The 114,833-nt window shown below is 37.3% G+C and overlaps 11 protein-coding genes and 1 long non-coding RNA gene across 14 annotated transcripts; 9 read left to right on the top strand and 3 right to left on the bottom strand.

Moving 5' to 3' along the window:
• Positions 1-27,087: 27,087 nt before the first annotated feature.
• LOC141906446 (uncharacterized) lies at positions 27,088-27,809 on the top strand. Its single transcript, XR_012619332.1, has 3 exons — positions 27,088-27,153; positions 27,346-27,608; positions 27,683-27,809. It is a non-coding gene; the product is annotated as an uncharacterized LOC141906446 (long non-coding RNA).
• A 3,948-nt stretch (positions 27,810-31,757) lies between these two features.
• Positions 31,758-40,631, top strand: LOC141905841 (structural maintenance of chromosomes protein 5-like). The gene is made up of 20 exons (XM_074794899.1): positions 31,758-31,838; positions 32,290-32,484; positions 32,982-33,210; positions 33,481-33,693; positions 33,928-34,089; positions 34,391-34,600; positions 34,846-34,963; positions 35,080-35,234; positions 35,473-35,681; positions 35,829-36,009; positions 36,444-36,674; positions 36,904-36,971; positions 37,246-37,369; positions 37,697-37,819; positions 37,900-38,025; positions 38,172-38,267; positions 38,484-38,711; positions 39,004-39,183; positions 39,686-39,781; positions 39,893-40,631. The coding sequence occupies exons 1-20, from the start codon at positions 31,768-31,770 to the stop codon at positions 40,019-40,021; spliced, it is 3,144 nt and encodes a 1,047-aa protein (XP_074651000.1). The 5' UTR covers positions 31,758-31,767; the 3' UTR covers positions 40,022-40,631.
• Positions 40,632-42,203: 1,572 nt separating this feature from the next.
• On the top strand, positions 42,204-43,121 carry LOC141905388 (uncharacterized). The gene has a single exon (XM_074794232.1). It carries the CDS (start codon positions 42,204-42,206, stop codon positions 43,119-43,121), a length of 918 nt encoding a protein of 305 aa, XP_074650333.1.
• A 3,193-nt stretch (positions 43,122-46,314) lies between these two features.
• Positions 46,315-52,370, bottom strand: LOC141905004 (phosphatidylinositol 3,4,5-trisphosphate 3-phosphatase TPTE2-like). The gene is given in 15 exon segments (XM_074793692.1): positions 46,315-47,115; positions 47,195-47,265; positions 47,357-47,455; positions 47,547-47,644; positions 47,762-47,867; positions 47,950-48,030; positions 48,120-48,270; positions 48,523-48,604; positions 48,811-49,020; positions 49,358-49,512; positions 49,761-49,880; positions 50,135-50,335; positions 50,753-50,991; positions 51,830-51,948; positions 52,094-52,370. Coding segments are annotated over 14 exon segments (1,824 nt in total). The 5' UTR covers positions 51,932-51,948; positions 52,094-52,370; the 3' UTR covers positions 46,315-47,006.
• A 5,788-nt stretch (positions 52,371-58,158) lies between these two features.
• Positions 58,159-64,986, top strand: LOC141906447 (uncharacterized). Its single transcript, XM_074795748.1, has one exon. The coding sequence runs from the start codon at positions 58,817-58,819 to the stop codon at positions 62,717-62,719; it is 3,903 nt and encodes a 1,300-aa protein (XP_074651849.1). The 5' UTR covers positions 58,159-58,816; the 3' UTR covers positions 62,720-64,986.
• On the bottom strand, positions 64,949-71,613 carry LOC141906449 (tryptophan 2,3-dioxygenase-like). The gene is made up of 13 exons (XM_074795751.1): positions 71,416-71,613; positions 70,784-70,835; positions 69,968-70,046; positions 69,715-69,782; positions 69,473-69,538; positions 68,528-68,589; positions 68,297-68,372; positions 68,080-68,196; positions 67,516-67,620; positions 67,315-67,426; positions 66,800-66,937; positions 66,622-66,712; positions 64,949-66,360 (listed from the first exon to the last, which is right to left on the bottom strand). The coding sequence occupies exons 1-13, from the start codon at positions 71,499-71,501 to the stop codon at positions 66,201-66,203; spliced, it is 1,212 nt and encodes a 403-aa protein (XP_074651852.1). The 5' UTR covers positions 71,502-71,613; the 3' UTR covers positions 64,949-66,200.
• A 308-nt stretch (positions 71,614-71,921) lies between these two features.
• On the top strand, positions 71,922-78,172 carry LOC141906448 (organic cation transporter protein-like). The gene is made up of 9 exons (XM_074795750.1): positions 71,922-72,534; positions 72,890-73,120; positions 73,953-74,149; positions 74,235-74,341; positions 74,431-74,635; positions 75,077-75,211; positions 75,295-75,374; positions 75,522-75,721; positions 76,739-78,172. The coding sequence occupies exons 1-9, from the start codon at positions 72,205-72,207 to the stop codon at positions 77,012-77,014; spliced, it is 1,761 nt and encodes a 586-aa protein (XP_074651851.1). The 5' UTR covers positions 71,922-72,204; the 3' UTR covers positions 77,015-78,172.
• A 4,844-nt stretch (positions 78,173-83,016) lies between these two features.
• LOC141905390 (glycine receptor subunit alpha-4-like) lies at positions 83,017-87,047 on the top strand. Its single transcript, XM_074794235.1, has 7 exons — positions 83,017-83,041; positions 83,091-83,158; positions 83,606-83,838; positions 84,268-84,350; positions 84,668-84,814; positions 85,169-85,665; positions 86,276-87,047. Exons 1-7 carry the CDS (start codon positions 83,017-83,019, stop codon positions 86,588-86,590), a joined length of 1,368 nt encoding a protein of 455 aa, XP_074650336.1. The 3' UTR covers positions 86,591-87,047.
• A 708-nt stretch (positions 87,048-87,755) lies between these two features.
• Positions 87,756-93,325, top strand: LOC141905763 (bile acid-sensitive ion channel-like). The gene is made up of 11 exons (XM_074794776.1): positions 87,756-88,543; positions 88,723-88,862; positions 89,110-89,210; positions 89,685-89,804; positions 90,378-90,530; positions 90,955-91,102; positions 91,373-91,429; positions 92,112-92,268; positions 92,488-92,579; positions 92,760-92,930; positions 93,020-93,325. The coding sequence occupies exons 1-11, from the start codon at positions 88,251-88,253 to the stop codon at positions 93,091-93,093; spliced, it is 1,506 nt and encodes a 501-aa protein (XP_074650877.1). The 5' UTR covers positions 87,756-88,250; the 3' UTR covers positions 93,094-93,325.
• A 430-nt stretch (positions 93,326-93,755) lies between these two features.
• Positions 93,756-101,491, top strand: LOC141904951 (lysosomal alpha-glucosidase-like). 3 transcript variants are annotated; one of them, XM_074793590.1, is made up of 19 exons: positions 93,756-94,409; positions 96,057-96,202; positions 96,427-96,595; positions 96,674-96,770; positions 96,978-97,222; positions 97,304-97,435; positions 97,875-97,979; positions 98,095-98,208; positions 98,369-98,456; positions 98,537-98,654; positions 98,768-98,901; positions 99,006-99,157; positions 99,379-99,533; positions 99,782-99,866; positions 100,054-100,235; positions 100,437-100,534; positions 100,767-100,813; positions 100,895-101,059; positions 101,137-101,491. In XM_074793590.1, exons 1-19 carry the CDS (start codon positions 93,786-93,788, stop codon positions 101,197-101,199), a joined length of 2,919 nt encoding a protein of 972 aa, XP_074649691.1. In that variant the 5' UTR covers positions 93,756-93,785; the 3' UTR covers positions 101,200-101,491. The 3 variants fall into 3 exon arrangements, 2 of the variants coding, with proteins under 2 accessions (XP_074649691.1, XP_074649690.1); XM_074793589.1 differs by lacking the exon at positions 93,756-94,409 and adding an exon at positions 94,839-95,685; XR_012619229.1 differs by lacking the exons at positions 93,756-94,409; positions 101,137-101,491 and adding an exon at positions 94,818-95,685 and having other exon boundaries at positions 100,437-100,637; positions 100,895-100,986.
• A 54-nt stretch (positions 101,492-101,545) lies between these two features.
• Positions 101,546-107,725, top strand: LOC141904952 (uncharacterized). The gene is made up of 24 exons (XM_074793591.1): positions 101,546-101,768; positions 102,154-102,184; positions 102,381-102,422; positions 102,588-102,845; positions 102,960-102,991; positions 103,109-103,157; positions 103,328-103,603; positions 103,688-103,719; positions 103,905-103,950; positions 104,045-104,302; positions 104,417-104,448; positions 104,566-104,614; positions 104,785-105,060; positions 105,145-105,176; positions 105,362-105,407; positions 105,502-105,759; positions 105,874-105,905; positions 106,023-106,071; positions 106,242-106,517; positions 106,602-106,633; positions 106,819-106,864; positions 106,959-107,216; positions 107,303-107,339; positions 107,544-107,725. Exons 1-23 carry the CDS (start codon positions 101,676-101,678, stop codon positions 107,329-107,331), a joined length of 2,532 nt encoding a protein of 843 aa, XP_074649692.1. The 5' UTR covers positions 101,546-101,675; the 3' UTR covers positions 107,332-107,339; positions 107,544-107,725.
• Positions 107,726-107,806: 81 nt separating this feature from the next.
• LOC141905392 (uncharacterized) lies at positions 107,807-109,200 on the bottom strand. The gene is made up of 4 exons (XM_074794237.1): positions 109,178-109,200; positions 108,504-108,688; positions 108,039-108,305; positions 107,807-107,915 (listed from the first exon to the last, which is right to left on the bottom strand). The coding sequence occupies exons 1-4, from the start codon at positions 109,198-109,200 to the stop codon at positions 107,818-107,820; spliced, it is 573 nt and encodes a 190-aa protein (XP_074650338.1). The 3' UTR covers positions 107,807-107,817.
• Positions 109,201-114,833: the final 5,633 nt, after the last annotated feature.

A 114,833-nucleotide genomic window follows, 5' to 3' on the forward strand; every position in this document is an offset into this window, starting at 1 on the left:
TGGTAACTTCAAATGTCACCATACATTTCATGCACCTCAGTCGGTCTTGGGAGAGTAAAAGAGACTTTCAATATTTTTTAGGAAATAGTTGTCGGACAATCAATTTCACGGATTGGTTAAATGATCCAAAGTAAAAAGACTTGATTATCGGCGCAAGGCTGTACATAATATCCTACTGTTTCCACAGGTTAAAGGTGTATTAGTTGAACTCGATCCCTAACTGACCAGCTTGAGTACGACCTTTGATAAGACCCGATCAGCCATCAAAAGCAAAAGCAGCGAGTGGCCGAAGGCGTCGTCACCTAGACCGAAATTTCCTTCAAATTTTCTGGCTTTATTTGATTTCTAATAATACGTAGTCAGCGGTTCAGTTCTACAGTTCTGGATCCAGTTCTACTGAGTTTTGAATCCAATTGTACCACAGTTGTATAAGCTGCTTAAAGTCTGCAACTGGTGAACAAACAGAATCAAATTATCGGCGTAAAATCAAACAGACTTTTATTTACAGCAAATTTTCAAGACCCTCACCTTAGGGTGGCATGAGACAGTTGTTTCCGAATAAAAAAAAATTAGAAAATCATTAGACACATTTTTTCATCATGCCTGAAGAGGGACCAATTGTTGTTCAAATAATCATCATTTGGGTAGATTGTTGGTAGGTCCTCGAGCTGCATTTGAAACAAATCACAAATAAGCGTCTCAAGTCACCCCGATTTACGGTATGTTAAATTGGCCACAAAACTAAGTAGACTGGTGTGGCCCGGGCATCGGCGCTTTCCAACGTGAAGGCACCCCTTAATAGAAAATCAACCATCGTTCCGTTTGCAGGATTCGAATCTAATGGCATTTCGGTGGCAATAAATTCATTCTTTGACTTCTCGGCGGGAATGTCAAGTTACTTGTCATTGGTCAGTATTGTGTAATATGACGTCACACCGGTGTCGGTATATAAGGCCCGGTCACGGGGTCACTCTTTCCAGTTCGGCCATTTTCCGGTATGCTAAACTGCGTCCATTTTATTTTTTCTGTCGATGAAATGTTTCTTGATTGATTTAATATCTTGGTATTAATTATTCTTTTATCAATATTGCAGCAGTAGCAGCAGCAGCAGCAATCAGAGAACCTACAACAAGAAGAACAGTCTACAACAGAACCTTCTACAACAGAACATTCTACAACAGAACCTTCGACAACCGTGAGAACCTTCTACAACAGAACCTTCGACAACCGTGAGAAGCTTCTACAACAGAACCTTCGACAACAGGACCTTCGACAACCGTGAGAAGCTTCTACAACAGAACCTTCTACAACAGAACCTTCGACAACCGTGAGAACCTTCTACAACAGAACCTTCGACAACCGTGAGAAGCTTCTACAACAGAACCTTCGACAACAGGACCTTCGACAACCGTGAGAAGCTTCTACAACAGAACCTTCTACAACAGTACCTTCGACAACCGTGAGAACCTTCTACGGAACCTACAACAACGTCGACAACTAACTACAAAAACTACAACAATCATGTCATGTAACTTTTTATTCGACGTGCTGAAATCCGTACAGGTCGAGGTGCTGAAAAATGGCGGGGCACTCGACCTGTTCCTCAATTTAAGTAAGTTTTTACTCATTACCTTATCTCAATTAGTATGCCTCAAATATCTCAATTACTTATCTTGGTTATCTCAAATCCACAACATATCTAGCACAAATCTCTGAAATTTAATTTAAATAGTTCTCGAATCCGAAATCTTAAACTAGAATATCTAAACTGCTAAACACTTATCCAATTCTATTCAGATAATTTTTTTATTCATTTGAATACCTCAGTCACTTTGAAAGTTTAATTATTTCAACTCTTAATCTCAAAAGTGATCACAAAAATATCGACGTTTCAATATCTCAAATATATTTTTTTTTTCAATTTTACTGATCTTAAATATTTCATTCTAGGTAGAATCTCAATTATTCTATTGAAAAGTTAAAAAACATAGAAACATTCAATAAGGAAAGACAATTATTTCTATATCTGCATTGAAACAGTAAATTAACTGCAGTAATAACGATAAAACTATCCTTGATGTCTCGACATAGAATTTCCTTTCCGTCTCTCGACACAAATATTCACGGAACAAAATTGAATTGAATTTAATAGAATGTGACTCTGATGGATGGGATTTATTATAATGATGTAAAAACCTATTTCCGGGTCCAAATTTGACGTGCCGTTTGTAAGGAATTTCCATCATGTATCATTGATGCTGTTTAATTCCTTTCAGAAAACAGCAAATAAACAGTTTGAAACTGTTTAATTGATTATAGGCCTCAGTCATCATTGACATCATTAGCTTGGACGCCACGGGTGGTGGGCGAGTCCTCCCTCCGTCCGGTCCAGACCGTATCAGGGCCTGGGCGCTGGCGCTGGGGCTGGCTCTGGCATATGCACCACCCACACGGCCTACATACAAATAACTATTAAAAAGGCCTCCTATGTGAAGTTTGAATTTGAAACTCATCATTGCGAGTCAGGCCGAAATGTTTGATTGTTGAATTTGAAACTCATATTGCAAGTTAGAAAAGGTTTCTATTTTGTTGAAAGAATTATTTTCAATTAGGCCTAAAAAGCTACGGTAGGTACGGGACCCAAATATTTATCCATTCATAAGCCTAGCAACCCCAGCCTAGTGTTTTTCCAGCCTATGAGCGTTTTTTCCTGCGGGGAAATAGCTGTCATTATATTGACAGTGTCAGTGAATTATTCCGGTGATGGATTCAGTATTCGAGGGGTAAGTAGTGATTTATTTGAAATATCTCATTAATATCGGTATATGTGAAATAGGCCTAGATTCCAATTATTATTCATTATTCACTGTTTAATGATGTTTTGTTTTATGATTGAATGAAAATGTATTTGATATTTTGTAGTAAATGGATTTTATTGATTTATATGAAGTCACCTGGTTGTGGGAGAAAGTTTGAATAATTGCGCAACTTACAATAACAATGTACTAAATGTAAGTATAATCGATCCCTCATTTATTCATTATTTAATGATTTATATTGGTTTTTTATGACGACGTAGATGAAAATGTGTTTATTATATTTAGAATGAATTTGTTGAATTGAAGCCGGCTATGAATTGGTTATGCAACGTCGCAGCACCGCTTCTGAGTTCAGCACCTGATACTAGGCTACCCAGTAGTGAGATTGGCCGCCTTCTTCATTACTACAAATTAAGTACTATCAACCCACATCAACCCAGTTGCAGTGTATAATCATCCCAGTACTAGTGATACCAGTGTATCAAGCCAGCACCCAGTACCAGTGATACCAGTGCATCATCCCAGTACCAGTGATACCAGTGCATCCTCCCAGTACCAGTGTTACCAGTGCATCAAGCCAGTACCAGTGATACCAGCGCATCAAGCCAGTACCAATGATACCAGCGCATCCACGCCCAGTACTTATTATTGTTAACTGTAGCTGTCTGGTTATTCTACAAACTGCTGATTGTTGATTGTTCGGTTTCTATTGGTTTTGGTTTCTGTGAATACTTCAATAAAATGATAAAATAAAAAACATTTTAAATAAAATGATTCATTGAGAAATCAGAATTGTCAGAATAATTTTTTTGGTTGAAATTCAATATTCAGTAAACGAATCTAAAGTATTGGCCCTTATCAGAATTAAGATAACTGACTGGCAGCCTTTGTTGTTTCTCGGTCAAAATAAGTACATTTTGCATATTTTTTCTCGTCTTGAATTTTGGTTATACATTTATGATACCCTTTATTTCATCATCTCAAAAACATTTTTTGATCAGAAACAAAATGGCTTTCTTATGGGTATTTATGCCGCAAAAATCATTTTTAAGCCTGATGCTAGCCGTATTACAAAAAATTTGAAATTTGAAATTGCTATATTTGGGGAAGGGATATTCAATGAAACCCGCTTTCCAATGAGTTTTTATGGGTTTTGATGGGTTAGGGGGATTATCCGTCGTCGTCTGTCCGTCCGTCTGTCGGTCTGTCCATCCGTCAACTTTTGCTTCAATTTGCTACTAGTGCTACAGTTCTTTTCTGATCTTGACGAAACTTGGTATGTAGATACTACGGGCCAAGGGCTAAAAAGTTACAGAGCCATTTTCCCAATTTGATCTCTAGGGGGCACTGTACGGGTGGCACTTGTAAAATCTTTAAATTGCTTCTTGTCCTACAATTATTGTCCGATGTTGACGAAACTTGGTATGTAGATACTATGGGCCAAAGGCTAAAAAGTAATAAAGCCGTTTTCTGGATTTGAACTCTTGAGAGTGCTGTGTAGGTGGTCCTTGTAAAGTCTTATCATAAAACAGCGGAGCTGTATCAGCCGATAGGCTGCTTGTATTGATGTAAATATCATCAACTACTTTCATAAACCTTAACAGGTTTCTTGATGCGTCCCTCCATTTTGAATTGTTTATTTGTATCACCATTGTACAATTCTTATACATGTAAATCAAAATGGTAAATGAATTATCATGTTGTGATATTATTTTACTTGAATTGAACAGCATCGAAACTCCCATAAGGAGAACTGAAAATTATGAAAATGTTAAGCATTTTCTGTGAATAGCTAAAATCGGGTTTAAGTGAAAATGAATTTTGGTGTTTGATTTCAAGACAAATCGCTTTTTGTAAATGGTTAAAATCCGTTTCGGAGGAATACACATAAAGATGTATTCAAACATTAAAATGTATTCAAACGTAGCATTTTGTCAGAATATTGTCTTAGATTATGTCAAATATGAGCTGAACATTGTTAAATACAACTCCAGAACTACATCAGAACCACTAGTACCATATCCTCTTGATGAAGTCGTGGGAGATAAACTTTTACCTGTGCTGCGTCTGTGTGAAGTTTTTGTGTTTATCGCCACAACTCAAAAACCTTTGAATTCTTAAATAAGCTGTGTCTGAAGGATTCGATATTCAAGGGGTAAGTGGCTCATTTGAATAAGTTGTGAATTTATGTGAAATAGGCCTTCATTGAGGTGAAGTGACCCAGTCGCTGATCCTTCATCAATCCAGGGCTCATGGTTTCAGATCTTGGTTATTTTGAATGTGAATAAATCAGCAGTGAATTGATTGGCAATCTGTCTAACCAGGGCGAACCTGGTTTTTATTGTTAGTCGATTAAAGGTCAGAGCTAATAACCAAAGGCACTATAGTTCGGTCGTTACATATTTCAGTGTCGGCCATCTTGAAACTAGGTGCGAACTACAGCAACCGTGCTCAATCCCGCGGTCGACCGTTTCCGGACTGTAGTTCTGACTAACTGTCATTCGGTTTCAATTTGTCACCTCCTTCGAAAACGGAGGTTTGCCGGGGCAGGCAAGCTCCATTATTTATGATGTAGTTCAATTAAAAATTTATCAAAAATATAATACAATTTTCATAATACAAAATATATATAAAAATATGTACGAGATAGATATATCTAGCGATAGAATAAATGCTGAAAATTAATTGTTATTTAGAAACACGAATGTTGACACAGAACCCCCAAATAAGGCATTGTAGTTATCAATGGATAAAAACGTTATCATAACGGTTTTTACTGCGTCAAAAAATAGGCCTAATTCCGGATGTCATTTATTATTGATTAAATCAATACAAATTGTTTTATTTGTAGAATTGGATGTAGCCAGCAGTGAATTGGTTTGATAACATGGCCGGCGCATGATATATAGATAGCTTTTGCCAATGGTGAAACGTTATATTTGTAATATCCTCGAGAACTGATGTATTGAATATCCCGTTTGGTAACTTAAATGATAATCACGTTGAGAAATGTGATGTTTTGGTTAACAGTCAGTTCAGGCTGGTTGAATGATTGTTCAAACGATTTGGAACCAAAGCTTTCCAATTATGTACTTCGATTAAAACAAAAAATCTAGTATATTTGCGACTATATATGTCCTTTGATTTCTGATGAAATTTGAATCAAATTCTTTGCATTGTTTTTCTACCATGAAAAAAATGTAAAAAATCTTTGAAATATGTGAAAATTGAATATGATTTACCATGTACTGTCTATAGTCGCGTTCACACGACAACTAGTTAGACCGGTCTAAATGGGTCTGTACCTGGTCCGGTCCAAATTTAGACCCGACCAAATTTTGGTGAGCGTTCACACTGTGTTTTGACACGCGGTGATAAAATCGCTTGTCACCGGGCCCACAAGATGTAGCCATCTGCTGAATAATTAATTGCGCCTGGATGAAGTCTTGCTTCCAGATTCGAGGTTGAATTCGAGGTTTAGACATTTTTGCGAATTCGATTTTGTTCTAAGTATCATTTAAACACGGTTCAAAGCACGGCAGTAAAACGGATGATGATCGCGATGTACGAATACGAATAAGCTCCAAACATTTCCATAGAAAAGGGAGGAAAAACAGTACATGTACTTAAAAATAATTACATAAACGGTCATAAAAGCATTTTAAACTTGATAAAATGGACTCACACTCTACTGCAGAGGTCGCGACATCTACCACAGAGATTCAGAATCACGATTTAGACCGGACCTGGTACCGTGTTTCTGTCCACACACACTTGTTTAGACTGGTCCAAAATTTGGTCCGGACCTGGTTCGCTCTTTTACACAGTGGCAAATTAGACCAGTCTGAACTAGACCGGTCTAATTTGGAATGGTATTTTTGTCCGTGTGAACGCTTGGTCCGGTCTAAATTGGACCGGACCAAATTTAGACCGATCTAAATTTCGTCGTGTAAATGTGCCTTATAGTTAAGATAATAGAATATGAACAAATTAAAGTAATTATTTTGTCTTGATTATTTGTTACTGAGCATTTTCTTAAACGATATTAAGAACGGATTGAGGAAATGCATAATGGATTTTCTTGATATTTGGTTTATACTTATTTCTACCCCAGAGGCATCTGCAGTTATACCCGAACTGTATTGATAGCAATGGGCGTTATAAATGTTATGAAAATGAATTAACGATAATATCAAATTTGATAATTATGAGGAATGAAGAAGATACATTTGAAAGCTTAAACAGCAACAATCTACAAAAAACGATGTCAGGCTGGATCATAATGAGCTGTTATGAGCTTTCTCTGGTTTTCTGTTAAATTATGATATGAGTTATTCCAAAACAAATTTATGTAGTTGTGAAACCTGAACTGTACCATAATTCCAGTTATTGGTATGAACCAATTTTACCTATGCATTCCTAAAGCTAATACCATCACCATTATTGATGTATGTACACATACTATGACAAAACTGAAATTGCCTTCAAAGTCTTGATTTAGAAATGAATCAGATAAACTGGCAATTAATTGCATATTTGCAGTTAAGTCTACGTGGTATTAATGTGTAATATTCATGATCCTTAATAGTTTTTCTTTTCATTTCAGCTGAATCAATTGTTATTGATTCTGTCAACAGAAAAGATGAGTCTGGCCACGCTTATGAGGCAGCTTCCCTTCTACAAAGAAGATTAAAAAGGTGCGTGGAGCGTTTATCGTCTCATAAGCCCGGGGAGCCAAATCCACCAACACCGTTGGCTCCCCCGCGGGTGGTGGACCCTGCTTCTGCGGTGCAGGTGGTTGCGGTCACCGTATCTTCAGATACGGAGGTCGTGCCACCTGTTATCGTGAAGCAGGAGGTCGCCCCTGCCGTGGTTGCCCCGACAGAGGCGCCACAGGTCCAGACTCCTGCACCGCGCAGGTCGCCCCGTAAGAATAAAAAAGATGTGAATTATACAGAAGGTTCGGGGCGGCCTAATAAAAAAAGAACACCAAAACGTGCGGCTCCTCCACCACAACCAAATTTTGAGGAGTCCAGTGATGAGGAGTCCTCAGCGGCTCCTGGAGCTCCACAACCAGGGCCCCCACCACCACCACAACCACCTGTGTGCGTGCAACCTAAAAGAAAAAGAAAAAGAAATAATAATGATGATAATAATATGCCCGCCCAGGCTGGAACATCGGGCGCTCCAGCGGGGGTACCACCCGCCCCCGCTGTAGAGCTGGTTGCACGCGGCCCTGGTTGGTCTCGAAACATCCGCATTAAAGATCCTGTGCAATTGCTCCGCGATGTTGAAGGGGCCTTTGATGGAAACTATACGTTTATGAGAAATAAGAGAGCAAAAAGAAATTAAAAAACCATCCCCTTCACTCGCCATCACTCCGGGCAACAACATCAGCCCATGCACGTCTGCAGATCGGCACTCCTTTCATCATTCATTTTTATTATCGCTCAAGTGAGAACTCGTTCATTTCGTTTCATTTCATTTCTTCGTCGGTCTGCAGTTGGCGCGGTGCCATAAAATATCTGTCAACCCCCTTGCATTAGGAACCAGTGGGCGTGCAGTCCTGCATTTCAATTTTATTTTTAAAAAAATAAAAAATAAAAACCAGATGCTACCGGTTTTATAGGGAGTTTTACGGTTCTCCTGAAAAAATTATAAAAACTAAAAATAAAAAAAGAAACCATCAATTCATTTCATCCCTTTATTTATTTTATTGGGCAAATTAAAATTTGTTCCATCATATCATCCATACTTATTTAAAATGATTTTAATTTTTTTTTTGACTGTACGTCCCGCTGTGTTCCTACCAAACCCTCCCACACCATTCCTTCATTCAAATTGACTCATGCAGTTCCATTCCTGCATTTGAACTGACTCATGCAGTTCCATTCCTGCATTTGAACTGACTCATGCAGTTCCATTCTTGTATTCGAACTGACTCATGCAGTTCCATTCTTGTATTCGAACTGACTCATACAGTTCCACTCCTGCATTCAAAATGACTCATGCAGTTCCACTCCTGCATCCTCAAACTGACTCATGCAGTTCCATTCCTGCATTCGAACTGACTCATGCAGTTCCACTCCTGCATTGAAATTGACTCATGCAGTTCCACTCCTGCATCCTCAAACTGACTCATGCAGTTCCATTCCTGCATTAAAACTGACTCAATGCAGTTCCATTCCTGCATTCGAACTGACTCATGCAGTTCCATTCCTGCATTCGAAATGACTCCTGCAGTTCCATTCCTGCATTCGAACTGACTGCAGCAGCATTCAGCCTCAGTATCCATCTTTACCATCTGTATCCATCCTTGCCATTTTTCAGTGGCAGTACTCGTGGTAATTAATCACCTATTCAATTGCTGTAATCATTATGGCCTTTTGAAAAGTCCTCTAGGACACGCTGGAAAGTGCCATCTCTGCCATAATTTTTCTGTGGAGTTTGAAAAAATTTTTAAAAGAACGTCTCTAAAAGTGTCTCTTCCAATAATGGATTTTTCAAATATAAGAATTGCTTTGATTCACATAATGTGATTCTTTTCAAAACACGGAGAAGGAACAGCTATGTTTTTCACATAATGCGATTTCTTATAGAATTACATTGAAATACAATGCGTTCAATGTTACCCCACCCCTGATACTATGACGTTCATATGTCAAGTTTAAAATCTTTGTTCATTGTTATTAAAATACTTGTTTTTCTAGTTACAGATTTATTTGATTTATCGCAAAAACTTGAAATGTTAATATCTATTGCCAAACAGCGGAAGGAAATCCTTTAAATGTGAACGGATGGATTTCAAATATCCACTCGTTTAGGAATAGGAATATGTATTCATACCAATAATTACACGACATTGGATAAAATATTGCACAAGAATGGAAATCACAGCAAAAACAACGGTAATCAATTTCATTACACTTATTGGATCAACTACGTTCATCTTTATAGAACGGTTCTGAGAGTAACTTTCTGTTAGCTCTGGGTGGTAGCGTTGTAACCACTGGATATACACAGCTGATATTTTGTCATTGGGAGAGAAATAGGCGTTGGAATTAATATGGAAGGTTTTGTCCATCAGCTCTTAGTGGATTGGAAGTACTGAGAGAAATGAGCAAATGAATTTTCCCCATTTCTACTTATCGATGCTTGACCTCGTACCTCGATAATGACGTCACTGGGATAGTCCTTCAGCATCCAAGTTGGCCTTGTAAAAATTGTATGAATTGTGTTGCCATGTGCCAGTGAGTCATGGCTACGAGCAATTATCTCAACTAAATTGATCTCAACTAAATTGCTCGTAAGTCATGGGAATAACCTAATACCATGCAAATCATCATAGTTGAACACGCTTACTACACAGTGGTTTTGTGTGCACTAAGATTTCATCTTCATACCTTATTGCAAATCCGATAAATCCATTTAAATGCTCAACGGTAAACTTTACTCAATTGATCCCGCTGCACCCATGGTCCTATTTAGGGTGTGAAATGGAATGATTCACTTGATCGATGATCAATACATGAATTTCATAATTGATAATTGCGATAAAATAGAACCTTATAGAATTCTGTAAAGATTCAGTTAAAACGCGAAATAAAAAAGAATGATCTCTGATAAGAGAATTTGTTGTTGTCAAGTTGGTGAAGTTGTATTGGCTAATAATGAGCCTAATTATCATCAGGCTCAGAATTTGACTTGTTTATTGAGCAGAGGAGAGAGAAAAAGTATTTCGCTAATTAAGCTAATGAATAAAAGATAAGATTGAGATACTTTTAGATAATGTGATTGAAAATTGAGATTAATCATCGATATTTTGAAATGAAATTGCTCGGATTTGACCTAGGATCAGCAAGTATTGAAACATCATTAACGATGAATTGAAATGATTAATTCTAATCAAAATTAGATATTATTCAAATTTTGGATGTTCAAAATTGCCAAGTGTATAGAGGATATATACTTGGGAAATTGGAGAATTGATCCCTTGTATAGAGGACAGAGAGGAAACCTCTTTAAAGAGGACAGTCAGATAAAAGGGAATTTAATTCCTGTATAGAGGACAGTCAGAGAGGAAACCCCTGTAAAGAGGACAGTCAGATAAAAGGGAATTTAATTCCTGTAAAGAGAGGTCAGTCAGAGAGTGCAGGTTAAATTCCTGTATAGAGGGCAGTCAAGAGTAGGTTAAACCCTTGTATAGAGGACAGTCATATAGGGAACCCCTGTATAGAGGGCTGTCATATACATGGGAAGTTGATTCTTGTACAGAGGACAGTCAGAGGACGGGTTGAATTCCTGTATAGAGGACAGTCATAGAGAGTAGTTTGAACCCCTGTATAGAGGACAGTCATAGAGAGTAGGTTGAACCCCTGTATAGAGGACGGGAGAGAGAGTAGGTTGACCCCTGTATAGAGGACAGTCATAGAGAGTAGGTTGAACCCCTGTATAGAGGACAGTCATAGAGAGTAGGTTGAACCCCTGTATAGAGGACAGTCATAGGGAGTAGGTTGACCCCTGTATAGAGGACAGTCATAGAGAGTAGGTTGAACCCCTGTATAGAGGACGGGAGAGAGAGTAGGTTGACCCCTGTATAGAGGACAGTCATAGGGAGTAGGTTGACCCCTGTATAGAGGACAGTCATAGAGAGTAGGTTGAACCCCTGTATAGAGGACGGGAGAGAGAGTAGGTTGAACCCCTGTATAGAGGACAGTCATAGGGAGTAGGTTGACCCCTGTATAGAGGACAGTCATAGAGAGTAGGTTGAACCCCTGTATAGAGGACGGGAGAGAGAGTAGGTTGACCCCTGTATAGAGGACAGTCATAGAGAGTAGGTTGAACACCTGTATAGAGGACGGGAGAGAGAGTAGGTTGCATCATCATCATCATCATCATCATCAATAGCCAACAAACATTTCAGCGATATTCCAGTTATTGAACAGTTAGTGTTATGATTATTGCCGTTACAGTGTTTCATTTATTTCCTAAAGATTCAACCAAATTCTATGTTTCAAGGCATTCATTGCTTAAGATTCCAATTTACTCCAACTTTTGAGTTTTTGAACTAATTTTCTCTAATCTGTATTGTATTTTAAATTGTTTTATTTGTACTTATTTTAAACTTCTTTATTTGTTTATAATTTAGAACCATTTTATATTTTTAAGAACTGAATAATATTCATTTTTTTTAAACACGTCGACAGATCAATTTGATGAATTATTTATCTTGACTATATTTCTCTATGTATTTGACTATATCATATATTGGAACCCAAGATATTTGAAACGGATAACTGAAGGTCCAGGTTTTATCACTGAATACTCTTTGACACAATTACGTGGTCCACAACGCAGATATAAATAGTGGTTATGTAAAAGGCCCATATATTATAATGTATGCATGAAGAGCTTGTACTCATAGTTCATATGAAATGTGATTGAGAACTTTTTCTCGTACTTTATTTTATCTTCTTTTCTTGATTTTCCTAGTTTTTTAAAGATATTTTCAGTTTGTCAGTGAGTTTATTGTCTTCACTTTTTGATTTCAGTTTATTTGTTTATTGTGTTTAGATATAGTTATTCAAGTCTATTCATGGCTATTTATTTAAGTATATTTCTAGTTATCTAAGTATATTCAGATCTAGTTATTTAAGTCTAGGCCAAGTTACTTAAGTCTATCAATGTCTAGTTATTTAAGTATATTTAGGTCTAGTTATTTAAGTCTATATAGGCCAGGTTATTTAAGTCTATTTAGGCCAAGTTATTTAATTGTATTTAAGTCTTGTTATTTAAGTTTGTTTAGGTCAAGTTATATGATTATTTTTAAAGGAATGAAGTCATTTGTTTCTATATTCGGGATAAACAAGTTTTCATCATTGATAAAATTACTCTTGGGATCATCAATAAAGTACATTAATGTTAACTCATCAGATATTTTTAATCATGATAGAATATTGTTAGGTTATTTTCTATTGTTTTATGAACTGAGGGTAAATTTGTCATTGATAGAATTACTCTCGGGATCATCAGTAATATACATTTATAGGAACGCTTCATCAGATTTCTTTTTCTGAATTTTCAAAAATTAGTTTTATTGAAACAGTTTGTAATAGACCTTTTTCTTTTTTGAACTGAGGGTAAATTTGTCATTGATAGATTTACTCTCAGGTCATCAGTAAAATACATTTATTATAAAGTGACTAGGATTAACACTAAGATATATTTAAGGTAAAATTGATCAGTTTTAATCATGATAGAATACTGTTAGATTATTTTTATTGTTTTATGAACTGATGGTAAATTTGTCATTGTTAGAATTACTCTCAGTTCATCAGTAAAATACATTTATAGGTACGCTACATCGGATTTCTCTTTTTGAATTTTCAAAAAAATAGTTTTATTGAAACGAATAGAATTTTATTATTTGTTTTTGTAAAATGAAGATGAAATTATGTTTATAATGGAGGTTGATAAGCTTTTTCCGATCATGATAGAATTTTGTTAGGTTTTTTATTGTTTTATGAACTGAGGGTAAATTTGTCATTGATAGAATTACTCTCAGGTCATAAGTAAAATTCATAAATTATAAATTTAGAAGGATTATCAGTAAAATATATTTATAGTAAAATTGATCAGTTTTAATCATGATAGAATATTGGTAGGCTATTTCTATTATTCTATGAACTGAGGGTAATTTTTTCATTGATAGAATTACTCTCATGTCATTAGTAAAATTCATAAATTATAAATTTAGAAGGATTATCAGTAAAATATATTTATAGTAAAATTGATCATTTTTAATCATGATAGAATATTGGTAGGTTATTTTCATTATTCTATGAACTGAGGGTAAATCTGTCATTGATAGAATTACTCTCAGGTCATCAGTAAAATTCATAAAATATAAATTTAGAAGGATTATCAGTAAAATATATTTATAGTAAAATTGATCAGTTTTAATCATGATAGAATATTGGTAGGTTATTTTTATTATTCTATGAACTGAGGGTAATTTTGTCATTGATAGAATTACTCTCAGGTCATCAGTAAAATTCATAAATTATAAATTTAGAAGGATTATCAGTAAAATATATTTATAGTAAAGTTGATCAGTTTTAATCATGATAGAATATTGGTAGGTTATTTTCATTATTCTATGAACTGAGGGTAAATTTGTCATTGATAGAATTACTCTCAGGTCATCAGTAAAATTCATAAATTATAAAGTTAGTAGGATTAACACTAAAATATATTCAAAACAAAATTGATCAGTTTTAATCATGATAGAATACTGTTAGGTTATTTCTATTGTTTTATGAACTGAGAGTAATTTTGTCATTGATAGAATTACTCTCAGGATCAGCAGTAAAATACATTAATCATATAGTTAGTTGGATTAACACTAAGATATATTTAAAGTAAAATTGATCAGTTTGAATCATGATAGAATACTGTTGTGAGGTTATTTTTATTGTTTTATGAACTGAGGGTAAATTTGTCATTGATAGAATTACTCTCAGTTCATCAGTAAAATAATGATAAAGTTTTATATGTTTTTTTTTATCATGATAGAATACGGTTAGGTTTTTTAATGATTGATGAACTGAGGGTAAATTTTGTCATTAATAGAATTACTCCTGGGTCATTGAAATATTTTAGTGTGATATGGATTTGATGTTGTCAGTAACATTCGAAGTAATGGAACAGATGATTATCAATCAACTTGTGTCAGGGCATTCTGATTAAATAAAAAAAATTAATTGTTAGATCTATTTTTACCTTTGTTTCGTGTTCGATGTCAGAAGTAGTTACAAGTCAGTTGATTATTCAATAGAGCATTTGAGCATAATTGATGTCATTTTAATTGTTAAAATGGAACAGTTTTTCATAGAAAAGATTCATTTTAGATATCAGTTTTATATTTTTATGTGTGGCATTCATCTTGGATAATTTTTTCTAGGATATTATTTGTATATAAGATCGATTGTAACTGAAGGAAGGAATAGATTTTTGAATCGATTTTTAATTATTTAGGAAAAGAGGGAAATGAAAAGTTTTAAAGTTTTAAAGTCTTTAAAGTCTTTTTCTCAAATATTTCTTTTGATCATCTTGAACCTTTTAGCACATATAGACTGTTGCATTCACTTTTTGTCTATCGTCTTCTGTCTGTAGACAGAATCTGACAAATTTTTGGTAAGATGCTTCAATGGATTGTCATGATATTTGGTTTATACATGTATCTACCCTAGACACCAAAAGAAGGCCCAAACAGAATCAATATGGCCAACTGGTGGTGATTATTGTTTGCCAAAATCAGTACTTCAGTACTTTGTACACATTTTTGAATTTTACAAGGGAAATTTTAGAGATGCTTCACCCAATTTGATTGATGTTTCTTATATATGCATGCCAGTAGTGCCCATGTTTTAACAGGTTTTAACATCTAGTCTTGATAATTTGCTAATTCGTAGCATTGTCATTGGACACATCTTCATACGTGGAATTGGGGTTAGCCTGATATTGAATTGTATGAAATTGTTCCATTTATATTGGTATTCGTTCTATGATTGTGATGAGTTTAAAGGTCATTGGTTTCTGTATGTGTTCACCGGGCGCATTGTCAGATTGTCAAGCATTTCATCCAAAGAGGCATGGTGTCCCTAGACCACTAGTGTCACCACTTTAAAGGTTCTCAAACACATTTCATATAAACAGCTATATTTATTGAATGAAACTATTTCTAACCTTGTTTCATTTTCATATTTCCCCCATAATCTTTCATGTTTCACTTATTTCTCTTTAGTCTTTAGTTGCACAATGTATTGTCGTGGCTGTGGCCTGCCCATCTGTCCACATTAATAGCGGCACTTAAGATGGCTCACTGGCAGCCAGATTTGATAAATAAAACTATTATTTAGTCTAGTACTCAAAATCATTATTACCATGGAAAAGATGTAGGGTGCTAAGTGAAGCATTAGTTACATGCATGCTCAAGAAGGCTGACTGGCAGCCATATTTAATTCTCAAAACTTTAGGGGTTTAGTTTGAATAAGTTAGGGCTAGAGTGCCATGGTAATGATTGATATTCATTTTGCCTATGAAGTCTGAATCAAGATGGCTGACTGGCAGCCATGTTTACACATACTGTTGATTTATTATTTTCAAGGTAAAGGTATAAGGTACCACGATGGTTGAAATCACACTAAAATGGCTAACCTGTGGCCATATTGGTTGTAAAGCTTAACTGGTGACCGTATCAGATTTCATTATTTTATTTTCTTTATAAAGATGGCTGACTGGCGGCTGAATTGGATTTATCTTCTTTTCATTTTCACAATCAAGATGGCTGACTGGTAGCCGTATTGAATTTCAGCAATCTCCTGTGTCTCATATATGCACTTGTTTTCTGCATACAATTTTTTTCTATCGCTCTTCTCTCCTACCTGCAGCTTTCTCATTCAATAAATATCAATGTACATATCAACACACAAGAAGCCAAACATTATAGGTGGCATTATCATTGGGAGGTGCACCTGGCCTTATATACCGCGCGGTAAAAACCACTCTTTCTGTGATTGTGTAGTACCAGTAATTGATGATCATCGAGTGAGTGATTGGCCTGGCACAGTTATTCAGAACTCACTTGGGCTTTTATTATTATAGGTAAATAATGATGAAAACTAGAAATTTAGATATTTCATCAAATTGATACATTTTATCTGTACTAACACTACTTGTACATATTGTAAAATTGTAAATAGTCGTTGGTTTTTATTTGTATATTTTTTATTTCTTTATTGATTATAATTTCTACTTGTAAATATACTTTTTAGGTATCTTTAAAACTTGGATTTTAAATATCATCTTAAAACCTTTTAATTTTCTTAACTAAATGATATCTATACGTCGATTTAAGCTATTTTAGCCCAGATTTTTAATACAGTTTAGTCCACATATATTCTTTAACCAGTGTTTTAAAGTTGTCCTGTGGTACGACGTTAAACTGCCTCTCTCTCTCTCTCTCTCTCTCTCTCTCTCTCTCTCTCTCTCCCTCTCCCTCTCCCTCTCCCTCTCCCTCCCTCTCCTCTCCCTCTCTCCTCTCCCTCTCCTCTCCCTCTCCCTCTCCCTCTCCTCCCTCTCCCTCTCCTCCCTCTCCCTCTCCCTCTCCCTCTCCCTCTCCCTCTCCCTCTCCTCCCTCCCCTCCCTCTCCCTCTCCTCCCTCTCCCTCTCCTCCCTCTCCTCCCTCTCCCTCCTCCCTCTCCTCCCTCCTCCCTCTCCCTCTCCTCCCTCCTCCCTCTCCCTCTCCCTCTCCCTCTCCCTCTCCCTCTCCTCCCTCCCCTCTCCCTCTCCCTCTCCCTCTCCCTCTCCCTCTCCCTCTCCCTCTCCCTCTCCCTCTCCCTCTCCCTCTCCCTCTCCCTCTCCCTCTCCCTCTCCCTCTCCCTCTCCCTCTCCCTCTCCCTCTCCCCCTCCCTCCTCTCACCCTCCTCTCTCCCTCCTCTCTCCCCTCTCCCCTCTCCTCTCTCACCCTCCCTCTCCTCTCTCACCCTCCCTCTCCCCTCTCCTCCCTCTCCTCTCTCCTTTCCTCTTTCTCCTCTCCTCTCCTCTCTCCCTCTCCCTCTCCCTCTCCCCCTCCCTCCTCTCACCCTCCTCTCTCCCCTCTCCCCTCTCCTCTCTCACCCTCCCTCTCCTCTCTCACCCTCCCTCTCCCCTCTCCTCCCTCTCCTCTCTCCTTTCCTCTTTCTCCTCTCCTCTCCTCTCCTCTCCTCTCCCCTCCTCTCTCCTCTCACCCTCCTCTCTCCCCTCTCCTCCCTCTCCACTCTCCTCCCTCTCCTCTCTCCTTTCCTCTTTCTCCTCTCTCTCCTCTCCTCTCCTCTCCTCCCCTCCCCTCTCCTCTCTGGGGTTTGGTTTGATGATGATGATGATGCTGGTAAAACCAAATTTATACTGAACAGCAGTTAAGAAGATTTCCATTTGACACTGTATAAGATACCTCTAGTGGATTTGTCTGAAGAGAAGAGACATTGATAAGAATACTCTTTCCTTGAGCAACTATCAAAGTATTTAAGCCTAAGAGTCTTTCTTATAGGATAGGTCTAGTAAGACTGCTCATGGGATAGGTCTAGTGTAAGACTTCTAAAACTGGCTCATGGGATAGGTCTAGTGTAAGACTTCTAAAACTGCTTATGGGATATGTCTCAGTGTAAGACTTCTAAGACTGCTTATAAGACTGCTTATAGGATAGGTACAAATCTAAGACTGCTTATGCAATAGGTGTAGTGTAAGAGTGCTTATGGGATTGGTCTAGTGTAAGACTGCTTATGGGATAGGTCTAATGTAAACCTGCTTGCGGGATAGGTCTAAGTGTAAGACTACTAAGACTGCTTGCGGAATAGGTCTAAGTGTAAGACTACTAAGACTACTTGCGGGATAGGTCTAAGTGTAAGTAAGACTACTAAGACTGCTTGCGGAATAGGTCGAAGTGTAAGACTACTTAGACTACTTGCGGGATAGGTCTAAGTGTAAGTAAGACTACTAAGACTGCTTGCGGAATAGGTCTAAGTGTAAGACTACTAAGACTACTTGCGGGATAGGTCTAAGTGTAAGTAAGACTACTAAGACTGCTTGCGGAATAGGTCTAAGTGTAAGACTACTAAGACTACTTGCGGAATAGGTCTAAGTGTAAGACTATTAAGACTACTTGCGGGATAGGTCTAAGTGTAAGTAAGACTACTAAGACTGCTTCCGGAATAGGTCTAAGTGTAGACTACTAAGACTGCTTGCGGAATAGATCTAAGTGTAAGACTACTCAGACTACTAGCGGGATAGGTCTAAGTGTAAGTAAGACTACTAAGACTGCTTGGGGGATAGGTCTAAGTGTAAGACTACTCAGACTACTTGCGGGATAGGTCTAAGTGTAAGACTACTAAGACTGCTTGCGGGATAGGTCTAAGTGTTAGACTACTAAGACTGCTAATGGGATAGGTCTAAGTCTAAGACTTCTAAGACTATACATAGTGTTGTAATACATGGTGTTGTACCGGTACGCTATGTAAATTGCTGTTAAGTTCAGCTATCTTGAAACATTGATACATGTGCACTGAAACATTGATCTGTATACTGATATGGTGGCTCATTCTACCTCCACTTCCTAGGGGTGATGTCACTGTTCAATAACTATGATACTGGCTTGTTGATGTGACCTTCTTCGCTCTTTGATATTTGAAATAGGTATAATATAATAATAGATATGAAATAATGATAGATATAGAATAGTATATTAAATAATAATAGGTATGAAATGATAATAGGTATAGAATAATAATAGGCTTAGTAAAATAATTATAATTTGTTTGAAATAATATTTCTCCCTGATTGTTGCTGTATGGTAGTTGCTTCTACATCAACTTATCAACTTCACTGAACGATGCTGATAGCTGCTGTGGAGTTCAGCCATCTTGAAACATTGATACATGTACTGAAACATAGATACATATACTGAAACAGTGATACACGTACTGATTTGGTGGTACGTTTTATCTCCTCTCCTCTGCTTTTAGGGATATGATAAATGTCAGTGTTCAATAACTATGATACTGACTAGTTGATATGACCTTCTTCACTCTTTTAATACATATATTAAATGAATAATAGGTATGAAATGATAAGGTATACTAAAAGAATTATGAATTTCCTCCTCCTCAATCCTAGGGATGATGTTGAGATTTGCGATCTCAAAATGCTGATTGCTGCCACTTCCAAATACTGTTGATTACTGCTGAAATGAATTTCCAATTCGCAGTATCATTGACGTTAATTGTCAGTGACTCAAAACACTGATTGCTGCCTCTTCCAAATACTGCTGATTACTGCTGAAATGAATTTCCAATTCGCATTATCATCGACGTTGATTGTCGTCAGTGACTTAAAACATCGATTGCTGCCTCCTCCAAATACTGCTGATTACTGCTAAAATGAATTTCCAATCCACATTATCATCGACGTTAATTGTCAGTGACTCAAAACACTGATTGCTGCCACTTCCAAATACTGCTGATTACTGCTGAAATGAATTTCCAATTTGCATCATCATCGACGTTACTTGCCAGTGACCTAAAACATTGATTGCTGCCTCTCCCAAATATTGCTGATTACTGCTGAAATTAATTTCCAATTCGCATTGTCATTGACGTTAATCGTCAGTGACTTAAAACTCTGATTGCTGCCTCTTCCAAATAAAGTTGATGACTTTAATACTGCTGCTTGCTGCTGGGTGTTATTTAATACACTCTGTTTTGGGTGATATTGAGTTCAGGAGTCTCCTCCTTCTTCTTCAAATGTCATGTAGAAACGTGACAAACAAACTGAATTGTCAGTGTGATACAACACTGATGACCTCCTTTAATACTGCTACTTGCTGCTGGGTGTAAATTAAAACGCTGTGTTTTGGGGTGATATTGAGTTGAGGAGTCTCCTCCTTCCTTCTTCAACTGTCATGTAGAAACGTGACAAACAAACTGCATTGTCTGTGTGTTACAACACTGATGGCCTCCTTTAATACTGTTGCTTGGTGCTGGGTGTTAATTGATACACTCTATTTTGGGTGATATTGAGTTCAGGAGTCTCCTCCTTCCTTCTTCAACTGTCACGTGGAAACGTGACTAACAAACTGAATCGTCAGTGTGATACAACACTGATGGCCTCCTTTAATACAGCTCGTTGCTGCAGGGTGGTAATTCTTACCTCCTTCCCTTACCTTCTTGAATTATTACATAAAACATTATCACAATAAAAATTATTACATTAAACATTATTACATCATGAATTGTTAATAATTACATTATCAAATTACACATTATGGCCATCTAAAAAGCTGGCAAGTTCCTTCTCCATGTTAATCATTCCACTTTTTAGGGGTGATATTGAGTTCAGGAGCCTCCTCCTGCCTTCTTCAACTGTCATGTAGAAATGTGACAAACAAACTGAATTGTCTTCCTGATGTCCAACCTGATGATCTCCTCTAATACTGCTGCTTGCTGGTGCATGTTAATTAAAACACTCTGTTTTGGGGTGATATATTGAGTTAAGGAGTCTTCTCCTTCCTTCATCAACTGTCATGTAGAAACGTGACAAACAAACTGAATTGTAAGTGTGTTACATCACTGATGACCTCCTTTTATACTGCTGCTTGCTGGTGGTGTTAATTGATACACTCTGTTTTGGGGTGATATCTAAAATATATATAAAAATTATTACATTAAACATTATAACAACATGAATCATCCTCCTTAAATACTGCTGCTTGCTGCTGGCTCCGTTTTGGGGTGATATTGAGATCAGGAGTCTCCTCCTTCCTTCTTCAACTGTCATGTAGAAACGTGACAAACAAACTGCATTGTCAGTGTGTTAGAACACTGATGACCTCCTTTAATACTGCTGCTTGCTGGTGGTGTTAATTGATACACTCTGTTATGAGGTGATATTGAGTTCAGGAGTCTCCTCCTTCCTTCGTCAACTGTCATGTAGAAACATGACAAACAAACTGAATTGTCAGTGTGTTACAACACTGATGACCTCCTTTAATACTGCTGCTTGCTGGTGGTGTTAATTGATACACTCTGTTATGAGGTGATATTGAGTTCAGGAGTCTCCTCCTTCCTTCGTCAACTGTCATGTAGAAACATGACAAACAAACTGAATTGTCAGTGTGTTACAACACTGATGACCTCCTTTAATACTGCTGTTTGCTGGTGGTGTTAATTGATATACTCTGTTTTGGGGTGATATCTAAAATATATATAAAAATTATTACATTAAACATTATAACAACATGAATCATTCTCCTTCAATACTGCTGCTTGCTGCTGGCTCCGTTTTGGGGTGATATTGAGATCAGTAGTCTCCTCCTTCCTTCTTCAACTGTCATGTAGAAACGTGACAAACAAACTGAATTGTCAGTGTGTTAGAACACTGATGACCTCCTTTAATACTGCTGCTTGCTGGTGGTGTTAATTGATACACTCTGTTTTGGGGTGATATTGAGTTCAGGAGTCTTCTCCTTCCTTCTTCAACTGTCATGTAGAAACGAGACAAACAGAGTTGTCAGTGTGTTACAACACTGATGACCTCCTTTAATACTGCTGTTTGCTGGTGGTGTTAATTGATATACTCTGTTTTGGGGTGATATCTAAAATATATATAAAAATTATTACATTAAACATTATAACAACATGAATCATTCTCCTTAAATACTGCTGCTTGCTGCTGGCTCCGTTTTGGGGTGATATTGAGATTAGGAGTCTCCTCCTTCCTTCTTCAACTGTCATGTAGAAACGTGACAAACAAACTGAATTGTCAGTGCGTTACATCACTGAGGGCCTCCTTTAATACTGCTGCTTGCTGGTGCCTGGTGATTTAAACACTCAGTTTTGCGACTTAACGTTTTAAATGTATAAATATTCAAAAGAGCTATCCATCGATAGCTTTGTGGTGGTTGTATCATTGAAATGTCGCTGGTGTTGGTTTTGTGTATATATTGTAATATATGTCGATGAATTGGGATTGATTGTTATGTTTCCTGATCGTCATTATTGCGACTTAACGTTTTAAATGTATAGATATTTAAAGGAGCTATCCATCGATAGCTTTGTGGTGGTTGTATCATTGAAATGTCGCTGGTGTTGGTTTTGTGTATATATTGTAATATATGTCGGTGAATTGGGATTGATTGATATGTTTCCTCATCATCCTATAGGGACTTAATGTTTTAAATGTACAAATATTCAAAGGAGCTTACCATTGATAGCTTTGTGGTGGTTGTATCATTGAAATGTTGCTGGTGTTGGTTTTGTGTATATATTGTAATATATGTCGATGAATTGAGAATGATTATGTTTCTTGATCGTCATTATTGCGACTTAACGTTTTAAATGTATAGATATTCAAAGGAGCTATCCATCGATAGCTTTGTGGTGGTTGTATCATTGAAATGCTGCTGGTGTTGGTTTTGTGTATATATTTTGATATATGTCGGTGAATTGGGATTGATTGTTGTATTTTCTGATCGTCCTCATTGCGACTTAACGTTTTAAATGTATAAATATTCGAAGCAGCTATCCATCGATAGCTTTGTGGTGGTTGTATCATTGAAATTCCTCGTTTAGTGTTCAAAAACACTGTGGGTGAATTACTGCTAAATTGGTGGTGATGAAAGTTAAGTGTTACAAAACACAGTGGATGAATTACTGCTAAATCAATTGGTTGCGATGAAAGTTAAGTGTTACAAAACACTGATACACTCTGTTATGGGGTGATATTGAGTTCAGGAGCCTCCTCCTTCCTTCTTCAACTGTCATGTAGAAATGTGACAAACAAACTGAATTGTCCTCCTGGTGTCTTACCTGATGACCTCCTTTAATACTGCTGCTTGCTGCTGGGTGTTATTTAATACACTCCGTTTTGGGATGATATTGAGTTCAGGAGTCTCCTCCTTCCTTCAACTGTCATGTAGAAACGAGACAAACAAACTGAATTGTCAGTGTGTTACAACACTGATGACCTCCTTTAATACTGCTGCTTGCTGGTAGTGTTAATTGATACACTCTGTTTTGGGGTGATATTGAGTTCAGGAGTCTCCTCCTTCCTTCTTCAACTGTCATGTAGAAACATGACAAACAAACTGAATTGTCACTGTGTTACATCACTGATGACCTCCTTTAATACTGCTGTTTGCTGGTAGTGTTAATTGATATACTCTGTTTTGGGGTGATATCTAAAATATATATAAAAATTATTACATTAAACATTATAACAACATGAATCATTCTCCTTAAATACTGCTGCTTGCTGCTGGCTCCGTTTTGGGGTGATATTGAGATCAGGAGTCTCCTCCTTCCTTCTTCAACTGTCATGTAGAAACGTGACAAACAAACTGAATTGTCAGTGCGTTACATCACTGAGGGCCTCCTTTAATACTGCTGCTTGCTGGTGCATGGTAATTTAAACACTCAGTTTTGCGACTTAACGTTTTAAATGTATAGATATTCAAAGGAGCTATCCATCGATAGCTTTGTGGTGGTTGTATCATTGAAATGTCGCTGGTGTTGGTTTTGTGTATATATTGTAATATATGTCGGTGAATTGGGATTGATTGTTATGTTTCCTCATCATCCTATAGGGACTTAATGTTTTAAATGTATAAATATTCAAAGGAGCTATCCATCGATAGCTTTGTGGTGGTTGTATCATTGAAATGCTGCTGGTGTTGGTTTTGTGTATATATTGTGATATATGTCGGTGAATTGGGATTGATTGTTGTATTTTCTGATCGTCCTCATTGCGACTTAACGTTTTAAATGTATAAATATTCGAAGCAGCTATCCATCGATAGCTTTGTGGTGGTTGTATCATTGAAATTCCTCGTTTAGTGTTCAAAAACACTGTGGGTGAATTACTGCTAAATTGGTGGTGATGAAAGTTAAGTGTTACAAAACAAAGTGGATGAATTACTGCTAAATCAATTGGTTGTGATGAAAGTTAAGTGTTACAAAACACTGACACACTCCGTTTTGGGGTGATATTGAGTTCAGGAGTGTCCTCCTTCCTTCTTCAACTGTCATGTAGAAATGTGACAAACAAACTGAATTGTCCTCCTGGTGTCTTACCTGATGACCTCCTTTCATACTGCTGCTTGCTGCTGGGTGTTATTTAATACACTCTGTTTTGGGATGATATTGAGTTCAGGAGTCTCCTCCTTCCTTCTTCAACTGTCACATAGAAATGTGACAAACAAACTGAATCGTCAGTGTGATACAACACTGATGGCCTCCTTAAATACTGCTGCTTGCTGCTGGGTGTAAATTAAAAACGCTCTGTTTTGGGGTGATATTGAGTTAAGGAGTCTTCTCCTTCCTTCTTCAACTGTCTCGTAGAAATGTGACATACAAACTGAATTGTCAGTGTGATACAACACTGATGGCCTCCTTTAATACTGCTCGTTGCTGCTGGGTGGTAGGCCCTAATTCTTACCTCCTTCCCTTATTTGAATTATAACATTAAACATTATCACAATAAAAATTATTATATCAAACGTTATTACATCTAGAATTGTTACATAATTACATTACCAAATTACCTATTATGGCCATCTAAAAAGCTGGCAAGTTCCTTCTCCATGTTAATCATTCCACTTTTTTAGGGGTGATATTGAGTTCAGGAGCCTCCTCCTTCCTTCTTCAACTGTCATGTAGAAATGTGACAAAAAACTGAATTGTCCTCCTGGTGTCTTACCTGATGATCTCCTTTAATACTGCTGCTTGCTGCTGGATGTTATTTAATACACTCTGTTTTGAGGTGATATATATTGAGTTAAGGAGTCTCCTCCTTCCTTCTTCAACTGTCATGTAGATATGTGACAAACAAACTGAATTGTCAGTGTGTTACAACACTGATGACCTCCTTTTATACTGCTGCTTGCTGGTGGTGTTAATTGATACACTCTGTTTGGGGTGATATTGAGTTCAGGAGTCTTCTCCTTCCTTCTTCAACTGTCATGTAGAAATGTGACAAAAAACTGAATTGTCCTCCTGGTGTCTTACCTGATGATCTCCTTTAATACTGCTGCTTGCTGCTGGATGTTATTTAATACACTCTGTTTTGAGGTGATATATATTGAGTTAAGGAGTCTCCTCCTTCCTTCTTCAACTGTCATGTAGATATGTGACAAACAAACTGAATTGTCAGTGTGTTACAACACTGATGACCTCCTTTAATACTGCTGCTTGCTGGTGGTGTTAATTGATACACTCTGTTTGGGGTGATATTGAGTTCAGGAGTCTTCTCCTTCCTTCTTCAACTGTCATGTAGAAAACTGAATTGTCAGTGTGATACATCACTGATGATGGCCTCCTTCAATACTGCTGCTTGCTGGTGCATGTTAATTAGAACACTCTGTTTTGGGGTGATATTGACCATATTGAGTTTAGGAGTCTTCTCCTTCCTACTTCAACTGTCATGTAGAAACGTGACAAACAAACTGAATTGTCAGTGTGTTACATCACTGATGACCTCCTTAATACTGCTGCTTGCTGCTGGGTGTTAATTGATACACACTCTTGTTTTGGGGGTGATATTGAGTTTTGTTTCCTGATCTCCCTTATCGCGACTTAACATTTTAAATGTATAAATATTCAAAGGAGCTATCCATCGATAGCTTTGTGGTGGTTGTATCATTGAAATTTCACTGGTGTTGGTACTGTATATATATTGTATCAGCAACTTATCATCATATTACGGAGTTGCGTTATAAGACTTTTATATTCAAAGATGCTATTGCTTGATAGCCCTTGATAGCCTAGGTGTAAGATAGCCTTTGAATCAGCTAAACTGGGTCGGAGCATTTTATGAATGCTGATAAACTCTTAACCTGAGTTAATAAAACTTCAAAACATTGGAGCCAACTCTTGTCCATTATAGCCTATTAAGTGAAGATCGATCATCAAAAACACCGGTGAAAACAATTGACGTCTCACTAAGCACCTGACGTCTCACTTTGCACTGATGCATCCATGCACGAATGCACTTGCATGAAATGGCACTAAATACATAAAGACACACAAATTGTGTTTATGTATTTTTCAGGGTATACACATGCACACCCGCGGGTCCAGTACATGGAAAAAAAACTTGATTCGCATGTAAAGTGCTATCTATCTATGTTTGTGTGTGGATATAATTTGTGACAATGTTTCAGTGTTTGTCATTGAAAAGCATTAATTCTACGTACAATCTTAGATACCCATTTTGTAGACAAAAATATAAAAGGTTAATGATTAATTGTAAAATGGAAAAAATGAAATGTGAAATTATCAATGTCTGAAATAATATAGTGAAGATTAAGTCGCAGTGATTATAGAGAGATTAGAGCGTCAGATCAGCCAGATCAGTTGTACTGAGTTATCTCCCTCAAAGTCAGGAACAAAGTGACAAGAGTCACAGGGAAAGTTCACAGTTCCAGAGGAATGTCGAGTCATTTGTCTGAATTGACTTTAAATCAGGTATGATATTGAAATTGTATTAATCAATTTTCAAAGTCTCAAAATTGAAAATTATTCATATTTTGTTGTTGTATCTTGTAGCAAATATTGAGAGGTTTACCACAGAACTGATTCTCACCAGAGATGAGACAATTTCCAGGAATCAGTTAGATGAATGTCACCACTGAGATCAGTTGTACTGTCTGTACTGTCAAAGTCAGCAACAGAGTTACAGAGTCGCAAGGAAGGTTAATAGTTCCAGAGGAATGTCGAGTCATTATTCTGAACTGACTATGAATGAGGTATATTAATTAAGTTAGACAGATATGGATTTCTTGTTGTTGGGAAGTCTCAAACGTTATGATGGTCTGTTACATGTTTTCTTGTAGCAAATCATTAGACATGCAATACCAGAGGAAGGATCAGTCATTGAACTGACTATAGATCAAAGTGTGATCAAAATCTAAATTCATTCATATTTTGTTTTCTTTTAGCTAATATTGAGAGGTTTACCACAGAATTGAGGGTCACCAGAGAGGGGAATATCACCAGTGAGATCAGTACAGAACTATGTTTATCCAAGTGGTAAGATCAGGGTAGGGTGTCTCCAGTGAGATAAGAGGATCACAAGTGAGATGAGATCAGTGGCGCTGTGCTGTATCTGCCTCTAAGTTGGGAACGAAGTAACAATTAAGAGTCACATGTTAACAGTTCCAGCGGAACGTCGAGTCATTAGTCTGAACTGACAATAAATCAGGTATAATATTGACATAATATAAAAATCTCAAAAATTGAAAATTTCCGGTATTCATATTTTGTGTTTTCTTGTAGCAAATATTGTGAGGTCCACAGAACTGAGTCACTAATAGATGAGACAATCACCAGGCATCAGTTAGATGAATGTCACCGCTGAGATCAGTAGTACTGAGTTATCTGCCTTAGTCAACAACAAAGTAGTGTCACAAAGTGAACAGTTGCAAAGGAAGCTCGAGTCATTAGTCTGAACTGACTTTAAATCAGGTATAATTTTGAAATTACATGAATCAATTTTAAATCTGACATTATTCAAAAATTATTCATATTTTGAGTTTTCGTGTTCTAAGTAGGAAATATCTAAAGATGTTATGTTACTACAAGATGGAAAAATACCTGCAGGGATTACATGAATATTCTTCCAAAGTTGAAAGAATGAAAGAATGGATGAGTCATGAATCTGAACGGACTATAAATCAGGTATATTGTAATAGAAAAACGACTTGAAATGTTTTATTGATTGTTTAAAATATTCTTTAATGTTTGTTTGATTTGTCTTCTAGGTGAAAAAATGTGTGATGCATCTAATTTAATAATAAGATGGCGCCTGTTAATCATTTGCGTTTCTGGAACTTAGAGAACTCTAATGTATTCCTGGAACTAAGAGAACTCTAATGTATTCCTGGAACTAAGAGAACTCTAATGTATTCCTGGAACTAAGAGAACTCTAATGCATTCCTGGAACTAAGAGAACTCTAACGCGTTGCTGGAACTTCGAGATGCGTTGCTGAAATTTGGGAGAACTCTAATGCGTTGCTGGAACTTGGTGAACTCTAATGCGTTGCTGGAACTTCGAGAACTCTAATGCGTTGCTGAAACTTGGTGAACTCTAATGCGTTGCTAGAACTTGGAGAACTCTAATGCATTGCTGGAACTTCGAGAACTCTAATGCGTTGCTGGAACTTCGAGTACTCTAATGCGTTGCTGAAACTTGGAGAACTCTAATGCATTGCTGGAACTTCGAGAACTCTAATGCGTTGCTGAAACTTGGAGAACTCTAATGCATTGCTGGAACTTCGAGAACTCTAATGCGTTGCTGGAACTTCGAGTACTCTAATGCGTTGCTGAAACTTGGAGAACTCTAATGCATTGCTGGAACTTCGAGAACTCTAATGCGTTGCTGAAACTTGGAGAACTCTAATGCATTGCTGGAACTTCGAGAACTCGAATGCGTTGCTGGAACTTGGAGAACTCTAATGTGTTACTGGAACTTGGATTACTCTAATGTGTTGCTCGAACTTGGAGAACTCTTAATGGGTTGCTGGAACTTGGACAACTCTTCTGCGTGTTAGGACTTTGAGAATTCTTGCGTGTGCAACTGACCGTGTTTGTGAACATATGTGTTCAATTTGATTTATTTTGATTTATTTATTTATTTATTTTGATTTAAATAAAACAAGTGAGAATATCTTTGATCGTTTCTAAAGAATTGTTGATGTTGTTTTGAGGTCGAACTGAAATGCAGCAGTCAGTTCCGTAGTGTGTTTGAATATCGACATGACATGATGACTGACCTTGATTTCTTCGTGTTGACTTCTGTCGGTGTTGGTTAATTACAATGCATTTTAACTCGTTTGTTTTTGTAAATACCATATTTACTTCTATGAAATGACATGATTGATTCGTAGAGGAGCTGTATTCTCAACTTTGTGGAGAATAGTAAAACGAGGTGGAAAGTACTTACGTAACCAGTTTATCTTGTCTTTTATTTGTTACATTGATGAATTATATTGGTTTTGTGGTGCTTAATTGATTTAAAGGGCTTGTGATTGGTGTTTGATAATTGGTTGACCTTTGTTTACATGTAAATACATATTGAACTATTAATCACAACAACTAAAACCTATTCGTGGTTTAGTTGTTCACTACAAATTGTTTTTGTTATTTTTCTGTAATCTACAGTTGACTCAGCTCTCGGCTCTTTAACTCGAATCACACTTATCGATTATAGTATACTTTCAAACTCAATCTATTGTCTGTACAATCACCATTACTCACATGTTTTAATTTATTTTAGTTAGAACTCGGTCTATTCATGGACATTTAAACTTGATAGTCCCTGAGATTATATTTTCCAGTTTATTGATACATTAGGTGTGATAGAAAACTACCGTAAACCTCACTCGGATTTTCACTGCAACTAGTGCCAATCTAGTGGGTCTCTAGTTCCAGTAGGGCGGCTTTTTCGTTTAAATAGCTTATCTCATCATCACAGCAGTTGCAAGCATGCCTAAGGCTAAAACATGGATTTGGAACTTTGTTTCTCCGCTCTGCCGAGCTTAAAAGTAGACCTGGCCGGCCGCTATCTACCCTGTCCCTGTACATTACTTTTTGTTTAAATCGTGAACAATTTTACCATTACAGACCCGGTCGCTATAGAAATGAACTGTTTACAAATTTTATCATTACAAATATGACCCAGCCGAGCTATAAGGCCATATTTTTCGTTCACTGCCATTCCGCTACGTAGGCCGTAGGCCTACATGAGTCGTCAATTTTCTCAATCATAATTATCTGAATTTTTGACCAATTTGTCTCAAAAAATTCCCAAAACCAGTACCATGACAAATTGTAAATTATGAATAACAAATGTTTGAGAAATGACCTACGTTTTCCCCCAATCAATCGTGCGGCCGGGTATCTCATAATTATCAACACCTCATCCTGGCCACGGCTAGTCAGTAACCTGTCTGTGGTTTAGTTTCACGATCGGATATTTTCACAAACCACATTGGTATAAGCCCATCCGATTATAAAAAGCTTGCCACCAACGATTAGGTAACTAACTAGGCCACGGCATGACTCAGCAGGTTGTCATATCATTCTCATTGGAACCATTGGAACGTTTCTTATCATCACCCTTCCCCCTTTGAAAAATTTTTGATCCGACCACGTAGTCACCTTACCCCAGACCTGCTGGATTTGTAATTAGAAGATCGATAACAGAGAGCAGATTGATACAGCTGTTTGTAGTGTGTGCATTTTACAAGTAACAACATAGTAATATAATCTTAAACAAAAGGAAAACGCATTGCGTTAGAAATAAATTAATCTAAAAGAAGAACATGATAACGTAGTAGTGTCTAGAGCTGAGTCAGTTGAGTATGTTAGTGGAGCCGCAAAGGCTTTTCTCCCCCGAACTGCACGCGTTAAATAGCCAGCGGACATCCTGCACAGACATCTGCCTTAAATCAGCTTTAACAATATAGTGTCCTTCACAATATACTGGATTTTCAGGAAGCCTCAGGTTTTAGTTTTAGAGAAATTAGATTTTGATAAAAGTTTAATTTTCAAATACCGCGACATGATGCAATCGTGTATTGAAATAACGCGTATTTTAACTATGATCAAATCAATTGCACAGACATCTGCTTTACATCGACCTGAAGAATAGAGTCTCCTTAATAATATACTCAATTTTCAGAAAGCCTCAGGTTTTAGTTTTAGAGAAATTTGATTTTTAATTTTAATTTTTAAATGTTGAGCCACGATGCAATCGTGCGTTGAAATACGCGTATTTCTAACCATGAACAAATCAAGACATATCTTCGAAAATTAACTTGAAGAATAGAGATTTTCGTCAAATGCTCCATTTTCAAGAATTTTCAGGCTTTATTTTTAGTGAAATTTGATCTTTCATTAGATTTTGCGCGCCATGACATCGCGTAGGCCCAGCTATTAAGTAATAATACCAAATTGAACAATATCCCCGTTCGGATTATTAATTTTTTGGTAGCTTTTCTTTTACTTTTAGACATATTTGAATTTTAAAATTCAAATAACGCACCCTGTCACGCAATCGTACTGAAATAACAGGCATTGATGTAAGATATATTTCGATGAGAATCTATGAAATTTACGAAAATCATTCATATTTCAATTAAGCAATAACGAATTATATAAAACAATTATTGAGCACTCTACTGCCCCCGGTGACTTCATTGAATGACCGTCGTTTCGTCAGGTCAAAGCGTTAGGTTATACATTTCACATCAACCAGTATTTCACAGCGGTCCTAAATATCGACCGAAACCGACCGAAACCATGATAGAATTATTTACGCTCGTTGTATCAAATGTAAGTGGCATCGGCTCGTGAGTGAAATGGCGGGCTCACGAAATTCTGGAAAATATCAGGAAGGAGCCATCGTACGAATTAGATTAGAGAATTTTATGTAAGTTGTGTCATTTTGAATGATATTAAATCAATGCACGTTTGGTACCCTCCACAGGACTTGTCACATGTGAATAGTGAATGGATAATCAGATGGATAAAAATACACTGGTGGCCCAGATAATTAATTAGTACAGTACCAACTATTATAATTTATAAGTCCCCGCAATCCAGGGCAAGCAACCCCAAGTCCCCAGCCAGTATCCCTGTACTGTAGTTGTACCACACTGTAAAAAAACAAAGGTTGCTACTAATCATCAATCTGAAAATCACCTAGCTAGGCCCGATCCACTTCAATCGACTGTAATTCCAAAAATTCTCAATCGACTTACATGAAATCAGCTTGCGTCGCTGAATTATAAGCACCCACTCCCTGCGTCACCAAGGGGCCTATAACTCGCTCTACGACAAATATAGAAATGATTTGATGAAACTGATTTTTCTTTAAATAGGACGTATGATTCGGTAGAATTCTGTCCCGGTGCTCATTTAAACGTGATCGTAGCCCCGAACGGTACCGGGAAGTCAACGCTAGTGAATGCGATATGCCTCGGTCTAGCCGGTAAAACTAGTTTCCTAGGACGCGCAAGCGGGCCGCATGAATTCGTCAAACATGGCTGCAATCGAGCTATCATCGAAATTGAACTGTGAGTACTCCATCCCAGTTTTGAATAACGGGCATACCGTCATAGGCCTTATAGTGCGTCTACATCGTTCTGCAACATATCATTACTTATGATATGTTTGTTTGACAGGTGCCATTTTTCAATAATAGAGATGAAAACTAATTACCGGTTCTATTAAACTGTGATGCGGTGTACCAGCAAAGTCCATCACTGATTTATACATCGCACTGCGGTGTAGACAAACTGAAATGGTTAAACCACTCGATAGTATATATTTGTCTTACAGGGATAATCAAGGAAGTCGGGGAATTTGAATTTTTTTGGTGTCTCGTTCTTACCGAGGGACAAGAGGCGCAACAAACTTCATATTTTGGTCAGGGGTCGGGGAAAATTGGGGAATTTGATATTTCTTGATCTACAAGAACGACTGAAAAGATATTGAAGCGCACATTACCTGGTTGATCCTCACTCGCCGCAGTACCCCATTGATTATCGTATATGTTTTATTTATGTTACAGGTATAACCCGGACGGTGATAATTACATCATCCATCGTGAGATCAATAAAAGTTCGCAGACGTCGACGTGGAGCGTTAACGGACGTCACGCGTCGCAAAAAGCCGTCGAGGAAACGATGGGGCGCTTAAACATTCAGGTCGGAAATCTGTGTCAGTTTCTACCACAGGATAAAGTTGCTGACTTCGCCAAAATGACACCGCAAGAACTTTTACGAAATACGGAGAAAGCTGTGAGTATTTCAGGCTAATCTTACATTCAGGGGTCAAGATTGATGTTAGAAATAATGAAAATGGAAGTTTGGTTAAAAATTTGGTGAAAATTCAAGAAAAATGTCTTACGAAACATTTGATCTTATCATGCCATTTACAACAGAAATTAGATACAGCTTGTTCATAAATTCTAAAAAAAAGTTATTTTAATCTTTCAAAGAATTTTGTAGAAATATTGTATTTCGTTAAAAAGGGGTTGTGTTGTGTTCTGCAACTGTTATGTATTTTAGGTTGGCCCGCCTGAAATGCTTGAATATCACGATAAACTGAAAAACGCCCGACAAAACGCGCGCGGAATGGAGAATAAATTACAAACGTTGACCGAGCGTCTGGAGTCTGAGAAAGCGCAGAATGCCCGCCTTGAGCACGACGTCAACAGTTACCGCGAACGTCAGCGATTCCTCGATAGAATCGAAATGATGAAGAAAAAGCGTTGTTGGGTGGTACGTACTGGGTAGAAGTCATCCTACTGTCTTAAATACTCTGCGTCTTGATCGGGAATTATTGATTTAATGTAGACCCTGTTCCACCGGCTATCCCACTTGATCGTATCAATAAAACAACTCAAAATCATCTCAATTTTTAGCTTCATCCACAGAAATCTGACATACTTGATGTAGCCTACCTGTTTCTTTGTTTACTATTCATGTTTGTGGTGGATGTTTTTCATATAACAGGAATATGAGAACATGCGAATAGAATATGTGAATGTGAAAGAAAGGCATAAACAGCTTGGTGATCAGTATAAAAAGATCAAGAAACAAAATGCTCCATTCGAAGAGAAGCTGAAACAAATCGACGCAAAGGCAAAAGTTCTCGAGGGCGGAATGAAAGAAGTGGTAAGATTTACGAGGAAACTGGAGAGAGTCTAACTGGGAGGCCACTTACCTGGAGATCAGAGAAAAGTCAGGGAAATTTTTTTTCTTTTAAAAAGTCTGGGAATTTTGTAACAAAAAGCTAAAAATCAGGGAAAAAGTCTGGGGAATTTGATGATAAATTTGTATTGCTAGAACCTGCGTTAGGGAAAAACTGTTTCCGTCTAAATTGTACTTATTTGACTGTTAATTGATTGGATTTTTACTAGATCAAGTCAGGGGAAATAACGCGATCATCAATTTCTATCTTACTGGTGATTTTCAGAGCAGGAAACTGAAGACCGATGCGGAACTGGCCGCACGGAAAAACAGAGATATTGAAACGCTCAGTGAGAAGATGGAAGAGGTTAAGCACGAGTTGAAATCAAAGAAATCCGAGGAGTCTGAACGTGCTCAGAAAGCAGTGGATTTAAACCGACAAATTAAAGCATTAGAAAGTGATCTCGCATCGGTTAACACGAGTGAAGATGTGCAGGTATTGGATGCTATTTAATTTACTTAGAGAAATTATTCTCACTGAATAACACGGGTCAGGTTGCTCTAAAGTTGTTAACATTAACCATCGAGAGATACATAGTATCCATGCAATTTTGATTGTTACTGTCAGCTATCCAATGGTTAACTTTAACCAACTCTCCAGCAACTGACCCCTGCGACTAACTAACTATATGATTGAATGAGGAACGCATTCTTATGATGATAATCACGGTGTAATTCTAGCCAGAAATCGATAGAGTCATCCAGGAGACGCGAAAAGTGAGCCATGAAATGACTCGAATGATGAATGAAGTCGATCAATTCAGAAGAGATAAGAGACAGATCACTAATGATATCGGTGGCGAGTATTCCACTTAGTGCAACTACTGGAAATTATAGAAAATGTTCCAGTTACTGATTCAAGATTGTTACACATCATCGTATGATATAACGTATGATCCTCTTTCATTTTTGTAGATACTCAAAGAAATTTGAACCAAGTGTTGGATATCGGTCGGCAACGTTTAGAAATGTTACATCGACGAAGCAAAGACACGTACGAAGCTGTGAAATGGCTACGCAGTAATAAAGATCAATTCAAAGGGACTATACATGAACCGGTGGTCTTATGTGTAAGTAACCAGGGGGGTCTACTTCAGTTGGTTGGTTGTGGGTAAATAGCCCCCAGTGTAAAAATTCCCAGATCTGAATGCGAGTTAGTGTGAAGTGAGTTCAAACCAAGATCCAAGATGGCAGATGCTGTGAAATGTTTAAATCAAACTTCGTTGCATTCGATGATTTTTTCAACGACAGCTACACAAGTGGAAATTCACCCGTACAACTATTGTAACTCTTAATATTTCATCATAGTTGAACGTCAAAGATCAGAAATTTGCGCCGTACATCGAACAAACAATCGCCAAGAAGGACATGTTCGCTTTCATTTGCGAAGAATCCGACGATTTGTATAAATTTCTGAGCATCTTACGGAAACAACAAGGACTGAAAGTGGCAGCTTTGAAAATGCCACCGCAACCAGTGGAATCATTTCAACCTAGATATCCCCTCGAACAAATCAAGTAAGTTTTATAAAGTCCCTTTATTCTCCATCGTACCTAGTCACTAGTACTCCATAGCATAACTTACGGAGGCAGCTTTCTTTTCTGGAAGGTATATAGATCAAATCGCTAAGTTAGTTCGTGTTAGATCGTGTTTAATTTTTACAGACGGTTTGGATTCTACACGTATTTACGCGAGATGTTTACATGTCCGGACGCCGTCATGCGTTATCTGTGCGCTATGTATAAAGTTCACTGTACCCCGGTCGGCGACCGCACAGTGCGAAATAATCTTAACAACATCATGAACAATCTGGATCTTCAGCTTTTCTACACGCCAGAAAATCAGGTATGGTATGACGAAATTTTTGGGTTGTACGACTGAAAATTGGGATCAAAGTTAATTGAAAATTAACTATTTCTGATTGAGTACGTATGATACCATAGTGTACCACCTGGCGAATAGCTGGTGTGGATTCACCCCATTGATAAACTATTTGAGCCTAATGTAAATACAGTGAAATCTCGTTATAACGAACTCGTTTATATCGATTCATCGGATATAACAAATATAGAATTTCGTCCCAAGTAAGACAATTTCATACGGGATATAATGAGCTATCGGTTATGACAAACAGATTTTCTGGTCCCGTGAAGTTCACTGTAATGAGGTTCCACTGTAGTAATATAGTCCGCCCGATAACCAAAAAACTTTGAGTATCTGATTGTTGTATTTTTCAAATATTCGATGTATTTTCTTATTCGCGTCTATTTCGCTCGTAGTATTTCAGTAAACGTTCGAAATACGGTAACCACGAACGTATGTCGCGTATATCACAGCTGAGACAGGCGCAGTGGTTAACCGTGTCGGTGAATGTAGAACGTGAACAAATGCTGCGCGATCAGTTACGCCAACTACAGACCAGTTTACATCAATACGACTCACAAATACAACAACTAATGCAAAACCATCAACAACACGAAACCAGAATGAATGAACTTCGCACGAAAAAGGTATGAATATGACAGCTATAGAATCTGTGGATGTACATATTCTTACTTAACCCCTTAAGCTGTACATATATTCATTGCTAGGAAACATGGAAAGAGGGGACAGAAATCCCTGCATCATATAAAAAATGAGAAACGTGGTTTTGGGAAACTACGAAATCCTTGTGTTAATTTGTGATTTGTAATATTGACTTAGTCTAATTCACTGTTGTTGCTATAATCCTTTCTGCAGAATGAATTGGCCAAAAAGAAAGACTTGAAAAAAGCTCTTCAACAACAGATCGCCGTGAAAAAGCAGTCGTACGTAGACTTGGTTTACATAGACAAGTGACAACTGTCTGTAGTACAATTGAAGAAAAATAAACTTGCATTGGAAGCAAAACTAAGGGAGTAATGACATTTCAACTCAATTCTATTCAATTCAGTATGAAATTGAGTCAAAACATCGCTATTCTCCTAATTTTCATCATAATTGTTGGTTTTTTCTTCGATCGTACTTAGACTTTTTTGCATAATTTTAGTTGTGAAGAAATTATCGCGAAAATGGTAATGTGTTTTTCGATTATTTTTGTAGGGTAGAACGGCTGGAGGCCGAAGCGATAGATATCGAAAAGGAAGAAGATCTCACCCAGCAAAAACTGAAAGCAATCATCTTAAGAAAAGCAAAACATTTAGAGGACTTGCGAAATCATACAAGAGTAAGTAAAGAAATTTGCAAATCTTAATGTGAAATATTTTGAAGAGATTCTTTTTAAATTGATGTCAAAATGTGAAAAAAATATTTGTGCTTAAAAACTTGGGAAAAATTGGAAAATAGCTCAGGATTTATGCCCAAGCTGTGTTAAGATTTAAGAAAAATTCTATCTCAATCTGTCCAGATTGTGATGAGTAATCGATATGTTATTGTACCTTCACATAAAAAATGTTAACATTCTGGTTAGAAAATGAAAAGAAAATGTAAAAGTCCCAGAGTTTATCAATCTGTCCCCTGATTTAATGATTCTTCAAAACCTTTTGATTTTCAGTTGTGTTTGGGATACAGTTTGGATAAAGTAAAGTTGGCAATGAAAGCGGCTGAGAATAAACAAGAACACATGAGAGTCGATGAGGAATTCAAAGAACAAATGATCGCTGTTGGAAATCTCGAGGTTTGTAGTTATGATTTGGGTCTCGAGAAAACAACCTGTTTCCTCATTCATTCATGTATTACTGTTGTGTTTATAATCAGCGTGAACTCACTGAAATACTTGAAGTGAAAAATCAAGCTAAAGAAAATGCACGACTGCTGATTATGGAGGCGAAGAAGGCTGTCAATCTGAAACAAAATGAGGAACTTACTGATGATATTAAAAACGTAGGTAGCGGTATTTGAATGAAGAAAGTTGAAGTCATAATTTATCCTATAATTAAAAGAAAAAAAGATTAATTACTGGGAGACTTGAAGGTTTTGCCAGTGCTTGTGAAATGAATTGAATGATATATTGTTTATTATTATCATAGGCGTTTAAATTATACCCGAATCAACTTGAAGAACTCGAGGCCATGATACAAGATGAACAAGCTCGTGCTGATTGCGCTTATCAGGTTGACGAAGGGGTAAGATTAATGAAGCATCGAATATAAATGTCTGGCCGTATTGGCGATCTTATCACTTGATAATTATAAATTAATTCTTGTTATATTGAAAGTTCATGCACATTTGCTCAGATGTTTGTTTAAGTTCTTGGATGTAGTGCTTTATACTGGATCAATCCCAGTTGAATGTTTGAAACGTACGTAATTTGTCAAGATTTTCTGTTGTAATTTTTCCAGGTCATTCGCGATTATAAAGATCGAAAGAAGAACATCACGAATTTGGAAGTGAATCGTAACTTGTTGGAGACGAAGCATCGCGATCACCAGTCTAATATCGAGAATATGAAACGCAACTGGTTTGAACCGTTACAGGAACTTATCAGCAAAATCAACGACAATTTCCATAAGTTCTTCGCATATTTACAATGTGCCGGAGAAGTGTCGTTACACGTGCCAGAAAATGACGTAAGTAATTTGCAGTGATAAGAAATTTTGAAAAATTTTTTATAGATAGCAAGTTATGGCTTATAATGTACCGTATGTTACGTTATTGCAAAATATAGCCATGGGGCTCTAGGTTGAACATTCGTCCCTATGGATAACTTTACTTCAATACCCAGTCTATAAAACTGGGTCTAAATCAGAGAGTTTATCAATTTGCTGAGAACTTAGACACCCCTAACTGTGAATGCAGGTCCAGGTAAAGGATTTTTTCCATTGCATCGCTCATTTACCTGTGTTAATGATTGTTTTGCAGGAGGACTATGAAGAGTATGGTGTTCTCATTAAAGTACAGTATCGTAGTAATGAACAGTTGCGAGTTTTATCAACTCACACTCAGAGCGGTGGTGAACGCAGTGTAGCTACTGTATTATACATGATGGCTCTTCAGGAATTAGCTCGCTGTCCGTTTAGATGTGTCGATGAAATAAATCAGGTGAACACTTGGCCAATTTCAATTTTTCGTATGTTTTTAAATTGCTGAGGACATAATAGGATTCAAACTCGCTGTGTACAAATGTAAGATTGAAGTGAAGTTTATTATGGAAAATCAAAATAAAAGATAAGATACAACGTTTCAGACTCTCGCTAAATTATCAGGTGTTCCATGAAACATTTATGTCTTTTCTGCAATTTTAATTGATAAAGTAGACTCCGCCCGAGTCGGATCCGATCGACTCAGATAATCGTTCAACTCTTCAACGATTTTTGTCGAAATATTTTTTGTGACACGATTTAAGAATACGTAACATCCAACTCGGATATAGCTCAAGTCGAACACATTTTACGATTCTAAGAGATTCATGGACTTCTATTGATTCTTAAATTTGTATTATACATGTATAGTGAGTTTTAATCATATTATGTACTTTGCGTCCAAGTGTACAGGTTATTCTACTATACAGCTATGTTAACAGTTTTCTGTCAATTTGTTGAAGGGAATGGATGCGTTTAATGAAAGACGTGTTTATGAATTAGTCGTTAAAACTGCGTGTAGAGAAAATACTTCTCAATATTTCCTGTTGACTCCGAAGGTGCGTATACAACCAAATCGCAGGGAGAAACTTGAAACGTATTTATATTTTAGTGGTGAACACTCACCATTTTACAAACATTTTCTGATAGTTGATGATTTTCTTTTCCAGCTTTTGCCAGATTTAGACTATACGAACAATATGACAGTGCTGTGTATATATAACGGTGTTCATATGCTAAACCATACTGAATGGAATATCAAGAAATACTTACGCCGTAGAGCTCGAATTGAAACCTAACGAAACGCATTCTGTTCCGACTCTAAAACTTTCTAGCTGATTAATGTAAATTACTGTTTTTGCAATTTTATATCAAGTGCCCAGTTCCACACTTGTGAGCAGAATTCGACGATGAACTATTTTGAGTTTCGAATCTTGCCCAGAAGTGTGGAGCCGGGTCAAGTTCATTTACTAAACCAGAGGCTGCATTATACGCTGAAAAATCTTTATTTTAGGGCATTTATTTAGTCTTCCTTGCTTCCTTCTTGTCTATGATATTTCATCGAAATTGAGATACCCGTTTGATATATTTGAAATATAGATCGGTAAATATGATGCATAGAATTTTGTACATTGTGAAATGAGGCATTTGTTAAAAGAAATTCATGTTTTCTGAGATCATACTCTTTCGGCATGATATTTCTTAAAGAATAAAGGTTCGAATAGTTAGGTTAGACTCATAAATTTGGCCAAATATTTTGCATCGGTAATTGGTAACCCACGAGTGAATGTAAACTTTGTTACTATTAATAGCACTCATCCCTGTATGCATTGTTTTTAAATCAATTTATATTGTAAAAGGGTAATTGGTGCTTCTATGAAAAGATCTGTGCAATAAAACACTAGACGAAACCCGAATTTTTTTGTTGTGATTAAAGGTATTTTAGACGAGGATTTCACGTTGCTGTTCTATGATTTGATTGATGAAGTGATAAGCTGATTGGAGGAGAGGTTTTTCTCTGGAAGCTGCGTATCTCATTCAGGTCTTTTATCATCGATGAAAGCATTCTGTCCACGCAGTGACGATAATATGCTAGTAGTCTATTCCGGAAGATGACTATTTGAATATAGTTGAGACGTTGAATAAACTCGGGAAACATTACGGATTTTATTTTTCATCACTTGTGGTCTTCGTTTGTAGCATAAAGCAATGAAAATGCAGACACTTTTTAGTCAATTGTGCCCATACTACAGACTGCAACTGCTTGTCATGATATGCGACCATCACTTGGACAGACCGACAGAAAAATCGTGTAAAATAAATCGAGAATCATTTCTACTAAGTGGCTTTATTGATTGAGAGAACAAGCCAAGGGCGGCAACGGTTTTCGGGCTCGAACTACGAAATGACTATGCGTTATTAGTTCCCATTGCATTTGGATATGTATCTAGAGCCAATAGACGCTCAAAACTGCGTCCCTCATTTCTTTAGTATGGCTGAGCACTAGCGCGTAAAGTTTACATACTAAAACGAGAAATAAGGATTTTCCTATTGTTTATGTATATTGATGAGTGAAAAGCTGCCGTTTAGACATGACAATTAAATCAACTGCGCAGAGCTTCCCTCAATTATTGTCCTCTAGAATTGTTAAGCTGCTACATAACTTGTTCAATATGTTATTCAATATGCGCACAGCTCGACGTCCCATCATTTCCTTCACAGAATTTTGACTTTGAATCACATTCGTATTTCACAAAACTATTAAGTCCTCGATTTTGCTGGTTTTACAATTCCCCACAGGAAAATGTCACAAGGAGTGAAATCCAGTGATTAGATCTGGTGGTTGTAAATCAATGTCTTAAATGGCAGCCGGTCACTTAACAAACTAATACAATCCTCTGTTTTGGTTCCACTCAATTTTCATAGCTATTCAAAAACACGCTAGTAGGCCTACCATGCATGACTTATCATTGTATTTCCACATCCTACCAACCTGCCCCCCCCCCAAAAAAAAATTAATTACAATTATAGTTAATGAATAAATCTTAAATCAGTTAATCTCTAAGTTGGTAACTGCCTATAAAAGGGTAAGAAAAAATCCCAACTGTATCGATCTAGGCGTACAAACCAGACACACATTTCTAATTGCCCGTTTTACGCACGATTGAAGTAGATTCAAGCACCTATAAACGCATAATTTCCATTTAGAAGTTTCAAGGGATCAGGAGTCGTAGGGACCCTGGTGAATTGTGCTGGTTTTTTAACAGATGTCGCAGCAGTGACGCGGCCACGGGTCAGAGACGCAGCTGGACGTAACAGATTTCATCAGTTATAATTTCAAATACATAAACACACAGAAATACCGCTTCATTGTAAGATACTTTACCATCGCGACTCATTTGATGACGAGGAAAAATGCTTCGGATTAAAACTTTATCTTTCTTCATTATTACAATATGTACAATCATCGTAACGTTAATCATGTCTCATTTTCGTAATGATAACTTCGATATTGTCGGCCTACGGATTCCTCCCGAGGGAATGCAGCCGACATTTCCGACCGGAATAACGGATTTATACGTTAATTACAGCGTGCCGGATCATTTGAAACGGTATTTCAAGACGACCGGGTTAAAACCGTTCGAGATGCGTTTATTTCATTCGTTGATTCGTGATTTCGACGCGTTTATGAAACGGCACCATTTCGAGTACATGCTATTCGCCGGCACGCTGCTCGGGGCGTACAGACACCACGGAATCGTGCCCTGGGACGAAGATTTCGACGTTGTCTTTCACGAAGCGGACATGCGTCGACTGGTGCAGATATTCCGCGACCCGAAAACGCGCCCGTCGAACCTCGTGCTCTGGCATTACGAAAAAGATTTCCAATGGAAGATTCATCGTCCCGGTAACAAACTGTATCGAAACGCCAGACCGTGGAACTGGCCGTTTATCGACATGTTTCAATTTTCGACGCAATCCAATACGATGCGCGGCGCTACCAGAGGACGCTTTCACACGAGTTATCGTCTCGAAGATATTTATCCGTTAGTCGAGGTACCGTTTTTTGGACTGTGGTTACCGGCCCCGAAGCGCTGGCGCAATGTTTTGAACAAAACATTCGAAAATGGAAAGGGGATCGAGAAGAGATGTAAAAGCATCAAATATTTGCACAGAACTGAACGCGATACGAGGGATTCCATGACTATCTCGTGTTCAATGCTGAAACCGTTTGTACCATTCGTCGTTCGAACTTGCACCGATGATGTCATCGATGAACGGTTGACAATCGGTGAAAGAGTGATTTACAATTGGAAATACGAACTTCACTCACCGAAAATACCATTCGATGAAACTATTACTTGTAGAAACGACAATTCGTTGATTAATGATACATAGTCTACGGCTACCGACGTTCTCGATTCTCCATTAAGTGCTATCAGTAACAAAAAACATTCACATATATATTTTTTTTTCAAAACATTTATTTAAAACTGAGCAAGTGTAAAATTCTGGCATATCATCAAGTCATCCAATCTCAAGAAACTAAAAACTATGTTTGAAAATATATGGTTTTGTTATTTGTAAAATTCACATGTCACATTGAGGATAACAATTTCAAAAGTTTAAAATAATTTTCAGCAAAATTTTTATTTGAACGTGATTGGATGAACAATTGGAAAAATGAATGGCATGAAATGAGGTTAGAAATAGGATCTGATTAACAAGAAATATATTTTCGTAATGAAATTATCAGTTTTGATTTCAAAATTAGTAAACTAATGAACTGTAACATATTTTTGGATTTTGAAATTTGAACATTTTTGATAGAAACGATTGGTTTATGATTTTAAAAAGCAAAATACTACAAAAATGAATTTCTTAGGAGATGATTGGTTGTTGCGCCAGAAGCAGGTTATAGAGGTTGATTGAACTGATAGAACCCGGTTACCACTTACACCAGAAAACCGCCTTCATTAAAACCTCCAAGGTAAAACCAAATACTGTTAAACAGGCAAAGCAAGAAGCCTATTACCACGCCACCCGAATAATACGAAAATCTTTTAGAAAAATCAACATATCAGGCTGGTCCGTTTTCCGATATTTGGATCTGGAATCAGAATTAAAAAAGAACTAATTTTGACTCCAGATGCAAATTTCAGTCTAGAAATTCACAGACAAGGTCCTTCGCTTTCGGTAAAAATTCCACATACCAACAATCACGATTATCGAAATTCTTACATTAACCCTCCCGGAGTCATCTCCAAAACTAGGCATCCCCGTTTAACAAATAATTTGAAATGGTTGGCTTACGATGCTGCGCTTCCCGATGCGAGTCATGCCCGAGTTCTATCAATCCCTTCAACGTGTAACCGAACTTCATCTTCAACAACCGAATCACCTCCCGATTAATGATTCGATAACAACGGGTCGTCTAACAGCGGCCGATGCCGCGAACAAGTACTCTTCGAATCGTCCGACGAAGAGCCTTCTTTATTCGAATAAGTCTTCCTATTATAAAAGGAGAAAATAAGAGGCAGTTTTTGATTCGAGTCTTCTTTTATACAAGTATTCTCAGTTTAACATCGTTTGAATAAGTGAGCTTACCCTTTAATCCAGTAAAACGTTTGGATTTTATTTCCTGCGCCTGCGCATCTTGTGGCTCATCGTCCACTATTTCTCGTTTTTCGTCCAACTCATTGCACTGATTTTCGACAATTTCATTGTCAACTTCGCTGTCTTTTCACACACATACATGTACAAATTCACACAGAGGTTAGCATATAAAATACACAAAGGTACATGTACAACAGTAAAATCAACTAGGCCTAGTAAATGATAATTTTGAAAATTGAATGATAATATCTATATGAAAAGTGTTGCGAGAATTCAATAAAATGCATCATTTCACCTTCCACTAATTTAGAATCCTGTTTGAGTTTTTTCTTACCCTTAATACCACATGAATTGTCGGTATTTTCCTCGGAAAGGCTTTCGGAGGATGTGGTGATCATCTCTGATTCATTGGGGCTTGGTACAGGTGCAGCTGATTCACCGTTAGGTGTCAGTGTTTGAATGACCAAATCAATTCCTATTTACCGGTAGATACAAATTCAAAACATTACTTTACTATGAAAAAAAACCTAGGCCTAGTGTATCAATAAAGTTGTGATTTTCGAAAATATTTTGTATTAGTAAAGAGATTCAGTCACCTTCCATATACTTCTGAGGTGCATCAACTTTAATTCCTTCATAGCCCCATTGAAGGATATGAACACCCGGTAGACAAGCAATTTGTCTATTGGGCCTCGGTTCCCATATTACGTGGCCCCCTGGAATGTGAACGGATAGCTTGAATTCCGTAGGGAGATATCTGTCTTCGACATACATCTTCCAGAAGTTTGTGCCTGGTATTTTGGACATCTTTTGTCCTACTGCCCAGCCCATGTTTTGTGCTCGAATTTGCACGAACTCTCCCGGCGATAGAGTCTCATAATGTGTGAGGATGATTGTTTTGCGTAGTCTTTCGCCCCATATTTTCATAGGGATGCCTGTGTGAATTAGATAATATGAGACGTTGCAACAACAAAAGACCTGAAAGTTAATACTACAATTCTAAAAAAGAACAAAACTATGAACGTCTTACCAGGTATTGAGCGTACATTTTCTTCGTCATAAATCTTGCCGTCGAGGCAGAAAGTTTGTGCTTCAGAATCTGAAATAAATTTATATTCAGATTTGGAGAACAACTATTTAATGTAATGTCACTTAAAACTGACTCCGAAGCTTTTTCGTGTACGTTTAACGAGGTATCGAAATCTCTAAGAGCCATTATGCAACTTCGTTGCTAAGTAAAGATCGACCATTGCCGTGCCTGATGTGCCTGATGGCTTCAATGATGCCCATTTCAATGTTGCAATTTTCTCTGCTTTTGTTCTCTTAATTGATCAACAATTGGCGATTTATGTTTGAGAAATATACCTTCAGGTTCAGATTCGTTCAAAAGAACATCGTTAGTTGTCGATGGATTGGCCATATTTCACTATATTTTTAGCCCAAAGGGAGAGCGTCAAAATAGCGGAACCAGAGACACGGCGGACATAAACATTAGAATATTACCTAGTAACGTAGTTAGATCTGTGACGTCACTGCCGCGTGGCCAATCGGTATAAAAAACGAACTATCTTGACTTGCGTGGACTGATATGTCCTCGGTGTTTTAGAATTAATGAGCAAAACCGCAGCTGACGATGTTTATTTTGACAGTTGTGATTAGAATTCATCAATTTTCTCGTTTCTCTGCTGATGAAGTTTGTCAAAACTTCGAAACTGTCAGAATAAACAGTTCAACAGTGGGTTGCTCATTAACGAAGCATCTGTTTGAAGTTCACGGTCATGAAAGGTGATTTCCACCATTTCCACTTGGGTTGTTTGTCAGAATTGTTATGCGAGCTTAAGGCATTTAAGACTAGTAGCAAAGTCGTAGACATTTTCAGAAAATAATGAGTATAAATCAATAATCGAGTATAAAACGTAAATTAATAGTTGTAATCATTATTCATTTATTTTCAATTAACAAATCCATACTGATGATAAAGTATAAATGCAGGTATAAAATAAATATTTATTTGTAAATCATAAGATGATTGAATTAGATTTCTATAGAACAGTTGGAAATGATTGTTACAGGGATGACTCATAGTTTATAAAATACATTGCACGATAAAGGTATAAAATACACAACAATTATTGCTGATAATCGTATACTGATAAATCATCTAAATGTAATTCCTTACATAGATATTAATATATTAAAACTGAATGATTTCCGATATACATGCCCCAAAAAGGCTTTAAAATAATGATCCCAAATCGCTGGTGTTGTCACATGAGCCGTGACAATGAAATCTGATAGATTTTGGCGTCATCATTTCACGGGTGACTGACCTCCGCTAGATGGCGAGCTAGTCCAAGGTGGCTACTCTAACTGCACTAGCTTTTTTATGAAAAAACACAAAAAATTCAAAATTTACAGAATTTTTTAATTGCCCACGAATATGGAATTAAGAATGATGTTGATAGATAATAAGGCATTGGCAATGATCAGTAACGAATTGATTTTACATTCTGATTGTCAAATTTTAAAAAGAAATTCTCCTCATTGTTACAACCAGGGGCTTAAATGACCAGAGCTGGTCCGCCTTTCCTAGAAGAAAAATACTTTGCAGCAGTACTGTAGAGTCTTCGTTCTAATCGTTGATATCACTGATTTTTACAACAGACTTCATAGTTGTACGTCAGCGAATGTTAATTCTACGCCGAAATCTTCTTTGAACACGTGCCAAGTTTTCTTCTTATGGGGATTGTCGAGCTCAGCTCGCGTTAGTATCAATCTACAAGAATCAACAATAAATGAAGCTTGTCGTTTTAACTTGTATTTAAGTGAATAAAGGTATAGTTCTGTATACATACCTGTTGTCCTTAATGAATCCAGTATTGAACCAGAAGTAGAACGGGCATTTATCATAACCGATTGGAAGTCTCTGAAAAATTCAAATAAGATAATGCATAATAGAAGTTTGGGATGCGAACTTCAGAAATACTATTTTCAAGCCATTAACTGAGGAATCTCACCGAAGTCGAATAGAACATGACTTTAACATCATCAACGAGTGAAGGACATTCATGTATTTCAGCAGACATCACAGTTTCGCCTGGTTGCATAATCTGTCTCTGAAAAATATTGCAAAATCGACTCTCATTCGAAACTTAATCCTTTCAGGTTCTTAAGTTTGGAGAAATGATGAGCTTTGTAAATCTTTACCTGGCAGTTTGAGTTGTATCGTAGGTCACAAGCGAACACGACTTCTCTTTGAAGAATAACTCTAAAGTACAAATCACTTCCGTTACCCGGTCCAATACCTACAGGATATATAAGTTGTTTAAATACATCTATTTCATATTTGGCCCCCTTAATACGAATGATACCAATTATGCTAGAAATATTGCATTCATTTGATCGTTATGAAGCTATCGTACCTTGGATACCGGTTATCTTTAGATTAGTTATCTTTAAGATCTTCTTACTAGGTAACTTGTAGTTCAGTTTGTTCTTAACGATATCAAAATATCCGACGTATCTGCTCTGAAAATGGAAACATCTCCAAGTACAATAAACTTTCAACTTTTCGCCGCAGGTTGGTTATAATTCAGTGCTCACTACTGACCTGACTTGGAGTTTCAACTCCTTGGAATTTACTTCCTACATTTAAATCCGTTCTTCTGTCACCGAAATAGTTCAAACTTTCCTGCGTGATAAAAAGATCAAATATCGATGCATATATCAATGATGTTAAATCCGTTCAATGATAGCAACTGGAAGTTGGCGATTTTGTACCTCTGCCTCTTTGAAAAGTCCCGAATCGACAAGATAAGTACAGATCATCGTTCCCGTGCGACCTTTACCACCTTTACAATGTATTGCTATAACGTTTCGTTCATCTGCTGCGATCCATTCTCGAGAATTCTCAGCGAATCTCAATAATTCACTAAAAAAAAAACCACAAATAGCAATTCTTGACATCTGAGAAAAGTGATTTTCACTCTCAACCGAAAAGGGAAAACTATAGATAATCTAAATTAATTCAGTCAATAATCTTTTTCGCAAACTTTCAGAATAGTCAAACCCACTTATTGTTGAAAATATTATAATGTTTAATCCAGATTCCTCACAAATCACATGAATTTCATTGGTCCTAATGATCTGAATTGAATTAGGTTTAAACACTGGCATTCCTCACCTCATTGAGGGAACGTTGTGGTCATCAATTAATATTCTTTCGACTTGAAAGTGGAACAATGACTCATCATAGGAACGTTCACCTATAGACACACATACGATACAACACAGATAAATAAACTAGACAGTGCAACATGTACCTGAATGAGAACATATCACAACCAAAACAGAAAATATATACAACACTTTTTTGAAAAGAAGCAAATTTCTAACTATACTAAATAATACGGGGAAAATAGATCACAAGTAGCACAACGGACACATTCATCAATATAACCTTCAAACTTACTGCATAGATTGTAAATTCTGTAATGATCTTTGTGTTTGGCATCGAAAAATTTTGCAACCTCCTGAAAGTTAGATTTCATTGATGATTAGGTCGATATCAGTGGCTTTTCCAAATTCATGCAACTCAACGCTTCATCGTCACTTACCCTGATAGGATTTCTGTACCATGACATGAGACCGGTTGATGGAAAAGACATCGCGATACATCGAGCTGAAAATATTTAAGTCAAGACAAAAACTGTACCAGTAGCGTCAATGAAGGGATATGACCTGATGGCATCTACTCTGCCACAGCACGGAAACGTGCAAAACCAATCAGATTGCCTATTGTAAAATGACTGAGGTAAATTCATGAATAACCATAAATAGAACAATCTGGCAAAAAGGAAGAGCAATTTCTGATTGGCTAATAATGACATCATAGCAATTAAAGCGCGCATGTACTCGCGTGCTGGGGCTGATCAGGCAGGGACATAGTCTCATGATGGCATTAGGTTTAAGGGAGAATGAAAACAATGAGGAGCGAATGAATGATTCAAAATAATCACCAGTAATATAACATAAATCCAAATCAAACCCATCTTTCTGATATCTTCTCTTGTTTTGAGACACGACTTTTCGTGTTGCTTTCGACAAGTTTTTTCTTTCGGTGAAAAATCGGATAAGTAGTAAAATGCGGACCAGTCGGCCGGCGACGATCAGTCTGTAAACAAAACACAAACGCTATCAGAGTCCCTACGGATCAGTCAAAAATTTCTAATTGCCTATTTCCAAAATTGAAGGATTTTCAAAGGAGTTTCAAGCATTTTGCTCAAATCTCAAATAAGTTTCAAGCTCTTAAAAAGCATTTTCTGTTCGGGATTTTTTCAAGAAATCGAGGAGTTGTATAGGGACTGTAACTATCAAACTTCAATGAAGTCTTCATTGACATTTGGTGACAAGACGACATACCTGAGATAATCACTTAAACTCTGCATCACCATCGCTGTATCAACGACAGTCACTGTGAACGTGATTAGAATAATGATAAAATCTACGACATTCACCCAGTCTCTGAAAAACTCACGAGGTCTAAAAAGACAAAAAAGAAACAGCGTCGTTAGGATTAAGCAACCGGTATATAAGGCTAAAGAAAATATAAACCCAAGCATAACAGACCCAGGAGCTATAGAAATGAACTCTATTTCTAAAATTCCATAGCTTGTTCATAGCTTCAGACACAAAACTAACTTCAAACAAAAAACAAAACTCAATTCCATAACTTCTCCAGGATTTTTCAGTTATAGTACGAGCCCTGCATGAAAAATAGATATGGATTTACATACCCTTTGCCGAAAATTCTCAGCAGGACTTCCAACATGAAATAACACGATATAGCTAATGACACTGCATCGAAAGGTGTTTCATCCGTCGGAGAGATAGCAATATCAACTATAACGATGCATAGATCAACCACGATCAATAACATCGTAAATATACGAAAAACTAAATGTTCAACGACTCCGCGTATAAACCACTGACAAGATCTGAAAAATAGAAGTTATGTTAAGTCATACTTTTTGGACTAATCTAAATCTGTTTTATCAGAGTTTGCCCCGATTTTCCACCCATTTACAAATCCCCCGAGTTTTCCCTGAATTCTTCTTGTGATTACACAAAATTCCCTGAGTGAAACAGAGATATTTCTTCAAAATTTTACAATTCATTTTTCATTGAATCACACATTGATAAAGAAACATGTGGCATTATCAAAATTCCCTGAGTTTTTACAGGTTTTTGGTAAAATTTATCAAATTCCCTGAGTTTTCCCTGTTTTTTTTTCTAATTTTTTCCTGATTCCCTGAGTTTTCCAGGTCAGTGAACACCCTGTTTATAAATTTCAGACTTGCACGCTTCTATGAACAGTCATCTTTCTACTTAAAAACACATTTCAGATATCTTACTCTAGATCCCCAGATGGTTCTTGATGAAACAGATCGTGTTCGTGGCTGTTGATTATTTTGCAGCTTCCTCCCTCCGCATCATCCTCGCCATTATTCTCGTACGAGATGAAATTACTTTTTCCTTCCGTGTGAAGTTTGTCGCGTTGTTTCGACGCAGCGGTATCCGAGACCTCGGGTTCGGACTGTTCTGAATTGATCGAGTTAAATCGAAGTTGGCTTGTCGTCCGTGCTGGGTTTTCCTGCACAGAACACATTTCATTAGACATCGTTACAGTAAAAGAAAGAAACTAAATACATAGGCTGAAAACCTTCGAAAGATAACAGCTAGAGGTATAATTGTTCACACAATAGTTTTTCTAACACATATATTCATATCTATTTTCTCAATTGATACATGAGCCAATCGCGTACTGGCCAATCATGCATTGCACTTTATCTGATAAGCCTTTAATAGATATAATGTAGATTGAATAATTTGTTTTGATATTTATAATTCCTATCAAACTTCCTCAATGAAAAATTAAGTTCAAAGTACAATTATTTTTTAGAAATCTTAATTGATTCGGTTTCAGGGAAAAGTGTTTCTTTCAGGAAGTAGATATTTCACCAATGGCATTATTCCAGTAAAAACTATTATGCCGATACATTTATTGATGTATAAAAAATTAAGGCAAAAACGCTTCAGAAAAAGGATCAGAGTAGGATTCTAGGTTTACGTAAGGGTTGGGGTAAGTTTTAGGTTGAATTTATGGGTTTAGGGTAGGTGTTGAGTTGGAGAGTTGCAGGCTATAGGTTGTCACAGGAGTTAAAACATATAAGTAACTTCTAGCAGCCACACTCAACGGTCCAGTGGTTAGAACGCTGCACTAGTAGGCCTATATAATCCGTGATCCAGGTTCTAAACCGGATGTTTTACTTATATCTCTTTGATCATTTCTTGAGTTTTCCAAGTTCAGCAACTGAATGTGCATGCCCAAAAATGTCAGGAATTGATCACAATGAGCTCAGCAAAATAGCGTGAAAGTACCGGTACGACGCCGTATTGGCAAAATATTAACTTGCTCTATTTTACAATACCTGGTTGTCGTTATCATACAGTCCAACATCGTGAAAAGATGCAGCTCTTTGGCCTCGAGTTTCAGTCTCTTCGTCATCTGTGAACTTTTTATAACCACTCATATTTTCATTCCTTCCACCTTAAAAAGGTAAAACATGGATTTACAATTTCCCGTACAATTTACAGACTGAGAAGGCAAAGTTTCCTATTTAAGACATTGATCCATTAAATTTTAGGACCAGTAAAATTCTATTCACTATTTCATGATTTGTAAATGGACCCACCACACTGACAGTCTCTCTCTCTACAGCAGTAGGCCCTATAGTTGATGAATGAGAGGGGGCGTTTCTTCTTCCTTGCCGAGACCCGTTTTTAGCTTTCGTTTTCAATCTTTTAGCGATATTTAATCACATCAAACAAGCAAAAATTAAATGAAAGTTTAAGATTACGTTGGGATAGACTTAGCCCCAAAAAACTCACACGCCGTCAATGAAGCAAAGCCTTAGTTTGGGGCGAATTAAAACATTTTTTATGGATTTTTGGAGTTTAAACAGGTTTACTTCCGCGTTTAGAAAATTACAAGTTATAGCTGAACCGATGTTTCATGAATTTCGGACTTGCACTTCATTCTGTGAAAACTATACCCACATTCATAAATAGATACAAGATCTTATATTTTTCATAATCAAGGTTCAGAAGATTGTGACTGAAAACCGTGCAGCAAAGATTCTAAGATTGTCGTCGTTTCGGTCATTTGAGTTCAGATTTTTGACGCGCCCAACCCGGAAATGAAAAAACCCGGAAGAAATAAAAAAAATCACGTAAAGAAAGTTAGATTACAGATTTGAGATTTGAAGAGCAGCCGCCGATATCGAAGGACAGCATCTCGTCAGTGTGTCGCTTACATGTGAATTTTGTCTCATTTGCAGTAAGTATGTTATGTTTTGGTAAATTAGCCTACCCGGTACTATAGCCGCCCTAGGTATTACTAGTAGTAGTATTATTAGACAATTAGTAGGTTATAAAAAATGATTAGGGCGGCCTGCCCTAATAGATTTGAATCCATAGATTTGACCATAGGCAATGCAGTACAGGCCTACACCGTACCCTAAAACTAAACCAGCAACAGCGCAGTTAGGTTTATTGGTTTACCTTTCATTTGTATTCATGGAGAATAATGGTTTTCTCTCAACTTCTCTTTATTATTGTCCCTAACTAACAAGAAGATACAAGGCATTTTCTTTAAAGCGTGTCATGTAGTGAAGCCACACATTTTATTTGATTGAGTGAGATCCATGGACAGAATTGATATCCAAAATTATTAAAAGAAGTCTTGTGTGATCAGTTGATCTAACCTGGTTGTTAGGCCTATCTAATTAAAGAAATATCACTTTTTAAGGCGATGTTATGATGATTAATGATCGCCCTGAAATCTATATATAAACGTGAATCTTGTTTTTTCATTCACTCATCACCCTTGAAATACGATCAACTTTTATTGTGATTGAAATCATAACTCCATTCCGTAGGTACAAGTTCGAAAAACCATTGCCAATAAATTTCCGAGTAGTTTCTTTCATGGTTGACACTGTAGTCACTTTCTCATTTATAATTAAGGTGCCTTTGAACTATAAATTTGGTTTGCAGCTGAAATGTTAATGCTGTAAATTGCGTCGGGCACAAAAACGTATTATGTATATAAGTAACCCCTTGAAATGTGGTCGTCTTTGATGTAGGTAGGTCATTCTTTAGAGTTAGCATTCATGCGTTATACTCGAAATGCTTTAGAAGTGAATTTATTCTCCTATTGTTTAAAAACTTCAACATTCAAACGCATAAAAGTCTGTTCGAGGACCTTAATAAAATATGGCACGAGAAAGCTTTAAATTATGATTTCTTTTGGCAGTTATTTTACTAGAATTAGGCTGTAGTCCTCTCTTGGCAATATATTTATATGCCTATATCATTTTGACATTTCATATTAGGAGGCAAGCCTCATCATTTTGTTGGGACTGAAATTATTAACTCCCCCACTGACGCTCCTGCAATTATGCCTAGTTGCCTATGGTTTGGTGATCTTGATGCAACGCTCTGTAGTATTCCTGAACGTAACTATTCGGATATAGTCGCAATATGAAATAAACTACTAGCTCAAGGAAACCGCAGGATTTTACAGTATCAATTGGTCAGGGTCTGTTGTTTTGGGTTAAAAAGCTATGGACCCTTCTTGAAAACTGTGAAAGGGTCTTCTCTACTATTTAACTCTTCACCCATTGCTACTGTTTAGAATAAAGTGTTTCAATCGAAAGGTAACTTTAAAAAAACTTTACTCAATATTTTGGTCACATAGAATTTCACATGTAGAGTAAGTTATGTGTGGGTAGTATGTATGTAAATATTGAGCGTTCATTTTATTATCGCATAGTCAGAAATGCCTGCATAATGCATTATATATTGATAATAATTGTTTCGCGACAAATTAATTTAGTGAGTACTGTAGGGGGGAATCTAATTGCTCGATGTTTCGGAGCTCGCGATGGAATGAAAATGATGATTGATTGATAGGAAAAATACGTCTCCAGTTTTTCATGCAGCGTTCGTTTCGATTCACGCTTGATTTAACACGCCAATATTTCATCTGTGTTCCGATCCCCGTTGAGCAGCCGGTTGGATTCGGCTGCAAAATCGACAAGACAGGAAGAAATCAAATTGATTGCGCTATGAAATATATGTATCTTATCGAGTAGTATATACATGTAAGATGGTCTGTAGAGAGTCTACTATGTGCTACTTTTTCGAAGAGAAGTTTTTGCTTAATTTTCACAAAAATGTCAGTAATTACTGAAAGCACTAGTTTTCGACTTAGAAGCCATCTGAAAAATATCGTCACGATATTCGTGATTGTGATACTATGCGTTAATCAAATAATCAAAAGCCAAGCAATTAACATATCCTTGTGCATAAATAACATGGATTTATTTGTCCTTAGGTTAAGTGCTGAAAATGTTTACTTAAAAGTACAGAGGCTATAGTTTGGTCGATCTGACTACACCAGCTGAATCTCTTTTGGTGAATTCTAGGAAATATCCAATTTGACCCTCGAATCTGTCCTAGAAATCTAATTTTATTTACCTGTAAGACAATAAGATAATTTTATCAAATTTAGCCTCGTCCCAGAATACTAATTCCATTGTTAAAAACTATTCAGCTCATACGCTGAGTTCAAAAATTAAAAAATCTTTCCCTCGATTTCTTCCAGTTTAGTGTTAGGGTAAAGGATAAATCTGTGGCAAGCAAACTTTTGTCTCAGATCATTATATCGTCTGTCATTCTCAGAAAACTGTTCGATTTTCTATTGTCTCTATAATTCGGTTTGCTCGCTCTAATTTTTCCGTGCACACATATTCTCTCATTCGAGGAGTTTCTTTATTTACTCGATCACTGCATTGTAGAAAGACTTCATTGCGTCTGCCCCGTTGCGTACGTCTCGTCGTCGCTTCTTCTTCGCGTTTCGTATTTATTCATTGATAAAATAAAAAGATCGTGTTTTCATTAGTCACTTTACTATTTGTAATGACTACATGTTGAATGAATTTCCGTTTCCTTATTACTAAAAACCAGCCCGCATACACTCGCACATACAAATACGCATAATTACACAGCGAATGTGAGTGAATTGTCTTGAGAGACTCTCGCTTGATAATTACTTATCGTCGGATTTTTTCTTGGCCGCCTGATATATTTCACATGGCGCTATTAGTGCCTACATGCAGCGCCGCTGCTAGCTCGTACAGCGATGTTCGTCAGCCAGATCATCGATTGTCCTTGACAACGAGACATTAAAATTCTAGCTAGGTAGTGGATTCGTGTATAGTGTGTAAGAGATGCATCGAGGGGTTCGTCTACGAGTATGGATTTGGTATCATATCTCTGGTATTGTTCGCTGAACTCTATGGAAAAGGAATTAGCTTCACACCTGATATTGAGCTATAGGTTTGTTTTTGTCGATATTGCTGTTTCTTTGTTCGTATGTGATGCGCAGTGTTCAGATCCAATCATGTAAACCATGATTATTAATTGTGGTTTTGAATGAAGAGTCCCGCGATAGAATTGTAGATGAAAAAATCTATTGAAACAACAGTTCGGCTGTTGGCTATAACAGCCATCGTCATCGTCATTCTACCTGATGATGGCTGTCGTTTCATTTTTATAGATTTTATCATCTAAAATTCTATTGTGAGACTTCTTCATTCATCTACAGTTTACAAGGATTACAGCGTTTTTTCATCTACTAATTCTAGTTCTATTTTCTATTAGATTATATGATTTAAATGGTCAAATGCCCTCTAAATACAACATCGTGTAAAAGCTATTTTTGATATCACTTATTATCATTAATTTATTCCTCATATAAGAGTATATAAATCATAGTAATGAATGATAAGTGGCTGATGCTACTGATTTTGATTTCAATTGTGATAATGAAGGTTTTTCATACTTCGTGTTATTTGTATCGAGCTAGCTCGCGAGTATTACGCTGGTTGAAAACGAAATGGCGCGGAGTTATTTACAAGTCATTTGATCAGGCTGTAATTACTATTTTAGGTTAGGAAATTATCTATGACAGACAGTTATAGAAAGGCATCCTTATCGACATTGCTGGAGTGGCAATGCTTGTATTCAGATATCAATATGGAATGCGTATGTTGAAATGTGGAATATGCATAGAGCTGGTATCAGACAGGAAACTACTGTTAGATTTATCATAAGATATGTATGTCTGGTGAGGTAGAGTTGATGAGGGCAATCTATCAGTATCAGTATTCACAAATACGTCCAATATATGTGGCAATAACACAAAGACGATTTGGCCCGTGTCAAACCGGCCTGGACAAGACCAGCATCAAATTTGGCCCGTGCTTGATTGATCAGAGAACACATTCATATGTAAATTACTCATTAGTTAAATGCTATTGAACAATATCCTTGCCTAATCTGGCCCAGACCAAAAATGCTTGTGTGATAGTGGATTATATTTTAGAAAATCTTTGCAGGAAAATATGAGGATGCTGACGAAGCCTTGTGTTCATAGGAATTGATCCCGATGCTCAAATGTCATATCAAACTGATATAGAATTTATCAGCAGTTTTGCTCGGTTTATAATTCGTGATTAAAACATGATTTTTTACCTTAAACTACAGAATTAAGACTGCAATCGAGGTGCTTAGTCCTTTTTGGCAGAAACGTTTTGTAATTGTAGTCACTAAGTAGCGGTGCTTGTATCAAGTTTTCTGAATAAGCACACTTTGCTACCGGTACTCATGAATTTAAGGTATATATGTAAAACAATTCAGATAACCATTTTCAAGATCGTCTTTATATCATTTCAGAGATATTCGCGTTACTGAAGAGGCTCATAAAAACATTGTTCTACGATGATTGACAGTGAATGTTGGTATATTATCCCAGACATGAGCGCACTCAACTGTACGTACAGATTATGAATTGGTCAGTGACTTCGGCAAATTTTCTCACCCGTGTAATTACGATGGACACGCGCGCGCGTTAGAAAAGATATTTTGATCGCGTCGAGTGAATGCACGGAACTGAGTAACGCAAATGTTTTTGGTCGTTGAACGCTGATGTGGATTTTTCCGCGAGTTATTCGTTTATACATCAAATACGTGTGTATTTGCGACAAAGAGGACTTGACCGAATTGTTGTGCGCGCTGAATCAGCTGACTGTGAAGTGTATGGATTGGAAAATTCGATAATTTTTTTTCGCGATAAAAAAAGACGTCCTCTGGTGGAAATTCTTCGTTGCGAGACAGGGAAAGTTCGGCGAGGTTTTCAACTGAGATTTTGGCCTCTGTCACTAAGCGGACTGCTCGGATATTTACGTTGTTACGCTTCGAGCACTTGCGGGATGGCTCTCGTTGAAATGATTCGTCTGTTGAAGTGACGGCTTCAAATTTTGACGTAAAAGATCTTGAAATCAACGCGGTTAGTTGGATCGCGCAAAGTTTGCGCATTCGCAGAGCGTTCATACGTATGTATTGCGTGCACTTTTTTGCCTTTTATGAATAAAGTCCCTGCGAAAAATAAACAGCAAGATTATTTCGAGCAATAAACTGTACTGAATAGACCGAGCGATTCATTGTAGTTACCACACGCGCCCTTCAAAACGTACATAACTGGTCTTTTTTCGAAGACACGACTCTGTTTATGTTGTGTGTGCGTATGTGTACTCTGGTTGAGTCTATATATGACTAAAAACGAGTTTCTATTGCTGTGTGCGTGGTTTTTCTCGTGAAAGAACTTTCGAATGTACGACTGACTTGTAGGACTTCGATGCGTCATCGTTCATACGTGGATTGAGTTATTATTTCTGTTAGGCGTGTGTTTTACCTGTTGAAATATGAAGTATTTTCCCGGAATTCCACGAAGTCTTCCGCAGTCTAGAGACTGTTGACTCAGTTTTGTGAGTATATCGAGAAAGACTTTCGTTCATTCATCGGCCTAATCTAGATATGTACGCACGCACAGACTTAATGGTCCGTTGGAAAGGCGTATAAGTTCATTCGATCGAAAAACTACTCGCGCATTGAAGTTTCGTGTGAAGGATTTATAAAAAAAAACTACTTAATTCGAAGTAGATTTACGGCTATGTAAGTGAGAAACTGTCTCAATAACCGGATAACCAGCGTTGCGCTAATGTTCGAATCGATCTAAATTGTAACGCGATAACTTCGTTATTTTATACGTTGAATTCTTCTGGTGGTAATATCGTGTAAATACGATATCCGCAAAATTGTGAATATCGATTATATATTAAGTTACAGTTATTAGATAGAGTAAATTCCCACATCGCTCTGACTGTAATACTATGAAGTGTCATTATCACATTGATTCCTCGCTGTCAACAACCATTTCGAAATTGCTTCATTACTGAGTCGCGAGTATATATCTATATTTTGGGTTAATCGCTGCTTGACTCGTCGTAAAAATGGAGCGCGTTCGATCGATGGTCGAGCAGAATATGATGCTGTCGAACGTCGAGACAGTCGAGAGTTTGAGCAGACGCGCGAACGACATGTTGCACGTGTTCAATTTGGACGACGCCGAAGATTTGTACCTGAAACTGATTTACAACTTGAGAGATAAGCCGAATTATCGTAAAGAGTTGGTCGTCTGCTATAAGGGTTTGGCCGAGGTGTACATGAATCACGGAAACGCGTTTCGTGCCGATTGCGACGAATGGCAGTGGGGTTGCATTCAGGGTATGGTTTTACTGCGGAAAGCGATCGCGATCTGTTCTTCGCGCGCGGCGACTACCACTTCGAAGGATACGAAACCCGCTTTGATGGGAAATCGAAATAGACATAACAACAATAACAATAACGAAATCTGTAAAATGAACGCGTTGAATTCGAAAACGTCGCAAAAAGGCGCGCCGATTTCGAGCGCCGAACAGGCGTGGTTCGTCAAAGAGCGAGCTAGTTTGAGTAAGCGGTTGATGTTGGTCGAGAATTCGCTGGTGAAATCGATGCATAAAACGTTGCAACAGAGCGTGCGCATGAGCACGAAAGAGTTGGTCGATCTGGCGAAGGGTAAGATACAAAAGACAGACATCGAGAAGATGCAGTGTATTTCGCAATTGGAGAACTTGCGCAAGAAATGCGAAGACGATCTGATAAGCATGCAGGACATACTGTTGAACTCGGTGCGCAATAGAAATAAGCTAGTCTCACGCAAGTATAAAGCCGACGATGTAGAAGTGAATACAGGTGGGCCGTTACGTCGAGCCGCAAGTCTAGATTGTCTAGAACGCAGTACAGTGATTAACTATCGCGCCGTTCGCTGGCATCGTAGACCGGGTTCTATCAGCGAGGATTATATCGATGACGACCAGGCTGGAACGATGCAATCGACTGGAGCTAAACGACCGAAAAGTTTACACATTCAATCCGTCACTCGTCGGCTTTCGATGGACGAACAGGTGCAAAAAGCCGTCTCGTTCTTAAAAGAGAAGGCGAAAAATCTCAAGCGAAGTCACCTACGTCCGCTGTCGAGTTTCTCATCGTGGAGAGCGTTAAAACAACAACACGAGTCAATTCTCGATGAAGCGTTGGTCGATTTTCAAGATTACGACAACGAGCCGGACGCGACGGTGAACGGATTCGACGACCGCGCGAATGATGGCGGTTCAAACGTGCCGAGTACGACCTCGGAGAAAACGTCGCACAGCAACATGTCGCTCGATTCGTCGCTGATGGAATCGAGTCCGGAGAGCCCGGAATCGACGTTAGAAATGTCCGATTCGTTCGACCACGATCGTTTCATGTCTGAGAATCGCGTCTACCAATCGGAGACGCGTTATACGCGCGAGGTGCGGCGCGACGGCGAGCAGACGCATACCGTCAGTCGCACGGAGGTTCGTAACAAAACATTAGGCGGAATCGACGTCAATCGAATTCTGAATCTGAGTCGTCACGGCGACGAAACGATCGAACCACTGCGCTCCGATTCGACCTTGGATAATATATTGTTGCGATTGCCGGGTTACAATAACGCGCCGGCGCTTACGCAGGAAAGTACTCCCTCTCCGCACGAGTCGCGACATTACAGATTGGACTCGTTCACCGCTTTTTCGCCGGTTACCGAAACCAGTAGCTTAAACTTTGAAAAACTGTATAACTGTAACGACGGTAAAACGAGGGCCTCCGTTTTCGATATTCTTCCGATTAACTCGCAAGAAGTACAGCTGACGCTCGCCTACTGTTTCTACCGTCTTGCCAATCTCGAATTCGAAAAAGAATGCTTCCCTAAAGCGACTGCTCTATACGAACAGGCGCTCGCCGTCTTCCACGATGTTTATAAACTCGGTATTTTAGACGACTGTATGGCGCAGGCGTTGAAAAATTCCGGTAAGATCCGCGTGATCGAGGGCGACATAACCGGCGGCGTTGGTCTGATGGAACAGGCTATTCGCTTGTTGGAAAAGTTCCACAATACTCAAACGCATCCGGACATCGCGAATATCTGGTTCGAAATGGGAAACGCGTACATTAGTAAACAAACCCAGGGCGAAAGCATGTACGACCATCTATCGAGGCGCGTTCGCAAAGAGCTGTACAGCGAATTGGTCACCATATCATCGGACGACGAGGACGAATCGAACGAAAGTACGGATGAAGAAGGCGGCTACGGCGGAGAGACGTATTCGATAAATACGTACGAGGCTTTACGCTCGTATCAACACGCGTATTCGATACTGAAAGAACTTCATTCGACCGGCGCCAACGAGAACTACCTTCACGATCTCGTGAAAGTTCTCACGCGACTCGGCGATTGCAGCGTGATCACCGACGACTACGACGAAGCGATTAATTACTACGAGGACGCGTTGAAACGGTTCCCGAATTCGTTCAATTCAGGCCTGCTACCCGATAACGCGCACGTCATGTCCGTGCTCGGCGTCGTGCGCATTCTTCTGCGTAATTACACGAAGGCGACGAAGTTCCTCGAATGCGCTCACATCATGTATCAGAACGGATACGCCGATAAAGTGAATCAGGTCGAGGTGTCGTTCACGCTGTCGATGTTGAGTCTAGCGCATTATGCCAGTAAGAACTATTACAAATCGATATCATGGGCATTACGAGCAATAAACATATACGGCGACTTATACAACAAAACCATTCCGAATCTTTCCGCCGAACTGTTTTGGTTAGTTAACTTTACTATATATTCTATCGCGTACGCGCACCTGACGTTATCCGAGTACAATAAAGCGCTGCATTTCCTGTTGTTGACTTTATTTTATTGCCAAAAAGCGAAATATCCCGACCACGTTTTGGATGTACTCGTGTTGAAAGCGTGCGCTCATTGTTACGATTGCCTCGAAGACCACGACAACGCTTTGAAGTATTACGCGGACGCGATCGCCAAAAACGAAGAGAACAAAAAGTATAAACTGTATTCGCACAATTTACATCAAGAGTTGTTGAGCAAATCGGCTCAGATGCACGTTACTATGAGCCAGTGGGGTCAGGCGGTTGAGGCATTCGATATAGCGCGCGACGTTCAGAATTCGATGGAGGAAGATATCAAGGGCGACATGGTGAGTCTGTTACATCAGCTCGGGCAGACGCATGCGATGACGTGCGACGTCAATAAATCGATCGAATGTTATCTCGAATGTCTCGAAGCGTATAAAGAAATGCACGGCACGGTCGGACCGGAAATGGCCGCCACGTTTAAGAATCTGGCCACGATGTGCCACGTGAAAGCCTCGATGAGCGACTTCCCGGAAGACGTCCAAGAAATGACCTTGCTCGCCGAACACTGTTTCAAGCAGGCGCTCGACTTAGAATTCTCGACGAATTTAGCGCTGAAATACGCAAACTTTTTATACTACCAATTAAACTATAGCGACTGCGCGCTGATGTTGCTGCGTGTGTTAAAAGAGCACAAAGTCCCCGACGATGAGATTATCGTGTTTAGTTTTATCGAGCAAGTTTTAGCGCCGGGCTGTCTCGATCTCGAAATGGAAGACGAAGAGATAGTCGTGACGTCGTCTGTATTCATACAGTATTTACTATTCTTGTCGTTTAAAGAACTTCACCTGTTCACCGACGCCGAACAATGCATTTACGATTTAATGGACATAGCGTATACGTCGCAGCTGCCTCAACCGTTCGCCATTCTCGGTTACGTCCTGATGGAAATCGGATTGTACGAAGAGGCCGCGATCGCATTTCATAAAGCCGCCGGATTTCCGAATGAAGACGCGAAAGTGCGGACATTTTGTCGAGATGTCTGTTTCGCGATGGGTTTTTATAGCGATGTTTGTAATCTGTGCTATCGCGCGTGGCTGTTCGTTAACCGCAGACAAGTTTTGGATTAACCTTCTATTTTCTTCTGGGCAGTTCACAATCAAAATGACGAGGGATTTTTTACAACTCAACTCATCGTCATTCTTAACTTATTCTCTGACTAGTGAAATAACGAATTTTTTGACGACTTTTTCAATCGGCTTATCGAAGATTCTTGTTAAATTTGAACAAATTTTGTATACAAATCTGCTGTTTTTTGAAAGTTTCTCTTTTCTAGGACTGATTGTCTACATGAAAATTCTATTCGAAATTCTATCTTTATTTAATTATGATATTTATAATATTTGTGTGTGATAAAAGCTAGTCACTGGTGAGATGTATTAGGATTTTTATTTTATGTACTGTTTACTAGTGACGCGATCATTCGGTTTTTAGTCTTCAGTTTTGACTGCTCTCAATCTAAATTTCAGTTCACTATGGTCACATGATGCTTGTTTTGAAGCTGTTATATTGGTACAATCAAAATTATATTCAATATAAAAAATGAGAATGATTTCAGAGCAGTTTTGGGCTAAATCTAATATACGTTGATACGCTCATATTTTAAGAAATTGATTGATTGATTGAAGAGCAGACTTGAGTATATGAGAGGTGTGACGTGCATAGATATCATATTAAAAAAAAATCCGAAATTCCTTGATTCTAAAGTAGAGTGCGTCCAGATTTTGAGGATTTTGTGCTCATTCATTGAATTATTCTCTGCAATATCAAAACCATACATAAAAAAGCAAGCATATTTGCCTGATCTAAAATTCTATCTGATATTGTGATTTATTTATTTTTCTAACAAATTACTTATGAGCTTAAATCGAGAGTACTTAAAGATCAAACTATGTTATAACGCTTATAATCAATTTTTTAATGCTAATCAAATGTGATCTCTACAATTTTACTACATTTTTCGAACGTAAGGTATCCTAGCTTAACCTAATAACATTGGCAGTGAAAATCTTGTGGAAAAGCAGTTCACTAAGAACTTATGCATCTTTTTGATGAATTTATGAATAATTCTGAATGGTTTTTATTATTTTTTAAGAAACTCCTGCGCGCACAGTTTGTATTATGAAAGTACAGTACGTGCAGTGAAATTTGGGTAGATATTGACTCGAGAAATCAGTACTTAAACATCTGCTGAGAACACACTCGGTTTTGCCTTATATCGTGCACATAGTATTAGATTTCAAAATCCAAATGAGTCGAATATATATTAATTGTGCTTAAATAGTATATATCGCTGGTTATTTTGCACTGCGATATATTCAAGTGTAGCAAACTCTTCAATACATGCAATAATCAAAACTGTTGGTAGAAGTGGTTTACGGTTCACTTGACATTTTCCACCCATAGATCTTAGCAATTGTGTACCGGTACATTGCGTAGAATATGCACGGAATACGCAGTAGAAGCCATCCATGTTTGTCGATAAAATATCTCCACATCTCAGAGGAAGTTACTAGTTACTAAAACAATTTAAGCCCTATGCACGTGGCAAGGAAAAACACGGATATGAAAAAAACAATGGGCATTTTCGGACACTATCAAATGTTTTGTAGATCACATTCGTATCTTTCAATACGTGATTGCTTATGTATGTTTTCCTAGTTGTGCGTAGTGGGCTTCAAGTTAAATATGAGTAATATTGTTAGATTTTAGAAAATGTCGTTGAAAATTGTTAGCCTACTGATAGATTTTGGATGTTAAGGCGTTGTTGATAGTTATTTGATGTGTGCATGTCAGTGAACTCTTTTCAAATCTTTATTTTAACGCATGTACATATAATTACATGAAGTGTATGTTCACTCAGGGCATAAAGTCTCAGAACCTCAGGCATCAATGTGTTGCACCATGGACCATTGTTTTGTAGGCCCATATCTTTATGCATTAAATCTGATCTCTTGAAGATGGACCATTCGATTCAAGTATCATTTAAGCTTTATCGGGAACTAAGGAAATAATTGTAAATCCGACTTAAAACCCATTCGATTTATGTATTACCTATATATTTAGGTTTTTTACTATCAGATGAATGCTATACATGTAAAAAATGTCCAAGTAATGTATACATATGTTGCTGTGTGGCCTCATCCATCATGTATTGAATCCTTTTAGTGAACTTTTTTACGACGTCACTCTCTACCATTGATGTCGATGCTTCGGCTGCACTTTCCCCGAAACTTTTGTATCCGCATTAGATGTAGAAAAACTGAACTATAGAACTAATTTTACTACTGATGATGCGTAGATGTATTAATAAAATGATGAATAAATGACATGCGTACAAACAAATATGTGAAATTCTCTTTTAGTTTTTTTTTCGATTCTGTGGCTAATTGTTATATTAGGTTGGAGGAATTATACTTCGGCCAATTCTCTATGGCTAATTGTTTCAGCTGCATTACCATTCGTGTCATAAAACGCACATCAAACGCATACGTTTGCTACACGCAAACTGCACCTCACAAGTCATAAAAAACATTCCAGGGGATATTAAACTGTCGGAGGCGGATAGAGGCTATTCGCACTATAATTGGTTTCGTGCTGTAATGGAAATTCAGTGAAGATAATTGTGTACGATATATGCACTCATTGTGTCGACTGTACTTGTTCATTTAAGGCATGAACTGTTCACTATAAACATTTACAGATATTATGTTGAATTAATACTTCAAAATGATCATCAACTGTGTTAATATAGTGTTTACTGTACGTGCATACCTATGCCTTGAATGCGTATAATTACACATTGAATATCTATTAAAATAGCACCATTGTGATAATAGCCTATCCTTCCTTTTCTCCTCCTTCATTCCTTAAAAATTCCTAACTAGAAAATACTTTTTTGACACTCAATTAAGCGGTTACCGAATGAGACACCAAGTTTAATCAGTGAAAAGAATAAAAATTTGCTTACAAAACCACCGAATTAATGGTTCACTGAAATAAAGATTACCGAGTCGCCTGTAATAAGGATATGAATGCGATGCAGACACTTCTTCGAAATTTTCAATGCAGGGATTCTGTAGTAAGAAATATATAATAATCACGATGATAGATTAGACTAAACATGTTTTATTCTAATACCTGGTACTAATCAATGTACATCACAAGTTTTTTTTGGCAACAGTAGCATGTATTCAGATTACATAATAAGTTTCCCATTAGAGGTTGAATTTAAGACAACTATCAAAATCATTTTACAATTGACATGACAATTCTTTAAATAAACACATTTAAGTACATTTTTTCAATAAATGACCCTATTTTCTATAGCCCCGGAAGTTACCTCAACCCGTAGAAGTTAAGTTTTTCTGTCACTATCTCCATCAAACCAATGGTCAAAGAAATGTTTCACTGAACATTGATCTATAAATGATCAATGTATTCAATATTAAGTAGATAATGCCTTTATCCTAAAATAATACTGTTAGATATACCGGTTTACATATATGGGACTCGCAATTGGAACGATACTTTCAAACTTTGTCCACTGCACTAGTCGAGAGTAGTCGGATCAGGAACCGGTGACGCGCACTGATAAAATTCCATTATCGATAATCTTCTCTTCATCTCGTTGTTGAGAACGGGTATGTAGCGTCTCGGTATCAGGTACGTCGACAGATGAAAAAGATCCAGGAAGATCTTGTAACGATCGCTGAAATGATGGAAATAAATTATACTATACGATCTACGGCGCCGATTCAGGGGGACTTGTAATACAAATCCATTAAACTTTGGTGCATGCAATGTGAGAGTATGCCTATGAAAATGTTGCCCTTTTAGGATGTGCCAAGTGCCCTTCAGTGTACCTAATATTGTTTTTTGGACATCAAAGCCCCCTTTTGGGGTGTGAAAGGTTTTCAAAATGAACCCCCGGATCTATTAATGCTGATGAAACAATACTGATTTATTTTACCTGATCGTAGAACGCAAATACTGATAACCGGACGAGCCACCGGTTCCTATCTTTGAACCGAGCATTCGTTGCACCATCATCACGTGGTTATCTGAGCGTAAACGCAATAAAAATCAATCTTAATTCAAACTAATGAATAATAATTCGAGATCCGAGAGTGGAAATAGATCACACTTACATCTCCACTTAGTCAGATTGGAATCGACATCGAGTAGTAGTTTAAGCATGTGATACGGCTGATGGAACCTCGGTTCATCTCGATAACAAGAAATCATCATCGCTCCCTGGAATGCTTTATACGTGAATCTGTGGTTACCTGGTGACACAATGGAATGTTGACATTTTAACAATTTGTTGCATCGAATGCAGAGCAATGCCGGGACATGCTGGAAATCATCGTAATAGATGGGTTTCATCTTAAACAGAAATGTATTAACGAGTTGCTCGGATGTTACTTCTACCCAGGAAAAGGTACAGTTAGATAATAAGCTGGGGGCAATAATACCAACTAACAGCCTGTAAAGCACTTCTGAGCAGCCTGGCAGGATTCAGTGCTATACAAGCCTCATCATTACCTGCATCATTATTATCACTGACAACATTCACTATAATCTAAATACAGGATCACTCGGTTTCTGACTACTGGATTCAATTTCACTTCTAACTGATCAGACAGAAATATCTTCAAAATACCTCGAGCTTTGTCTTCATCGTATCGTTTCTCATCGAACAAAGCATCGAACGCATCTTTCTGCTTCTTGTACTCTTCGGTTTTGACCTTCTTCAAGTCAGGGTCAGTTTCTTGCTGAATGTAGGGGGATAAAGTGAGAAATGATATCAAAAGTCCTGTATTTTGAGTGAAATGTCACTTGCAATGTTTATTCATTATTTTACCTCGGCTGCTGAATAGAACTCTTGTTGTATCCACATATTGGCAGCTAGTGAATATCTCCTCCAGAAATTGAAGCTCTCCAAGCCGGGTGTGCGCTCTAACCAATTCTATGGAATATAAATATGATAATATCAGTCGGAAAGAAGCCTTCAATTTTGCATTGGAAACAAGCTTTCAATTATTATAAATGCTCATGAAGTACAAATATTGCTAATTTAAAACAATTAAATTAAAACAATTAATTTAAAAAGTATCATGTATATAGGGAGGGAGAAGTGGCAAATCTTTGACCCCTCGTGGATATGCGTACACACTTTACACATGGTCCTATGATACAATATTTCTTAATTGGAAATTAACTGTAGATAACTCAATGAAGTCATCAGATAAGTAAGAGGATGACTGATGTCATCTATATTTTTGAATCTCCATTTTTAATTCCTATTCTGTCTACTAAGGGTGTCATTTGTATTAGTTACAAACATAATGTCTGTCCAACCTATGATGAGTTTGACTGGTGGATTTAAGTTTATTTCATGAATTCTACTCAAAACACTGATACAAACCATCACTAAATCATGAAGCGATTTCTCTTCGACTGATTTTTCGATGTTTTTCATCATCGGTGATTCCGCATCGAAAGCATCTCCGTAATTCTGTTTGTTGTATTGAATGCGGTTACTCTTCATGAAACGAATAAAATTAATTTCACTTTGATGAAATGACATTGATCTAAGCTCGTCTGATGTGCAGTTGCATTCAGGAGACTGCTAATAATCTTACCTCTTTTAAACCGAGTTTATTTTCGATCAGCCTGAATTGAAAACTCTGGAATCCCGACGCTGTACCTAGTTTCACCCTAAAAGAAAATAGGCAATAGGATATTATAGGAAAACCAAGGTGTTTTGACTGATAGTCCGATGACGATTGAATTGAATATTGCTTCAGACTTGTTACAAAGATATTGATAATGAAATTGAAAAGCGAGATGTTTAATACTGGTGCAAAGTATACCTGAATTCAAGAAAGTCTTGCGGAGTCATTGTTTCTAGTATTTGAAACTGTTCAACAAGAAGCTGTAATTTATATACAGGTTAACATTGAGTAAAAACATGCAAACAGCCATAGGCCTATATTCTAGATCCATTAGTGCGTCGTTAAATAGTTAGAATAGCAGACTAGAAGAATAGCAGACATGTACAAGACAAAATACAACAAAAACTGCGGCATGCAAAAATTAAATAATTTGACGAAAGTCTCTGAATTTAATCAGTACATTTTATTCCCAATAACGAATTTGCGTAGCGTAAATTGATTTTCAAGTTAGCCTTCACGTCTTCTCTTCAGAGAAATTGTCAGTGTCTGTATGGACTTTAGCATGCTGGTAATCATATACAGTGGAACTTCATTACTACGAACTTCAGGGGACCAGAAAATGTGTTCTGTTTTAATTGAGTAATAGTTAATCGTATCCGATATCTATAATTGATCGAAATATATTGGGGCGAAATTCGAAATTTTCTTTATTTGAATTCGTTAACCCTATCAGTGCATCTGCACCACAGTGCAGTGTATAAATCGGTGATAGACTTAGCTAGTCGGTGTATTGATGTTATTAGTAATTAGTAATTTCCATTGAAAGGTGGTAGCACCTGTCAAACATAGTGAAATATTAGTTACTTAAGATACACTGCGCCGCGGTGTAGACGCACTAAAGCAGTTTGCCTATAATACAACGCATTGGGGTAGAATCTTTAAAGAATTTTCAAATTATCTCCAGCACTTTTCGGTATTTATTAGTCATCACTGAAAGGGTTTAAAGAGTTTCCATTGTACGACACTAAATGCACAGATAGTTTTTATAGTTTTGATGAATGCATAGTATCAGATACAGCAAAAAGGCGTGCAGATGTAGGCCTATTAATAAACCCATTCCTGTTAGGAATAAATAAAAATTACCTTCAGAATCAGGTTTACTCTATTGAGCCGATTGATAATCACAAGCATGTTACTTTCTTCCAGGGGCTGAAAAAAATTATAATTAGTTGAAAGTTGTGGATAAGAAATATATAAACATTGAGATTTCACAAATGTATTCATTAGACCAATTTTTGGCATTTTGGAAGAAGTTCTAATCCAATTTAATGAAAAGAAAATGGCAATTTTTTGTTAGTTTTTGGTCATATGAGAGTGGCACTTACAATTTTACTGAAAATTCCTCGCACAGAATCGACTTCCAATAAAATCTGCTTGAACCACAGTTCATATGCTATACAAGACAATAGAGGAAAGGCAAACATTAGTTGAAATTTCTAAAAACCAGTTAGCCTAGTAATATCTTGCATGTTTAAGGGAGGAAGAATGCGGTTCATTAATTTACAATTCAGACGGTAAACCGGATGACAACTAGACTAATACTACAATAAGATATAGGCCCTATTTTGTTGTTTGTACCTTGATGTGTGATGACAAAAAGCCACTCATCGTGGAATTTACCGGCAGGCACATCTTGACAAGACAAAAGCCGATCCAACTAAAATTCGAAGAAAAAAGCTGATTACCTCTTCATTAAAAAAATTACAGTCAGAAGGAAATGAAACTGCTGCACAGTGCAAGGGCTGTACAAGCATGAGCTTGTGTAAAAGTAGTCAGTTAGTAACCTGTCTGTGTTTTCAAGATCGGATATTTTCACAAAATACTGGTATAAGGCCATGCGATTATAAAAGCTATGCCACCAACTAAAAAAAGTGCAACAGGTCCCTGTAGAACAATCATACATCAGGAATTAGTTTGCATGTCAATATTTACATATCAAAGGTATATTCTTCAAAGTGGCTATCTTTACGGCGTCGTAAAGCGGTCGTAAATTCTATATTTACGACGGTTTTATATTGAATTTAGGATTATGGTCTAGAGAGGAGAGGATTAGTGTCAAGAGGGTGAGAAGAGGGTCCAGAGGGTTAGGGTTAGGGTCCGTTTTACCCCGTAGGAATAGGATTAGGGTAAGGTGAGGCTATATGTAGTTAAAACATTCGAGTGGTTTTCAGCGAGCTCGGTGGTCTAGTGGTATGACACTGCGCTACTAATTTACTGGCCCGGGTTCGAGTGTCGCTCGATCCGCTCTATTTTCTCTAACTCTTGATTTTTCTAAGTCGTGCACCCTAGTGCGCATGCGCAACGTGAAATAGCCAATCAGAATAAAACGTCGTAAAAATAGCTGGTGTCGTCCGTCTACGGCGTCGTAAAAATAGCCTGAGCGTATATTCTTACTCTCAGGTATGAATTGTAATCATAATCTTCACCTTGTTTTGTACCTTCTCCGCTGAAAATGACAAAGAAACCTTTGGTACAATAGACTATACATGCAGTCAGTAATGCAATTCTTCAATGATAACCTGTCTGTTCAAATAAAACCCCTATTTAGGCCTACCTAGTACTCGAGTACATCCAGAGGTTAACATCTTAATCTAATCATATCAATGAGGACTATTTTTTAGAAATTAGTTCAACGACACTGAAGCTAGGCTTTATCTATAACTATACAGTATAGGCTAGTTATAGATAAAGCCTAGTATAGTATACTATATTATATATAGGCCTGTATAAGAGGCCCGTGATATAACGCAGATACTTAAGTTTTATTTATGACTATTTACGCTATAAATCAATGTGGACTGTCAGAGTAAGAAGGCTAAGCGTTTTACCAAGATACTCGTCAAGTCAATGAATGACTGTTGCTGTAGGCTATGTGAACCTAAAGACAGTGGCAGACTAATATTAGTCAGTAACCTGTCTGTGGTTTAGTTTCACGTTCGGATATTTTCACAAACCACATTGGTATAAGCCCATCCGATTATAAAAAGCTTACCACCAACGAGGTAACTAACTAGTGGCAGACTTACTTATTCGTTTCTTCAAAGTCGTCTGTATCTGTATTTAAACGCGCCATCGCATCTTTAACTGATGTCATCTTATACGGACAAGCCATGTTTAACTTATAAGAACTCACGATTCACGTTTTGACGTTTTGAGCGATAAAAATTGATTAATCGAAGATAAGGTGATAAAACTGCTCTGGCTGTCTTGAATTACTTTTTGACAAGACGCTGATTATGTTGTTGAATACCGATATAATTATTATGGCGAATGAACTTTCCCGTTTCGCATATTTTCGGAGTCACCCCGCATAGGTACTCGAAATCTTGCCTATTTTTCTAAAACCGCTTTTTTCAAATTAACCTGGGACATTAATTTGTCTGTTTATATCATTTCTTTTTCTATCACAATTTGGGTAGATTCTATATCGGGTTCAAGCGTTTCGATTTCGACTGAATAAAAAAGATTGAAATTGAATTTTGCAATTTTTCTTGTAGCGGAGCAATTAATTTCAAGGTCGTTGACCCTATTACGAGAATTAAAATTCGGGCTGATGAAATCAATCTCTAAGTCAACGACACACATACAAACGTGAGAAAGTCTGGTTAATGTTTTTTTAAGATACAGCCACCCTGAATGAAGACATCGCAATGTGTGTTACTGTTGTTACCCTTCAATGTCTCAAGAAAAGAACTGTAGAAATCTGATTTAGGGCAAGACTAATATAGTTATAACTTAAAAGTGACTCGAAAAAAAAAATCATAAGGAAAAGCACGCCATCACTATCCACTCACTCACTACAAACGCAATAAACGATGATTAACATTGAAGCGAAACTGCAGGAAATCGGCGGCTATGGTCGCTATCAGATGCTCGTATTTTTATGTATATGTTTCGTGTGTATGAGAGGCGCTTGGCATCCGTTCGTATCTAGTTTTACAGCGCTGACACCAGATTTACTCTGCACGAATTTAACCTATGATACGAACATTTCCGCATCTTTCCCAACTGCCAATGTGAGCGTGAAACTAGGTACGTTTCATGTTTCATCGGAAAATGTAGATGAATATCTGTGTGGAACGCGAGTGAATTCGACTAGTTGTCAGTTCGATGTCTTGAAGCATGGTAAAACCTATGTATCTGAGGTTTGTATGATTAATTGACATTATTCCTGTAAATATTATTATGCCTATTGCTAAAGCATGATACTGGGCATTAGTGGAAAATCCACTATATATATATTGACTTTTATTCACGGTCCCTAAGACTTCTTTAATCCTTAAAAACTTCCATGTAGACAATGCATTTTAAAGGTGCTTGAAACTCATTCAATTTGAGCAAAATGCTCAAAACTCCTTTAAAGCGATTAGTTCAAGGGTACGCTCATCACCTTATCAACCTGTTACTACAAAGATGTTTTCCATTTGGAAAAATTGAAAAATCACCCATGAAAAACTAATTAGAATTTGTATAACGGTGGGGACCATTATTTTATTTCAGTGGAATCTCGTTTGTGGGAAGAGTTATTTGGTGTCGTTGAATACAGCGGTGTTTATGATTGGTCAGATGGTCGGTGCTATATTTCTATCGATGTGCGCCGATATAATCGGACGCAAGAAAATGCTGATCGTCTACCTACTGTCTCAAGCTGCTGTTGGCCTCGGAGCCGCGTTCGTCGATGGTTATATATTTTTCACGGTTCTGCGATTTATCATCGGCGCTCTGAATCAGGTAGATCGTAGTTTCCTCAGCTATAACAGAATTAAGAAGTGACAGTGAAATGGCGGCACTCACCGGAGATCGAACCTGGGTTTCGTACTAAAAATAAAGAATACTTACTAGTCTAAGAATAGAACAACTCCACTTGGCTAGTGGTTATACAGCTTGATGTAATGTAGCTGTGAGATTAGTTTTTGGCGGTTCATTATACCAGTAGATCATGCGCCATTTATTCACTTTCATCTCTTTTTTGTTAAGATTATGCTTAAAAGTCAAGATAAGTGGATCGAGGGAGCGGTGTAGCCGAGCCGTTTGAGCGTTCGGCTCTGGGAAGCCAGGTCGTGGGTTCGAACCCCGTACATTGCCGTAGTGTCCTCAGGCAAGACACTTATCCTCATTGCCTCTCTCCACCCAGGAGTAAATGGGTACCTGGCCTGATAGATGACTCCTGAGCGTTTGTTAGCAGCTCGGTGTTACTTTTCCCCAGGGAGAGATGACTGATACATGTTAGAGTATAAAATTGGCCAGGGTAATAATACCGAAAAATGTAAAGCGCTCTGAGCAGCCTTGCTGGATTTAGCCCTATATAAGACACATATTTTTATTATTATTATTATAAGAGTAGCTGATCCCAAGTGGTTCTGCATCGAGTACTACAGTCAAACTCGTCGGCATAATTGGGATGATCAGTATGTTTTGACAACTTACCCAAATTTACACTTCATAAATTGAATTGGAAAATTTGGACTCAAAAGTAGAGACAACTTCAGTGATGCGAAGACTTATCCCATAGCGACTGAGTCAACTGTATGGAAAAATTTCGAAATGCTCTTGTTTATTTCAGGGTATTGCGTTAGTTGGTTACGTAACGGTCTGCGAGTTGTTTCCAGCCACACATAGAACAATGCCGTGTGTTGGGATTCAGTTTTTTTGGGCGCTCGGAGTGATGGCTTTATCTGGAATCGCTTACTGGTTGAAGGACTGGAATTATATTCAAATCGCTATATCCGTGCCGAGCTTCCTGGCGATAATCTATATCTGGTCAGTTTGTCTTAATCGTGGACTGTTTTCAAAGGTCGTTTAATTATGCTTTATACACTTTGACTGTTGATACTTTGTGTTTCAGGATTATACCGGAATCGGTCATTTGGCTTTCTTTCAAAGGCAGAATTGCAGATGCGCAGAAAATCCTTGGAAAATTCGCGAAATGGAACGGCAAAGCTTTATCTCAAGGTTGGTTAGAAATTTGTGAATTCTTTGAAAATTTTCCTCACGGCCTGTGTAAGTGCTGATTGTATTAATGCGAATAACATGTGCTACAGATTGTGAAGATTGCGACTGCAGCAATGATCGAATTAATACGGATGATGTCAACGCTCAAAAAGATTGCACGAGTTGTTCGTCTCAAGTCGTCGTAGAAGATGAAGAAAATTCCAGCAGAATTAGTGCACTCGGGAAATGTTCCGTTTTTGGTATATTTAAACGTCCGCGTATGGCCATGTATTCAATCGTCATGTTTTATTCATGGTAAATAATGAACAATTTTCGGAAAATGAAGTTGCAAAATGATTGTATTAAGGCTAAACAAAAATGATACCTTGTTTCTCCGCAGCGGCCGGGTCATTTTTGTAAAATATGATAAAATTAATAAACAGTTCATTTCTATAGCGGCCGGGTCTGTTATGGTTAAATTGATCACGATTTAAAAAAAAGTAATGTATAGGGTAGATAGGCGGCCGGCCGGGTCAACATTTAAGCTCAGCAGAGCGGAGAAACAAGGTATCAATTTTTTTTAGCCTAAGATTGTTGGTATTTCCCGTCTTGATGAATATCAGTGAGAAAAACCCACGATATCAATTAATGTAATTATTGTTTTTTAGTAGGGAATAGTGGCCAATTTTGACTCATTCATATTCATTAGAAATAAACAGATAACCGACCGACATGTACAGTTCCATTTTTCTTCAGGTTAGCCAACAGTATGTTATACTTTGGAATCTCGTTCAGTTTTACTCTGTTGCCGGGAAATATTTATCTCAACTTTTTTCTGAATGGATTGGCCGAAATACCTGCTTATTTAACCGGCATGTACGCACTAGGCCAGTAAGTATTATATTCTTAGAAGTATAAAACCTTCCGCTCTCTAAATCCAAATTCTTCAAATTTTTGCGAATCTTATTTTTCAGTGGGCGCCGCATCGCGTTGTTTACCTTTTTGATGATAGGTGGAATTGCGAACATAATCATCGTGCTTGTAGCCACTTACGGTAAATTCTTTTTGGACAAAAATATACACACAAAATCTACTGATTTATTCATTCATGAACGCTAGTTTTTGCGTTATGTACCTATACTTTAATCATGCGTAACGATATCAATATCGTGTTGGCTTCAATTCATATTTATATTTTCAGCGAGTAGCACAGTAACGTGGTTAACTCCAGTTATGATCACGTTAGCGATGGTCGGAAAGTTTGGAATTACTGGCTCGTATTCGACGACGTATCTTTACGCGGCTGAAATGTTCCCGACGTTTATTCGCAATTCGAGCGTCGGCCTGTCGTCGCTCTGGGAAACTTTAGGCGCCGTTATGGCGCCTTTCGTGCTCGAATGGGTAGGTTTAAACGAGATCCAATTTTTCGATACTGTTACTCGTTCTATCATAAGCTTAATCGATGTCATTTTCTATGCGTTACCGTCATGTGTTAACTAGGTTTAAAGTGATTAGAGGTTTTTGCTATTGATTAATTGTGTGAAGTATTGGAAAAATGTTCGTTTAATCCGTATGACTCTGTTTCTGTCTATTCAATGTGATTAATTACATTCGATTGATTGGCCTGTGAATTTACATCATTTTTACACAATCGATATTGAGAATTGCCAATTAGTGATTGTTCTAGCCAGTGGCAGATCCTGACTGTAATTTCTGTATTAGGGTCATTGCCTTTTTGAAAAAGTATGGAGCTGTAAACTGCGCAGTCATTTCAACTCGATTCATAAATCAGCAGAGATTTGAAACCCAAATGCACCAAATACCTTGGATTTTTGCAACCATCTACCCTCCTGTTTTTGAAATGAGCTCTGATACTTGCTTCACTAGGGATGCAATGTGTCCCAGGATCTGTCATTGGAAAAATTTCCGTCTAAACAGCCTGCGTTTAGTAACACCCTAGTATCCTTGGTAGTAGCTTTTGTAATTAGATTGCTTAGACAAGATGTGGTTTGTGAAAATCTGATCGTGAAATTAAACCACACTGGGGTTTACTGACTAGAATTTCCTGTGTATAATAGTAGTTAAGTTTTATATCACCAGCTGCTTCAACGATTGATTCAGCTTATTTTTAATTGATTTGTTTCACCTGGTATGGAGTCAAATTATAAACTAAACTTCTATAATACAGAGAATCCCAATAATAATGAAGAATAAAGTCAGAAATCTCTCGTTGAGCGCCAATAGTTTATTCAATTCGACCTTCAGGAATACTAAGTTTAAGTAGTATTCAGGGCTGGCGCGAACTAGGGGTATTACAATATAAATCAAGGCTAACTTAAGGGTACTTGTCTATATTCTCTATATTATCATCACAGCTCTGATGATTTCATTAATGGTTGAACTCTTCTTATATTTCAGGCCGGTGGTTCCCAGATTTTCCGAGTTCTGTTCGGATTGATCGCGATCACCGCCGCTCTGCTGTCGTTGTGTCTTCCCGAAACGAAAAACCAACCGCTTCCCGAAACGATTGACGACGTCGAAAAAATGCCGCGTCTCGATTTCCGACGATATTTCAAGTGTTGTTTCGCCGTGCCGGCACCTGTTGTTGTGAATCGTCGTCCAGTTACAGTCGATGACTGTGATTCTCCTACATATAATTCGACCGAACTCGAGTGTATCGATCTGAAAACCTGAACACGTGGAAATGAGTGACACGTGATGAGGCGTTTACTGTGATCTGTACAGGGCGGATTCAAGATTTTTACCAAAGTTTACCTAGATTTCCCTGTTTTCATTTTCATATTTCTTACAAAAATGATTAATTTCATTGAGTTAATCATTGTTAAAAGCAGGGCGTGGACATTGTTTCTCCATTCATCTTTTTTTGTCAAGGTTTTTGCTTCAGCGCCCGTACCCATGTGTGGTTTAACCAAATTCTATAATATTCTTATTTCTACGTATTAGCCAACCTCCTTAAGATATCCTCAGGATCCGTCCCTGCAGTGCAACATGTATTACTGTGCCAAATAATTGAATTTAAAATTAGTCTTGGTTGGATCTCCTTGATTTTGATCTTTAAAGTAGATATTATTGAAAATGCTTCTGATGTGCTGAAACTTATTGCCTTTGGATACAAACAGAACTCATTTCGAGCCTTGAAGGCAGTGAACATAGCTGTAAAAAAACATTTTTTTGGCAGTGAATATCATTGAAATTGTCTTTGCAATACCTTAAGGGTATATGGCACAGGGAAACATGGAAATGAGACTGTTTGGAAATGAGAAAAAATCTTTCTAATGAACCATGAGAGAGGAACATGTCGTTCACTTCTTCTTTGTTCGAATGATGATCGAATTTTCTTAGAGGCAATTATTGATTTAGCATTGATCAGGTGATTTACAAATTGCATTTAGTTTACTTAGAAATTTTGCATTACAGGTCAGTCGTTAACCAGAAAAACCATCGTGATTATTATATTATAATACTCGATGTATCCTTATCATGCGGTGTTATGTAAGAGGTGTTTTAGCCAAACTGATCAAGATTAATCTCGCGCATTGTGAAAGAAAGCATTCTTTAGATAATCAGGTTTCTTCTGATTTTAAAACGAGTGTTTACACTATATGTATCTGATGACGTACATGAATCTCACGTTTCTGTAGTTAACGTCAGGATTTCAGTATTTTCTGTGTTCGTTGAATATGATTCTGATACGTTGTGTGTGGATCTCAGAACTGGAACGCTCATTTATAAATCCTGCCAGTTATGATTTTTACACTTAAAAGAATTCCAATGAATTTGCCGGTTTGTTAGTATATAAATTGTGTGTTTATCCATAGATTTAAAATCGAAATAAACATGATAAAATGGGTTTAAATGTCGTTGTGTTTTCACTTCTCGTCGAATTCATGAGTGGATAGGAATTTTTGGAGTCGTGTTAACCTAATAATCAAATCAATAAGCCTGTAGGACAACTGATTCTTTTTTCGTGTTTGCACCTGAATCGAAAATGAACGGCAAACAACCGAGAATGAACATTCACCCATAAGCAAGCAGGACGGAACATCGATTCCGAACAGAATTAGGTTCCGGTAACTTTAACTATTCGGTATATATGTAACAAATACAACGAAACAGATGAATTATCAAATAATTATATATTTTTGACAGGTGACTGAGGGAATGTAAAAGAATCATTTGAATTATTTCAAATTTGAATAATTTCAAAATTCGTGGACGGTTACCTCACAAATCTTCTCACGTCTCAGTATTTCGATAAAGAACAACGTTCCTACACAGCAGTATAGTTACATACAGCAGTATAGTTACATACAGTTAATTACGTTTGGTAAGTATATCGTTCATGCATTATTTATGGACAGGGATATCTATTTGTCATTTAATTGCATATTCTTTCTGGAATCTGTGCGCGTCGCTTGCGCTTCGCTCGTACGTACCGTATTAGATTCTATTTGATACAACGCAAGCGCGCATGACGTTAACACCTCTGGAGTGTAATGTCTCGTCTGCAGAAACTCTTGCGATGATCGGAGCTCTGGCATGTCTGATTGATGGTACGTACGTAAAAATTCTTTAGAAATAGGATTGAATATCAACGTCACGGTAAGTCCACCAACTATCTTAATTAATTTGATCTCTACCTTGGGTCAATAAAATGTTGTTAGAGGAAGAGTTATTCAGAATAACTCATACTATTAGCTCGGACAAATCTAGTTGACCGATACAATTCCGAGGCAAGTTTTTATCCATAACGTATTTTCAACACGTAGATTCCTAAAAGTCGTTATAGAGGTTATTTCTTAATCAATAATGAACACAAATCGGTAGAATATGTTGCAAGATCTAATGAAGAAAACGGCAATTCCACAAAAAGTGGAATGGGGCAAAATATTTAAAAAACGAACCTCCTATAGATGTTTTAGAAGAAGCTTATTAAGACTGAACGTATTTTTTGGGAAATGTCATATCAAGGTTTGCAACAGATGCCTCCTTACGAATATGCATTCTATTGATACATCACACATACATGTTACATACAGTATGACATCAATTTTGACCGAATTGAGTCAATTTTCGCTACGATACAGACAGCTGTTCGAGAGAGCTTTCGAACTCGGGCTGAAAACATAAGAATTATTAAGTAGAAATCCTGATAATCTGCAAAGATGGTCTTGTTTTATAAGGTAAGCAGATACTAACGCATTTAATCAATTTGATGTCGGCCTACCCGGGCTATACCCGGGGTCCGTAGTTTAAAAAGGTGCGCAGAATTTGACTTCTATGACGTCAGATTTAAATAGGAAACAGGTGAAATACTGATGAAGTACACATATGAATATGTATGATATTGCTTGGAGGTCGAGCGCAACAGACGTTATATGATGGTAAAAATGGGGCCGTTATCGAAGCCTAAATCATTTTAGTGAATTTGTATAGAATGCTTTAACCATGTATTTCCACAATAATTATTAGAATATTCATGATGGTATTGAGGTACGGTACTAAACCTTTTCCAATCACTGTCATAGTAATGAGTTCAGAGTAATGGAACTGAATAAATTTGAATTTAGGGGATGGCATTCTTCGCGTGTGCATTAATCAGCCGCATAGCGAATACGCCCGTCAGAAACCAACGTTACCTGACTTGATTCTCAAAATCTAATACTAGTTTCCTGATGAAGACTCATCGCCGGAATCTGTTTAATGGATGTGTATTGCAAAACGACGGATATTGAACGATTAGTGAACATCAGCAGAGGTGGATCCAGACCGTATTAGCCGTATTGCCCAATACGGTCTAGAATTGTTAAGTGCCCTTCGAAATTTCACCGGCAATATTTTGAAAGGCATTATTTCAGCAACCGCTAATTCCGTGTCCGGGTTGTTTATTCTGAATTGCTCTGAATTAGTCTCTAGAAGCCCTCTAAAAGCCTTTAAATGGTACCATATTTTCAAAATTTTCTGGGGGAGGGCCCCCATACCCCCTTCGAAGGACTTCGCGCCTTCGGCACTCGCATTGACCTGGATACTGGGTGTGCCCTAAGATCAGAAAGGTGCCCTTAAATTTCCTTCCAATACTGTCTACCCATCCCCCTGGATCCGCCCCTGATCAGAAACGACAAATTCACTCGAGTTGCGTGAGAATCAGCCTATAACTCACAGCTGCCTCCACTCTCGTAGGTGAAACACTGAATGACTTCTGCAAATCAAGATCGAATTTCGAGTGAAAAACCGAAAGCCAAAATAAGCTTTCCGGTCCGTCCAACTACATCATTTTCCATCTTCAACCATTTCTAAGCCACGCTCTTTGCTTCGACCATAAAGAAGAACACTTATGGGAAATAGATCACTTCAGTTGATTGTCTTTCTAGGGTTTTATTGTAGGGTTTTATAGGGTTTTATCGAGACGGCCGGCTTCACGGGCCCACAATCAATCGTTTTTTTTCGAAACCGAAATTTCGAATTAGGGGACCCACTTTCAGCGCTCATCCAGACATCCACGTTTTTAAAAAACTTATAGAAATATGATTTTTCATATATAGAGGAATCCCACAATAATAACGAATACTGGTATTCCTGAAGATGTTTATTAGACTATAGTCGAAACGTCGAATGAACTACTTATAGCTCTAGGAAACATTTTCGGACTTTGTTTTTCGTTATCATCGGATATAGTGGTTTCCATAGACAAGTGGCTGTCCAATATCAATAGTAGACAAAAACCCACAATAAAAAGAAAAACTATCTGGTAGCTTAACGTTTCAACTCAATTCTAACAGCAGTTTTTGAAAATGGCTCATAGAATTGAGTTGAAACGTTAAGCTACCATATATTTTTTCTTTTTATTGTGGGTTTTTGTCTACTATCGGATATAGTGTTTTTTCAATGGTGATGAGATTTTTATTTACACCTTTTAAAGATGTGGATTCCATTCTGCATGGCCGATTGTGTTACGACTCGTGAGATGTGAAAATATAATTATGTGGCATACCCGACTTTATGATGCGGTGCACCCTAGTGAAGTTGTTCATTTTCCTCGCCTCTCTGCCGAGCACAAGGTAAGTGTTAACTGCTTTTTTTTTCCAAATTACGCAATGTCGGGTTTCTGACAATAAAAGGTATAACAAACGTGATAAGTTATATATCGATGAAATTTGGCGTAAACTCGGTGATTACAACGACGACAGCGAGATCGATCAACGCCCGATTTAAGTCTATAATGGCATAGTTGTATGGTAACGGGTAGGAATGGATATAGAGTGGGCAATAATTGACATTTTCCGGATATGTATCTTACTGAATAACAATGCGTGCGCTCGTCAAACAACCCTTAACGGAAATTGAAGAACTGTTTTTATTGATAACCGAACACCGACCGCCGCCGCCGTCGATGAATATTGATGGCGCCTGTTGAAATTGAACGTGTAAAACGTTACATCGCATCGCGATCGGAAAATTACGACATGATTGCGTGATTTCTTAGAATTTATTGTTTGCTCGACAAAATATAATACATTTACATGAACTCCGAAGAGAAAAATTACGTTTGAAGTATTCGAATGTCATCTCAATACATTCCAAGCATTTCTTATGTTAACATTTCTAGTATTTACATTTTTTTCTTGTGTATCGTCAAATTGATGATTAGTCACCTACGAGGCGTGGCTGTTAAAACGATATTTTGACCAGCTTCGTTTACTTGCTTCTTGAGATTCCACGAATGCGCGTAAACTGTGAAGTATCAATTATTGCCTAAGGTCTCTCGCCTTAATTGGCAATTTTCAATTGCGCTATCAACTAACCATTGGCACACTTTTATTCGCAGAATAGAGATATTTTGAGATTGAAATGACAAATCCAAATTAGATCGATTTCTAGCTGTTCCTTGTGCTTATGCTTGAAATACATATATACATATTGTCATTTGGTGTTGCTGACACCTGATTACGAAACAATCCTGTTGGCAGGCGCATTACATGAAGAGGGTTTTAGGGTTGGCAACAGCGATATATATATATATATATATATATATATATATATATATATATATATATATATATATATATATATATATATATATATATATATATATATATATATATATATATATATATATATATATATATATATATATATATATATATATATATATATATATATAATCCGTTTTCTCCTTGATACGTTTATTGCGTGGGCCGCTGTGCGACCACTTATCTGCGGTGTCACTGACAACTCGTCAGTGAGTCCAAATTACCGAATAAAAACAACAGAATCTCATAACACATATCATGACAGGTAAAATCTAATATCTTCTTACTTCAGACTTTGTAATGAATCGGACGTTATTCAGCAATTAATGAGCGAACAACGATATGATCGTTTTACACGCCCGTTTGCCAACGAAAGTAAGTGTCAGCACTGCGAAGAAATTCAATATTCACAAATTGAACTTTACTTCAGCAAGGAAAACGAAGAAAACTGAAAAATGAATAAATCTGTAATGTGAAGCCGGTTCAAAGATTTCACAACTTTCGTTTTGTTGCGGCAAAACCATGTTCGTCTTGGCATCGATATTTTTGTGTATCCTCTTGGATCTACTTGCTTTGGCAGGTTACATTATTCATAGATGGCTATTATTCCAGTGTTTGCGGGAAAAAACCAGAATAACGACCAGAATGTACAATCAACAGGAGCTCCCTTGTAAGAAAAAAAAACTAGACGTACCGATAACAATTTCTCTCGTTTATAGGTGTCCCTGTTGTTGTCAACTGCAGCTTTCGTATAATTGAAATCGCTAGCGTAAGCGCCATTAACATGGTAAGATCTGTTCGGTGTTAATTCCCGTTAGAATTACAGTCAGAAGACCCTCATTATTTACAATTCCTCATCTGCTCGCTGTAAGCATTCCCAAACGGGTGAATTCAAAGAATCTTCGGGAAAGAATCTTGATAGCAACCGTCATTCGACACAGCCAAAACTAATGACATATCGTTAAGATGATTTACTGCAAAGTAAACGATTTTATGTGCATTCTAAAAAATACATACGCCTAATAAAATAGGTATACAGTTGCTTTAGCCTTATCAAGCACGATAATTTTCCGTTGCAAATGAACAATAAATTTTGACGTCAAAAACCCCAGCTCTACAATACATGCACCTTTTTTCAAATTTATTTTGGTTGAACGCTTTTGATATTTTAAATAAGATTTACCGAGTCGTTCTATCGTAAATAGATTTATCTGTGTGTTTTTCGTGTTTGCAGGACTACACCATACACGGGCTGTTTCGTCAGATGTGGCAAGATAAACGACTGAGTTTTAGTTTAGCTAATTACGGCCCCGACGACTCGATATCATTAGGCAGCGAGAGAAGCAGTCATATTTGGTTACCGGACACGTATTTTCGGGAGGAGAAGAAAGCCGTACGGCACAGCATTACGATGCCGAACGTGCTGTTCCACCTGTTTCCAAACGGAACGATTTATTACAGTCAGAGGTGCGCCGCTGCCGTCGATTTACTCATCAAATACTTACAATCGCGCGACAATAAGGCGATTATATCAGATTGCATCGTTGCTTATGAAATAACAACAGCAGATTACCGCCACGCAAACGTTGAAACTATCAATCTTTACAACTGTTTTGTTTTAAGATTTTAAGCAATATTCTATCAGTTTTCGTCATGTTTACTCGCCCCCATTTCCGTCCATGATCATCTTTCAGGAACCCTGTTCCACAGTGCTATGTCAAGATTTGACTGAAAGTTAACTTATTGAAAATGAACTAATTTTAACTCAGAGTAAATAAACTCTTACTCATTACTGTGGAACTGATTTCAGATTTCCCGATCATCCTATATTTCACGTAAGAACCTTCGAAATAATATGTAGGCGACTTTTGCATGGCTTTTTCTTGATATTTCAAGGCTGACGATAACGATATCTTGCCATATGAAATTCACCTATTTTCCGTTTGATGTACAGACCTGTTATCTGAAAATCGAAAGCTGTAAGTAACGCACGGCAGTTTTATGACGTCTAAAACCTGTTTGTTTCTCAGAGTGATTTAAACTATAAACATCGCCTGATCTATTTGAAGCTTTAGATATTTTTTCTATAGCATACATTTGATGATGGCAAAGTTAGATGATTTGATGATTCCGATCGTAGGGATTTCCTCTAAAATAAATGGAGAATTAGGACAGAATTTTGTGCCCAAAAACAGAACTTTTTAAAGCCCACGCTGTGACTTAACATCTTCTAAGAGGAAATGCCCTCATGTTTAAAAAGCCTACACTTGTAAAAGCTTTTTTCGATAAATTTCAGTTGGCCATACGACGAGACACGTGAAATTGTTCTGGACCGCACCGACATCCACAGCGGTGAAGTTCGTACGTAATGAAAAGAGTAATTTGCCTGAATTCTATTCTCCGTGTGTGACGACATCAGCCGTCGATGATGTTTATTTCTCAGGTAAGCGTACATTAAAAAATTGCCGATTTTTAAGTCAAGAATGATTCCTCTAAGGCGAAACAATTTGGAATAAATTGTAATCAATATAGTTTTAATGATAAACCCACAATATCATTGATAAACAAACAAATGATTTGTTTCACTGTGATTACTTCTATCTATGAGCAAAAATTAATTTAAAAGCCCGTTGAATAAATCTCTGATGAATGATAAGTATTGCGAAACGTCAATTAAATTTTTCGTTTTTGATCGTTGATATTGCGGGAATTTTTTTCATTTATTCCTTTTCAGCTTTAAACATCAACTATAATCATTTGAGATGATGATTTTCTCCTCTATATCTATTTCCTATAGGGAACTATTCTGTTTTGGAAGCGAAATTCGAGTTTCAACGTGATTCGGGTTATTACGTCGTACAGATGTATCTGCCAAACATTCTCGTGGTCGTGTTATCGTGGATATCGTTCTGGTTGGATGTCAACGCCACGCCTGCCCGTATATCTCTAGGAATACTCACTGTGTTGACGATGACCACGCAAAGCGCCGGTATCCGAGACATGCTTCCGAAAGTGTCGTACATAAAGGCAATCGACGTCTGGATGTCGACGTGTCTTGTTTTCGTATTCATGGCCTTTCTCGAGTTCGCCTTTTCCAACGTGATGGCTCGCCGTGAACGTTGGGGCGGTGTCAAGGCTAAATCGCCGAAGAAACCGTCGCCGAAACGAGACGCGACGAACAAAGCCAGTTTAGTAAATCATAGAATATTCGCCGAAAACGTCGACGAATCGGATAGCTTACCGGATACCTTACCCGGGCAGCAGCAAAATGGTGACAACTGGGCGCGAAAGAGAGTAGGTATCGATACGCTGTCGTGAATCGAATAAAAACACGTAGAATATGGGAATTCAAATGTAGAAGTTAATTTGCCACACCGCGCAAACTATAATTCTCTCAGTTGGAAGTGCTTTTCGAGGTTAAATTAGCCTACAAAATTCACCCTTAACCGAAAATACTAGTTTTTCTCCGAGTTACAAACTCGAAATTAACCTCGAATATTTTTCAATAGATATTTATCCCCAGGGCGCTTCCGATTTTCAATTTAAAGGAATATTTTTTAATGATAATTGGTGGAATGGGATCCGCATCTTCGATATATATTTTCATCGGATAGAAATCGGGTGGCCTATATAAGGAGTAACAGCTGTTGCGATAACACCGTATCAATGTAGGACTGTATATATGTAATAGTAAACCGTCACAGCGATGTGAAAGACAAGATTTTTAAGCATTTCTATTCGCACAAATTCGTTTTGGCCACAAATTATGCCAGTAAGAAATATGACTAAACTGTTTTATGATAAATCAATCGTTATTATTTCGGTAGAACTATACTATGATTCACAAATCTACTGATGAATTTACGAAAATAATATGCATTCGTATTTTACTAATTAATTGCAGGTCCCTGTGATGCACTGGTCGTTTAGAAGTCGCGCGTATTCGTTAGGAAACGGAAGTCTGCCATCCTCGACTTTAGACTTTAACGTTCCGGATGCTGTTGCGCCGGATTGTCAGCCGACATCAAACACCGAAAAAGAGAACTCCGAAAACTCGTCGTGCTGTAATCAGTTTGGTAGAGATGCTTTCACCACCGACTCGTGGTGTTCGCAAAAGATCGACAAAGTGTCCAGGGTTTTATTCCCGTTGGGTTTTGTTATATTTAATATCGGCTATTGGACGTATTATGCTGGTACGGTGTTTGAATGCTCAAAGTAGCGGCTAACATGTATCTAACTCAAGTACGCGCGGAGAGGACGTCTAAAAACATGTATCAATAACTAGCAGAAACATTTTTTGATAAAGATGTACTGTATTTATAACGTGAAACAAGATATACATTTTGTTCCACTATTTTCATATAGTCTAGTTGCGGAATATTACATTTTAACTCTCTACCGACAATGAATTTTTTTCGAACAAATGTTTCATATTTTTCTTAGATCTGAACTAGGGCAAGAATTCATCATCGAAAGTCGTCACAGTTTTACATTTAACTGTGGAAGAAAGTTTCAAAGTCGAGAATCAAATAGTTTGAGGCAGGGGTTCAATGAAACTGGATTGTTGTTGCCTTTTAGGGAAAGTGAGACGGATACTAGTGTAGGGTAAACCTCTGTTTTAATACGCAACCTTGTAAATATGATATTTCATTCGAAAATACTATTTCGAGATGATATACCGGTATCTGTATTAATTTTTCTATCGCAGTTGATGTTGCAGTAATTACTATCATTGTGTCAATAATAATTATTTCATTTCAATAAAGTAGTCGAATATTTTCAACTTATTTCTCTGCCGAAGTAATTCAAGGGACTCCCACAGCGCATCGTAATCGAGTTGTCTGCGGACTGTGACGCGTGAAGTCAGAATATTCATACATTGTACATTCATTTAAATTTGCTGCACGCAAAAAGAAACGACTGGAGACTATTTTTGTCTCGTCAATCGACGGCCGTTGAAATTCGTGACTTATATACACACAATCATTTCGTTTATCTCCAAAAGATAAGAATTTCTTTAAAAAGAATCAATACTGATTGTGTATTAAGATCAATCCATAATATACGTGCATATCTATCTATATTTCAATTACATCTAGATATTACTTGTACGAACTGTCATATTTTTAAAAAGTGGTTTTAGATATTTCTTTTCATAGGGATGTCTGTCTACTACTGTTTCTTAAAGCACAATTTAGACGATTATTCATTTTCAACTACGTGGAGTGACAATTTCACTTCTCACAGACTGCGTCGAGTATCTGTCGTCCAGTTCCCCAGTTTCCACGCCTATAGCAATCATTTTGTAATGGCGATCATTTGGATATTCTCTGAGGGAAACAAACACTGATATAAAACACCTTCGGGTCAGGTTGCAATCGCTTCGTATCATTCTGATTTACCGCCATAAGTCACATTGATTCGTGTTTATTCATAATTACCTTGAATAAACATTTCAATGCTATCAACGTTATCAATATTCGATGCGACGGGCGAAGTCGTTTAACACTTCGTTGTTCTCTAGACCGACCGGCAAACAGATTTACCTATTCACTCCCGTTTTTTAGGGCGACAGTGCGGGGAAGTGGGTATTGCCGCCGTCATATGTATGCGCGGCAAATAAAACAGCGCAGCATTCAATCTATGAAAAACGAACGGCAACAACACGGCGGTGCCAGCAATACATTACCGGCTTAGAGACACCTGCATAAAATAAATACCGCGATGGGTCCGGTGAGATCCGTACGAAATAGGGAACAACACAGTTAAACTCGTGATATCATCGGATACAATCGTATGACCGAAGTCTTGTTTGTTTCCTAGGACGCACGTATATATTCATAACGTTGTAACTAACGTTTCAGAGGACGTATTTCACTATGGCTCGGCAGACGAATAACAACTGTTTACGTCGAACAAAAATTCAAAAAGAAATCGATTCGGATTTCAGCTCAGGGACGACTTGTCACGGATTTTGGAGACTTATCGGCTCCACGCATGGTTTGCAAAAGGTTTTCTGGGCCGTGTTTATCATCGCAGCCTTCTGTTTGACGTCGTGGCAAATAATATTGCAATTCGTTGCTTATTATTCGTATGGGACGGCAACACAAATTGTTGTGCAAGAAAATCCGAGTCTTACTTTTCCAGCTGTCACCATTTGTAATTTCAACACGTAAGTATCAGCTATAATGAGATGTAAACATACTGAGAAACCTGTACTATTCATCGCAATAGGTTTTTAAAAAGTATTTCCAAACGAACGATAGATTACAGCGAAATATTTTCTGACAGATAGATACGGTTATATGTTGTTGAAGTTCTTGATATTACAAAGAGTGAAATTGTTTTTAGTTATCAGAAATCGTTATTGACCCCGGCCGAACGTTACGCCGTTGAAGCCGGTTCAATGTTGTTCTCGGATGTTGAAGATGCGATGTTACCTGGTTTTGATGTTGGTGCATACCTCTCAAACATGAGCCACCTTTTCCCGAGTGAGTTTTGCATATTTCTGTTCTAATAAACCAATCGTCGAAGGCGCGCAAGAATCTGCAGCCAATCAAATCTCCCAACTACGCCAATTGATTAAACATAATTATCTATACTGAATTAAAATCCAGAATTGATTTTTGTCTAGGACCTGATACCAATACTAATATTTCACGCTTTCGCGGTTTTTTCTATCGTGGACTGGCTTCCAATTACGCAATTTATCGTTATCACGTTATCTTTTTTTCTTAGATGGTTTTGACATCGCAGCGGTTACGAGAAAAGCCGGCTGGAAACTCGATAATGAAACACTGTTACACTGTAAATTCAATGGACAGCAATGTTCCACCAACGTGAGTCAATATCTGATTACGCGTAGTGCATATATGACTATTATTTGTTATGGCGATAACATAACGTGGTTTTCGTCATTCATCATCCAGTTTTAGCGTTTTTTCGGTATTCCGATGGGTTTTAGCGGACGTGCTTGGACGCTAAATCTTTATGAATCCATTTAATTTTTTCCGTTAATTGACATGACGAACTTTGTAACCGCGTTACATATCCATGCGTCCATTATCGCACAGGAAAATATTACTCTCAGAATGGTCGTTACGAGTCTCCGGGAACCAATTCTTTTCGTGTAACCTAAAAGAAAATAGCTTTCCGGATATATAGGGTCGGTTCCATAGATGTGGTTAAACTAATTTTGACTGAAGAGTCAATCGTGACCGTGCTTCATATAGTTGTACTGGACAAATAATAATCGTGGTTAAAAAGGGAGTTTTAGATACACGACGCTTTTATTTTTCCAAATATATTTTCAGGATTTCTGGCACACGTTTACAACGTACGGTAGCTGCTATCAGTTCAACAAGAATAAAAAGTACATACAATATCTCTCAGGATCGGGAAACGGTTTACAGATTATGTTGAATATCAAAGAGGTACCTTCTAGTACGCTGATGAATTGAATGTCAGACTTCATCTTTATCTACATTAATTGAAAGTTTTGGCACCAATGCCCTCCGCTCCGTAGATTCCCATCTTCATCCCGAAGCTAGATTAGATTATGAAATTGATTAGACACTAGAGGGTCGTTTAGCGAAGTTTATTATGATTAAATTTGGATTATTGGTGTTAATGAGAATGAGAATGTTGATTGATAAGAACCGGTACTATGAAGACTGTTCCCAAGGTCCAACAATAAAATCCTAAATGTTATAGGTTTACATCAATATACTACGAGTTTACGATGATTTCATGGCTTCATGACTTGGGTTCTAATTTATTGTTACCAGAGAGCCAGCTGTTTAACTTGGCAAATAGGCGACTAGCGTATTAATTATTGTTAACGCAACGCATTATGCGCATAGTATAAACGGCGTCAAAGTTCAGATAAATGATTCTTCGCGTGCTCAGTTCTCAGAAGTTGGAAAAATAGCCTTCCTAAGTTGGTTCATATTCATTTGATTTGTTCGTTTACGAAATTTGACGTGTCCTCTCGAAATTCATTATAGTCCGAATATACCAGTACGTTATTGTGGAGCGGTAATGTCGAATCAGGTCTAAGACTGCACGTTCATCCCCAACACGAAGCGCCCGATGTTCTTTCTAAGGGAATATCAGTCGGACCAGGTTTGAAAGCGTACGTGGCTGCCAGAACATACGAGGTAACATTTTGTCATGAATTCGACACAATATCCACTCAAATTTGATTACTCGGTCAAGGATCCCTCGCTTTGTGACCCAATTTATTTCTGTGTAACTAAATAAAATAAGTGTCTGAAAAACTGGATAAGTGTTCATTCCCTCAATGGGAAGTGTAAAAATAACCTAAAAGTTAATATGCATGCACACCTTATATATCTGTAGGCACAAATGGTTTTTTGACTTGAATATATTCATACTTTTATCTATAATTTTGCAGCCAATCAACTGTTAATGAAAACCATGTTCTCGGAGAAACTGAAATATTGCATTTTGATTTAATAATTTCTGATCTGATAGATTCCATCGTGTAATTTCTATTTTACCAATATTCGATATGAGCTCACTGGAAATAGATGAATTTCAGCTTTAGTTTTGATTTTTCAGTTGCGTAACGCGAAAAAGCCGTGGGGAGAATGCGATCCTAAAAGGAGGTTGAAATATTTCCCCTTCTATTCGAAATCAGGTTGTATCCTAGAATGTAAAGATCGATTGGTCAATCATAATTGCCAGTGTAAAATTCTACATTTTCCAGGCAAGTTCTATAATATGAATTTCATATCCCTAATTTTACGAAATCGACGAGATCAAAGATATTTGATTGGTTTTATACTGAAAGGGAAAGTTCGTATCAGCTATAAATAAACTCTCGTTCTCAACATTTAGCACATCAAACCATTCTTTTTTAATTTTTGGCTTTTGGTCTCGTGTTGAGCCATTAATTGTTTCTAATGGATTTTCGTATTCATTCTAGTTCCATCCGTAACAAGTAGGCGGGTAATAGTGAATTCGTTACTTCTTTCAGGGAAATATCCAGTTTGCGATCCTCAACAAACAGCAAATTGTGCTCGAAATCTCCTGTGTAAGTATGAAACATGTGCGACTCATAAACGAATGCTGCTACATTTTTACATATGATGTAAAGTACGTTCTACCTGTATTATCAACTCTGATACCACAAACTGTTTGTAAAGAATAAGAAAAATATGTACACGTATTATGTTGTCTTATATAAATATCTTCATGAACATACTTTGAAATCATGGTCGAAAGCCTGTGTAAATAAATCTGAACGCAGAGTTGAATGAGTAATGATATATTCAATGGTAATATTAGATGTTGCTAGAGCCGGTGCGTTGCAAGTCGACCTTTCACTGAAATTGGATCAAGTAGAATTAATCATCTAACAATCGTTGATGTTTCAAGGATAGTCTCATTAACCTAATAACACACGTCCTAGTGTATCATAGTATTCCCGCATAAATCGCATCTCTTTTATTTCTTTTCCAATTTTCACGCTAGTTATGTTTAGCACGCGATCAAAAATATTATTGTATGATTATATATGTATATTATGATTTTTGCTCGACGCATTTTCCCTTTGATTTCCTCCATTTTGTTTTTATGTAAATTTGACAACATAAACATCCAAATGTTATATACGGTTTAACCCTGCCATGACCGAACAATATTTTTCGAGGGTCGCCGTCATGATAGAATCTACCAGGATTTAATTATTTCATGTGTTTCATTCAATTTTCCAGCGAAAATACGACAAAATATGACGTCATACTGCGGTCATTGTGTCCACGGCTGTCGCGAAATCTCGCACCCGATTCAGATGTCTTACTCGTCGATACCGAATTCGCCTATATCTGATTCGCTCGCTTCCTACATAGGTTTGAATTCATCGTCTATACGGTAAATATATATATGTAACGGATGAACGGATAATAAGATAAAAACCCACTGTCTACAAATAGAAAGAAATTTAGAATCAAGAAATTCATTCATTCGAACAATCTGAAATATATTAAGTACACGACGTTTCGATCTCACCCTAGAGATCATCGCCAGGTGTGCAGTAAAACTGCAGAAAACGTAGGATAGAATAAAGAAACTTTTGTATCATTTCTTTAGACGGAATGTCGTTATGTTGGATGTATTCTACGAGGATTTGAGGATCTACGTTACGGAGATTTATCCGGCAATGACTGTCGGCAGTCTCCTGAGTAAGTATTGAGAAAGTATTGATTCGAGGATGATCATCAGTCCCACGGATTTGCAGTATATTCATCCATTGGCAATATAATTTCGAGAACTGGATATCACATATACATATCTAAATGTATGTTTCAGAAGATTTCAGAAGAGTAAATTTGTGTATAGTTTTCAAAAATATTCATTTACAGGTAATGTCGGTGGCCAGTTGGGTTTGTTTATCGGTTTGAGCGTCGGAACGCTGTTCGAATTCATCGAATACGGAATCATTCGCTTGTTGAGCTTTTTCAGACTGAGAGGCGCTTCGTACAGAAAACAGCTGCCGAAACCGACGAAAAAGGGCCACAATGAATCATTAGTTGGTATATGATCATAAAATAACATATTATGCGATGTATGAACTAAATCGGTGTGTTACCTTGACTTGTCTTCTTTTCGTATCTGCTAACAGATGATGACAAACCTTCGAGTAGAAAAGGTTCCGAAATGCTCGAAATGCTCAAACACAACATACCAGATTCGTAATTCGTGAACGCCTGCATGTGTTGCCACCTGTCCTTCCCTATCAGCTATTTTAGAGTTTAGAAGTTATCTTATGTTTTACTCAGTGTTTACAATATAATAACGCTAAAGTATATTCACGTATACAGAAAAAATTGAGCTACATTTTATGGTTACATTTTACTATATGATTGTAAAACGAAATTTTATAGAATATGAAATAAATTCTTCTAAGAGATGAAATGTGTTTTTTAAATCTCCAATACGTCGTTTTAGCGCTTTGTTAGAAAGGCACGTGGGTTTAAATTCGTAAAACGAAATTTTATAGAATATGAAATAAATTCTTCTAAGAGATGAAATGTGTTTTTTAAATCTCCAATACGTCGTTTTAGCGCTTTGTTAGAAAGGCACGTGGGTTTAAATTCGAAAAATGGGCTACCGTCGATATTTCCCCTCACGTCAAACATCAATCGGTTCCACAATCGTCCATGAAAAATAACCAGAAATCGGCTAAGGAATGGTCGTAGTCCACTCGCGTTGAAAGGTTATCGAATCAATTTGTGAATGAATTTTTTTAAATGGCTTCGCGTTAACCTGGCATCCTATTTGTAACGCCATGTGGATATTACTGCGTAAATCGATGAGTCAACTGACTCCTTGATAGTCACATGCTATAACACCAGATACCGTACGTAACCATCTGTCACTGTAAAATCATGGCCGCGAATTTGCTACTGTTTTCACTGTTAACGATAGGAATCAACGTATGCGGATTTCCCTGGTTAAAGAATATTCGACCGGTAAGCAGCTTTTCGGGTGGCAATCAAGACGATAGACTAGACGGGAAGCCTGAATCCCGCGCGCTTGAACTAATGACGAGAAAGCACCCTCGGGGACAACCGATAAAATGCGGAGAATATAAATCAGCTCTCGTTGATGATGTCATTTGCAGTAAGGCTCTATCCTCTGCTGATTGCTTGTCTGAAAGATGCTGTTGGAATTTCCACGATTCCAAGTGCAGTTTGCCGAAATCGCAGCCCCGAGTTCCAGACCGATGCAATACGCCCGATGAAATCCGCATTGACTGCCATCCAGAGCCGGGGGCCAGCCCGGAATCATGCATCGCAAGAGGTTGCTGCTGGCGCCAAAGTGAACGGAACGGTATACCGTACTGTTTTTACGAAAGGTCTAATTCAGGGTATGATTTCGTCAGTGATTACCCGACACCGATGGGTTTCACTGTTTATTTGAGGCGGCAAACACCGAGCAGATGGCCGAATGACATTCCCAACATCAAAGTTGACATCTCTTACGAGTCGAACACGCGGCTTCATTTCAAGGTAAGAATCTAGGTTCTAAAGTCTTGGTGGTAAAAAAAATCCCACTCAAAAAGGAATATTGTAACAGTATCGACGTATACGGTGATGGTTTGATTTATACAAATAAACAATATAATGGGCTATTGAGGTCATCGTGAAAAGTCACTGAAAACGATGTTAATAGTCAATGAAAATTCTCGCTCCTGAAAAGCCCTACGTATTGAGGCAGAGTGATGTTTTAGAAATTACAGATGAGCTGTGCCAGGCGTTATCACTCGATTGTATTTCACCTTTATTTCCTTTACGACGAGGAAATTGAGTTCGATGTTTGATAAAATCGTGGACTCTAAAACGTTGATAAAATGGATAATATCCGTAATAATATTGGGTTGAAAAACAAATACATGGAAATTAAGCTGTCGCTCAGATAAGATATGCGCGAAGTCGAATGGTTTGGAACCAAAGTGTAAATATAATGTGTATATTGGGTATGCGTTAATATCTATCAATTTCATACCAGTCCAGGTGCGCGATAGGATCACTTACAACTGATGCCTAAATATTTGCTACGTATTTAGATGCATTTTTGTATCGAATGAAATTTTCTGAAAAAAGTGACAAAGTCGTCGAATTGCGCGTTTGGCAAGCAATTGCTGTAATGGCAGTAACAGTAGTTGGATCAGTAGTGATATTACTGTGTTTAGCGTCCACGATAGGGCCTGCAGTAACGGGTTCGACTAGAGACGCCCGTCATCTGAATAGAGTAACGAGCGACGCTAGAGTTTCCGACAGATTGCAAGAATGGTGGGACTGGTTCCTAGGAACTGAAGAAACGAACACTGCTTCGGAAAATGGCGTATGTGACTTACCCGTTACTCAGAAAACGGACTGTCAGGTGACGAACCAGAAAGTTTGTCAAGCGGTCGGCTGCTGTTGGAAAGCAAGTAATGAGATCAGTTTACGAAATCAGCCGTGGTGTTTCTTCCCTAATTCACCACCCCCAAAAGTGCAATGCCGCATACGCGACGAAGAACGCATTGACTGTTATCCCGAAGGAGGTGTAAACCCGAAGTCTTGTCTGGCAAAAGGATGTTGTTGGTGGAAAGGTGACGACAACGGTATACCATATTGCTTCTATTCCGTCGCCAGTGAAGGATATCAGTTCGTTAGCGCTCATCCGATAGATCTAGGCTTCACAGTTTATTTGAGAAGGAACAAGCCAAGCCGGTGGCCTAATGATGTTGCTAACCTACAGATCAAAGTTCTGTACGAAACAAACAACAGGCTTCGTATCAAGGTAATTCTTCATGTATAAATCTGCAATTGGGAATGGATTCAAGAGAATTGAAATGAAAATATCCATTTGTGCTGTGTTATCATCTTCACACTTGACAAGAATGACATATCTCTACACTTCAAACCACTTCGTGTAGATGATTATTATAGATTTTGTTGAGGGTAGAGCGAAAGATAAAAACCTCGCAAATATTCATATATTCTGTGTGGGACCAAGAAGAGTAAGTGGACCTGTTTCCTCAGCTTCAGGACTTGCCAATATTTGCTTAATTTTTTTAACAGAAATGAATACGTCCAGTGCCCGATAAGTATCAGAACTTGACATGTTTGTCAAAGATTTTACAAATGGTTATAAGTGACGTTTGATTTCAGATATATGATCAACACCATCCGCGGTACGAAGTTCCTTTAGAGGTCCCCGTTGTAAAAGAAAGAGCAGCCTCACCAGAATACGATGTATCATTCACTGAAAGTCCGTTTTCGTTGAAGGTCACCCGTAGAAAAACTGGGTCTGTCTTGTAAGTTTTTATTAGAATCAATAAAATATTTCGAAAAATTGAAACGTTTCACAGATATTTACGATTAACAATTGAGAACCCTTAGAGGCTTAGTCGATTACATATCATTCCTTTTCAATGCATGTTATTTCCAGTGACACTAAACCTAAATTGTTCGTGATATCTCGCACTAAAATGAGAACACTCGACTATCAATGTTTTTGTCATTTGTTTATTATCGATAGATTCGATTCATCGAAAACTCTTCTCACATTCGCCGATCAGTTCATCGAGATAAGCACTACATTACCTACCCGGTACATATACGGGCTCGGTGAACACCAAGGACCGTTCCTACACGACGCCACAAAACCGCTGAAATATACGTTCTGGGCCCATGACCAACCACCGCTAGTAAGCTGTCGAAATAACTGAATGATACTGACATGTCTCATGCATATATTCAGTTCGAAATCTGTTGATACTTTTTAGACAGGGTATAACCTATATGGATCACATCCTTTCATGTTAGCCATGGAAGAAGATGGCCAGTCGTACGGTATTTTCTTACTAAACAGTAACGCTATGGGTAGGTTTCTATTCTCTATTTCTGAAGTGGAGATATATTTTTTTGATAATGTTTATCGTACACAGATATTGACATAGATCAGATTATTTGAAGGCTTTGATTACCTTCCAACACAGTTATCTATTCTGTTACGTATCTATGTAAACAAAGTAAGATTGAATTGAAGTCTGCTTCAAGTGTCTGGATGACTTACATATGTGGTTTCAGAAGTGGACATAGATCCGGGAACACCGCCGCTTCTGACATACCGAACCCTAGGTGGGATACTAGATTTCTATATTTTTACTGGGCCCTGTCCGGATGCCGTGGTTTCTCAATACAACGATGTTATTGGACACCCGTTCATGCCACCGTACTGGGCACTTGGATTTCATCTTTGTCGATGGGGATACGCGAATAGCACCGACCTGAAAAATGTTATCCAACGCATGCGTGACGGAAAATTCCCACAGGTAAAATCGAAACATATTTGATGATTGTGATCTATCAAGATTTACTTAAAAGAATAATTTTATTCGATGCTTTCTTTGAAGGATGTACAGTGGAATGATCTCGATTACATGGGCAGCAGACGAGACTGGTCGTTAGACCGAACTCATTATGGTGACCTCCCGAATATTGTCAATGATCTCCATCAGAATGGACAACATTACATCATGTTGGTGGTAAGAAGCGCGAATTCAATGTTGTTATACGATAAAATCCCATAATACGAAGGAAAATCAGGTCCGAAAGAATTCCTTAAGCTGTTAAGACGTTTCGACTTTATCCTTATAGTAGTTACTTCAGGAAAAAATATAGTACACATACAGTCGAAACGTCGAAATAAACTATAGCTCAAGAAAACTTTCCGGACTCGTTTTCTTTTGATTGTATTTCATTGTATTTTATCATTACAACACAGGCAGCGTGTTCCATCAAGAATTTCTATGTTTTTGCTGTGGTTACGTATTGCGAAAGGGCGAGAATAGTATACTAAGATAATTGAAAAAGATATCATCGAAATCATGGCCTATAGTTTTCGAATGCAAACGAAGGCAATTTAGATAGATAATGATATGAATTGTTTCTATTCTAATTTCCCTTTATCGAAAATCTATTAAGGATCCAGGTATTAATAATGTCACTGGTTACGGGCCGTTTGATGATGGGATTAAAATGGACGTTTTCGTGAAGAAATTCGACAATTCCGGTCCTATATACGGCAAGGTATAACGAATAAAATGCTTTGTCTATTTTCCTGCATGTTTCTAATTCTCAGTAACGAGGTTTATCAAATTTCATTGAACTCCATTCGTTCAAAATATCGTTCCTTCTTAATCAGGTATGGCCTGGTATAACCGCTTTTCCCGATTTTACACATCCGAATGCTGAGAAATACTGGGGTAAACAGGCTGCCCAATTTCACAATCTGGTGAATTTTGACGGCATGTGGTTGGTAAGTGTCATCGCGGCAGTGACGATAAATATACAGTACGAATCGATAAATATTACTCTTTTACATTCAAAAGCACTTTTCTTTTTCAACAGATATGATCATCAATGTTTTTCAGTAAAATATCTATAATTTCAAAATTTACTAATTTCCTTCTCTACAGGATATGAATGAACCGTCAAATTTTGTGACGGGTTCAACGGAAGGATGTCCAAAAAACAACAGTCTCGACCATCCACCATATGTCCCTCGTAAGTACAAAAGTATTACGAGAGACCCGACGTTCAGATCAGTCTTTATATCGTAATATTTCTTTTCATGCCATTGGAAGCTGTTCTTGGAGGCACTCTGTACCAAAAAACTCTATGCCCTTCGGCGAAACAAAGTCTATCGTCCCATTACAATTTACACAATATGTACGGTTACTTCGAGATGAAAGCAAGTTACAGGTAAGTTCTCCGATCAAGTATACATAGATTCTCAATTTGAATTCAAGGACAAAGCGTACAAGTTTTCACTGGTAGATTGATTACCTAGTGACTATATCTTTTGTTTGATCCAGATCTTTCACGAACTTTACCAAGAAAAGGACACTTTTGATTGGTCGATCTACGTTTCCCGGCACTGGAAAATACGCAGGTCATTGGACAGGAGATGTTACGTCATCGTGGCAAGATTTGAAGAATGTTATCCCAGGTATTACATACAGCGGTTACCGAGTTGCATGCCATGTTGTACCATTGGTAAATGGAGAAAAATTGATGAACGATTAGTAAACAAATAAAATTCTTCCTCTTCAGGTGTTTTGAATTTTAATATGTTCGGAATGCCGATGGTCGGTTCCGATATCTGTGGCTTTATTGGTAATACTAACGAAGAACTGTGTGTCCGGTGGACGCAGCTTGGCGTCTTTTCTCCATTCATGAGAAATCACAACGATCAATTTTCAACGGTGTGTATTTTCTGTTGTTTGATTGAAAACATTCGTTTACATATTTATATATACATAGAATACATGTGTAAGCATAAAGACGCCCTCGTAATCACCATATGTTAAGCATTTCAAAAAGGTTTCTGGAATTCCCCGAGGATGAAGTCGGTAAACATGGGAATCCTAATGCTCTTTCGATTCGATGAATCTCAAGCTGACATTTATTTTGTTACTTGTTACAGCCTCAAGATCCGGCGAGTCCAAGTTTCAGTAAAATGGGCCGTGATTGCATGAGAAGAGCTCTCGAATTACGCTATATACTGATTCCATATCTATATACGTTACTTTACGACAGTCACAAGTTTGGACAAGCCGCTGCTAGGCCATTATTTTTCCAGTAGGTTCATTTAGTCCAAAATGTCCGGTTTTATATAATTACTTATTTTTGCTCGACTATGAACTTTGCTTTACTTCTACGTACAGTATATGGTCTATGATTTTGAATTGTATGTCACGCATAAGATGATATTTACAAACATTCTAATGTCAGGAAGCGGGCACCGAATTTGTAACAATTAATGAAAAGATATCATATAGAAGAAATTTGTAAAATCAAGATGTTTGTTTATTGTCTGTATTCAATAGGTTCCCGAAAGACAAAACAACGTACGGCATAGATCGGCAATTCATGTGGGGTGATGCATTACTAATAAGCCCAGTCTTAGAACAGGTCAGAAAAATGCACTTAAGTCACTCTATATTTCGTCTTTCTTTCTCTCAAATTTGTTTTATGCTTGATCTTTATTTTTGAAAGACATTATAAAAATTTTGCTTTTTACGTTATAATCAAATCTTGACGGGATGTCCCCTAAATCAAGCTAATCACGATTTCCGAGATGTACATTTCTATCCCGCAGGGACAGACAGAGGTTACTGCATATTTTCCGGAGGACACGTGGTATGATTATTTCATTGGCACAAAAGTTCAACATTCTGGAGCAACGGCCATTTTACCCGCACCGCTTGGGCACATCAATGTGCACATCCGCGCTGGTACTATAGTACCCGTGCAGACGGCCGAACTTACCACAACAACAAGGTATCCAAACGCTTAAAAAATGTTTGCATACAGGCTTCCAAATTATTCCCTGAAAAATAGAAAATCAGTTGCAGCATATTCATTACTGGAAGAAAATATCAAAACGTTGCTGCGATATAGCTTCTTCCTTGGAATAATCATTTGACTACTCCAAAAGCTTCTGCAAGATGTAAATGTATTTGTATCCTGCTCTTATTCCAGTCGTAAAAATCCATTTGGTCTTACCGTAGCTATGCCAAATGGATCGCAGTTTCAGCCGTTTACAGGAAAATTATATTGGGATGATGGCGTTACACTGAGTAAGATTTCAACAACATTTGCAAACTAAGCACGAACGTTACCTTCATGGTTTTCTTTAGGGAAAAAATCAAGTGTGAAATGTTTGTTTACTATCGAATCGAGGTCAGCAGATTGTAGATCTTTTAAATTCATTTCTACTTGTCTGCTAGATAAAATGAAAAATAATGTGCCGGTACTGCCATTCTATCTAACTGTAACTATATACGTATGTAACATTTGAATATGTTTTAGTGGACGATACGAAGGATATCGGTAACATTATCCAGTTTACTGTTCAGGTACACAATAATTTAGTTGAAACTCCTCACCACAAATGCTAAGACTGTATGCATGTAAAATTACTCTCTTCTATCAATTAGAAAGTGAATAGCTCCACCACAGAAATGACGGCAAAGCAGATAACATCGAACTACAGAACCACGATGATTCTCGGCCATGTTAGAGTTTTGGGCGTAAAAACTCGGCCATCGAAAGTTACGGTCAACCAGAAGACCATAACTTTCCAATACCATGACAATAATAAGGTGACAAGATTTTCGAAATGAGTCACGATCATCTTTCTTCGATCTCTAAATGAAGCCAGTTTTATCCTGTTTTGTAGGAACTACGGCTGGACGATGTCAATGCAACTCTGATGAGTGACGTCACAATTGTTTGGACGTAGCGACGTATAGAAAGCTCCCTGATCTGCGTGAAAAATTACATCACCAATGTTTGATATTATTTATAGCACATAAAAAACTTAGTTCAATGGTGCGTTAGAAGATACTCGAAATTAGACGATGAGGGAATACTCGAAGAAAGTACCGGTACTTCCTAAAAATAGAATTTACGAAGACAAAGATTCATGTATTTTTGGTGCTTTCCTGTTTCTTGCCAATATATCTAATGTGATTCGATATGTGTTGTATGGACAGCGAAATATTAAATGGCAATAGAAATATAAGTACGTTGTACGTGTCTGGTAAATTCATTTTACATTCAAGTCGGTGTAGGTGCATTTGTCTTATGTGCATAGAAATCTTGAGACGTGTCTCTAATAGTCATAACAGGGCAAGGGTTCGTGACAATTGACGCATGTCAATCTTGTAGCGATTCCAGAATAGTATTTTAGAAATTAGTCACCCTTTACGGTGACCGATGATTAAACCAACCTGTAAAAGTCCCAAGTGTTACCTGGCGACATCATTAATTGTGGAAGACACCGAACGAAACGAACCACATACAGTTATGGTAAGGATTTGATTAACTTTTTGAGTTCAAATGTAAAACGAAACTAGCGAATATAGTGGAATTGTCTCAATGATGTTCTATGTCATTTTTAGTTTAACTAACTGCTATTCTGCTACGTACATTATAAGCCATTTCTAAAAAACATAAAACGACCTTTTCGGTCAAAAAGGTTTCGATTCCCGTCCGAAATTGCATGTTATTTACGAAAATTCAAATCTTTTGGTAAAAAGCCTTAGCAAAACGTGTGTGAAAACAGGCAGAATATTCTAAGATATTAAGCATCATATATGGACAGCGTCTAAGTTTCTAGTTGCTAGATTGTATAAAGGTATGTGGATTTTCGTTACAAATGTTAACCTTCTTTTTCTCTTTTTTCTTTCTTTAGATGTCGCATATCTACATTCTGTTGGCTCTTTGTACGTAGTCGCATTAAACGATCACATTCATCAAACATTTATAACTTTATGAGATATACGTAATAAACAGAACATTAATTTGCAGCATTTAACAAGAAATATGATACGAAATTCAATAATTCTTTATAAAAGATATATGATTACTGTTATCATGCGGCATATTTCAAAATATACTATTTCTTTATATTAACTAAAGGTGGAGCGTCTATGCTGTACACTGTAAGAGGAGATAAGTATCGTAAGTATTTTATGATGATATTGAGACGATTAAATCGAGAATCATGATGAAATTTGGCCTATACCGCTAAAAAGCATATTATCAGATTAGGCCCAGAATTAGAATTAGAATGGTTGCTTAATGAAGTATCAATGATCAGATTGTATTGATTCTCTCTATTTTCAGTTGAATGCGGAGTATCCAAGAAAAACTATTATATCGCAAAAGATGAAATGGCGCAATTAGGACATGTGGAGAAAGGTATGACAGAATGCGCTGAAGAATGTCGTCCAGATCACCAGTGCGCTGCAATAATGATATATACAGTTCCCGCCGATGATAAAGAATACTGCATGAAATTCAAACAGGCGAATAAAGTTCATCCATTGAGCGCCTCGAAAGGAAAATATACAAGCGCTTCAGTTATCGTCAAATGTAGCGATGGTAAGAATGATTTATCGATAATTTATGAATATTTCGAAATCTTCAACTTTTATCAAGTTATTTATTATACATGCATCTTTATTTTCTACATTATTGACACTATTTTCGTTGCAGCTCATGAAGGTCCGGAAATTGTGGAACCTATCGTTAGTATATGTCATCTATTCCTTCGTTGAAAATTGACTTAACCAAACTTAGAATGCTTTTTTGAAGAAGCAGAATGAGACGCACCTAGTATATTGTATTTCTCGCTTTATTTTTAGAAACGAGGTGATGAAGAGGGAAGTGATGGAGATGATTCGATACATCGCCGTAAGTTGTTTTACGTCTAAACGCATGATGATATTACGACAGCGCCGTTAAGAAGCGTACAAAATTCAGTCCGGAATAAGAGCATGCACAGCAAAAGTACACAAGTCAGTTGCTTAGTTCAGTAAAAAGACATGTCTTATTTAAGCTTTTGTGGTTTTGAATATTTTCAGTTGAATGTGATAATGAATATGATAATGAATACTATTTTACCGCAAGTGGTAGAGGTCAAAAACGTCTTGGTAGAATCGAAAAGTCCACGCGTGTGGTTTGTAAGACATCATGCTCTGATGATGAGAAGTGTGCAGCTTATATGGTATACACTGTACCACATGATGAAAGTAAAACGGAATATTGCGCCAAATACCGAAAAGTGCAGAAGGCTTATCTCCTGCGTAAATCAAATACGCAATATGAAAGTGTTATTATTGGAACAAAATGTCAAGAAGGTTAGTACATATAGAAATGATACAAATTACGCATGAAATCAAATATCAGTTTAACTTGAAAATGATACCCAATCTTATTTGCAGGAAAGTCGCAACCGAAAATCATCCAATTGTCCGTAAGTTTATCAACAAAGAAAATGATAGGTGTTAACATATGAACTTGATCGTTAAACAAGATAAAAAATTTAATGCAGATGATACGTTCTTGCAGACAGCGCCATGTCGTTGTACTGGTGGCAAAAGTCTTGTTCACTTTATCAAAATAAAAGGACGTTATCATTAGCTTTTTATTGTGTTTTAGAAACGAAGCGATGAAGAGGGAAGTGATGAAGATTCTGTTCCTCGCCGTAAGTTGTTTCTATGCCACATATTGTTTTAAACTCCCGATTGTGTCCATCCAAAATGTTATGATCAGATTGTATTGATTCTCTCTATTTTCAGTTGATTGCGGAGTACCTAAGAAAAACTATTATATCGCAAAAGATGAAATGGCGCAATTAGGACATGTGGAGAAAGGTATGACAGAATGCGCTGAAGAATGTCTTCCAGATCACCAGTGCGCTGCAATAATGATATATACAGTTCCCGCCGATGATAAAGAATACTGCATGAAATTCAAACAGGCGAATAAAGTTCATCCATTGAGCGCCTCGAAAGGAAAATATACGAGCGCTTCAGTTATCGTCAAATGTAGCGATGGTATGAATGATTTATCGATAATTTATGAATATTTCGAAATCTTCAACTTTTATCAAGTTATTTATTATACATGCATCTTTATTTTCTACATTATTGACACTATTTTCGTTGCAGCTCATGAAGGTCCGGAAATTGTGGAACCTATCGTTAGTATATGTCATCTATTCCTTCGTTGAAAATTGACTTAACCAAACTTAGAATGCTTTTTTGAAGAAGCAGGATGAGACGCACCTAGTATCTTGTATTTCTCGCTTCATTTTTAGAAACGAGGTGATGAAGAGGAAAGTGATGGAGATGATTCGATACATCGCCGTAAGTTGTTTTACGTCTAAACGCATGATGATATTACGACAGCGCCGTTAAGAAACGTACAAAATTCATTCCGGAATAAGAGCATGCACAGCAAAAGTACACAAGTCAGTTGCTTAGTTCAGTAAAAAGACATGTCTTATTTAAGCTTTTGTGGTTTTGAATATTTTCAGTTGAATGTGATAAGGAATATGATAATGAATACTATTTTACCGCACGTGGTAGAGGTCAAAAAAGTCTTGGTAGAATCGAAAAGTCCACGCGTGTGGTTTGTAAGACATCATGCTCTGATGATGAGAAGTGTGCAGCTTATATGGTATACACTGTACCACATGATGAAAGTAAAACGGAATATTGCGCCAAATACCGAAAAGTGCAGAAGGCTTATCTCCTGCGTAAATCAAATACGCAATATGAAAGTGTTATTATTGGAACAAAATGTCAAGAAGGTTAGTACATATAGAAATGATACAAATTACGCATGAAATCAAATATCAGTTTAACTTCAAAATGATACCCAATCTTATTTGCAGGAAAGTCGCAACCGAAAATCATCCAATTGTCCGTAAGTTTATCAACAAAGAAAATGATAGGTGTTAACATATGAACTTGATCGTTAAACAAGATAAAAAATTTAATGCAGATGATACGTTCTTGCAGACAGCGCCATGTCGTTGTACTGGTGGCAGAAGTCTTGTTCACTTTATCAAAATAAAAGAACGTTATCATTAGCTTTTTATTGTGTTTTAGAAACGAAGCGATGAAGAGGGAAGTGATGAAGATTCTGTTCCTCGCCGTAAGTTGTTTCTATGCCACATATTGTTTTAAACTCCCGATTGTGTCCATCCAAAATGTTATGATCAGATTGTATTGATTCTCTCTATTTTCAGTTGATTGCGGAGTACCTAAGAAAAACTATTATATCGCAAAAGATGAAATGGCGCAATTAGGACATGTGGAGAAAGGTATGACAGAATGCGCTGAAGAATGTCTTCCAGATCACCAGTGCGCTGCAATAATGATATATACAGTTCCCGCCGATGATAAAGAATACTGCATGAAATTCAAACAGGCGAATAAAGTTTATCCATTGAGCGCCTCGAAAGGAAAATATACGAGCGCTTCAGTTATCGTCAAATGTAGCGATGGTATGAATGATTTATCGATAATTTATGAATATTTCGAAATCTTCAACTTTTATCAAGTTATTTATTATACATGCATCTTTATTTTCTACATTATTGACACTATTTTCGTTGCAGCTCATGAAGGTCCGGAAATTGTGGAACCTATCGTTAGTATATGTCATCTATTCCTTCGTTGAAAATTGACTTAACCAAACTTAGAATGCTTTTTTGAAGAAGCAGGATGAGACGCACCTAGTATCTTGTATTTCTCGCTTTATTTTTAGAAACGAGGTGATGAAGAGGAAAGTGATGGAGATGATTCGATACATCGCCGTAAGTTGTTTTACGTCTAAACGCATGATGATATTACGACAGCGCCGTTAAGAAGCGTACAAAATTCAGTCCGGAATAAGAGCATGCACAGCAAAAGTACACAAGTCAGTTGCTTAGTTCAGTAAAAAGACATGTCTTATTTAAGCTTTTGTGGTTTTGAATATTTTCAGTTGAATGTGATAAGGAATATGATAATGAATACTATTTTACCGCACGTGGTAGAGGTCAAAAAAGTCTTGGTAGAATCGAAAAGTCCACGCGTGTGGTTTGTAAGACATCATGCTCTGATGATGAGAAGTGTGCAGCTTATATGGTATACACTGTACCACATGATGAAAGTAAAACGGAATATTGCGCCAAATACCGAAAAGTGCAGAAGGCTTATCTCCTGCGTAAATCAAATACGCAATATGAAAGTGTTATTATTGGAACAAAATGTCAAGAAGGTTAGTACATATAGAAATGATACAAATTACGCATGAAATCAAATATCAGTTTAACTTCAAAATGATACCCAATCTTATTTGCAGGAAAGTCGCAACCGAAAATCATCCAATTGTCCGTAAGTTTATCAACAAAGAAAATGATAGGTGTTAACATATGAACTTGATCGTTAAACAAGATAAAAAATTTAATGCAGATGATACGTTCTTGCAGACAGCGCCATGTCGTTGTACTGGTGGCAGAAGTCTTGTTCACTTTATCAAAATAAAAGAACGTTATCATTAGCTTTTTATTGTGTTTTAGAAACGAAGCGATGAAGAGGGAAGTGATGAAGATTCTGTTCCTCGCCGTAAGTTGTTTCTATGCCACATATTGTTTTAAACTCCCGATTGTGTCCATCCAAAATATTATGATCAGATTGTATTGATTCTCTCTATTTTCAGTTGATTGCGGAGTACCTAAGAAAAACTATTATATCGCAAAAGATGAAATGGCGCAATTAGGACATGTGGAGAAAGGTATGACAGAATGCGCTGAAGAATGTCTTCCAGATCACCAGTGCGCTGCAATAATGATATATACAGTTCCCGCCGATGATAAAGAATACTGCATGAAATTCAAACAGGCGAATAAAGTTTATCCATTGAGCGCCTCGAAAGGAAAATATACAAGCGCTTCAGTTATCGTCAAATGTGGTGATGGTAAGAATGATTTATCAATTAGGCGGAACCGTTTACATTGACATGTTCTTATAGTAATTGGATTTTTGCTGTTTTTGTAATTGCAGCTCAAGAAGGCCCGGAAATTGTGGAATAGCTCTTATCGTAAGTATTTGTCATTCGCCTTCAATCCACATTGTGATTGTAATTTCTTACTATGGACGGACTTTCTATACGAATGTTCACTTTCAGACGGATGGGACTGAAATGGCCGATTTCGTGATTTCTTTAACTCTGTAAAGAACAGCCTGTAAAATTACTGCATTCGTTTCTTATTTTTGGTGAAATCATCATTTTCGTGCATTTCAGGAAAGTCAAGTTGATGAAACTCAAAACATGCCGAGTTGAGAATAACCGCAACAAAATAGAAATACAGATCACTTCATGAAACCTTCGTGATAAACTCTAGATGATACCTGATAACGCGGTTTTGATTTTGTTGAAATATTGCCGAAAAATAATTCTTCGTTGTGTTTGAATTGTTTGGTTTAGACATGAAAAAATAAACTACCTAGTTAATCTAACTGAATTTATTTTCGAAACCAAATTTCTCACAATCAAACGGTGATTTGCGGAACATTAATCAAAATGAAACCCACTTCTTGTAGTTGAATTTGTTTGAGCCGGGATCTTCGCATTTTTTCGTGATGCAGACCATGTGTTTTAAAGCAGTAGGATTATCTGTAATAAAGATGACGCATCCATACATTGAAATTCAATTCAAATGTTCTATGGCTATAGATACTTTGAATGTAAAAATAACTAGGCCAGTAGAAATTTCGAAGCAAACAAAAATTGATTTACTTTGCCATTCTGTGTCTTGACAGTAAGCTTGACGAATGTTCACGATATCGAAATAACTTGATGAAGGTTTTTGGTTGTACATAGCGACAATATCAGGCTCCTTTTCGCCGAGTTCGGTCAGTTTTGTGTTGACTTTCTCAACGATATTTTCCTTTAGGACAAAATTGTTCTTCGTGTAAATTCTCAAAGCGGACATTATGTTATACGGTGTCTTGAAGTAGAAGTTGTCGTCTGGGAACTTTGCCAACAGTTTTTGAGCTCCGCTGCCTACAATATGATTGGGTATTAAGATTCTAAAGGAGATGAAGACTCACCTTCACAGAAATAATTGCCACCGTTTTTCCATTAGTGTTTCACGCAGAGTACGGTGTTTATATAACTGATAAAACGTTAGAATATGTCACCAAAACGGGATCCTACTAATGAGTTAGATGCGTAAAAGTTATGAACAATGAATTTACGTACAATTTACCCAACCCTTCATGCTCGTTTCCACAAATGTATCTCTTATCGGTCTATTAGTCTGTTTCATCAGTCCAAGTCGTTTGAACATAGCGCTGTTGAAGCCATCCTGGTCTCTTAGTAAATCACACGGGCCTTTGTAGGTGGACGTCAGACGTATTTCGTTAAATCTACTGCCGGCATTTCCACTGTAATACGACCCACATAAGGTACTGAAAATAAATTTATTCGAGAAAATGAATTTGGGAAATTGATTGCACATATTGGTTCAAATCCCTTTAATCTATCTGTTGATTTTAATCTTTATTTTTCGTCAGGAAAAATTGTCAAAAGACATTCCGATAACTAATCCTGTTTTAGGTTGCCTTGAAAAACTTATTGCTTAGTACTGTCTACAATAAATAATGATATAAATCATGTCATATTAATGATCAACAAAGATATTTTGGATTTGAATATATTGATAATTGAATTGAATTGACTGGCAAACAGTCTAGCCCCGATATACTGATGCCGTAGTGCACCTCTCAAAAATTACTAAAATTTACCAAAAATAAGATTAGAGTTATGGAATATCGGTATGGAATATATGGAATATATTTGATAACAAATGAATGCCAAAATTCGCAGTTATAATTGTCTACTTGCACAGAAGCCCTTGAATAAAGCATATTTACTAATTATCAATGTATGTAAACATTATTGTAGGCCATTATTGTAGGACGGTTTTTTACGTCGAAGTACTAACCCTTTCAATTTGAATGTGATGAAATTGTTACCCGGAGTTCGCGCTTCATCGTTTTTCGGTATGAATCCGATGCAGGGTTTGTTGCTGCCCTTGATTTTACCGATTATGTTTTTGAAACCATTCAATCGATCTTGTAAATCGTCCCGATCCTTTTTCGCTGAATAAGTAATCATTCAATCACTTTTAATCATAAGACAATCGTAGAGGAAAGCCATCATAAATGAAATGACGATTTTTTTGTTAATGCTTACATAAATCTTCGTCAACGACATACTCAATTCGAGAGGCATCACCCCAAAGTTTTTGATTGGCATCAGGATTATAGCTTCCAGAAACCTATGAATATCATTCCAATTTATTCTACTTCTTTATGCAATTCAGCGAGAGCAAAAATTAAAGATGAATTAACGGCTTAGAACCGATACAAAGATGCCGTCAAAATACTGATGAATTGTGACCAAATATATATATATTACTATTACGTAAAACAGAAGCCTAGGGCTGTACAAAAAAGCAAGAATTCGTCATGTTTGAGGAAGAAAAAGGCTTACTCCACAATGTCCACCAAGCGCAGAATACCGATTATTATGATCATTTGAAAATACCTGATAAATGCAGAACAGAGCGAGCACGGCGGCGAAAACGTGGACAGATTCCATCTTCATCCATCGAATGATTTCAACCACGGAAATCTACATCTTTTATGCAAATCGCACCCCAATACTTAATACCCGTGCTTCACCAGCTTATGATTCGTGAATTGCTAAATATAATCCAGTTAGTCTAGCATTTATTTTCAAACCGAATAACACGAGGCCCTTATTGATACTTTAAGTTATTATCGCAAACTCGGCGAAACAATCTGTCGATGTTAATTTTATTTCGTGGTGAGTTCGTGGCATACTAGTTGAGGTGATTTCCATTTACTAAGGGTTAATTATTAGTAATTTGCCGAAAAAACAGTTATATCCTCAACCTTCCTATAGAATGTTTTCGATATGAATCCTATCGCTGGCGATGAATGAATACGAAATCACATTCACTTATGATACAATCGATGAGGAAAATCATCTCCGTAAATACGATATATACAATATCATATAACATACAACAAATGAGAACAACAATTATAGTTTTCTATTTTCTTTTCAACGACATACTCAATACGAGAGGCGTTGATTGGCATCAGGTTTATAACCAGAAATCTGATTGATAATATAGTATACGGCATTGGATCAGCATGGTAGAAAAACTCATTGATGAAACTAAAAAGATGTTTCAACTCAAGATAATACGTGAAACATCAAATGATAAAAAAAAATCTTGCAAAAATTACTCGAACTGTTTTGGAAAAAAAGCATTCAAACAAAAGATAAAGGAGAAAAACATTAAATGACAAAAACATATAGGCCCTAGATTGTTTAGAGGTTGGAATAGACCACATGCCTTCATGGTACTAGGTTATCATGTGAAAATACCTGATGAATGCAAAACAGAGCGAGCACGGCGGCGAGAACGTGGAAAGATTCCATCTTCATCTATCGAATGATTTCAACCACAGAAAAATCTTCATCTTTTATGCAAATCGGGCCGTAACAATTGTAACTTTAATAATTACGATTAGAAACGATTTTCAATTAAAATAAATCACAAGTGCTTTGAATCACAATACATGTACACGCCGAACAAAGATTACATTCAATAAATCGGCCAATCTAATTTCTATCAAACAATGCAGCACCAGGCCCTTTTGGAGACCTGTGGTCACTTTTTAACATATCAAACCAGAGCGCGAAGAATAGAAGCAGCTTAATCCTATATACATCGATATTTACTCTAATAATATTACAATATTGCAAAATCGGGTTAAGCTCGTTTCAATCGATTAAACACTACTATAACACCAGGCTCTTGTTTGGGGGAAAGCATTCAGCTATTCCGAGTAAAGTCGTTTAAGCCTTTGAAAATCTTATCAAGTGATACAAATCAGGGAAATTCAGGTTTCAGCTTTTTCACAGAAAACCTTTTTCATTACATTCTTCCAAATTATTGTCGTTATGCTCATTATTTCCCCCTTTCCACGCAGTTGATCCCCAAAAGTCAGTAAAAGCTTAGCAAGGCTACTAAACTACTTAACTGATTCCTACCAAATTATCTCGGATTTTGCTTTTAACCCAATAACCACAGATTTCAACTATACTGACCTCTTCGGTTCGGCCCCAGGGGCATGAAGTAATTTGTATAGGATTGTATAAGTTTTATCAAAAATACGTATGTATATTTGGTTTTATGAATATTGCATTGCTACCTGCCTGCCTAGGGTCTATAAAAGTATGGAATATATTGGTCAAGAGGAGATTGAAAACCACTTTTAGAGTGTTGTTGTTGTATGGTAAATGGTCAATACAGATGATGTCGGTTTGTTTATTTTACGTACCGATCATTAGATCGGTAGGTTACCCCTTCGTCAGCATTCTTATCGGTGTATAAAACAAACCGAGAAATGTCACCATGACATATGATAGCGTCCTGGTAAAGTTTCAGAATGCCGCACTCTGGATTAAGAGATCGAATACTGTTCTGTTCGATATTGTCTAGTTCCACGACGTATCTGTACTGCAACATTGTTATCAATGTCTAGAATAACAAGTCTAGTTCACGTATCTTTTTATTTCTAAAATGAAATAAAGGATTCAATGTTTAATTATTTTCTTCGTCTTACTTTAAACTTTAATGTTCGCCAGTACCAATGCAGGGCTATTTGATTATACAGAAAATACCGCTAATGGATTCCACATTCTAAGTGTTATCTAATGAATCGTCAAATGTATATAGGCCTGTGTGTATAGTATCTTCTGAGGCCTATCTAATATTTCGTAGCGTTGGAGAACTAAAAAGAACTAAAATTAAATTATCTCGTTGAGCTCAGATTTACATTTACAACACATATCTTATTTCGGCTACAAAAATATTTCAGATAGTTTCCATGTCCGTCAGTGCCATCATTCGGTTCGAATTCAAATGAAAAAGAACTTGGTTTTCACCCCAACAACTAAGAAATCGCCGTTTTGGGTTATGAGTCCGATACACGTCATTTCAAGTTAACTGTTATTGGATAGTCTCACATCGCACTGGTTCGAACTCTTATCGAAAAAAATGTGTAGTGTCCAAATGTGACATAACACACCGACGTAGTTGTACCAGACATATCAGGTTCGAACCCGACGATAAAAATTATATTCATGTCTATTCAACTCCCAAAGGTTAGCATATCTATGATGCTACTAGGCAGAAACCAGTTATCTCTGCTTTGCAGCTAAGTTTGTATATACGATTGGAATCATATGAGTGGAATGATCATCACTATACAAGATCTACAAAAACCTTCTCACGCTCTCCCAAAACTTTCAAAATTTGGAAAATCCTATCTATATCAATTTATCATCCGGGTTGAGAATGATATCTAGGTTTTGACCTTATTTGGTTATTTCAGCTAAACTAAATACATAATTGATAACTGGATATTTTCAGTTTGGTGTTGGCCAACAGAATAATAATGATTTATAAATTTGAGAAATTATTTCAACGCAGGGCCGTACAAAGCGTTTTAACTTTTTTTGGAGGCGGAGGGGCGTAGGGCAGAAGATCCTGAAAAAGGGCAGAAATATTGGACATAACAAGATTATTCGCAAAAAGCGCTTTTCCAAAGTTTCTGCGGCAACTGCCCCCTCCCCCTGCACCCCACTAGAAACAGCCCTCATATAATGTGAAATGACCGCATCCTCACATGGTACTTTCACACGATAAAGAATTTTTTTCTATAAAAATTTTACATATCTTTAGAAAATGCTGCAGATTTTGTCTCTGTTACAATATAATCGTTCAACTAGATACGCATCAAAATCAGATTAAAGTCCATTTTCAAAATTACATCAGATTTAAGTTCATTTAAAATCACAGCAGGTAAAAAGATCGTAAGTTTTAAAGATCTTGTTTACGTAGGTCATGATCCATTTAACCGCGCCTCTTGGCGAATCTCTATGCGCGACACACTCTATGTCTAACTATGGAAGACCTCAGACGACATACGAGATATGAGATTTAACATACGAGATATGAGATGCAACATACGAGATACGACATATGACATACGAGATACGACTTATTTACAGTACGGGTGTCCGTCCGCTAGCGCCACCGCAGTGTATATTTTTCAACATCTACTCGGCGTTGCGGCGTATACTACGACACGTGCGCAGGCAGTGGCGTATACATTTACTATGAATATCAATATGCGAAAAACGTTTCATTTGAAACGAAAAACATTTTAAAATATTCGATCAACCACTCCCGGGGACCGGCTTCTCGCTGTGACGTCAGTGGGCGGCCACTCTTAGTGTGAGACACCGATATGGTCCGGTGATTCGAGTTGGCTCCAAATACAGGGCTACAGCCCCTAAATCCACCAAAAACGCCTCAAATTCCATTTTTGAGTGTACAAAAATCCCTCAAAAAGAGTTAGCTAGCCATGGCCCCTTCAAATTGGTGGTCACTAAGAATTGCGCCTAGTCAAGGGTTTAAACTTCGCGTTCGATCGAGGGTTTTCGATGAAGAATGAAAGATGTATGTATATTACGAATAATAATATGATATATTTATTTCCACTAAATATTACAATATATCATTATACATTATAAAAAATGAAGTTGAATGAAATAGTTTAATATTAAGCAGGGGAGACTTGAAGAAGCCAGTTAAGACTTATGTCAAACGTACAAGTCCCCCAGCACGCAAAGAACCACACTCACACACGCACCCACGCACGCACGCACACATAATAAAGTGATAGATGACAGAAACCATAATGATGAAAAACGATAAATATTACAGACACTGAGTTATTGATTGATTAGATAATGTTTTAATTTGACCTTGAATGATTGGGTACTGGTAATATGTTTCAAATATTCAGGTAGATTATTCCAAACTGTAGGACAAGATACTTTAACAGAGAATTTCACTTTATTGGTTTTAGATCTATCGATGCGAAATGAGTTATTATTTCGAGTGGCATAACTGTGGAAATTGGTACCTTTTTGAAAATAGGAATTAAAAGAACTAGGTAACTCTGTGTTGATGTAGTTATGCATGAATAAGGATAACTGAAATTTGGTAATATCCTTGAATTTAAGAATTTTGAGTTTTTTAAAGATAAGCTCGGTATGTTCAAGATAGGGGGACTTGTTGATAATTCTAATGGCGCGCTTTTGCAATATGATCAACGGCTTAAGGATAGTATCATAATTGCTAGCCCAAATGAGATTACAATATTGAAGGTATGGATAAACAAGGCTATAGTATAGTGAAGACAACAATTTTGAGGGAAATATCTTTTTCAATCGATTTAAAATTCCAAGACTTCTGGCAACTTTGTTTGAAACATGTTTTATGTGGACATCCCACTTCAATTTTTCGTCTATAACGTACCGAGATAACTATATCCTTGACTTCTGAACACGAATATTGAGTGCTAGCGTATCACCACGAGCGGACGAAAGAATAACATACGCGATTAAAAACTCCCT

The sequence above is a fragment of the Tubulanus polymorphus genome, chromosome 5 (genome assembly GCF_964204645.1).
Source record: "Tubulanus polymorphus chromosome 5, tnTubPoly1.2, whole genome shotgun sequence".
Taxonomy (NCBI): Eukaryota; Metazoa; Nemertea; class Palaeonemertea; order Tubulaniformes; family Tubulanidae; genus Tubulanus; species Tubulanus polymorphus.

Bases quoted from the DNA above. Each gene is read 5' to 3' on its own strand.
- LOC141905841 (XM_074794899.1), top strand. From the start codon at position 31,768: ATGGCGGGCTCACGAAATTCTGGAAAATATCAGGAAGGAGCCATCGTA. The intron at 35,682-35,828 runs GTAAGTTTTATA...TAATTTTTACAG, and splicing joins TATCCCCTCGAACAAATCAA to ACGGTTTGGATTCTACACGT. The intron at 38,026-38,171 runs GTAGGTAGCGGT...TTATTATCATAG, and splicing joins TTACTGATGATATTAAAAAC to GCGTTTAAATTATACCCGAA.
- LOC141905388 (XM_074794232.1), top strand. From the start codon at position 42,204: ATGTCTCATTTTCGTAATGATAACTTCGATATTGTCGGCCTACGGATT.
- LOC141906447 (XM_074795748.1), top strand. From the start codon at position 58,817: ATGGAGCGCGTTCGATCGATGGTCGAGCAGAATATGATGCTGTCGAAC.
- LOC141906449 (XM_074795751.1), bottom strand. From the start codon at position 71,501: ATGGCTTGTCCGTATAAGATGACATCAGTTAAAGATGCGATGGCGCGT. The intron at 66,938-67,314 runs GTATTTTGAAGA...TTGTGTCACCAG, and splicing joins CGATGAAGACAAAGCTCGAG to GTAACCACAGATTCACGTAT. The intron at 66,713-66,799 runs GTAAGTGTGATC...GTTTACGCTCAG, and splicing joins CAATCTGACTAAGTGGAGAT to ATAACCACGTGATGATGGTG.
- LOC141906448 (XM_074795750.1), top strand. From the start codon at position 72,205: ATGATTAACATTGAAGCGAAACTGCAGGAAATCGGCGGCTATGGTCGC. The intron at 73,121-73,952 runs GTAGATCGTAGT...TGTTTATTTCAG, and splicing joins TCATCGGCGCTCTGAATCAG to GGTATTGCGTTAGTTGGTTA. The intron at 74,636-75,076 runs GTAAATAATGAA...ATTTTTCTTCAG, and splicing joins ATCGTCATGTTTTATTCATG to GTTAGCCAACAGTATGTTAT.
- LOC141905390 (XM_074794235.1), top strand. From the start codon at position 83,017: ATGTACAATCAACAGGAGCTCCCTT. The intron at 83,159-83,605 runs GTAAGATCTGTT...TCGTGTTTGCAG, and splicing joins GCGTAAGCGCCATTAACATG to GACTACACCATACACGGGCT. The intron at 84,815-85,168 runs GTAAGCGTACAT...TATTTCCTATAG, and splicing joins CGATGATGTTTATTTCTCAG to GGAACTATTCTGTTTTGGAA.
- LOC141905763 (XM_074794776.1), top strand. From the start codon at position 88,251: ATGGCTCGGCAGACGAATAACAACTGTTTACGTCGAACAAAAATTCAA. The intron at 89,805-90,377 runs GTACCTTCTAGT...AATTCATTATAG, and splicing joins TTATGTTGAATATCAAAGAG to TCCGAATATACCAGTACGTT. The intron at 91,103-91,372 runs GCAAGTTCTATA...TACTTCTTTCAG, and splicing joins TAAAATTCTACATTTTCCAG to GGAAATATCCAGTTTGCGAT.
- LOC141904951 (XM_074793589.1), top strand. From the start codon at position 94,984: ATGAAATTTTCTGAAAAAAGTGACAAAGTCGTCGAATTGCGCGTTTGG. The intron at 100,535-100,766 runs GTAAGATTTCAA...AATATGTTTTAG, and splicing joins GGATGATGGCGTTACACTGA to TGGACGATACGAAGGATATC. The intron at 101,060-101,136 runs GTGACAAGATTT...CCTGTTTTGTAG, and splicing joins AATACCATGACAATAATAAG to GAACTACGGCTGGACGATGT.
- LOC141904952 (XM_074793591.1), top strand. From the start codon at position 101,676: ATGATTAAACCAACCTGTAAAAGTCCCAAGTGTTACCTGGCGACATCA. The intron at 104,303-104,416 runs GTATGAATGATT...TTTTCGTTGCAG, and splicing joins TATCGTCAAATGTAGCGATG to CTCATGAAGGTCCGGAAATT. The intron at 105,061-105,144 runs GTTAGTACATAT...TCTTATTTGCAG, and splicing joins TGGAACAAAATGTCAAGAAG to GAAAGTCGCAACCGAAAATC.
- LOC141905392 (XM_074794237.1), bottom strand. From the start codon at position 109,200: ATGTTTACATACATTGATAATTA. The intron at 108,306-108,503 runs GTACGTAAATTC...ATCATATTGTAG, and splicing joins CATGAAGGGTTGGGTAAATT to GCAGCGGAGCTCAAAAACTG. The intron at 107,916-108,038 runs GTAAATCAATTT...TCTTTATTACAG, and splicing joins TCAAGACACAGAATGGCAAA to ATAATCCTACTGCTTTAAAA.